General features: G+C 46.0%; 2 protein-coding genes and 1 long non-coding RNA gene across 4 annotated transcripts in view; 1 reads left to right on the top strand and 2 right to left on the bottom strand.

Annotated features, from left to right (window-relative positions):
- LKAAEAR1 (LKAAEAR motif containing 1) overlaps window positions 1–11,922 on the bottom strand; it is a 14,914-nt gene extending 2,992 nt beyond the window's left edge. The window contains exons 1-3 of one of the 2 annotated variants that reach the window (XM_050918746.1): window positions 11,766–11,922; window positions 6,310–6,631; window positions 128–250 (exon numbers count right to left, since the gene is read on the bottom strand). In XM_050918746.1, coding sequence (XP_050774703.1) covers window positions 128–250; window positions 6,310–6,631; window positions 11,766–11,845 — 525 coding nt within the window. In that variant the 5' untranslated portion in view covers window positions 11,846–11,922. Of the gene's footprint in view, window positions 1–127; window positions 251–6,309; window positions 6,632–10,062; window positions 10,183–11,765 lie in introns of those variants that run through there. The other variant, XM_050918747.1, reaches the window with a different exon arrangement.
- A 28,997-nt stretch (window positions 11,923–40,919) lies between these two features.
- On the bottom strand, window positions 40,920–42,971 carry LOC127031649 (zinc finger and SCAN domain-containing protein 20-like). The gene is made up of 2 exons (XM_050918743.1): window positions 42,239–42,971; window positions 40,920–41,162 (listed from the first exon to the last, which is right to left on the bottom strand). The coding sequence occupies exons 1-2, from the start codon at window positions 42,843–42,845 to the stop codon at window positions 41,095–41,097; spliced, it is 675 nt and encodes a 224-aa protein (XP_050774700.1). The 5' UTR covers window positions 42,846–42,971; the 3' UTR covers window positions 40,920–41,094.
- Window positions 42,972–74,526: 31,555 nt separating this feature from the next.
- Window positions 74,527–120,797, top strand: LOC127031657 (uncharacterized). The gene is made up of 3 exons (XR_007768590.1): window positions 74,527–74,601; window positions 116,438–116,531; window positions 120,359–120,797. It is a non-coding gene; the product is annotated as an uncharacterized LOC127031657 (long non-coding RNA).
- Window positions 120,798–144,179: the final 23,382 nt, after the last annotated feature.

Here is a 144,179-nt window from a genome sequence, read left to right as displayed (position 1 = left end):
CCATGGGTTACTGAGTACATTCCAAGAGTAACTTGCCTGCTAAGCACTCCTCTCCTTTAAAACTAGAAATGGACAGATAAGATAGTGAAAGAAATCAGTTTAACTGCTGGTAAGTGCTCAGACATACCTGAACTCTGTCCAAGTTATCTGCTAGTTTCTGAATGTTCTTTCTGGGTGGGAGAAACACCTCCAGTCTCACAGCGCCTCTGGCAGTTTTCTGGCAGGATATCAGATGGTTTATTTCCTGAGCCTGTGGTGAAAAACAAACAAACCCCAAAAGACCAAAGGATAAAGAAAGCAATCACGTTAGACCAAAATGAGCCAAATAAATCTGCAGGGTAATTGCTGTGAAGTCAATGGGATTAATCTGGCCCTGTGGGTTAAGGAAACTGATCTTCAGACTGTGAAACAAACCTAAATTAAACAAACAAATAAACCTCATATCCCCCCTCAAAAAATCTTTTTATGGTTCTGTTTTTTTAGAAAACCTGATCTAACTCCCACTGAAGTCTCAGAGGGTACATCTACACTACGGGATTATTCCAATTTTACATAAACCGGTTTTGTAAAACAGATTGTATAAAGTCGAGTGCACGCGGCCACACTAAGCACATTAATTCGGCGGTGTGCATCCACGGTCCGAGGCTAGCATCGATTTCCGGAGCGTTGCACTGTGGGTAGCTATTCCGTAGCTATCCCATAGTTCCTGCAGTCTCCCCCGCCCCTTGGAATTCTGGGTTGAGATCCCAGTGCCTGATGGGGCAAAAATCATTGTCATGGGTGGTTCTGGGTAAATGTCGTCAGTCATTCCTTCCTCTGGGAAAGCAACGGCAGACAATCATTTCACGCCCTTTTTCCCTGGATTGCCCTGGCAGATGCCATAGCACGGCAACCATGCAGCCTGTTTTGCCTTTTGTCACTGTCACCGTATGTGTACTCGATGCCGCTGACAGAGGCAATACTGCAGCGCTACACAGCGGCATTCATTTGCTTTTGCATGATAGCAGAGATGGTTATTAGTTGTTCTGTACCGTCTGCTGCCATTGTAAATTGGCGATGAGATGACGGTTATCTGTCGTTCTGTACCGTCTGCTGCTATTATGAGTGCCCCTGGCTGAGATCAGCCGGGGGCACAAAGGCAAAAATAGGAATGACTCCCTGAATCAATCCCTCCTTTATGGTATCTAAAAATAGTCAGTCCTGCCTAGAATATGGGGCAAGTGTACTAGAGAACCAGAGAGCACAGCCGCTTCGTGTCAGATCCTGCAGAAGTGATGAGCTGCATGCCATTTATGGGGGGTGCCCCTGCAACAACCCCACCCATTGCTTCTCTCCTCCCTCAACTTTCCTGGGCTACCGTGGCAGTGTCCCCCCCATTTGTGTCATGAAGTTATAAAGAATGCAGAAATAAGAAACACTGACTTGTTACTGAGATAAAATGAGGGGGAGGCAGCCTCCAGCTGCTATGATAATCCAGGCAGGACATGAAGCAGTGTTGGGGAGAGGAACCCAGCATCCCGCTGCTATGATAGTCCAGGCAGTACAGAATCTTTTCTTTACACATGAAAGGGAGGGGGCTGATGGAGCTCAGCTCCCAGTTGCTATGAAAAGACGGTTACCAGCCGTTCTGTACCATCTGCTGGGAATGACCGGGAATCATTCCTATTTTTACCCAGGCACCCCCAGCCAGCCTCACCTGAGACCAGCCAGGAGTACTCAGCAGCTATCAAGCATATTGTGCCGTCTGCCACCAGGGAGGGAAGAGGAGCGGATACTGCTCTTTAATGCCGCAGCATCACGTCTACCAGCAGCATTCAGTACACATAGGGTGACATTAAAAAAAGTCAAGAAATGATTTTTTTTCCCTTTTCTTTCATGTGTGGGGGGGAAGGAGTAAATTGACGAGCTATACCTTGAACCATGCCGGACAATGTGTTTGAACCTACAGGCATTGGGAGCTCAGCCAAGAATGCAAATACTTTTCAGAGACTGCTGTGGACTGTGGGATAGCTGGAGTACTCAGTACCCTCTCCCTCCCTCCATGAGCGTCCATTTGATTCTTTGGCTTTCGGTTACGCTTGTCACGCAGCACTGTGTAGCTTGGAGATTTTTTTCAAATGCTTTGGCATTTCAACTTCTGTAACGGACCTCTGATAGAACAGATTTGTCTCCCCATACTGCGATCAGATCCAGTATCTCCTGTACAGTCCATGCTGGAGCTCTTTTTGGATTTGGGACTGCATCGCCACCCGTGCTGATCAGAGCTCCACGCTGGGCAAACAGGAAATGAAATTCAAAAGTTCACGGGGCTTTTTCTGTCTACCTGGCCACTGCATCAGAGTTCAGATTTGTCATAAACAGATAGCTAAGGGTTAATGTCTCTTTCACCTGAAGCACCTGACCAGAGGACCAATCAGGAAACCGGATTTTTTCAACTTTGGGTGGAGGGATTTGAGTGTCTTTGTCTTTGTTTTCTGGCTGCCTGCTTGCTCTGAGCTTTGGAGAAGTAGTTCTACTTTCTAGTCTTCTGTTTCTAAGTGTAAGGACAAAGAGATCAGATAGTAAGTTATATGGTTTCTTTTCTTTGGTATTTGCATGAATATAAGTGCTGGAGTGCTTTGATTTGTATTCTTTTTGAATAAGGCTGTTTATTCAATATTCTTTTAAGCAATTGACCCTGTGTTGTATCATCTAAATACAGAGAGAACATTTGTACTTATTTTTCTTTCTTTTTATATAAAGCTTTCTTTTAAGACCTGTTGGAGTTTTTCTTTACTGCAGGGAAATTGAGTCTGTACTCACCAGGGAATTGGTGGGAGGAAGAAATCAGGGGAGATCTGTGTGTGTTGAAGTGGCTAGCCTGATTTTGCATTCCCTCTGGGTGAAGAGGAAAGTACTTTTTGTTTCCAGGATTGGGAACAGAGAGGGAGATTCACTCTGTTTGGATTCACAGAGCTTGTGTCTGTGTATCTCTCCAGGAGCACCTGGAGGGGGGAAGGGAAAAAGGATTATTTCCCTTTGTTGTGAGACTCAAGGGATTTGGGTCTTGGGGTCCCCAGGGAAGGTTTTTCAGGGGGACCAGAGTGCCCCAAAACACTCTAATTTTTTGGGTGGTGGCAGCAGGTACCAGGTCCAAGCTGGTAACTAAGCTTGGAGGTTTTCATGCTAACCCCCATATTTTGGACGCTAAGGTCCAAATCTGGGACTAAGGTTATTACAAGATTGCTGTCCAGAATGGTCACAGTGGTGCACTGTGGGATACTGCCCGGAGGCCAATACCATCGATTTGCGGCCACACTAACCCTAATCTGATATGGTAATACCGATTTTTGCGCTACTCCTCTTGTTGGGGAGGAGTACAGAAACCGGTTTAAAGAGCCCTTTATATCGATATAAAGGGCCTCGTTGTGTGGATAGGTGCGGTGTTAAATCAGTTTAACGCTGCTAAAATCGGTTTAAACGCGTAGTGTAGACCAGGCCTCAGAGTCTTTCTATTGACTTCAAGTGGAAGTAGGTCTGGGCCCAAAGCCAGCATGGTTAAAAAGCCCCAATATATGGGTAGGGATTTACTCTGGCTAGCAGAATCCTACTGCTCTATAGACGGGCTTTTAGAAATGACAATGAAAGGCATTAAAAGGTTTATCATGCTATGGAACTGCAAAGAAATGAGTGCTACCCCCGAATGAAACTGTGTACATGGAGTGGGTATTGAAAAATGATCAGCTACGTCCAATCAGAACATGATCTAAAACCTGTCCTTGAGAACAGAGTGTCTTGCCTACTTTGTTACAGGTAACCCCTAAGACTGCTCTAACTGCCCCATAAGGAGAGGACAGAGGAACTGGGCATCCCTTGTGCCCCACACACTGTGCCCCAGCAAAGAGTTCCAGCATGGCTTCTTTGTGCTGCCCAATTTCTCTGCCCTTTCCTTCTCTCTCTCTCTTTTGTTTTTCCCTCTGATGTTGTTTTGCTTCTCTCTTTTTCCTTGACTTTCCCTTCTGTTGTTGTTGCTGTTGCCCTTTCTCTGGTTTGATATTCCTCCTCATGTGGTGACTCCCCAACCTCATTCTCTCCCCCAGGAGAAGGCTGCACACCCTATGAGCTACTACTGCTGAGCTGAGAGCCATAGGAGCAAAGTGAAGTGGCTCGGGCCAATGGGCTATGCCTGAATATGCAGATCTGAGCATGAGCTGTTCTCCTGGCTGTCTGCTCTAAGGGTCACTGTGGAAGCAGGGAGCTGCCTGACCTCCATCAGTAGCATATGTCCAGAATGGGATTTAGGATCGTGCAGCTTTCTCTGCTCCTCTCCACTTTGCTGTGTTCTATTTGGACTTGCCTGGTGCCTCTGCAGAGGAATCAATTTGGGAGATATTGGTCCAGTTCTCAGATGACCTCACTTCCAATGGATCCCTTGTAGGCAGCTTTAGCAGAGTGTCCCAGACACAAGATTGAAATCTATTTTCCGCCCTGCAGGAGATACCTCCAGGTCAGGGTAGAGGAGCAGTGTGTAGGAAAGCTTGCCCAGCTGCTGCCAGTCCTTGTTCTGTGCCCCAAGGTCATATATGGACACTAAAATTCACTTTAAAAAAAATCTAAACTAAAGCAAACAAATCCCCTAGCAAAATGAAGATCAATAAAAACATGGCCAAGCACTGTCTTATGTTTAGAAGATGCATCTTTGCACATATTCAGTTGTGTGTTGCCAAGTTTTGGAAATCAGCAAAAATTTACTTCAGTTACTGTAAACTAAAGACCCTCTGGAGACAGTCTGTCTTGCTTTCCAGAGTAGCCTGGGTTGGGGGAGAGAGGCAGTTGGACAGTAGTATAGGAGAAACCCTGTTCCACTGTTACTAACTATAGCATATATTAATTTCAGAGTCATAAATAACTTCAGTACCATGGTTACAGTGCTAGCCAAGTATGATATCATTTAGTTTGGGATTAGGGGAAAATATCTTCCTTGAGGCTCTAGGGTCTAAAATAAGCAACTTTTCCAGAATTGGTTTTCTCACAGGGAATAAACAGAGAAACTCCAGTCTGCAGTTGTAAACTGGAAGTTACTTTAGTGCACTTGATGAGATGAGATGTATTGTATGAGATCTATGCTGAGCTTTTAGGACAGGATTTTCAAAAGCACCCAAGTGAGTTAGGAGCACAAAGCCCTATTGACTTTATTGGTGCATGTGCTCCTAAATCACTTGGGTACTTAGAAAATGCCATCCTTAATGAATGACAGTGTGCTGATGTGATCTTTTCCAACACCAGTTTGATATATGAAGCAACACATAAACCTCCTCCTTCTAGGAGTTAGAATTGTCTAATGACAATTAGAAAGACAATTGTGCAGACAATTTTCATGGTTGCATGCACAAGTGGAAACTACACAAGCAAATAATCAGCTAGAGGAATAGTTGGTTATTTGCATTCACAGTTGTCATGGCTTCACACACAACTGTGGTAGGTTTATTTTAAAACTGGACATGCAACCACGTGCATGCACAATTCTGCAGGTCCTGGCCAAAATTCAGCAAAAGGATTGTTTTCATTTTACAAATGGATCCTAAATAATGTTCTCCTGCACTTGAATGTAATGGAGCATCACAAGGACCACAGACGAGAAAATGGGCTCATTTTAGTGACCAAAGCTGTCTATGGGTTATGTCTACAGTGGAGCTGGAGGTGTAATTTCTAATCGAGCTAACATGCTAAAATCAGCAGTGGAGCCACAACGCCACAAGCAGTGGGATAGGCCAGCTAATTGTGTATTTAGCATCTCAGGTAGCACTGTATTCAGCATGGCTAGCCCATACCACTGCTTCTGCTGATCAATCTAGCAGGAGTATGTCTACCTGAGCTGGAAATTAAATCTCCAGCCCCAGTGTAGACAAACCCTCTAAGAGAAGGCACTATGGAGAAACAGCCATATCTCCATTGTTAAGATTGCAACTGAGGTTCCATTATAATCTTCATTTTCACCCCTTCTCTATATTAGGATGAAGAAAAGTTTGTCAGCTGAAAAAATGGATGATGACTGTTAGAATTTTCCCCACACATTTCAGGATGTTTAATGAAACAGGTTTGAAGGTGCAACTGGATACAAATTTCCTCTCTTTTGAACATGAAGGAGAAAAACTAATATTTTGTTTTTTCCCTTGCTCACTTCAAAATATAATAATTTGTATGCATTAGAAAAGTGACATTTCAGGGTATGATAAAGAAATTATCTTTGCTGCCTACGATTCCTCAGTCCCATCTCACACAACACTATCAGCCTGGCCTGTTCATGAAAGGTCTTTGAGGTTAACTTACTCTCAAGTTCTGAAATCGGAGTCTCACGTTTCGAAGGCGGTTCCGGGCTTCTGCAGCCTTGAGCAGCCCAATGACCCTGGCTTGCTTCTTTTGCTCTGCATCTCTTTCACACATGGAGTGCTTGTGTGAAATTTTATCCATCATAAGAATCTCTGAAGCCAGCATGGATTTCACTGGTTCCTCAGTGGGCTCAGCAAATGCCAGATACCTCTCTTTTTGCTGTGGAGACACTGCATTTACATCAAATGAAAGTAAACTCTTCCGGGACTTAGGAATAATTGTCCCTTTGTGCATAGTTGTTTCTCTTGCAGTCATCTTTATTCTAGGTTAAGATTGAGAAAGATGAAAACAATCCAGAGTGGTAACAATGTGAGGTGAGGAGTACTTGGTGCTTTGGGAAATCCTACACTCTTCAAGTGAAAGCCCCATCTGGCTTAGGAAGTGTCAGGCTGAGGGCAGGATTCACACTCAGGTTTCTTAGTGCTATATAATGGTACCAGTAGGTTACTTAGTGTGGTCCAGTAAATAGTGCACTGAACTATGACTCAGGAGATCTAGGTGCTATTCCTGGTTCTGTGGCTGACCTGCTCTTTGACCCTGGGTAAGTTAACTTTGCTTCTCTTTCACCTTATGTCTGTCTTCTCTACTAGGTTTGCAAGGTCCTTGGGAGCAGGGACTGTTTCTTATTGTGTGTCTGTATAGTACCCAGCACCATCAGGCACCGATCTCAATTGGGACATGTAGGCACTATTGCAAAATACATCTTCATCATAATGGTCTAGCCTTACTTTTTAAACATTTTTCTTTAATCTGTATTATTTCAATTCTTCAAACCCTTTGCTCCTCAATGAGAAGATTCAGACACTGTGTTGGCTACTACAACATATTCATGGCTACTCATACATTAAACGTCCAACTGCCTGATCTGTCTTTTTGGTGGATACTTTTCTCTCTCCTATAAAAGAAAACCATCTGTCTAAGCTACACGTGCATCTCCAATTTCCTTGGCAGCTCTTAAATATTGTACTTGAGTGTTTAGAAATGCTCAGTGAGTTGCTCATCACTGCTGTTGTACTAAAAGAGCCAATTGTGGGGTCAGGTCAGTCCCTTTTGTTTTCAAGTATTTACTATTCTAAGTTCAGTTTTAATGCAATCTTAGAAACATTTTAGACCAGCCCAAAGGCCCAATGGCTGTGCTCTTCTGCACTCCTATGTAGGAGACACATTGAGCTTGGCAGCACTACAGAGACATGTATTGGACCTCTGCAATTCATGTCACTCACTGATCCCCTTGGTTGACTAAGGACTGAAGTTTTCAAGCTATGAAGTGAGTCCTTCTTAGTCTGGAAGAATGGGGTCTTAGCTGAATTTGGGTGTGTAAACTGGGCAGTAAAATGGGATGTTGGTCAAGGATCTAAGGATCCCTGGGACAAAATGTTTTAAATATGTGTTTTAATAGTTCATGTCATAGCTTGCATCAGCTTGTCAGGTACATCCTGATGGATTTCCCCCCTGCTTCATCAGCACTCTGCAATCTGTACAAGCTTGTATTGATGGATGGATACAGGGCATCAGATCCTCAGCTGCTGTGAATCATTGTAGCTTCACTGAAGTAATGCAGCTACCCCAATTTACATCAGCAGAGGAACTGGCCCAGGAAGGATTTCTGGAACTTCAGTTCAGTTTTAGGCCAAGCACTGAGGTAAACAACAGCCATCTAGAATGCAGTGTGAATCAAACACATGAGTCAAAGCCTCAAAAGGCTGTAATTACATGTAAAACATACAAATCAGGATTTAGATAATCCTGTAGATTAAAAGCAGTGAATAAAGTACAAGACATTAGACATCAAATACAGTTGTGAAAAGAAATTTACAATATATCTACCTGTGATAATAATTAATAATATCACTTACCAAACACCATACATTTTCAAACTATTCCACAAACATGAACTGATTGATGATCTTTCAAACAACCCTGTGAGGTTGGCAAGCATCATTATCCCTATTTTATAGAGGGCTCAGAGGTTAATTGACTTGCTCAAGATTATACAAATCAGAAGTGGAGTTGGGATTACAACTCAGAAGTCTTTACTCTAATTACTAGCTAACACTGATATGTATCTATGGTATTAATAGGAGCAGGTAGAGATGCTGTGCTAGAATACTTGACTTAGAGACCCCTCACTTTTCAAAGAACACACCATGAATGAGAAGCTCTCATGTTTAATGCGTTGAAAAAGAAGTTCAGAAAAACTGGGATATTTCAACAACTTCTGAATACAATTTGAATCAAACAGAAGCTCTGATATGTTCAAGTTAATCCATAACTACCAAACCCAATTCACACATTTATGCAAATGTTTCATAATGAAACTCTTCCAGTTTCAATTTTTATATAAAATCTAGTTGAATTTGGAGCTAATCTGGGCCAGTTTATGATTCCAGGTGAGAATCATACCAAATACAGTGATTTTCTATGGTTTTGACCTGAAACCAGACAGAATGGGGCAGTTTCGGGTGAAACATACAGTGAAACTGAGGTAGGCATAAAAAAAGGGGAGGTGTGCCCATGAACCCACATGTCAACCAGAAGTGCAAAATGTTTTACACCAACCCATGTGAACCAAAACTAGCACACAGCTCTATAATGAACAAACAAAGGGCAGTGTTGATTAGTGCTCATTTATTTCTCAGAATGTGGAATTTTCCCAGCAATTTGTGCCAGTCTGCAGTAACCCGAAGCTATTCTTGTCACAGGAAATAATGTTGGTAAGGAGGAAGTCTGCTTCTGGTGCAGACAGCCGTGTGACTAGAATGTAACAAGCCTTAGACCCACTTACTGTATGCAGATCCGGAAGTTTATTCAGAAGAGCCGTTTTCATTAAACTTTGTTTTGACTCACAAACAAGCAAACTAGACAATCCCCATTATATTGAGAACAAGAGGCATATCCAGAAGTATAAGGAGGTATATAATAGATTCTGTTGCACTCCTTTAAATTTACCTATATGCAGATACTAATGTGCAAGTGAGTGTAAGGAAGGTAAAATGTTTTAATTTCCATGCTAACATGGTGGAAGAATATTTAAAGAGGTGTAAGTTACTGTGGAGTGGGGGCTACTTTTCTTACTTATTTTACACCTATTGTTTGTAGTAGTAACAGGAGCAGTTGAAGGTACTGTGCTAGGATCCTTGGCTTAGAGCTCCCACTCTTTTCAAATGAAGAAGGCTCAATATACTCTAAGTGGGCTAAATTCAGATATGATTTGGGGATATACCACAGATGGGAATTTAAGTCATTAAGTAAGTCCAAGAGAATCTAATTACGGTAGTCCAAGTGTGAGTAACATGTATGTTTAGGGAAACAAAAGAAGGGGGAAAGTTACAATTTAGATGAGTAAACTCACCTCAGAATTTGGCCCTAGGTCTTGAAGGAGCAGCCTACTGTGTCTGTATACAGGAGTTGTGTCCTAGCAGTAGCAGAAGTGTTACATGGTAGTTTCAAATTACTTTATAGTAATTGGCAAAACTGGGTGTGGGGGAAATTTTGTAGTAGCAAAAGGTGAAAGAGAATTCCTTGGCAAGATAAAGGCCAATACTTTTGCAGTCAGTAAAACCACTGAATTATTTAACTCTGAAAATTAATTCCTATTCATGTAGTAACAACATAGCTATGCTGTATCGCATATATACATATGTATATATACACTATATATTCTGTAACAGGAACAATGTATTTTTGCTATACCTCTTGTATCCTGTGTATGCTGAACCTGGTCATATAACAGAAAGTTAGAGGGAAATATTCTGACTGTAGAAAGAAACCAGTCTGATTCCATAGAAGACTGCTCAGAAAGTCTTTTTTTTTCTTTTTTTTTTAAAAATAAAATAAGAAGTTAGAGGAAAGAGAGAAAACAAAATGGACTTCTCGAAAGGAAGATTCCTTTCATTTGTACTGCTCATACAAAACAATGGCAGGAAATCACACAGGATGCTACTGACAAGAAGAGGAACTTGTTTTGAGGATGGTAGTGGATACTGCAAATGGGATTTTAAACACATACAAGTCTTTTTCTTGTTAATATATCATTACTTCCAATGCTTTCTCGATCTTCTGATGCCAGAAGAGCTATGCATATTATGATGAACTGTTTGTTGTTTGAAGACTTTATGCTTATGACCAAAACTAGATAAGCTGTCTTGTAATATATTACTTCAGAGTTTTGCTCTTACAAAACCCTGTTCAGGAACTGAAACTTTTGAAGTCTAGCTGAGAAATGTGGTGAAGAATCCACCCACTTTGAATTCTCTTTGGCTCACTATACTCCATGTGTGAAACATAGAAAATAAAGAGAAGGCAGGAACTCTTGTGAAAAAAGGGCAAAGTTCACAAGTCCTTCAGAATCCAAACATTTCCCTTGCCATTACACCTTTACCCCAATATAACACGACCTGATATAACACGAATTCAGATATAACACGGTAAAGCATCGCTCTCCGGGGGGGCAGGGCTGCGCCCTCCAGCAGATCAAAGCAAGTTTGATATAACGCGGTAAGATTTTTTGGCTCCCGAGGACAGCGTTATATTGGGGTAGAGGTGTATTAAGCAATAATGTAACAAAATTATCCATTTTTACAGAGGTAGTTGGCTTGTTTCTTTCCCATGCATTATTAGTATGATGGTTCAATGGTTACTGTACTTCGTGTATTTACCTTAGTGGAAGTTGCACGGCTAAACCTCTGTTTTGAAAGCACAGAATTGTTAGAATATTATGAGAGAGATTATAAGAAAACATTGCACATAAGTGCTGAGAGCGGCTTGGGGCTCTTGCTATGCCCAGTGGGGAGGAGGCAGGGGTGCCCTGAGGGGGAGCTGGGAGACTAAGAGGCAGCCCTGAGGGCAGGATGCCCTGGGTCTGTGCCGGGGGGGCAGAAGCTGGGGGGGGCTGGGACTGCACTGGGGGCAGGGATCGTATGGAGGGGGGGCTGGCCCTGCGCTGGGGACAAGAATCTGTGGGAGGGGGCTGGGGCTGCGCTGGGGGCAGGGACCCTGTGGAGGGGGGCTGGCGCTGCGCTGGAGGCAAGGACCCTTGGGGGTGTGGAGATGCACTAGGAATGGGAGGGGGCAGGGACCCTGGGGGGGGCGAAGCACTAGGAATGGGAGGGGGCAGGGACCCTGGGGGCGGGGCTGGGGCTGCGCTGGGGGCAGGGACCCGGGGGGGGAGATCCACTAGGAATGGGAGGGGGCAGGGACCCTGGGGGGGGCGAAGCACTAGGAATGGGAGGGGGCAGGGACCCTGGGGGCGGGGCTGGGGCTGCGCTGGGGGCAGGGACCCTGGGGGGGGGGAAGCACTAGGAATGGGAGGGGCGGGAGCCCCGGGGAGTCTGGGGCTGCGCTGGGGATCGGGGGGGTCGGATACAATCTCCCCCCCCCGCGGAGCCCGCTCTTACCCCTCCCGTCGCGTCTCCTCTTCCCGCCAGGGCCAGGCCCGGCCTCGCTTCCCCCTCGCGGCCTTTACAATCGTTGCCATGGACACGGCGCTGCCGGGCAACCCGGCCAAGCGGCTCCGCCCCTCCGCCTCGCTCCCAGCTCGGGGACCACGTGACAGGCAGACGGCCTCCGCGCGCCGCAGGGGCCGGGACGAGTGGGGGATAGCAGCTCGGCTGTGCGCGTGGTGCGGGCGGGGCGCTTCGCCTGCAGGGAGCGCGCGCTCAGGGGTTGGGGGAGAGCTGGGTTCGAAAGCAGCGGCAGAGCAGTGCGGCGGTTGCAATGGGGGGGTGGCTGCAAACGAAGACTGGGATAGAGCGGAGCAATATGGGGGGTTGGATTGCAAAAGGAGAGGGACTTCCGGGCAAGAGTCGGGGTGGGGGCCGAGCGACACAGGGCCTGGCATTGCAATAGCAGGGTTATGCCGCAGCGTGGAAGAGGGGATGGAGGCGGAGGTGCCTGGCACACGAAACTGAAATGGTCGCGTGTCTTTGCAAACTGGGGCTGGGGCCTTGTGCAGAGAAGTATGGGATATGGGACTGCAATATGAGAGGGTGCAGGCAAGGCCAGGGACGTGTTGCCATTGCTCGCTGGAGGCCTAGGGCTGAACTAAGGGGTATTGCTGGTCCAGTCTGTGGGGCTTTTGCAGGGCTATATGGGGAGTTTGCACTGCTTCTGCTTATACTATGCATGTCTCCACCCAGTGCTAGAAGTTCCTTAATTTGTGCGTCTTGTAAGTTCTTTGGGGGCAGTGACACTCTTTTTGTTGTGTGTTTGTACTGTCCCTAGCACCATGAAGCCCTGGTTCCTGATTGCAGCTGTGAGGTACTACTACATTACAATTGATACATAAAGGCTAATTGTATACATATCTAACCTATGCAGCTTGGCAATCTTAGCTCTGCTACCCTCACCATCCTCCTCCCAGCCCTACTGCTTTATGTTCTACTGTTTTCACCTTTTGTTTTAAATTAGACTGTTAACTCCTAGAAGAAGGGATGGTCTCCAACTATGTGCCTGTAGAGTGCCAGCCCTAGCACAAGGGGAATCCATGCCTGATTTAAGCCTCTGGATGTTGCTGCAACAACAGTGATGTTCACAAAGATGCAGTGTTTTCTTGGTCATCTGTTGGATAGTCATTCTACTTTTTCCCACTGATGGAGATATAATCCATTATCTTCTTGATTAGCTTGCTGTGTATTAGAGTCTTCTAGGATTCCTGAGCACGGGGGTAGGCAACCTGGCACGCACACTGCCCACGTCCTGGCCACCAGTCCGGGGGGCTCTGCATTTTAATTTAATTTTAAATGAAGCTTCTTAAACATGTTAAAAACCTTATTTACTTTACATACAACAATAGTTTAGTTATATATTATAGGCTTAGAGAAAGAGACCTTCTAAAAATGTTAAAATGTATAACTGGCACACGAAACCTTAAATTAGAGTGAATAAATGAAGACTCGGCACACTTCTGAAAGGTTGCCAACCCCTGCCTTAGCAGCCCCCACTTACAGAAGTTGGCTCTGTACAGCATTTCAGGTCATCTGATAGTAACATGGGACCAAATGAATCTATGGAGTATCTCACTCCACTGACATCAGTGAAGTTATATTAGGGATGAACTTGGCTCATGGTTTATGATAGTCACTGTTTGTGTCCCCTTCGAACGAATCCCAGCCCTTGTATTTTTCCTGTACATGTTAGAATTGCAGACAAATGAGGTGCATAGCAGGGGAATGACATTTCTTATATCAGCTAAGTGCTATTTTATAACAGGACAAGTGATACAGTGACACTTCAGAAAACAAGTGATGAAGAACATTGCTTCACGAGCCCCTCCTTTTTGCTCTAAAGAAAACTTTTTCTTGCCCTGTCTTTCCATTCCAGCAGTTTCTTCTGCCAAATTGTAGTGTATATAATATACCACAAATGTAGAACAACTAATTTTACCTGAACAGGTGTAAAATTGCACTCATTAAAGGAGCACATTTATTTGAAAAATGCAGTTCTTAGGACTTTGTAATTGCTTGTTAGTGAAGCGATTGCTTTGACCTTCAGAGACTGATGTGGTATAATATGCTGATTAATAGTTTTTAGCAAGAAAGAGTCTGTAGAGGAGAACATCTTGCCTTTATTCAAATAATTTCAAGAGCATTCTTACCATTTTCACATATCTTACTGAATAGATTTAATGAAAAATTCCCCTAATTCTAGGTTAATGAATTGGCCACTTGCATCATGTTAACACCAGTCAAAAATTTTCTTGTGATGTCCTGATGATAAAGGTAGAGCTCCAACTATCATGCATTCCTGGGTTCATGTCTCATTCATTCAGTTTCTGGGAAAGCAGGAGTACATAATATCTGTCAGCAGCAACCCCCCTCATTTATTAAGAAGCATCATCTGAATTATTGGTCCCTAATGGATTTTTTTGGCGTAGCATTAGTAAAAATGTCACAGAAAACATAAGCCAAGAGTACATAATGGGAAGGCTGCCTGTGGCACTGTAATTTTTAGGGCAGCAGAATGTTGTGGATCTAAGGGTTTCACAGACTCTGGCTTGCAAAGGAGTTTAGTCCCTCAACACTAGCTTCCAAACTCTGAAATGTTCAGGTGAGCAGGTCAGTGTGTATGACTTCTGTACTGGAACACTTGCAGTATGGGCTCGTATGCCAGTGAAGTGAGGGGCATGCTACATATGTGACTTATGGCTCTGGGAAGCGACCTAGGCTGTGTCATCACATATGTTATTTTGATCACGTGCACAGAATAGTGCAATAAAAATCTGACCATAACTGTTCAAACAAACCCTTAAAATCCAGTTTTGCCATGTGTTTCCTGGTGCTGTGCTTGAGAAGGTTCATGCCTGTATCTGTATTTCTGCTCCTTCTTACGGTATTAGAGATGATTGGCAGCCCTTTATGAATGTCTCGTCCTAAAAGTGCTTAGGAGATTGCTCTTCCGCAAAATTACAAGAGTACTCTGAATCATACCTGCAAAGAGTTACAAATGGATCTCATAAACCTGAGTGACCGGGCAACAAAATGGCAGATGAAATGTAATGTTGATAAATACAAAATAATGCTCATTGAAAAAAATAATCCAAACTGCACACAAAATGATGGGGTCTAAATTAGCTGTTACCGCTCGTGAAAGAGATCTTGGCGTCATTGTGGATAGTTCTCTCAAAGCATGTCCTTAATGTACAGAAGCAGTCAAAAAAGGAAACAGAATGTTAGGAACCATTAGGAAAGGGATAGATAAGACAGAAAATATCATAATGCCACTATATAAATTAATATTGAAATTCTGTGTGCAGTTCTGGGTGCCCCATCTCAGAAAAGATATGTTAGAATTGGGAAAAGTACAGAGGAGGGCAGGAGAAGTGATTAAGGATATAGAACAGTTTCTGTAGGAGGGGAGATTAAAAAGATTTGGACAGTTCAGTTTAGAAAAGAGACGACTAAGCAGAGATAGTGTAAAGGGCTATAAAATCATGACTAGTGTGGAGAAAGTGAATAAGGAAGTGTTTTTTGCCCCTTCGCATAACACAAGAACTAGGAATCATCCAATGAAATTAATAGGCAGCAGGTTTAAAACAAACATAAGGAAGTATTTCTTCCCATAGCAAGCAGTCAACCTGTGGAACTCATTGCCGGGGATGTTGTGAAGGCCAAAAGTATAACTGGGTTCGAAAAAGAATGAGATAAATTCATGGAGGACAGGTCCAACAAGGACTATTAGCCATGATGGTCAGGGATGTAACCCCCATGCTCTATCTGTCCATAAACTTCCAGCTGCCAGAAACTGGGAGATGACAACACCAGTAGATCACTTGATAATTGCCTTGTTCTGTTCATGCCGTTGGAATGCCTTTTGGAAGACAGTTCACTGGGCGAGATGGACAATTGGTCTGACCCAGCATGGCTATTCTTATGTTCTTATATGCCTGTTTTTGAAAGCTACCCTTTTTGTACACTCTTATTAGGGTGACCAGATGTCCCAATTTTATAGAGACTGTCCAAATTTTGGGGTCTTTTTCTTATATAGGCTCCTATTACCTCAACCCCCCATCCCGATTTTTCACATTTGCTGTCTGGTCACCCTAACTCCGATAAACAGCTAATATTTGTGTTTGCACCAGTTAAAAACAAACAAATCATGTCTATTGGTTCAATGGCTGTCTTAGCCATTGTAATAAAGTGTATTTGAGATAGGGAGAATGAGGAATAAGAGGGATATTGACATTTATTAGTCAATGAGAGATGCCTGGCGGTAAAAAGTCCTGCTGTTTGACACAACTACACTGTTAATGTTGCACAATTAACTGCGAACAAAGTTTTAAAAAGCTGGTAGGGGCCACGTGCAAATTTCCATACCTTAATCAATGGAGAGCTACATTTGGATACAGCCTCTCAGAATTAATGCCACGGCCAAGGATTTCTTGAGTCGACAGAATGCATGTCAGAGAGGTGGGGTGTTGGACGTCCTTGCTCCAGTCAGGTCCAGGGATAGATTTAGTTAGATGCTGTTGAAAAGCCACAGGGAGGTTTGTGGGGAGATATCCAGATTTCATTTAACTGAAATCTACCTGGGAGTTTACTGCTGCTGCTTCCATACTGCTAGAGAGGGGGAAAGGACAAATGCAGAAAAAGAAAAAACATCTGTTAAGGTTGGACTTAACTATATTACAGTTTTATTATAGAACACAAAAAGAGGGTCTGAAAATAATATTATCGATCATTGAGGGGCAGCAGAGAGATGCACTGTTTCTGGGGGAGAACTTGGAGACATTCACTCTCAGGGAGGCAGAATTCCTCTCCCAGCTCCTTTGGGCACCATGCTGCTATACTCCTTTGTAGGGGTACTCTCCAGCCTCTGCACCCGATTCCCCACTTTGGGAGCCAGAGCAGGGGTGGAGGGCGTGGCCCAACCTCCTCCCCAGTCTTCTCCCTGTTTTGGGGCAGTCTGCACCCCCTGGGTACAATCCCTGAGTTCTGCAGAGTGCAGGGCCTGGAGTTATGTCTGTCACTTCTCGTGTCCTCCTGCATAACTGTGAATCTGTACAAAGGCCAGGTACAATTGGGTCATAGAATCTCAGTGAACTGGAGCACTTGATAACCTGAACGTTCCTAGCTCAGGGTCAAACACTGCTGTCAGCTACCCCTTGGGTAAATCTAGAGTTACTCCAGTGGTTTCTGACCCTCATTGGATCCATTTCTGCCCTCACCTGTTAGCTTCTCTCCCTCCTACAACCTGGAACCAGAACTATTCAAGAGTCACTTTCTAATAGACATAGCAGGATTCTCAGGGTACCACATCCAGTTGTGCCAGATAGTAAGCAGTGAGGGCCAGATTTTCTGTGGGAACCTGCACAGTTTTGAGCACAGGTGATTGCATGAGCAAAAACATGCATTTGTCTGCAAAACAAAGGTGCTCCCAAAGCTGGTGCTTGCATTTTTCAAGGCCATTGAGAATCAGCTCAGAATATGTACTGCCACCTAAACACAGGATGAGAGACAGCAGTTAGTAATGAAGCAGAAGGTGGCAGCGAACAGTTTATTCGTGAAAGAAAGCACTGAGGTTTCCAGATTAACATTTTGACCTAATCACAAAGGGAAAATTTTGTGATCAGAGTTGTCACTTGACTCTGTTTGACAGATGAAAGGGGATGTTATTTGTTGTTTTATTTCATGAAGGTACCACTTAAACATTACTTCTCCTTCCACTGCTGTGAGTTACTTTGATGCCCAACCAAATTAATGCGCCTGGGAATGACTCCCTTTCTGGGCTACAGAGTACCTGTCACTTGCAAAAGTGACTTGCACAATATGCAAGGTGGGAAAACATCCACATGGAAAACATCCATGTCTGACTGAACATCCATTCCCTATCTGACTGAAATTCAAGCCATACAGAATCTGCACAATGTTGGTAGGAATTTGCTTGTCCCACCATAAATGGTTTGACCATTCCTGCCTGCCTAGTTTCCACACCCCGCTCCCTCCTAGAATATGAAGAATATTTTGTACTTCTGAAGGACTCCACTTCCACCCCTGTCCAGCTTGGGGGTCCCAGGTCACAGTCACCAGTTCTTTGCCTTTATATAGTGCCTTTCATCCAGAAGCACTAGGCCCCTCAGGAGCTGTATAGAATATGGATGAAATCCAGGCCACCCTGAAATCAATGTGAGTTTTGCCATTGACACAAGTGGGTGCAGTATTTCATCCTGTCTGTACTAAATATTCATACATAGGGATCACTTCATCCAACGAGTGAGCTTCTCGGTGTCTGCAGATATACATACTTAAGGGCTAATCCTAAAGGGTAGTGTGTACCTTCAACTCCCACTGAAGCAGGGGAAATCTCATTGTCCCTACTAGGTGTTGCAAAACCAAAGCCCTGTGACAGAGTTCTTCTTCTTAGCGTATGCACAACGTGTCTCAGGGGGCTTCTGACAAGGATTCATCATCACATTTGGTCCGCTGGTTGGATCATTAGCTTCCCCGGCTTGGGCTGGGTACTGACAGGCAGTGCGACGTGAATGCTGATCCCTGCCTCCTGTGGCAGAGTTAAAAATATATCACTCTAACGGGGCAAAATATTATTAAACAGGAAGTCAATCTTTTGCATAGTTCTCTATTGGAAAGTAAGCGTTACTTCCAATGATAGTTTTGGAAATTGCAAATGCTGTCTCCCAAGGTCTGGAACAACACAGTGGATGATTTAAAATGCAGATATATGTGCCTCTCTGTATAATCTCTTCACTGCTATTTATTCAGAAGGTTAGCTGAGTGAAAAGGTGTTCTAAATAGGCTAGCCCTCTCATCCACAACCAATGAGTCAGGCGTGCCGGTGTGTGACACACATTGGTCTGGGTTCCAGAAACAGCTCTCCAGGGTGGTGGTTGATTTTCAGAGAAGCACAAATGATCTCCTTGTCCTCCAGAGGCTTCCTTTTGAGGTGATAGGTTAGCATTCAGGGTACCAGAAATTTATTCACCATGCCAGACACTCAAAGAGCCATTTATAAATGAGTCTTGACTGCCACCTGGTGGTCAAATACTCCAAAATAAACCAGTGCTGGGCCAATGAGGAGCCTTCCCCACTCTTCCCATCTCACCCCATCCTCATGGCTGGTGAAAATTAAAGGAGAAACGGAGATGCTGTTTGTGAAGGGTACACTGAAAAGCAATGCAAGAGCGACACCTGCTGGGGGAGCTAGTCAACATCCACTCTCCTGGCCCTGCCTCCTCCTCAGTGCTGCTCTGAGATCTAACTAGCTTTCATTCTTATCTGGACTCCATCACTGTAAGTAACTGAGCACCTCATAGTCTTCAGTGTATTTCTCTTCACAGGTAGGGCCGTGCTATTATCCCTATTTTACAGATGGGGAACTGAGGCACAGAGAGGCAAAGGCACAGATTTTAAAGGTGTTTAAACATCTTTCTGCAGCTGTAGGTGTTGAAATACCTTCAAAAACCTGGCCTAAGTAAGTTGCCTAGGACACGCAAAGGAGTCTGTGGTGAAACAAAGGATTGAACCCTGATCAAGCACTGAATCTTCTTTCCTCGTTGATCATGGCACACTAGCAAGGAAAGCAAACACATGTCAGTCATGTGGCTGTTTTCAAGTGTCTAAGGCCTTGTCTGCACTGAGGGTTTGCCCTGGTTTCAGCCAACAGTGGCCCATTGGTATAGCTGCACTCATGATGACCTCTAGTATAGATAGCATGAGCGTCTGAAAGCCATCATTTGTATCAGTGCATCTCCCCTTGCCTGCCTACAGCTATTTGCTCCTTCCCCTCTGTCACAGATATAGCAGTTTCTTGGGTGTTCTCCTCCCCTCATCCCTCCACTTGCCCCAGTGATGCCATCTTTCGATCTCCCTTTTGCCCACTTGTACTCTTCTCCATAACTTCTCACTCTCCTCTGGCTCCTTCCCGTCACAATACAAACACATGCTAGTCTCTCCCATCTTTAAAAAACCCAGCCTTTACTCCACTTGCCTCTCCAGCTACTGCCCCATCTCCCTCCTCCCTTTCACCTCTAAATTCATTGTAGGTCTCTTTATAATTGCTGGCTGGAGTTCCTTTCCTCCAATTCCATCCTAGACTCTCTCCAATCTGGCTCCTGCTCCTTGCACTCCACTGAAACCACTCTCACCAAAGTCTCTAATGACCTCTTCCAAGCTAAAGCTCTGAACCAATTCTCCATCCTCATCCTCCTTGACCTGTCAGATGCCTTCAACACAGTCGATCATTCTCTTTTTGAAATCTTGTTCTCCACTGGCTTCCATGATTCTATCCTCTCCTGGTTCTCCTTCTACCTCTCTAATTGCTCCTTCAGAGGATCCTCCTCATCCATCTCCAGCTTTATGTAGGGGTTTCTTCCACAGGGCTCATTTTATAGACCTCAATCATATCCCCCCTTAGTTGTCTCTTTTCCAAGCTGAAAAGTCCCAGTCTTATTAATCTCTCCTCATAGGGAAGCCGTTCCATACCCCTAATCATTTTTGTTGCCCATCAGCTTCCCTCACTCTCTGTTAAATTTTCAAACAAACACCATTGCACTCCTCATGCTTGGGAGGAGCTTCCCATAAACATCTACAAAGCTATCTCATTATCCTCCTTCAAATCCTGTCTTAAAACTCTCCTTTGCTGTCCTGCCTACAAAAGACTTGACGTCAGGTGTGCTGGGACCACTGCCTGTCATGCTGGCCCATACTGTCTCATTGGTTCCTTGCGCTCCCAACTGTAATCTCTTGTTTTACACTTAGATTATAAGATCTCTGGTGCAGGGACTATCTTTTTGCTCTCTTTGGCACTCTGGTAGTAATAATAATAATAATAATTAATAATTAATAATACCCTGGTTTCAAGCAGGGGTAAAATGTTCCAGCACAAATAACAATTTCTAGCCTATGCTAGAAGTTTGCATTGGTGCAGCTACCTCAGAAGCTGAATTCCTAAATTCAAACCAGACCTAAGAGCAATTTACACGCAGAAGTTTTAACAAAGGAAAAATAAGATCAAAGCCACTAAATGGGATGCTAACAACCAGGGACAGTGCGTCAGTGAACTGAATGAGCATTTTATAACTTTGTCGGGATAATCATCATTGCTCAACGTGCTTTAATGGGATGATTTTTGACTTAATTACCAAGAGGTGTTAATAAAACAATCAAAGGTCTCAGATGGCTCAGGCTTTGTCTGTCTCACACAATGAGCAATCAGGAAATTGTCCCCTCAGTTACAATTACAGGTGATAACGGGAATCAATCCCAATGATGTGTGCTGCAGAGAAGTGGTGACGTAACCAATTTAAAATGGGACAGCAAAGAAAAGGGACAAACCCACCCGGATGGCTGTGTTAAGCAGTTTCTGCTTAATTTTCAAGCTCTAGGAAAATAGTCAACTGTGTTCCTGCTGCAATTTTTTCTCTACCATGTAAATTTATTTATTTTTTGGTCATTATGAAGGGCTCAGATCTGGGGATGGGGACGAGGATGGGGACGAGGGAGGGGAGTGGGGAGAGAACCTACAATAAATTTGATCAAAGTCAAAAGAAGTTTCTATCCTTTAATTTATTGTGAATGTTAAGTGCCCTGTGGGATACATACAGTCATCATTCCCTTCATCCAGAATGATAAAAGCAGCACATTTCTCTCTTTTGACATGAATAAGGCAGGAGAAAGTCAACGAGAGCTTTATTTAGAGAAATGTAAAGGATCTTGCTCTGAACAAATACACAGATTTACCCACGCCTCTGAAGGTGAGCGGCATATTAAATATACCATTGTTTTAAAATGTGCTCAGGAACCTCCTGGCTCCTCTGCTTAGTTTGTGTACATAAGGTTGTACGTCTTAGGGATGCACTCACAAGGGCTGGGAGTCCACCTCCAGCCTGGGAAATGGAAGAGATGGTTTTAGTGTGGATGAAAAATAATCACATCCAAGCTTCCTGGGCCTGTCCCTGCCTCCAAAGGGCTCCAGTTTAGGAAAGGACTTATGTGTCATGGGTTTCCATGAGATTTAAATATGTGCTGAAAGTTGAGCATGTGCCTAAGGCTGCTTCCATGCAGCATCTGGGAGACTTTCCAGCTTGGGTAGAGGCAGGTGCACTAGCTCTGATGCAGCTGGTATGCTAAAAATAGCAGTGTGACCATAGGTGTATATTTAGAGTGGCTAGTCTGTCCTGCCACCTGTGCCACCCCAGTTACACTGCTACTTTTAGCATGCTGGCACAGTCAAAGCTAGCCTGCAGACGTTTATCTGAGCTGGAAATGACACCTGCAGCTCCAATGTAGACATATTCTTAAGTGCTTTCTTGAATCATCAAAAGACAAGGCTGCGATTCACTTAGTGACCAGTCAAGTATATGCCTGCTGGAGAAATTTCATTAGTAGATGATATAAATAGGTGCATGAATAGCTCTGTAATGGCAAAGTAAACAAAAGCAGAAAACCATTGACCCCAGCAGAGTGTTTTTTACATTGAGAGGTTGCCTGGCATAGACTGTTCATCTCCCAAGCTCCTGATAATTGAGGAAAAGAATGAATGGCACCAATGCACAAATAGAGACTCTGGCAGGAAACTAGAGGTGAGTGGCCATGACTCCATCCTGTTACATTCATATTTTTCAATAGAGTACAGTTTTGCAGGGCATTAGTAACTGGTAACAATATAAGTGATGGTACAAGAAGTCTGCCTAGGCGAAAAACTTACAGAGAGTTAACATCAGCCATTCCTCTGTCACCTCAGGGTGGGGTTATTGCAATGCACTTTACTTCGGGATACTCTGGAAGACCACTTGGAAGCTTAATCCAGTGCAGAACATGGTGTTCAAGAACCTTCAATGGCCTCTGTGGAGATGTCATGACATCAGGCGCTTGCGGCGAAGCTGGGGGTCTATGGAACCATGGTTCTGCCAATTCGACTGTATGGCAGTGAAACACGGGCGCTGATGAACGCTGAAGAGCAGTGGTCTGATGTGTTCTCATTGTCTTCATCAGCTGCTCTATATAAGTGACAGGACAGAATCTGCAATGGGGATATTCATAGCCGAACCCAGCACTGTCTTCATCAGAGAAAGGTACAACACAATCCAATGACTTGAAGGCAAAGCTAGACCAATTCAGACAGGAAACAAGGTGTCCATTTTTAATGGCAAGAGTAATTAACCACTGGAACAATTTACCAAGGGTCCTGGTGGATCCTCCACCACAGACCATTTTTAAATCAAGACTGGCTGTTTTCTAAAATACCTGCTTCAGGAATTTTTTGGGGCAGTTCTCTGGCCTGTGTTACACAGGAGGTCAGACCAGATAATCACAATGGTCCCTTCTGGCCTTGAAACCCATGAATCTGTGGAAAAGCATGGATTCAGCTTCAGTGGCTTTCCCCCGGTACTATTGGAATGAAAGACCAATACATTCCAAAGTATACCAAGGAATGCTACTACACAGTCGGCGATCACATGGGCGCCAAATGCTTCAATGGCATAATAAGACTCCCAGTGATGAACTTGGACTGAATATCCAGCCAGATCATCCTAAGGACCGAGCTAGAGATTGATCTGGGTGGGGCTTGATCTGCAAGGAGGCTATGTCCCTTTGGGATTTGCCATGTGATGATGATGAGAATGTAGTGTTCTCTCTGCTTAGTGGATTGGGCTGATGTAAGCATATTGGAAATTCATTCTGTGCATGGCACTGGCTTCCCATTCCAGGTACAGCTCAAGGTGTTGATTTTAGCCTACAAAGCCTTTGTAGTCTCAGGCCTGGCCCCCTTCTCACCTTCTGCACCACAGTCACAGGTGGTATGCTTTTGTTGGCCAATACTGCAGGACTGGAGACAGTCTGTGGTCCTCTTTGATTGTGTAACTCCCTCCCTCCAGCAGTGCAGTACAGCCCAAGTTTGTTAGCTTTCAATCATATTACAAGGCTCATGTCCTTGGCCAAGCTGAATTGGTTCAGTATATTTACAATGGCCGAGGAGCTGGTTTGATATTTTATTCTCACAGGTGCATGTAGGGAGGATCTTTCCCATTCGTTCATTCATGTGGAACACTCCTGTGTGGTTGGGATGTCCTCACAGCATTCTTTTTGAAAGTCTAGTCCAAGTGGGAAAAAATCAGTTTAATTTAAAGGCTATGGAGCCATCTTGGTCTAGATGATACAGCCAAGCCTCAAGTTATACTTCCTTAGAAATGGGACTGCAAGTGATGGGACAGCTCTGTGATGGCCCATTATGATGTCCTCTGGCCTTGGTTTTTGTGTCTTCTCGCATACAAAGAACAACTGTGCCTTTCTGCCAAAATGCTGAATTGCCTGCATGGTTCACAGCTCAGGCAAGAGGTGAAATGTTCTCAAATAAACCTCTCCAGAGCTGTTTAAATGATAAATCTCCAGTGCACACACCTCATGTGTCTATACCAATCCCATAGGCAAGCAGGACATGGAGGATGAAAAGCACACCTTGCAATATTTTCATTTTAAAGTTTCCTCTTTGGATTTGCTCAGATTCAGCCCCACACAGTGGTAGCCATGGGGTAGGATTCCATCCAGTCTGCAGATAATAATGACACTCACAGAGCAACTTTCATCCAACTGTCTCAATGCCATTTACAAAAGGTGGCATTATTTCATGCCCAGGACTGACTCAGTAGGATCCAGGTTCTATTCCTAACACTGCCACTGACTCCCTGTGTGATCTTTCGGAAGTCCCATGGAGGAGAATTTCCAAAGGGGGCCATTTGGACATGCAGTGATTTTGGATGCTCTAGAATGTTTTCAAATCAGAGGACAGCTGTTGTAGGAGTTGTGAAATTGTGGTCATCCAAGCCGCCTGAGGAGCCTGACTCCATCTGAGCTCTCAGCTACTGGGATTTACAAAGGCAGCTGTCACAGTAGTGCATGATCCCCAGTAACTGCTGCACCAATCTGTTATTAAAAGCAAAAGTGCCCCTCTATTGCTCTGGGCTCCAGTCACTGAGAAGGGAGGTAGACAAGGTCTATACAATGATCACTGGGCAACAGAGAGAACCAATAAAGACCAAGGAAATATACATGACATCAGAAATAGCAAAGGTACTTGAATGAGCCATGGCAAATCCTCCCAGCACCAGTATTATGCCTGCTTTAGCTGGGTGCAAAAGACACTTTGCGGAAAAAGGAGGTAGATTAGAGAAGGGTCAGCTGCAGCATACTGCGTCCTTGCAATGATACAAGTCAGTCTGGGGGTCACTAGTCTCTGAGCCCCTGTGGGAAATGTCCACTATTATCTGATGCCCTATCAAAGACAGCATGGAGTGGAGACTCAGCCCTAGAGTGCCAATCAAACAGCTTGGCACTTATACTGCTCTTCCCAATGGCTCTGCCATTCTATGTCCCTGCAATCGTCCTCCTGCTAGGGATAAAGTAATTGTGCTTCTGAAAGCAAAGCCTTGGGTACTCAAACACACACTGAGTCACAGACCACTTGTATCCTTGCCAGCTTTTGGAAACACGGACCCCAACCTCTTTGCATTTCAGGTGAACAAAGGGGATAACAACGTATTGCTGTCGTCCCCCTAGCTGGTGAAACCCACTAGTGGGCACCAGGACGGTTACCAGTTTGCTTACTCGGTGTGCGTGTGATATTACATTGCTGTACATTGTTGTAAAGAGCAAGAAAAGCTGGGCACGCTAGCACCTGGTATCTCTGACACTCTTTGTCTTCAGTGTGCCAAATGCCAGATGTTCTGCTGGAAACAATAAGCAATCCATGTCACAGCCTTTCATTGCCATTCAGATTCTGGGGCCTCCTGGCAGTAGGGCTTCGTGTCCCGTCACCTCCAGAGTAGCCCCGGTTCCTACTTATTTCAGTGATTTTAAGTTACAGGCTAGCAAAGGAAGAGACAAGAGTTTGTCTCCACTCAGCCCTTCTGGTAATTCATTCTACACACATGCCTGGCATCAGGATAATAATAATGGTCAATAATAACTGCGCTGGACAGTAAACTTTGTTGCGTGTAATATGCTGTATTTGGAATCTTAGAGAAATTGACTATGGGTCACATGGCTGCTCCCCAGCAGTCGATGTAAACATCTGGCTTGACATTGACCTCCAGGAAATCCCTGCTGGCTTCTGTAACCATAGCTGTTGAAAACTCAGTGTGTGTGTGTGTGTGTGTGTGTGTGTGTGTGTGTGTGTGTGTGTGTGTGTGTGTGTGTGTGTGTGTGTGTGTGTGTGTGTGTGTGTGTGTGTGTGTGTGTGTGTGTGTGTGTGTGTGTGAGAGAGAGAGAGAGACACAGAATGAGTAGCACAGGGACCTCTCTCAATATTCCCCATCACACTTCCTTTGGATCAGCTTCCACTTGGAGACCTGTGTGACGTTCATGACTCTTGCTGTTGATTTTTCATTCTCTAGGGCAACTGGCTCCCTTGAAAGCTCCATGACCCCCAATCCAGTTCTCTATATCTATGCCATGCGTGAATCTCCACTACTTTGGAGACTAACCTACCACTACAGGGAGGTTCCCAGAGCCTGCTAGGGTGGGAAGCATGCTCAGTGGATTAACCGTGTTAATGTGAATGTTGTAACCGCCGTTGCCTTGTTGCAGAGGTGGACAAGGTTGTGGCTGCATAGCCTAGGCTGAAGGACAATGCACATTGGTTTTAGCACCAGCCAGTAAATCAACCTTTGCCTTTTCAAAGCTGCCAGCATTTCCAAGGACAATCTGCTCTGCATTCTGGAAATTACAGTCTGGTTTTGATAGGACTCTCTTCATGATCTGACACCTATGTTGGAGACCGCTTTCTGGCAGTTCCCCTGAGGGTCTAAGCATCTTGAAGTATGAATGATTATCTGAATCAGCTAGACCCCCTGATCTTCCCCCCAAATCTACTCCTTCTGTTCTTTCTAGCAGGCCTGACTCCTCCACCTGCTGGATTCTTGGGCATGGGGAGATACAGCCTAATGGCCTGCTACCTCTCTTCCCCTGTATGGAATAATTTCAGTTGATGGGCTATATTCCTGACTCCTCCTCGTTCTCAGAACCTCTAGTCTCCCAATAAAGCAGTGAGGAAGGTTCTGTCATCCTCTCTAACTTACCAAACACTCCAGGGTATTATTTTTCAGCTTTAGCACTTCATTGACATGGTGTAAGACATATTCTATCATAATAAGAGCCAGGTATTATTATTACTCTGTTATTATTGAAAGAACACATTACAGTTCTGGCAGACAGTTAAATTTATAAAAGCAAAATGCTAGGTACTTCATTACACATTGCATGATCTTCCAGCTAAGTATACTGCAATCTGTAAGCAGAATTTTTCTCTGTAATTTTCATGAATATAAACCTGTATTAAAGGAGAGGGATAACTTTGCCATTAATTTAATCACTTAGTTATTTAGTAGGATAGCTTCCTTTCTCATCATATCAGATAGGGACTGTTGGGTATTTAAGAATAAATAGGTAGTTGAAAGGGTTGAGTTGGATAGTACAACCTCCTCTTTCTTCCCAATAAGTTATGCTCCTATCTAAATATAAAAGAGCTCGTGAAACCAAAAGCAACACCAAGCAAGTCATTGACAAGTGGAAATGCACCATGGTCAGATCTTTCTATATGGAAAGTACAGCAAAGTCCAGTACTGCAATAAAGAAATTAATGGACTGGATTTTCAAATAAGTGCCTATCTAAATTTGCTTACCCAATTTACCAGGATTACATGCACAAAATAGTCAGTTCATAGGTGCGCTTAATTGATCTGCACATAAAGCCAAAGCAATTATACATGCAAAGTAGGCACACAATTACCATGCACTTTGTGCACAAGCTACTTGTTTGAAAAGGTGAATTAAATGCAAAAATAGTGTGAAGCTGGTGCTAAAGATGGGAAATTAAGCATGTTACATCATCAGAGCCAACACTAGTTCATCATAAACTGAAGGTACAACACTGTATCTAGCAGATTCTGAAAGATATTAAGTAAGTAAATCCAATTATTCTCATCTAAATTTCAGTCACATCATAGCAAAACTTTTAGAAGCCTTTACAATCCATCTCCAACTTCAAGGACACAGCAGCTGATCTTCTAGTGATCTGCTGCACACCATCATCCATCTCCTCTCTGCTTATCCCCTACTATGATGACTCTCGACTATTCCTTCCGTGATAACTTTCTCAAGGTTATTTCCATTTCTTGCCTAATGTAAGCAAAGCACATAACTTTGCATTTGTTGATTTCCAACATCAGGGTCTGCTTCTCTCCAATAATATTTCTAACATAGGCATTGATCTGTTTTTCTGTAGAAAGTATGCAAGAGTCTTCATCAGCACCACATTTCAAAAGCTTGTTTTTTTCTTGTCATTGGCATTAACTTCCCACAATTCACACTCCAAATTACTATGGAAAAAATTAGGCTTTTCACTAGTTGCACCAAACCCCTTTAGTGCACGCCACATAGACCACATCTGTGTCTCTACACTGATGAGATGCTTTCTCCTGGAATCTACTAGTTTAGATTACGTTGGTGTAATAAACATGACAGCGTGTGTCATGTCTCACTCTAATGGCTGGTCATTAGAGGATAATAACTTGCTGTTGGTAGCAGCTGATGGAGTTATTCCTTTAGCTTAAGCAGTAGAATATCTGTGCTGTAGTACTGTAATTTTCACGTTCAAACCCTGCTGAAGTTACACTGGCGGAAAGTATAGGCCTCGCAGTCTCCACCTTATGGGAGCTTTTGTGGGAATCCTTTCTCTGATGTGATAGTTTGTAGGATTTCGTCTCACCCGCTGCTTGAAAGATAAACAGAAATGAAATTCAATAGGCAGCAAAAATATCTAGGCGCTCCAGGAGTTAGAGTTTACCATCTGTCCCTGGGGAATGCAACACACTTTGTAATGCAATATGCTGAATCAGCTGTCATATTTCGGAGATGACGAGAAAGGAAAAAAGGGAAAGACTAAACAGTGCTGCCTTTTATTTTGGCTCGGAATACCCTAGAAATAACAAACATTTGATCGCCAAGGCTTAGCTGACAACAGCTCTAAATAGAAAGGAATGCGCAGGATGAGAAACAAGCAACGAATGGCACAAGAGAGAACAAGTTACTGAAGCATGTGAGCGAGCGGTGAGTAGGCAAACCAGCCTCTCCTTAAAGGTGCTAGGTAGTGCTCCGGGGCGGGGCATCAGATCAGGTCCATATGGAGGGTCTTGGTAGGTCAGAGAAATGTCCTTCCATGTGCTCATATGGACAAGTGCCAAAGGCTGAACCATGGGTGCAAGTTGCAAGGATTCCCCCAGGGGGGTGGAATTTGCTGTAAGATAGAGGGGGAATGTGAGGGTAGAGAGGCCTGTAAATCCAGGGTCACTCTGAGGAGTGGGTGACAGGACAGCCAGGCAGGGGTCCAGAACCGAGGGAGGAGGAAGGCTGCATGGCAAAACCTGCTGAGCGTGCAGTAGTTACTGTCTCTTTCATTCAGTCCATCGGGTAGCATCTTCCCTTTGCTTCCAGGGCACATCGTTAGCTTCTGGCTTGAAGCAGAGTGAGGGCAGCTGCAAGTCGAGGAATCCAGAGTGCAGATCTGTGCACGTGTCCACAAGCAGGGCGGTCTGAAAGGCACAGCTTGGCGATGGGGGTTGGTGGGATGGAATCAAGATTCGTCTGGCCTGGTGGCTGCTCCAGTTGCGTCCAGTTACAATGCACCGAGCGTGACTGTGTCTCAGAAGGAGACGTGCTAGTTAGCCAAGCTCTTCCAGCTGCAAATGTGGCAAAGCTGCCAGCTCATGGTTATGGCCCAGTGGCGGTGCCTGGTGTTTGTGGAGAACTGCAGGTGAGGATGTGTGACACAGGTGACTGTTCAGATTTCATTGCTTGGTTCCCCTTTCCCTGCCCTGGTCTCTCCTCTGCTCTTCTCCCCCGCCTTCCTCCTGATCCACTGAGAACAGTGAGCAGCGGCTGCACTTGAGTGGCCCCTGGAGACTCTATTCCTTTGACTTTTAGGAGAAGACAGTAGGCTGCAATGTCCCGGCGCTGACCTTTGGTTTGCTTGTTTTGCTTTGCTTTTGTAGTGCAAGATCTTTCTGTCATTCACCTCTCCTTTACAGCCCTGTAATGGGATGCTGCACCCATAGGCATGGGAACTAGAGGTGCGGGGGGTGGGCTGCAGCACTCCAGGTTTTATGTGGGACTCTGCTCCCAGCCCCACATGCTGGGTCCCGGCCCCACACCTGGGACTCTACTTCTGGGCCCCAAGGCAGGGTCTTAGCTGCTGGACCTGAGCCCAGGGCTCTGCTCCCAGCCCCACATGCAGGGTCCCAGCCACTGGCCCTGTGCCCACCCCAAGTCTTGGCCTGCTTACCCCTGTCTGGGTCCCCCCATCCTGGAGACACGACCCTGCTCCCAGCCCCAGCTCGGGGAGGAGGGGTGATGGACAGGAGGAGGGAGGCTGGTTTTCAGGACCTCCACTAGTAAAAGTGTTCCAGCACCACCATCTGCACCCCTGCTGTTTAAGTCCTGAGCCCTCACCCGACGTTGCCAATGGACTGCAATCCTGACCTGCAGCAGAATCTATGTCCCCAAGAGGTTTCACATGTCATCTCAATAACTGCAGAGTTAGGGTGACCAGACAGCAAATGTGAAAAATTGGGACGGGGGTGGGGGGTAACAGGAGCCTATATAAGAAAAAGACCCCAAAATTGGGACTGTCCCTATAAAATCGGAACATCTGGTCACCCTGCATCCCTGCTGTTCCAGTCATGGTCACTCACTCAGTTCTACAAAACACTTTTGGACAGGGGTAAGCAAAAGTGCTGCAGGTCAGAGATCAAATGCATTGATAGAATTGTTAACTGCTCTGTCCTGTACTGCTGCATCTCATGTGGGCTCCAGTCCTCGCCACCCAGCCCGCCCTGCCCACCAAAGAGTGACCTTCCCTCTGACCTAAGACTGCAGGGAGCTCAATAGTGGTGTGCTGTGGGGAAAACTAGCTATCTATTCTGTAACTATAGAAAAATCGGTTTTCTTAACCTCTGAGGATAAGACAAGAAGCAATGGGCTTAAATTGCAGCAAGAGAGGTTTAGGCTAGACAGTCAGAAAAACTTTCTGTCAGGGTGGTTAAGCGCTGGAATAAATTGCCTAGGGAGATTGTGGAATCTCCATCACTGGAGATTTTTAAGAGCAGGTTAGGCAAACACCTGTCAGGGATAGTCTAGATAGGGCCGGCGCTTCCATTTAGGCGGCCTAGGCAATCACCTAGGGCGCCAGGATTATTGGGGGGCGGCATTTTGCCGGGGGGGGGCGGCAGGTGGCTCCGGTGGACCTCCCTCAGGCACGGCTGCGGCAGCTCCACCAAAGCCGCGGACCAGCGCGTGTGGGGCGGCAAAATGGCTGTGCGCCTCGGGCGCTGAAAACACTAGCGCTGGTCCTGGGTCTAGATAATACTTAGTCCTGCCATGAGTGCAGAGGACTGGACTAGATGACCTCTCGAGGTCCCTTCCAGTCCTATGATTCTATAAATAGAAAACTCCAGCCTCCCAGGCTGTCAGCCCTTGCAGTTTTATTTATCTGTCTATCTAACTATCTATCTATCTATCGATCTATTGATCTATCTATCCCTATACACTCAGGGCCGATGCAACCATTTAGGCAGACTAGGCGGTTGCCTAGGGCGCCGAGATTTGAGGGTGCCAAAAAGCGCCCCCCAATTTTTTTTAAATGGTTGAGCAGCCGCTGCTGCTGGGACAGAGAGGGAGTCTGAGCTGCTGGAGGCAGCCGGCAGTCCAGGGTGTCCCCTGGGTCAGGGCGCCACCGCGGCAGCCAGCAGTCCAGGGTGTCCCCTGGGTCAGGGCGCCTCCGTGGCAGCCGGCAGTCCAGGGTGTCCCCTGGGTCAGGGCACCACCGCGGCAGCTGGCAGTCCAGGGTGTCCCCTGGGTCAGGGCGCCGCCACGGCAGCCGGCAGCCCAGGGTGTCCCCTGGGTCAGGGCGCCGCCGCGGCAGCCGGCAGCCCAGGGTGTCCCCTGGGTCAGGGAGCCTCCGCGGCAGCTGGCAGTCCAGGGTGTCCCCTGGGTCAGCGCGCCACCATAGCAGCCAGCAGTCCAGGGGGTCCCTTGGGTCAGTGCGCCGTGCCGGCAGCCCAGGGGCAAGGGTCCCCTGGCCCAGGGAAACCCCGGGCTGCCGGCTGCCGTGGAGGCGCACTGACCCTGGGTTGGGGCGCCGCTGCGGCAGCTGGCAGTCCAGGGTGTCTGGAGGGGGCAGCAGGCAGCTCCCGTGGAGCTGCTGTCGTCGTGCCTGTGGACGGTCAGCTGCTCGCGCGGCTCCAGTGGACCTCCTGCAGACACCACTGCGGCAGCTCCACCGGAGCCGCGGGACCAGCACGCAGGGCGGCGAAATTGCCGTCCGCCTAGGGCGCTCAAAACCCTAGCGCCAGTCCTGCATACACTCTATCTATCTATCTATCTATCTATCTATCTATCTATCTATCTATCTATCTCTGTTTGTCAGATTTGGTTTTCTGTAAAGAAAGCAGCCCCAGGTGTTTTGCCTTAAGGGCTTTAGCTAAAATGCCATTGGAACTGACAGCTGGATGAATAAACCCGACTCTCTGAGCATTCACTTGATGGCATCTGGTTCCAGGTTGTTACCATCCCTCATTCATTAGCTGCTCTCTGCCACGCTGGTGGCAGTGTTCTGTGACTACCTGGCACTGGGGAGCATTCCTGCCTGCCGGGATCACCCAGTCTGGGCAGGATGTTGGGGTTAAGCCAGGCTTCAGGAGGCTTCCTGGCAGGCCTCTGGCAGTTTTGGGGCTCCAGCGAGGAGAAGGATTGTCAGATTTGCAGAGAGACGCTCTTGACCGTGTCTGAGCTTCCATGGAATGTCAGCCCAGCTTCCTTGCACTGCCTCTGGGAGTCTGCAGGAGGCAACACGTTCCCATTTCATAAGCCGGCTCTCTACTGCGGCAAATCAGTGATGGCTCCTCTGGGTGAGGAGAGAAGCTGCAAAGTCAGGAATGCTGCTGCTGCTGCTTCTACAGGGCAAAGGGCTTTAACAGTGAAGGCGGGAGGGGTGGCAGGTTCCTGGAGCAAAGGGCCAGATCTTGATGTCCTTGAGACACTGGTGTAAATCCAGAATCACTCCAGGCAAGTGAATATAGCTGCTCCAGATTTACGCTAGGATAAGTGGGATCATAGTCTAGCCCACGCAGTATACGCAATCTGTTTTGGCTCTCCCACGTTTGCACTTTAATCAGCTGTGATATCTATCACAGGCTAGCTAGGGGCAGGCTGCCTGCTTCACTTAGTCTGTGCCCCAGCCCCTCAAGTGCCATTTAAAAAGAGCAGCCAGAACTGCAGGGCAAGTGTCAGCATCTCAGACTTCTACAGAGCAGTGATTTCTCTCTCCCAAGGGGCTTCTCCCAGAATCAAATTGCCCCCACTTTAAAGTCCCTCCCTCCTTTGGGCCTTGCTCTGCTTCCAGTTCAGGCAGACAGGATGGGCCACCCTGCAGAAGCCATCAGCCCAGCTAAGGATTATCAACAAGATGGGTTTGCTTCCTGGTCCAGTGGCAGCGTGCCCTGGCTCCACTGCTCAACTAGCCTCCCTCCTTACGTCCCAGTAATTCTCCCACTGAAAAGAATATCTTAGCTTTCTAAGTGAGTTTGGTTTTCAGCTCAGTTTTCTGAGCCACTTCTGAATGAGCCAAGGGATTAAATTGAGACCACCGTAGTTCAGAGCACATATGGTCTCATTCAGATTTCATGTTAGGTGTCTAGAGATAACAGAGCGAAAGGATGGGCTAGTGGTTAGGGAACAAGCTTGGGACTTGGTCATCCTGGGTTTAGTTCCTTGCTCTGCTCCAGGCTTCTGATGTGCCCGTGGACAAGTCACTTAGCCTCTCTGTGCCTCAGTTTCCCATCTGTGTAATAGGGATAGTAGCACTGCCCTGCCTTACAAGGGTGCCGGGAGGATACATGCAGTAAAGATTGTGAGGTGCTCAGCTGCTCTCACAATGGGAGTCACATGGGTGCTGGGACACCCCAGCACAAGCAGCTCGTTACTCTCTAAGCCCAGGGACTGTGATTGCCCCTCCCCCGTCCAGGGGGCATACGAGGGCCTTGCACGTTCCTTTGCATAGCCCTAACATCTGCCCAGTCCGACGCCCATGGAGCAGGACATTCCCTCTTTACGTACTGTACAAGTGGTGCCTGCTTTGCCCATGCTGGAGCCGAGAGGGGAGCTAGGTCTCCGTGGTCACTCTAGCCTCTGTGGAGACCTGGGGGAATAGCGTCCTGGTGACTGGACCGAGCCTAATGCCCCCTTTCCTACGGGGGACCAAAAAGACATCAGCTGGCAGCAGCATCCTTCAGTCACTGATGAGCTAGGCCAGATTTGAACTGGTTTCCTTGTGGCAAAATTCGCTTTAGCACCGTCCCAGGCCCCTGTGGCACCCTGACGTGTCTGTTGCTCATTGCTCTGAAGCATTTGCTCCACTGAAACCTGTTCCCTGACCAACCTTTCTATCTGCTTCTGCTCTCGTGGGTTCATCATCTTCCCTCGAGAAGCGCCCTGTGCCCCTGAGGAAAGCACCCACGCCACCCCCTTCTCCAGCTTTGATCTGAATGCAACAGACAGAAAGGCACCGAGGAGAGCCTGCAGCCTGACACTTGAGAGATCAGAAAAGGGAATGTCAAATGTGCTCTGTGCTTGAGAGAGCTGAAATTCCATTGCCTGGGGCGGGGGGAGAGTTTTAAGGGAGCTTTCTTATCTCTACACTTGAATTTCTGTAGGAAAAAAGACTCCCCTCACAGGTAAGAGGTCAGAGCAAGGTGTTAGGTTTTTGCCATTGCCTGGTTGCTGTGAGCTGTGACTTTATATCTGACTAGATCTGAGCAGTTTTGTGGCATCAGTCCATTTGCAGAGGGTTGTTGTTATTATCCATTATTATTATTTTTTATTTACTTATATTACGGTAGCTTCTAGAGACCCCACTCACAGACCAGGCCTGCACTGTGCTGGGTGCTGCACAAATGCAGAACAAAAAGACGATTCCTGTCCCAAAGAGCTTACAACCAAATTACAAGGTAAGAGACAACAGATGCATACAGACAAGAACATAAGAGTGGCCAGACTGGGTCAGACCAAAGGTCCACCTAGCCCAGTATCCTGTCTTCCAACAGTGGCCAATGCCAGGTGCCCCAGAGGGAATGAACAGAACAGGGAATCATCAAGTGATCCATCTCCTGTTGTTCATTCCCAGCTTCTGGCAAACAGGGGCTAGGGACACCATCCCTGCCCAGCCTGGCTAATAGCCATTGATGGATCTATCCTCCGTGAACTTATCTAGTTCCTTTTTGAAGCCTGTTATAGTCTTGGCCTTCACAACATCCTCTGGCAAAGAGTTCCACTGTGCGCTGTGTGAAGAAATACTTCCTTTTGTTGGTTTAAAACCTACTGCCTGTTAATTTCATTTGGTGACCCCTAGTTTTTATGTTCTGAGAAGGAGTAAGTAACACTTCCTTATTTACTTTCTCCACACCAGTCATGAAGTTGTAGACCTCTGTCATATCCCCCCTTGGTCGTCTCTTCTCCAAGCTGAAAAGTCAGAGAATCAGCTGTGAGGGGCAGCATGGGAGAAAGCATGAAGGGGCTTGTTTGAAAATGAAACAAGCAGGCAATGGAGGCTGGAAAGCAGTAGAGACAAATGGAACTTCCAGGTAATGTAGGCCATGGGTTTTATTTTCCTGGAGGGTTATGGACAATGAATAGGCCTGGTGATTATTTTAAAGTACCAGCGAAGGGTGTCTATTGTAAGCTAAGAGGACAGGTATAACCTTCAGGACGGGCAGTACTTTGATATAATTGAAGGAATTTATAATAACATATATAATAGTTTGCATACAACACTGTTCTTCCACTGATCTCAGAGCACTTTGCAAAAGGAGGTCAGACTCATTCTCTCTATTTTACAGAGAGAGGAAGTGACTTCCCCAAGGTCAGGCAGCAAGCCAGTGGCAGAGTCATGACTAGAATCTAGAACTCCTGGCTGTTAGGCTAGGGCATGTGGTTAGATGTTTGGCTGTGTGTGTGTGTATTCCCTCTCTGTGCCGTCCCAGCTTTGCACAGACAGCTGGCACAGCAGACCTCAAGCAAACATCCCAATGACCACAAGATCCGTTAAGGTACGAAGGTGCCCAGCCAGGTTTATTGTCGATGAAGCACAGTAATAGTACCTGGCAGACTCTATGAGGATACCAAGAGTACGTCTATACTACCTGCCGGATCGGGGGGAGCTCTGAGAAGCCTTTGTAGGAGAAGGAGCTCCTGCTGGGTCCGAATGGCCCTGGTTTCTCCCCCTGCAGAAGCATAGCTGAAGGTCACAAAAGAGCGCGAAACTCAGAGATTATGGAGCTGCAACTGGCGCCTGTGTTAGTAAAGGACAAGCTGAGTTTTGCCCTTAGTAATGCTATCTTCTGCTCCACTCCCCTTGCACTGTTCTGATGGTACAAAAAGGATGTTAGACAGTCCTAAATGGGGATGCCTCCCATATGGGGGAAATCTGCCCCACACCTCCACCTCGCAGACGGTGATGGACGGGCAGCCAGGGGTGTACCCAGTAACAGGGGATATGGCTAGAGTAGCGATATGCCAACCATGGATCCTCGAAGCACAGCAGCCTTGCAGGATCATTGCCATCTAGTGTGAATTTAGAGCAGTTTCTGGGCTGCTCTAATCTACACCCAAGTTCAAAGTCATCTGCTGCAGCCTCCGGGATTGAAGGAGCACTAAAGTACCTCTGACCTGACTTTGCCCACTCTGATGCCTGTCTCCAAGCTGCTCAAGGAGAAGAAAAGCCCACAAAGCGCCAAATCCTTTGACTCTCGTTCCCTTGCTCTCTGGAGCTTTTCACACCATTGTTACAGAACAAGAGCATGGGAAGGAGGAGATCAGAAGGGAACAGCGGAGCTGGATGGGACAGTAATTGTTCTGAACTTTACTCAAAGTCATTGGACATGGTTAGGAGCTAAATTAGTGATGGGAGGCACTGTCCTACCTCTGACAAGACGGAGAGGGAGAAATGCTGGCAGAGGAAGATACTCTTGGATGATAGCGACTTAGAGCAATCTTCTCTTCCTTCCCCACTGAAAATGTTCCAGCCGCACAGGAGGATCTGAGGCACTGCGGCTTTGCATTGATATTCTGCTGCCGTGAGCATTTGCTTTCCCTCTCCTTTGCTGAATACTAAGTTCAACCCTCTCGTCCCTTCTGCAGGGGCTGAGCGCAGAGCTCTGTGGCCCATTTCATGTATCGCCTTAGACGTGACCTGGGACGTATTGATCCCAACATGGCAGGTGGCTGATTAACATCCAGAGCTTCCAGAAGGTTGGCCTTAAAGGGGAGCAGCTGGTCTTTTAGTGTTTTTCATTTGGAGTGCAAAATAAATACGTTTTCATCTTTGCAACCTCCTGTTACAAGCTAGAACCAAAAATGTCACATACATGCCCTGCCCAAGGCTGTCTCCAGGCTCCACCGGGGTCCTGTGGGAGCTAGGTTGGGACAGGACAGTGCATGGCTGGCTGTCACAGAAGCTGCCATTTGGGGGAAGCTGGGAATAAAACAAACTAGAAATGTTCCAGCGTAAAATCCCGTATGTGCACCATCCCCTAGTGCCTTTGCATTGCTGTCTGGGGCATTCCATATAGCAGCCGGGTCTCCATTGACAACCCTTTGCGTTGTTGTTCTATGCTGTGGTCCTGGAGATCCTACCTGAGCAAGACCCCATTGTGCCCTAGGTGCGTTACAGTCACCTCATAAGAAACGATTCCTGCCCCAAACCGTTTACAATGTAGCTAGAAGAGAGAGACAAAGGATGAGGGGAAATGGAGGGGGACCTTTCCTAGGTCAGTAACAGTCCTGGGCCAGCACACTTCCTTGCCGTCTCATTTGTCTACAAGCACTGGTACAGTGTGTGTATGTGGGGTAGTGCATTGAAAGGAGCCAGTGTCCAGCAGTCTTAGCTAATGGGCTCTGCCCCCTCTGAGTGCTGAGGAGGATCCATCCCATGCCCCTGGAAATTCTGGGAAACAAATCACACAGGAAAACCCCACCCCAAAATATTAGGGATATGGAGATGAGCAGCAGTGGAATGCCCTGGAAGCTGGGGGACTAGAGCAAAGGGATTAGGAGGAGATCAGGGCCAAAGAGACAGCTCTGCCTTGCACGCACCCCCCCACTTCCCCTCTCCTGTCAAAGCATGCAGGCAGCATGGTTATGCTTGCAAAGGAAATGTCACACACAGCTCCTCTCCTGTCACCTGCATCCCCTGGGAAATCAGACATTGTTAAAGACTCTTTTATCAGTCTGGCTGATATGAAACAAAATGATTTCTTCCTGTGAGGCACTGGAGGGAATTTGCTGCCTGCACCAGACAAAGGAGCTGCTGGGAGGCCTTTAACCAAGCCAAAATCTCTTCATCCGAGTGGTGTCTCTCTTTCCCTGAGTACAAAGTGCAGTGTTTCTGAGGGGCTTTGTCCGCACAACAGCCAGGCTGCCTGTGTGTGTCTAGATCAAGGTGCTGGAGCATCTGAGATTCATGGGCCCAGGGGACTCCTTCATAGTGTGCATCAGCCATGGCACAGTGAGCCTTTCACTCTGGGGACCCATGTTCCCATCCGCAGGGCCAGATCCCGTGAGATGCTGCCCACCTGCAATTTCCACTGAAATCAACAACAGTCCCTTCATCATTGTTGTCAGTCTCTGAATTCCGCACCATGCGTCCGTATCTGTCTGGTACAGAGGTACCTAGAACTGGATGCAACATTACAGGTGTCCCACTGGGAAGCAGGATCTCCCCCCGATCCAGGCCAGGCAGCCTGAAAGGCATTGACCTTTTTGGTCTGTGTGACATCGTTAGCTCGTATCTAATTTGCAGTCCATGGTCGCCACTAAGGGCAGATTCTAGCCCCCACTCTGGCTGCTTGGGGCAACTCTAGCTCTCTGGCCAGCCCTAGGACCCAGAGCCTGTCCCTACCCCTTAGAACTGCCCTGAGTTCAGCTTGGCTGGCTGGCAGAACCCCAGGTCTTTTTCAGTGTCTCTCTCGCTCACTGAGGCCATGGCTACACTTACAGTTTTGCAGCGCTGGTAGTTACAGCTGTGTTCGTACAGCTGTGTAGGGCCAGCGCTGCAGTGTGGCCACACTGACAGCTACCAGCGCTGCAGTGTGGCCACATTTGCAGCACTTGCAGCGCTGTTGGAAGTGGTGCATTGTGGGCAGCTATCCCACAGAGCACCTCGTCCCATTTTGGCGCTGTGGCTTGTGGGAAGGGGAAGGAAGTGTGCGGGTCTTTCCGCTTCCTGTTCCAATGCCCCGTGGTGCTTTGCTACACATTCCGAGCAGTTTGGCGGCATTGTGAGTCTGCAGTGCGATTTCTGAGATTTCTGTTACAAATGGAGCCTGAGCTGCTGAGGACCTTGCTGATGAACGTTGCCAGCACATCACGCATGGCAGTGGAGCTATTCCTTCAGCTGCAAAGTGACAGTGAGGAGTCAGACGATGATATTGAAACGCCTGACGCTCAAGACATTCAATTGCTTGTGGCAGTAACAGACGTGCTCAGCACCGTGGAACGGCGCCTTTGGGCTCGGGAAACCAGCACTCAGTGGTGGGATCACATCGTCCTGTAAGCCTGGGATGACGAGCAGTGGCTGCAGAACTTTCGGATGAGAAAAGCCACTTTCATGGCACTGTGTGCTGAGCTCGCCCCTACCCTGCAGCGCAGGGACACGAGATTGAGAGCTGCCTTGCCAGTGGAGAAGCGGGTGGCTATTGCAATCTGAAGCTGGCAACTCCAGACAGCTACCGATCGGACGCGAACCAGTTTGGATTGGGAAAGTCCACCGTTGGAATGGTGCTGATGCAAGTTTGCACAGCCATTAATCGCACCCTGCTAAGAAGAACTGTGACTCTGGGGAACGTGCAGGACATTGTGGATGGCTTTGCACAAATGGGTTTCCCTAACTGTGGAGGGGCAATAGATGGGACGCATATTCCTATTCTGTCACCACCCCACCTGGCATCAGAGTACGTTAATCGCAAGGGGTATTTCTCCACGGTTCTGCAAGCGCTTGTGGATCACCGTGGGCGTTTCACTGACATTTACTCAGGATGGCCTGGAAAGGTGCACGATGCACGCATCTTTCAGAACAGTGCCCTGTTCAGGAGGCTGAGGGCCGGGACTTTTTTCCCAGACTGCAAGATCACAGTAGGGGACGTCGAAATGCCCACTGTGATCCTTGGAGACCCCGCTTACCCCTTAATGCCATGGCTCATGAAACCGTATACAGGGAAGCTTGACAGGAGCAAGGACCGGTTCAACTACAGGCTGAACCAGTGCAGAATGACTGTGGAGTGTGCTTTTGGCCGTTTGAAAGCCCGCTGGAGGTGTCTTTATGGGAAGCTAGATTTGGGGGAAAGCAGCATCTCCGCTATTATATCCGCGTGCTGTACCCTCCATAATATTTGTGAAGGGAAGGGTGAAAGATTCAGTGAGGAATGGACCTCCGAGGTTCGACGCCTAGAGGATGAATTTGCACAGCCAGAGAGCAGGGCTACTAGAGAGGCCCAGGAAAGGGCTTCAAGGATTAGGGATGCCCTAAGGGAGCAATTTGATGCTGAGAGCCAACAGTAATGTTTGGTGCCTTTGCTGTGCTCCTTTCTACCTTGGGGTACAATATTTACCACTTCCTGCAATAATAAAACGTATTGTAAAAGCCATAAAATCCTTTATTCAAAGTACAGTACATAAAAGGCCAGGGGGGTTAGGGTGGTGGACTGTACATTCAGAGGTTTGAATATGTCCTGTTTGGATTACTGTTCAATGTCTGCTGCACTTCAGGATTACTATGCTGCAGGGTAATGGGGGTGGAGTGCACAGGGTAAGAATTGTAGTTATCAGGGCTGGTAGGTGATCGTACAGGTGTTGGGGGCAGCTGGGGGTAATAAGAAACTGGCTGCTGGAGAAAGGTGTTTTGTGCAAATACTGGGGAACAAGAAAGAGAGCTTTGGGAGGGGTGTGGGTTACCACGGTACAGATCTGCCTGCATGGCTACGAGATACTTGAAAGACGCAGTTTGGCGAGCCAGGAGGCTTATCATCTGCTTTGAGGTTTTTTTGGTAGCCAATTCCTTTCTCCTGCTTTCTGTTTGCCTCCACTCATACATTTTCTCTCTCCATTCCTGCGTCTTCCTACTTTCTCTGTTGTAGTGAATCATAACTGCTTTGATCAATTCTTCTTTTGATTTTCACGGATTTTTTCTCAAGTTCTGCAACCGACGTGAGGCCGGTGATCCGGCTGCATTAGTCAAGGTCACTAAAAAAAACATAGATAGAAACATGTAATACACAGAGGCTACATTGTTTATTATCAAACAGTGAAGGAGTTTTTAGACTTTTTGTAGCATCCTTCCCACATACCTAACATAACACAGAGAGGCCAGGGAAGCGAAGGCATGGCGAGCAATGGGGTGAGTGTTTCTGCCCCGACTGCACCTGGGAGGGGGAATTGACCGATGGGTCACTGGGGTTTATCTGCACTGGATACAGGAGGTAGCTGGTGTCCTGCACAGGGGACAGTAGTGAACAGGAAGGTGGCGAGCTGCTGGCGGGGGGGGGGTGGTCCGCGTAACTGCCGGCCTGCTGGTGGGGGGGGGGGGAACGCACAGCTGTGCTGGCTGCCTGCTGGGAAGGGGGGGGGAGAGACCGGAGCGCACCGTGGGGCTGGCTGCCTGCTGGGAAGGGGGGGAGAGACCGGAGCTCACTGTGGGGCTGGCTACGTGCTGGGAGCGAAGGGGGGGGGAGACCGGAGGGCACCGCGGGGCTGGCTGCCTGCTGGGAAGGGGGGGGAGAGACCGGAGCGCACCGCGGGGCTGGCTACGTGCTGGGAAGGGGAGGGGAGAGACCGGAGCGCACCGCGGGGCTGGCTACGTGCTGGAAGGGGGTGGGGAGACCGGAACGCACCGCGGTGCTGGGGGGAGACCGCAAACCTGGCGCCCTGCACTCAAGTATCCCTAAATTCTCAACAGGGTTTCCTACTGCCAGACATATCACTGCTGCGTGTTACCTGGGAAGAGAGGGAGGGTCTTCTACAGCAATGTGGATTCCGCCCTGGCCCCTATGCAGCTTGCCTGTGTGCAGCCATGGTCCCCCCACCCCTCGCTGCACAGTGGATTGGACGAGTTAGCCTGACCGGGACAAGGACCACGGTGGCTCTCCCGATAAACTTGCGAAAGCACATTGCCCACGCTCTGGCTGCAACTTTTCAAGAGATTACCGAGGCCGATTACAGAGACGTGATAGAGCAAATCAATGGGCTATTCCACGTTTAGGCATGCATGCAGGCAGCCATAACCCCAACTGTCCTCTCCCAAAACATAAAAATCTGCTTACCCCGAGCACACTCCTCAGCTTCTTCCTCACCAGCAACTTCCAGCTGCTGCGACTGGCTAGCCTCCTCCTGGCTTGAGAAGAGCTCCTGGCTGCATGCCTCCTGGGACTCCGGGGTGTCTCCCTCCATGCCAGTAGCCTCACTGTCGGCTTCCTCTACACCCTCCCCCACTTCTCCCTGCTCTGAACTCTCCATCGTGGTCCTCGGATTGGCAGTGGGGTCACACCCAAGTATGGCATCCAGCTCCTTGTAAAAACGGCAGGTTGTGGGGGCAGCTCCGGAGCGGCGATTTCCCTCATGGGCTTTGCAGTAAGCACTCCTCAGCTCTTTTATTTTGACCCTGCACTGCAACGCATCCCGTTCATAGCCCCTTCTCAGCAAGGACTGCGATATCTGCCCATAGGTATCATAATTTCTCCTTCTGGAGCGCAGCTGTGCTTGCACAGCTTCCTCACCCCAAACACTGATGAGGTCCTGCAGCTCGGAATTGTTCCATGCTGGGGCTCGTTTGGGGCGTGGAGGCATGGTCGCTGATTGATTGAATGATTGATTGCACTCCACACCTGGCTGAGCAAACAGGAAGGGGATTTTTAAAATTCCCCGGGGCATTTAAAGGTGGGGTCAGCTGAGCCCAGGGCAGTGGAGTGTGCATGATTACCAGAGAGGCTTCTAAGGTATGCTGGGATACCTCCTTATACCCCGGAGGTCAATAAAAGCACTGGTGGGCGTCCACACTTGCTGACCAGCGCTGGATCACCAGTGCTGGAATCCCTACACCCGAGGCTCGACTGGGTGTACAGCCAGCGCTGCAACCAGTGAGTTGCAGCGCTGGCTGTGCTTTGCAAGTGTGGCCACATCCTAAGTTGCAGCGCTGTAACCCCCTCACCAGCGCTGCAACTCTCTAGTGTAGCCATGGCCTGAAGAGCTATGTCTCGGATGATTTCCCCTAGACACATTAGTTTGAATGTTTCCAGCTTGAACTGGGTTTCTAACCCTCCTGCAGTCTGTGTGTGCTGCGTCTTTTTTACTTCCTGCTGTTTGTGGTGTTTAATTTTTTAAATCTGTGATGGGTATAATTGAGGGACTCTTTGACAGCTCTCGCAGATCACATGCTAAGGAAAACTGGGCATCACAAGGATCCACTGGAACAACTCCATGGATTGCTGCTTATACCAGAGGTTCAGCTGATGTACAGCAGCATAGAGCCAGGGCACTTCTGTGGGGGCTTTACCCAACTGAGGATCTGGTATGTATAAGGCCCCATAGCTAGTTACCTCCTGTAATAACCTTAGTCCCAGATTTGGACCTTAGCGTCCAAAATATGGGGGTTAGCATGAAAACCTCCAAGCTTAGTTACCAGCTTGGACCTGGTACCTGCTGCCACCACCCAAAAAATTAGAGTGTTTTGGGGCACTCTGGTCCCTCTGAAAAACCTTCCCTGGGGACCCCAAGACCCAAATCCCTTGAGTCTCACAACAAAGGGAAATAATCCTTTTTCCCTTCCCCCCTCCAGGTGCTCCTGGAGAGATACACAGACACAAGCTCTGTGAATCCAAACAGAGTGACTCCCCCTTTCCGTTCCCGGTCCTGGAACAAAAAGGACTTTCCTATTCCCCCAGAGGGAATGCAAAATCAGGCTAGCCAATTCAACACACACCGATCTCCCCTGATTTCTTCCTCCCACCAATTCCCTGGTGAGTACAGACTCAATTTCCCTGAAGTAAAGAAAAACTCCAACAGGTCTTAAAAGAAAGCTTTATATAAAAAAGAAAGAAAAAATACAAATGGTCTCTCTGTATTAAGATGACACAATACAGGGCAATTTCTTAAAAGAATATTGAATAAACAGCCTTATTCAAAAAGAATACAAATCAAAGCACTCCAGCACTTATATTCATGCAAATACCAAAGAAAAGAAACCATAGAACTTACTATCTGATCTCTTGGTCCTTACACTTAGAAACAGAAGATTAGAAAACAGAACTACTTCTCCAAAGCTCAGAGAAAGCAGCCAGACAACAAAGACCCCAGACACACAATTCCCTCCACCCAAAGTTGAAAAAATCTGGTTTCCTGATTGGTCCTCTGGTCAGGTGTTTTAGGTGAAAGAGACATTAACCCTTAGCTATCTGTTTATGACACGCCCCCCAAATTGCAGACAGTGGGGAAGCTCACTGGCGGCGATTTCCTTCTAGAACTTGAAAATAAACAGATTAATACAACACATGCACCGTTACATATACCCCTAAGTATATAACTAACAGACTTCTACATTTTAAGAACACTTTTTAACTACTGGATTCTGGGAAACTTTCACGGGAGAGTGCATCAGCAACTTTGTTAGAAGCTCCTGTGATGTGTTGAATTTCAAAATCAAAATCTTGGAGAGCTAAACTCCAACGAAGAAGTTTCTTGTTGTTCCCCTTGGCAGTATGAAGCCACTTTAGTGCAGCATGGTCAGTTTGTAGTTGGAACCGCCGTCCCCAAACATATGGGCGTAGCTTTTCCAGGGCGTACACAATGGCATAGCATTCCTTTTCACTGACTGACCAGTGACTTTCCCTCTCAGACAGTTTCTTGCTGAGAAACACGACAGGATGGAAGTTGTGATCTGTTGCTTCCTGCATGAGCACTGCTCCTATACCACGCTCAGATGCATCTGTGGTTACTAGGAATGGCTTGTCAAAATCCGGGGCCCTGAGCACAGGGTCAGACATGAGCGTTGCCTTAAGTTGGGTAAAGGCCTTTTGACACTCATCAGTCCACTTAACTGCATTTGGCTGGGTCTTTTTGGTCAGGTCGGTCAGTGGGGCAGCGATTTGGCTGTAGTGTGGTACAAATCGCCTGTAGTATCCGGCCAAGCCTAAGAAGGATTGGACCTGTTTCTTTGACCTTGGGACAGGCCACTTTTGGATAGCATCCACCTTGGCCTGTAGGGGGTTTATGGTTCCTCGACCCACCTGGTGCCCCAGGTAAGTCACTCTGTTTTGGCCTATTTGACACTTTTTGGCCTTAACAGTTAGTCCTGCCTGCCTGATGCGCTGAAAGACCTTTTCCAGGTGTAGTAGGTGTTCGGGCCAGGAGTCTGAAAAAATGGCCACATCATCGAGGTAGGCAACTGCAAATTCTCCCAGTCCAGCTAGTAGACCATCTACCAGCCTCTGGAAGGTGGCGGGTGCATTTCGAAGGCCGAAAGGAAGGACATTGAATTCATACACCCCCGCATGGGTGACGAATGCTGACCTCTCCTTGGCAGGTTCATCTAGCGGTACTTGCCAGTACCCCTTGGTTAAGTCTATTGTAGAGATGAACTGGGCACGTCCCAACTTCTCCAATAGCTCATCGGTACGTGGCATTGGATAGTTGTCCGGACGAGTTACAGCATTTAGCTTACGGTAGTCCACGCAAAAGCGTATTTCCCCATCTGGTTTGGGTACCAGAACCACTGGAGATGCCCATGCACTGGTAGATGAGCGGATTATACCCATCTGTAGCATGTTCTGGATCTCCCGTTGTATAGCGGCTTGGGCATGAGGAGACACTCGGTAGGGTGGGGTTCTGATTGGGTGAGCATTACCTGTATCAATGGAGTGGTATGCCCGTTCAGTCCGTCCTGGGGTGGCTGAGAACAATGGGGCGAAGCTAGTGCACAGCTCCTTGATTTGTTGCCGCTGCAGACGTTCCAGGGTGGTTGAGAGGTTGACCTCTTCCACGCCACCGTCTTTTTTCCCGTCGTAGTAGACACCGTCAGGCCACTCAGCATCATCTCCCTGGACTGTAAACTGACAAACCTGTAAATCTCTGGAATAGAAAGGCTTGAGAGAATTAACATGGTACACTTTAGGCTTTAGTGAGGAATTGGGAAATGCTATGAGGTAGTTTACAGCTCCCAGGCGCTTTTGGACCGTGAAGGGCCCTTCCCATGATGCTTCCATCTTATGGGCCTGTTGCGCCTTCAAGACCATAACCTGGTCTCCTACCTTGAAGGACCGATCTCTGGCATGTCTGTCATACCAGGCCTTTTGCTCTTCTTGAGCATCCTTTAGGTTCTCTCTAGCAAGGGCTACAGAGTGTCGGAGGGTGCTTTGTAGGTTGCTTACAAAGTCCAGAATGTTTGTTCCTGGAGAAGGCGTAAACCCCTCCCATTGCTGCTTCACCAACTGTAATGGCCCCTTAACCTCGTGACCATACACAAGTTCAAATGGTGAAAACCCTAAACTGGGATGTGGTACAGCCCTGTAGGCAAACAGCAACTGCTGCAACACTAGGTCCCAATTATTGGAGAATTCGTTGATGAATTTACGTATCATGGCCCCCAAAGTTCCATTGAACCTTTCCACCAGGCCATTGGTTTGATGGTGGTACGGGGTGGCAACCAAGTGATTCACCCCATGAGTTTCCCACAGTTTTTCCATGGTCCCTGCCAGGAAATTAGACCCTGAATCTGTAAGGATGTCAGAGGGCCAACCTACCCTGGCAAAGATGTCTGTTAGGGCCAGGCACATAGTGTTAGCCCTGGTGTTGCCTAGAGCGACTGCTTCTGGCCATCGGGTAGCAAAGTCCACTAAAGTCAGTACGTACTGCTTTCCTCTGGGCGTCTTTTTTGGGAAAGGGCCCAGAATATCCACAGCTACTCGCTGAAATGGGACCTCAATTATGGGGAGTGGCTGGAGAGGGGCCTTGACCTGGTCTTGAGGCTTTCCCACTCTTTGGCATACCTCACAAGACCGGACATACTTGGCAACGTCCTTGCCCATCCCCTCCCAGTGGAAGGACTTCCCCAACCGGTCCTTGGTTCTGTTCACCCCAGCATGGCCACTGGGATGATCATGGGCTAAGCTTAAGAGCTTCCCCCGGTACTTAGTTGGAACCACCAACTGTTTGTGCGGCTGCCATTCTTCCCGGTGTCCACCAGAAAGAATTTCCTTGTATAAAAGTCCTTGGTCTATAACAAACCGGGATCGATTAGAAGAGCTGAGAGGCGGTGGGGTGCTCCGTGCCGCCGCCCAAGCTTTCTGAAGGCTGTCATCCGCTTCCTGCTCAGTCTGGAACTGTTCCCTTGAGGCTGGGGTCACCAGTTCTTCCTCAGACTGTGGACTTGGGCTTGGTCCCTCTGGAAGCGATGTAGGTGATGGAGTTGTTTCCGTTGCTGGTGAACCGCTCTCCGCTGGTGCACCTGAGGGTATTTCAGGCTCTGGCTGAGCCTTTTGGGTATGGCTGTCTTTGGCTTCTGCCAGTTCTGGCTCGCTGGCGCCCTCTGGCGTTGAGTTTGAAGATGTGGTTGCACTTGCTGGTGCTGGTTGCTGTTCCAGTTCCGGGCCTGGGACTGGAGATGCTGTGGCTGTTTCAGTGGTTGGCATGGAATCCGGGTCCACTACCTCTGTCTGGGTCTCTGGTAACACAGACGGGGCCTCTGTGGACGGCTCAGGAACAGGAATGGGTCTGGAAGCTTGCCTGGTTTGGCTACGTGTAACCATTCCCACTCTCTTGGCCCGCCTCACCTGGTTGGCCAAGTCTTCCCCCAGTAGCATGGGGATAGGATAATTGTCATAGACTGCAAAAGTCCACATTCCTGACCAGCCTTTGTACTGGACAGGCAGTTGAGCTGTAGGCAAGTCTACAGCTTGTGACATGAAGGGGTAAATTGTAACTTTGGCCTTTGGGTTGATGAATTTGGGGTCAACGAAGGATTGGTGGATAGCTGACACTTGTGCCCCCGTGTCTCTCCACGCAGTAACCTTCTTTCCGCCCACTCTCAAATTTTCCCTTCGCTCCAAGGGTATTTGAGAGGCATCCGGGCCTGGGGATCTTTGGTGTGATGGTGGTGTAATGAATTGCACTCGCATGGTGTTCTTGGGACACTTGGCCTTGATATGTCCCAGTTCATTACACTTAAAGCATCTTCCATCTGATGGGTCACTGGGCCGAGGTGAGTTACTGGAGACTGGTGAGGTTGAAGGGTAGGGTATCTGTGGCTTTACTTGGGTGGTATGTGGGGTCTTTGGCTGTCCTCGGTTGTAGGGTTTATGGTCTGTGTGCCCCCTGGGGTAATCGTTCCCCTTGACAGTAGCTTTCTTGCTTTCTGCCAGTTCCATCCATTTGGCTCCAATCTCCCCCGCCTCAGCGATATCTTTGGGATTTCCATCTTGTATGTACCGTGTGATGTCTTCAGGAACACCATCCAAGAACTGTTCCATTTGTATGAGGAGGTTTAGTTCTTCCAAGGTTTGAATGTTGTTTCCTGTTAGCCAGGCCTCATAGTTTTTTGCAATGTAGTAGGCGTGTTTGGGAAATGACACCTCTGGTTTCCACTTTTGGGTTCTGAAACGCCGACGGGCATGATCTGGGGTTATCCCCATCCTGTATCTGGCCTTGGTTAGAAAAAGTTTATAGTTATTTATTTGGTGCTTAGGCATTTCAGCTGCCACCTCTGCTAAAGGTCCACTGAGCTGTGACCTCAATTTTACCATGTACTGGTCTTCGGGAATCTTGTACCCAAGACAAGCTCTTTCAAAATTTTCCAAGAAGGCCTCGGTGTCATCACCTGCCTTGTAGGTGGGAAATTTTCTGTGCTGTGGAGCAATAATGGGCGCCGGGTTGTTAGGGTTGGCTGGAGTCTGTTGCTTAGCCTTTTCTAATTCCATGGCCTGTTGGTGGGCTTCCCTTTGGAGTTCTATCTGTCTCCTGTGGGCTGCCTCTTCTTCTGCTTGCTTCCTTCTATGGGCCACCTCTTCTTCTTCTTGCTTCCTTCTGTGGGCCAACTCTTCTTCTGCTTGCTTCCTTCGGTGGGCCACCTCTTCTTGTTCTATTTTTCTTTTGTGTGCTGCCTCTTTGATTTGTTCTTCTCTTTCTTTTATCTCCATTTGTCGCCTGTGTTCAGCTTCTTTGAATTGCTGTTCGGCCTTAATTTTTGCCTTAGAAGTCATGGTTCCTGTTTTCTTGTGTTGGGGTGCCCTCCGGTGTTTATCTTCTGAACTGCAGGCTCTGTTGCCTCCTGAAGTCTGCCTAGCAACAGTGCTTTTTTCCTTTTTTCTCTCTAGCTAATCTTCAATGTCAACACACAATACAGGGCAATTTCTTAAAAGAATATTGAATAAACAGCCTTATTCAAAAAGAATACAAATCAAAGCACTCCAGCACTTATATTCATGCAAATACCAAAGAAAAGAAACCATAGAACTTACTATCTGATCTCTTGGTCCTTACACTTAGAAACAGAAGATTAGAAAACAGAACTACTTCTCCAAAGCTCAGAGAAAGCAGCCAGACAACAAAGACCCCAGACACACAATTCCCTCCACCCAAAGTTGAAAAAATCTGGTTTCCTGATTGGTCCTCTGGTCAGGTGTTTTAGGTGAAAGAGACATTAACCCTTAGCTATCTGTTTATGACACCTCCAGGGTACAGTATATAGGAATTTTTCTAATAACATTTTGTGAGCAACAGTATCAAATGCCCTGATCCTTCCTTGCCTTGTAGTTTACAGAGTCATTTGCACCAGTGCATAGTGGGTATAAGTTGCACTTGTTATTGTAGGTGAGTGGGAGTCACACTGAGTCACCTTGTAGACACTCATCTTTGCAATTTGCACAGGTGAGTCCACAAGTTGCAAGGCAGCAGAGAATCTGGTCCCAGGGAGAGCAAAACACTCCCCCTGCCTTTCAGTGCCTCTGCACATTTGGTACTCTGGTATTTCCGTGGGTTGTAACTGCCATCAGATACAAACCTCCAAGATTTAGAAACAGCCTTGATAATCCAGAATAAGTTTTTCTCTTTGCAAATTTGGTATGAGATTAATTGTTCCTTTCTGACGGCTATTGTATGACACAGTGTAATGATAAAGCTGTGGTAGTTAGCCCATACTTTTGCCCTGGGCTGGTAGCAGACATGAGGATGGGGATTTAATGACGGGGTAATAAGACCTGTAAGATTCCAGATGTAAGATTCAAGATTCACCTGCCACTCTGGCTGAATTAGTCTTGCATTGCTGCTGACTCTCCTGTGGGGTCTGAGTAAGGAAGCTGGCAAAATATTCTAGCTCTCTGTTACTGTGCAGGCTTTGCAGAGGTCTCAGCTGCATTTTGTGTGCCTGAAAGAACATATGTGTGTAATCGCATCCCAGCAGCTGCATGCTCTGTGCGTGTGACAGAGCCCATGTCTATGTGACTGGCGTGTTCTTGAAATAATTCTAGATTAACTTCTTGAGCAGTTCACTTGTCCTCCGTTTGGATGGTGTCAGATGCCCGGGCTGTTCCTGGAGAACATTCGCCATCACTGGGACAGAGACACTCACGATTGTGCCCCAGGACACCAGGCATTGTTTCAAATGACCATGGCACGTGCTGTTCTGCCTCATTTGGTTCTGACACCTTTCCCAGTGCTTAGCCCTTGTGGGTGATGGCCCTGTCTGGCCCCCCTCCAGACATTCTAGGTTACAGGAGCTGACACAATGAAAATTGCTTTGGATCCAAAAAATCTCCCGTGCCTGAGACAAACTTGCATCTTGCTTTTCTCATTAGCATTGCTGAGGGATAGGAATGTCTGCACAGCAGGGGGCTAGTGTCTTGGGAGTGGAGGAGGCCAGGCAGGGTGGGAAGGGTGAAGGCCAGGAAGGTTGCAAGGGAGTGGTGCAGTGGGGAGGAAGTCGGTTCCCTTGGAGAGCAACTGCGTGTCTAAGCATGTGTTTTAGCAGTTCCTATGTAACTCTTCCTACTGCAGGGCTGACCCTGGCTGCTGCAATGGTCCCGGGGAGCCATGGGCAATAGGGTAAAAACAGAGGGGACTGCAGGCTGCTCTGACTTACCTGGGCACAAGCCAGTGGCTCCAGGGTGCGGGAGTGCAGAGGCTGATTAAAGCCACTTTTACACCCTCCCTTCTGCTCTTGCACCAAGCACAGCTCGGCCAGACTAGAGGAGCTGGCACTAAGCCTGCTGAGACTTGTTAATGGCCAATGAATCATGGCTCTTCTGCTGTCTGACCGCCAGGGAGGAGAGAGCTCTGAGTCTATGGGGGTGACATCACAGAGCACAGCGCCAGGCTGTTTGACGGCTCAGTGTACTCTTGGCTTCCATCAGTGGCTGAAGGCACAGTGCTCCTTCAAGGGGCAGGCAAAACCGATCGATTCTGACATCAAAGGGGTCAGGATGTTTCAGACGAGGCTCTCCCTTCTCTCCTGTAACCCTGAGGCCGCCTCCGAGGGCTGGGCCATTGGCCTGCTGTGGTTTGATAGCTGGAAGCAGAATGCGTTAGCCAAGATTGATCGTTGCCTTTTGCTGTTTCTCTGCCAGCACGGCCATCAGTTCTGGTGTGAAACGGAGGCGTGATCCCAGGCTTGGCCGGCCTCCCAGGCCACTTGCTCAGCCTTCTTGACAGACTCCTCACAAATCATCTGCACCATTGAGGATGGGTAGGAGAGTCCAGGCTCTGGCACTGGACTCTGCCAGCTACTCCGGAGCTCGCCTCATTAACGACCCGGCAAATTATGTGGCCGATCAGAACCCTGGGGCGGCCCTTGTCTGGTGCCAGTGACGCAGGGCGCTGCTCATAGGCACTGGGAGGACTTGTGCTTATGGAGATTCCTAAGAGGCATTGACCAGTGACCCCGCCAGGCCTCGATCTCTGATCCCACTGCACCCTCATTGCCTCCTACCAGGGATTGTGATGCCCCCTGACCAGCTGTCCCTACATCCACTGTCCATTGTGACGTTACTGTGCTGGTTAAAGGTTTGCTTTGTTTTGTTTGCACAATGGGTCCAACACTCACACAAGACTCGCATGCCCCTTTCCTCCGCTGGAGAGCAATTCGTCTCCGTGTGGAGGGCCAGCACCACGCCTGACCGCCACCGACGTCGCACTCAGGCCCTCAAAGCAGGACTGAAGCTGGCGGTGGTCTGGGTCCCTGCCCTTCTGCACAAAAGTGACTTTGACCGTTGTGCCAGCCGGGTTTATCTGCGGCCGCAAACCACAGGTCCGCAGCTGGCGTAACCCAGTGTCGCGTCACTGAAGTGTGGGCGCCTGTGCAAACGTAGGCGCCTCCTTTGCTGATCTGGCCCCGCTAAGCTGAGTTCTGCTTTTGGAGGACTTTCCAGATCAGCTGCACAGGATGTGATTAACCCATCAGATTGTTTTGCTCACACTGAATTTAATGGTCCTGAAAATTAGGGCTAGTTCTGCTGGAATAGGAAGTAGGCTGAATCTCAGCCCGGTCTCTGATCTGAACTGAGCTGAGCAAGATTTGTCTGGGGATTGGTCCTGCTTTGAGCAGGGGGTTGGAACCAGATGACCTCCCGAGGTCCCTTCCAACCCTGATATTCTATGATCTGGGCTGGTTAGCGTAAGTAAAATGCCCCTTGGGAAGCTCCCTGACTGCATATGCTTAACTTTCCTCCACAACTTGATTTCAATGGGGCAACTCATGGTGCCTAACGTTAAGCACATGCATAACCCTTTGCAGGACAAGAGCCTTAGTTTGTATCTCTGAAGGGGCCAGTAGCCTCTTTGTGCAGCCTTAACATGCATAATTAATTAAGATTAGGCTTAACCCAAACCCTAATAGCCCATCTGAGGGTGGAAGCCCCAATGGTTCAGCACAGCACTTTGGAATTCAGAGGCACCAGTGTCCAGAAGAGAGGATACCATCCTTGCTGGGCCCAGCAGTGTTATCTTGGGCAGAGAGACATGTGGGATGGAAAGTCTGGTGAAAGTTGATCAGCCTAAACTGCTTTGGCAACATATCCATTTTACTCCAAGTACTGGGTACTCTTAGGTCTAAAATCAAAGAGGAAGTGAGCCAGCAAGGATGGAAAAGGAGGTGTCAGATCCAGAACTGTGGTTTGTAAAATGTCTGGGAGCATTCCTTTATTGTGTCACTGCACAGGTAGCAAAGAGAGTCACTTTGATGGGAAAAACAACAGACTTGTTTCTAGATTGTCTGTTTGTTCAGACAGGTCGCATCCAGCTGCAAGGGAGTTAACCAGGGATCCTTCTAGAGACTGTTTAATAAACTCACTCTCAGCTGAATCTGCAGAAGAGCTGAGAGTGAAGAAATAACCGATGTGGAACGTTGATTACTCTCAACGATAATACATCCACATGTGGAGTGCGTGCGGTTCATTTTCAAATGTTCCGATGTGCTTTTTCTCAGTGATTTAATGGAGAGATCAATGACAAACTCCTTTGTGCTGCTTTGATGTGCTTTCGGAGTAATTATTTCAGAAAGCTCTTTCGTAAATAAAGCTTAGATCCTAATTTGCAGTCTTGCTCTGGATTAGCACTTTGGTTGATGCTGTTTTTTTTAACTCATTTATTTTATTTTCCTCATTGAACATTGCCTTATAGATTCATAGACTCTAGGACTGGAAGGGACCTCGAGAGGTCATCGAGTCCAGTCCCCTGCTCTCATGGCAGGACCAAATATTGTCTAGACCATCCCTAATAGACATTTATCTAACCTACTATCATAACCTTAGTCCCAGATTTGGACCTTAGCGTCCAAAATATGGGGGTTAGCATGAAAACCTCCAAGCTTAGTTACCAGCTTGGACCTGGTACTTGCTGCCACCACCCAAAAAATTAGAGTGTTTTGGGGCACTCTGGTCCCCCTGAAAAACCTTCCCTGGGGACCCCAAGACCCAAATCCCTTGAGTCTCACAACAAAGGGAAATAATCCTTTTTCCCTTCCCCCCTCCAGGTGCTCCTGGAGAGATACACAGACACAAGCTCTGTGAATCCAAACAGAGTGACTCCCCCTCTCCGTTCCCAGTCCTGGAAACAGAAGCACTTTCCTCTTCACCCAGAGGAAATGCAAAATCAGGCTAGCAAATTCAACACACACAGATCTCCCCCTGATTTCTTCCTCCCACCCATTCCCTGGTGAGTACAGACTCAATTTCCCTGAAATTTCCCAGAAAAGAAAACTCCAACAGGTCTTAAAAGAAAGCTTTATATAAAAAAGAAAGAAAAATACATACAAATGGTCTCTCTGTATTAAGGTGACAAAATACAGGGTCAGTTGCTTAAAAGAATATTGAATAAACAGCCTTATTCAAAAAGAATACAAATCAAAGCACTCCAGCACTTATATTCATGCAAATACCAAAGAAAAGAAACCATATAACTTACTATCTGATCTCTTTGTCCTTACACTTAGAAACAGAAGACTAGAAAGCAGAAACTACTTCTCCAAAGCTCAGAGAAAACAGGCAGACAGAAAACAAAGACCTTAGACACAAAATTCCCTCCACCCAAAGTTGAAAAAATCCGGTTTCCTGATTGGTCCTCTGGTCAGGTGCTTCAGGTGAAAGAGACATTAACCCTTAGCTATCTGTTTATGACACCTACTCTTAAATATCTCCAGAGATGGAGATTCCACAACTTCCCTAGGCAATCTATTCCAGTGTTTAACTACCCTGACAGTTAGGAACTTTTTCCTAATGTCCAACCTAAATCTCCCTTGCTGCAGTTTAAGCCCATTGCTTCTTGTTCTATCATTGGAGGCTAAGGTGAACAAGTTTTCTCCCTCCTCCTGATGACACCCTTTTAGATACCTGAAAACTGCTATCATGTCCCCTCTCAGTCTTCTCTTTTCCAAACTAAACAAACCTAATTCCTTCAGCCTTCCTTCATAGGTCATGTTCTCAAGACCTTTAATCATTCTTGTTGCTCTTCTCTGGACCCTCTCCAATTTCTCCACATCTTTCTTGAAATGCGGTGCCCAGAACTGGACACAATACTCCAGCTGAGGCCTGACCAGCGCAGAGTAAAGCAGAAGAATGACTTCTCGTGTCTTGTTTACAACACACCTGTTAATGCATCCCAGAATCACGTTTGCTTTTTTTGCAACAGTATCACACGGTTGACTCATATTAAGCTTGTGGTCTACTATGACCCCTAGATCTCTTTCTGCAATACTCCTTCCTAGACAGTCTCTTCCCATTCTGTTTGTGTGAAACTGATTGTTCCTTCCTAAGTGGAGCACTTTGCATTTATCTTTATTGAACTTCATCCTGTTTACCTCAGACCATTTCTCCAATTTGTCCGGATCATTTTGAATTTTGACCCTGTCCTCCAAAGCAGTTGCAATCCCTCCCAGTTTGGTATCGTCCGCAAACTTAATAAGCGTACTTTCTATGCCAACATCTAAATCGTTGATGAAGATATTGAACAGAACCGGTCCCAAAACAGACCCCTGCGGAACCCCACTTGTTATACCTTTCCAGCAGGGTTGGGAGCCATTAACAACTACTCTGAGTACGGTTATCCAGCCAGTTATGCACCCACCTTATAGTAGCCCCATCTAAATTGTACTTTCCTAGTTTATCTATAAGAATATCATGCGAGACTGTATCAAATGCCTTACTAAAGTCTAGGTATATCACATCCACTGCTTCTCCCTTATCCACAAGGCTCGTTATCCTATCAAAGAACGCTATCAGATTAGTTTGACACGATTTGTTCTTTACAAATCCATGCTGGCTATTCCCTATCACCTTACCACCTTCCAAGTGTTTGCAGATGATTTCTTTAATTACCTGCTCCATTATCTTCCCTGGCACAGAAGTTAAACTAACTGGTCTGTAGTTTCCTGGGTTGTTTTTATTTCCCTTTTTATAGATGGGCACTATATTTGCCCCCTTCCAGTCTTCTGGAATATCCCCCGTCTCCCATGATTTCCCAAAGATAATAGCTAGAGGCTCAGATACCTCTTCTATTAACTCCTTGAGTATTCTAGGATGCATTTCATCAGGCCCTGGTGACTTGCAGGCATCTAACTTTTCTAAGTGATTTTTTACTTGCTCTTTTTTTATTTTATCTTCTAAACCTACCCTCGTCCCATAAGCATTCACTATATTAGACATTCCTTCAGACTTCTCAGTGAAGACTGAAACAAAGAAGTCATTAAGCCTCTCTGCCATTTCCAAGTCTCCCATTACTGTTTCCCCCTCCTCACTGAGCAGTGGGCCTACCCTGTCCTTGGTCTTCCTCTTGCTTCTAATGTATTGATAAAAAGTCTTCTTGTTTCCCTTTATTCCCATAGCTAGTTTGAGTTCATTTTGTGCCTTTGCCTTTCTAATCTTGCCTCTGCATTCCTGTGTTATTTGCCTATATTCATCCTTTGTAATCTGACCTAGTTTCCATTTTTTATATGATGCCTTTTTATTTTGTAGGTCACGCAAGATCTCGTGGTTAAGCCAAGGTGGTATTTTGCCACATTTTCTATCTTTCCTAACCATCAGAATAGCTTGCTTTTGGGCCCTTAATAGTGTCCCTTTGAAAAACTGCCAACTCTCCTCAGTTGTTTTTCCCCTCAGTCTTGATTCCCATGGGACCTTACCTATCAGCTCTCTGAGCTTACCAAAATCTGCCTTCCTGAAATCCATTGTCTCTATTCTGCTGTACTCCCTTCTACCCTTCCTTAGAATTGCAAACTCTATGATTTCATGATCACTTTCACCCAAGCTTCCTTCTACTTTCAAATTCTCAACAAGTTTCTCCCTATTTGTTAAAATCAAGTCTAGAACAGCTTCCCCCCTAGTAGCTTTTTCAACTTTCTGAAATAAAAAGTTGTCCGCAATGCAGTCCAGGAACTTATTGGAGAGTCTGTGCCCCGCAGTGTTATTTTCCCAACATATATCTGGATAGTTGAAGTCCCCCATCACCACCAAATCTTGGGCTTTGGATGATTTTGTTAGTTGTTTGAAAAAAGCCTCATCCACCTCTTCCACCTGATTAGGTGGCCTGTAGTAGACTCCCAGCACGACATCACCCATGTTTTTTACCCCTTTTAGCCTAACCCAGAGACTCTCAACACTTCCGTCTCCTATGTCCATCTCCACCTGAGTCCAAGTGTGTACATTTTTAATATATAAGGCAACACCTCCTCCCTTTTTCCCCGTCTATCCTTCCTGAGCAAACTATACCCATCCACACCAACATTCCAGTCATGTGTATTATCCCACCAAGTTTCAGTAATGCCAACAATGTCATAGTTGTATTTATTTATTAGCACTTCCAGTTCTTCCTGCTTATTACCCATACTTCTTGCATTTGTATATAGGCATCTAAGATACTGGTTTGATCTTGCCTCCCGGGTTTGCCCTGACCCTCCTTCCTCACTGCCATTATAGCCCGTGCTCCCTCCTCTTTCCAACCCATCTCCCAGGTCTTGTTCCCCACTTACTGTGGGGTTTGCTCACCTGTCCCCGTCGAACCTAGTTTAAAGCCCTCCTTACTAGGTTAGCCAGTCTGTGCGCAAATAAGGCCTTTCCCCTCTTCGAAAGGTGAACGCCATCTGTGCCTAGCAGTCCTTCCTCGAATAGCATCCCGTGGTCAAGGAAGCCAAAGCCCTCCTGGTGACACCATCTTCGCAGCCAGGCATTCACCTCCACAATGCATCTGTCTCTGCCCGGGCCCCTACCTTCAACAGGAAGAATCGAAGAGAATACCACCTGCACTCCAAACTCCTTAACCCGTACTCCCAGAGCCCTGTAGTCACTCTTGATCTGCTCAGTGTCACACCTCGCAGTATCATTTGTGCCCACATGGATGAGTAGCATGGGGTAGTAGTCAGAAGGCCGGATAATCCTCGACAATGCCTCTGTAACATCTCAGATATGGGCCCCTGGCAGGTAGCATACCTCCCGGGATGAACGGTCAGGGCGACAGATGGGTGTCTCTGTCCCCCTCAGCAGAGAGTCTCCAACCACCACTACCCTACGTTTCTTATCAGTGGTGGCAGCAGACCTCCCAGCCTTAGGGGTATGAGGCTTCCCCTCCTTAACTGTTGGGGGTGATTCCTTCTCTCCTGTATCAAGAAGAGCATAACAGTTATCTTTTACCACAGCAGGAGGGTTTTCAGCAGGGGTGGAGCACTGCCCGCTGCTAGAAGTAACCAGCTGGCTGTGTCCACCCTGAGCCTCCTCCTCCACTGGTGTGTCAGATACACCCTGAGGCATCTCCTCCTCCACTGGTGTGTCAGTAGTCCTGTCAACTGGGACAGCTACGTCAGCTGTCTCCATATGGATGCTGTCCAAGAATTGCTCATGGATATGGATGTTCCTCAGCCTAGCCACCTCCTCCTGTAGCTCTCCCACCTGCTGCCTGAGAGATTCCACCAGTAGGCACCTTTCACATTGGATGCCACCCCCAGCCTGGATATCAGGAAGTGGAAATTGCAAATTACAGTCTTTGCAAGCCCACACCAGAATCTGGGTAAAAGCATCCATGCTTTGGTGCTCTGTCTGGCTACAGGCGCAGGTGGAGGAGACAGAAGCAGTGCTGGCACAGGTGTTGCGGGTCCTCCTCACCATTGTAAGCCTGTCAAACTCTCTCAAATTCCCGTCTGCAGCTCCCTGTCCGCTCTGCTGGAAACAGAAAGGTTTTGGATGTGGCTCAGTTTCTAGGTTCAGGGGACCAATGGGTCACAGATGAGACCGACAAGGGACCCCCACTCCCTTCTTACTCCCCTTCCAAACTCCCTTGCAAAACTCCCTGTTAGCAGCTCCTGTTCGCCTTCTGGCAAAATGCTTGAAGATAGGAACTTTGACATAGCAAAGGTTTCCCAGGGCCCTGCCAATGTGCCTCTTTTTATATCAAATGGCATCTTGAAAACCAGTGTTGACGTTTTGTAAATTGCCTGTGCAGCTGTGGCCATTTCCAAGTGCAGTGATCTTTTTGCACATGCATTCATAGATAGGTGATTGCACACATGCGTTAGTGCGAACCGTTGTAGCCTGCCGTTTAAAAGCATTTTGCTCAGGACTTAGGAGTTGAAAGTTATTGGCTTGAGGAAAGATGAAATTCTATGATCTGTATTATCCAAATGGTCCCATCTGGCCTTGGAAACTATGAAGCCACTTTTTTAAAAAAGGGAAGCATAGGTCATTGTAACGAGGTGAGACTCACCACCTGGCGCCTCCTGCTGGTGACTCCGGGAATTAGCTCTGTCCAGTGAGTACGCCCTCCTGGTGGTGTCCCGTCCATCGTTTTGCCCTCAGTTGCTGTCTCTGGACCCGTGTTGCTCCCTGCTTGGCGGTGTCCTCTTCAAGGCCACTGCCCTCCGACAGTGCCCCTTAGTCCATACGCACCCCCTTCCAGGGGTCGGTGATCAGCAGTCGTACACCCCAGCCACTATGTCCAACCACACCCTTTGAGTCCAATCCCTCTTGTCAGGGATCTGGCGTAGTATAATGGTCCCTCCCTACGGCCAATGGCTGGGTGTACTGCAAAGGGGTGAAGGGGGGGACCCAGGCCCACCCTCTACTCTGGGTCCCGGCCCAGGGACCCTCTGGCATCAGCCTCGCCGTCCTCCTTCTCTCCCCTCCTCTGTCTGTTTCCCTGGGCCGCTTCCCCTACGGCCCTTTGCACCCGCTAGGCCCTTCACTTCAGGGCCTGCAGCCTAGCAGGCTATGGGCTAGCGCTCCCTAGCCTGGCCAGCACTGCACTGTCCGCGGTGCTAGACTCCACCCTTGGAGACTGACCTGCCCCTCTCGAAGGCCTGAGACAGACTGACTGTTCCTGCTCTGAGCAGCCTTCTTATAGGGCTGAGCCTGGCCCTGATTGGCTGTCCCCAAACTGGGCCCTGATTGGCTCCCAATAAGCCCCTCTTTAATTGGCTCCCTGTCTGTGCAAGCACCGTGGCCTGTAGCAGCCTACACTCTCAGGGACTACAGTCATAATCCCAGTGCCATAGTCAATGGTTCCTCTGGAAAGATCAGGTTCTTAGGTTAAACTTGAACTTATATTGAGTGCATAGTGCCTACACAAGGTATGGACTCACTACAATGCTAGTATTTAACTCATTGCTTTATAAAGAGCTTTGAAATACCTTTCTCCAGCTAATTCTGCCCTCCAGTATGGATGTGCAATTTGACTTCACATCACTGGAAGCATCATATGCATATCAGAGCATAGAAATGGTGTTTGCATTATGGCATATGCCCAGCTTTGTCTATGCCAGGCTAGATTGATATACCATACTGATAACCCATAGCAGAAAGATGAGCTCATTGCTGTATACCCGGCCCGGATAGTCCTCCTGTCTCCTCTTCAAAGATGGCTTGCTGTGGCTATGCTGGATGAAGGGATTCGGAAGTCAAATAGGAGCAGATCTGCCTGTCAGCGTTCCCCAGAGAGTGCACCTGGGTCACATCACTCATTGCCAACAGCAGCTCCAGCATCAGGGAACCCAACTGACAGATTTAAACCTGCCTCCCTAGTCACTTACCTCCATTTATTTCTCTGCCCCATTATGCCAGGTGAAGCCAAACTGCTATGATGTTGGAGAATCAGGCCCATGAAATTTTCTTCGCTTTGCTTTGCAAGTCAAAGTTCACTTTCTTCACCTTTAGCTTCCTTTTTGGGGTAGGGGGGAGGGGAGGAAGGTGGGGCTCTGATTTTTCATGCCTGTAGAGGAATGGAGAAGCAATGGAATCCAGCTATATCCATCCTCATTAAAACCCTTCATTATTTCCCCGTGTGAAGAAACCCTGCTGAAATATGAACAGAAATGCAATAAATCGAGTACCCCACAGTCATAAATCAAATAGCAGTCTGCAGCAGGGAGCTTTCTTTTTCAATTTAAGTTACTCGGACAAAGCAATCCATTTGGTTTTTGGTAAGCTATGGCCCCCATCTATCATTGGCTGTCACTGCATACAATACTACACTTTATCCTCAGAAATCAATACAGTATAATGTGTAAATATCAGGTCTGGAAGTTCAGCTGTACTGTGAAGCAGAGCTGTCCGATAAGCTGCAATTGGTTCATTTACTGACTTTATTTTGGTGTCATTTCCCTAACATCATCCATCTATCTGCCATTTGATACACGTAATTAAACCTGCAGCAAGTGTTGATTAAAGAAGCTGATGTCCCAGGTGTTCATTATATAACATTTCTGGGAAAAATATTCTTGAACCACCTCTCAGGTGTGGTTTGGTTTTTTTTTTAATTTCTCAGATCTTCCATCCTTTTTTTGATACGTCCATGTCAATGAAATAACTCTCTGAATCTTTAGCAGCTCTTTCTCTACTTCTGCATTCCTATATCCTTGGCATCCCAGGAGCTGGAGCAGATGAAAAGTGCTGCTGAATGTCTTGGAGTGCAATGCTTTTACTTATACATGTGTTGAGTTTTGCTGACCCAGCTTCTTGGGATGGCAACTGAGCCCCAATATGTGCTGGTAAGGGCATCTCCATAACCCAAGAGCTACATAAAGGAAGTGGGAAAGTGGCCTCTAGCAATGCTATGAGGAACACCCAGCCCTGGGAAGGATGGTCAGGCTGGGGTAGCTTCTTGGCTTAGCGAAGCTGTTTGGTGTGTTTGACATTATTAATAAAGCCAAATCCCTGGAAGCGGGTGAAATTTGGAATGCTTTGGAGCAGGATGGGAATGCCCCATCTCACCCTAAGCAAGCTCAGTCTATAGTTGTTTTTTAATTGCTGTTCAGGATGGATATAGCATTTTTCATTGCTTTCCCCCAGTTCATTATTAACTCCACAAGTCAAGGAGACTAAGTTGTTCCTTAGTTCAAAGGCTCTTTAAGGAGGCTGCCTCCTTGGAAAGTTATAATATGGAATATTAATGATCGAGGCCCAAATCTTGTCCTCAGCATGTGGCGTGGCTAATAGGGCAATGTGCTGGGGAGGTCCACAGGGGCCAGGGAAGAGAAAGAATCGGCTTCTCTGGCTGCACAGCCTCCTTGGAGCTGGCACCCCTGCCAAGGGGAATAGCAGACCTGTTAGCCTGCTCTGCACGGGGCTCAGTGAGCTTGCATGGGGGTGAACTTGTTAGCATGCACTGGGTCTGTGTGCCTGGCATGTGCTCTGACAGTCTTCTCCCCTGGGATGTATAACTGGTTCTGCTGCGCCCACTGGGCTAGGCTCCTGACATGAAATTCTGCAGGAATGTGGAATATAATGAAAGTTTCACTGCCTTTAGCCTTAGCAAAAGAATTGGTAATGGGTGAATTTCTGCTCCAAGCATTTTCCTCTCCCAAGGGACTGAACTGGAAACAGGACCAAATCATTTTATCGGGGAGGAATTACCCAGATCCACAGCCCTGCCATAATGTCAATTAGGCCTTGATTCAGCAAGACACTTATGCATGCACCACACTTTAAATCCTTGACAATTTCCACTGAAGTTAAATGCTGAAGCCAGGGCTTTACTCTGTGACAGCACATATGGCACCTGTCTGTTCCTGTAGCATAATGGGAGGGATGTATTAACCTGGGACCCATGCCTGGGATGTCCATTTAAGAAGAGAAAGGCCTATGTTAAAAACGACTTTTGAATCCCCAGGTGTGTGAGTTTAGCCACTTAGTTCAAAAGTGTCGCACCTAAAACAAAACCTGTGAAAGAGCAACTAGAGAAGCCGTGCAATCTGGTGCCAGGGCACTGGGCTGAGAGTCAGGATCTGCAATCTAGTTTCAATTCCGTCGCTCACCTGCTGGGTGCCCTTGGGCACAAAGTCACATCTCCTCTCTGAGCCTGTTTCCTAATCTGTCCAATGGTGTTTAGGCATTTACCCTGCTTTGTAAAGCACTTGGAGTTCTTCTCATGCAAAGTGCTGCAGACCAGATAAATGTATTATTATTAGTCTTGCAAGGGAAATAATAGATTTCAATCCTAGCTCTGAGTAACTCCCATTCCTTCATTGCAGTTTTGATATTTAGAAGTAATTTGCAGAGTTATTGAAAATGGAAGCATGGAAGTAAATTTCTGCAATAAAACTCTGTGTGGGGTGACTCTTATTCCTAATGTTATTTCCCACGTGTGTCGTTGAAACATGCAATTTGTTTTTAAAAGAAAAAAAATCACTATCATTAGTATTAATAAAAATTAAATGGTCTGGAAAATTAGCTCAGGTTTTACATGAGATCAGTTCCTTTAGGATTACAAAGATATCTCTAAGAGCTGTGTGTTTTACAAGTCAACAGATAGATAAAAACTAATTCTTTTTCTTTCTTTCTTTCTTATAAACGTAAAAGAAGAAAGGAAGTGGGCTGCCCTGTAGTGTCTGTAATGATTGGTTCTTGCTATCCATTTCTTTACGTGTAATTGATCGGTTCATTTAGTACTTCCGCTCAGGTAATTGCTTACGCTCATGAGCTGCTCAGATAAACAGCGATTCTGGTATATTATCAGGATGTTTCTCTCATTTCAGCCGGGACAGGTGTTTTCCATTCTCCTGGACTGCCTATTGTCTGAAGCTATGCTGAGATGGAAACTTTTGTTAGCATATTTTTTCACTTGCTCCTCATTCATTTGCTTTGTGTTTCTATAAATCTTTTCATTTCCTTTCAGTTCTTCTAGAACAAGCGGTGAATAATATACTGGTGGCTTGTTTCAGAGAGGCTATAATGTGAGCGGCACCAAACTGAGAATGATTGCTCTACTCCCTGCAAAGAAAACACTATATTAATATCAGTGCATCATTTCCCCCCACCCCGCCAGTTCCTGTGTGAGTCATGGCTTCTGTAGGGTGCATTCAGCCAGTGGTGTTCCATGACATTTTTAGTCAGGCGTGTAATTGTAAACTTGCATGCAAAATGGTTTCCCCTATTCAGCATGACCTCACATGTATGGTGAGCATGAGATCATGCTGTGTGGAGGTGCCATTTTGTTCTGGGATCTTGAGGGCACAGGTCTTTGGGCCAGCAATGCATGTCTTATGTACACTGTCAGCATGCCACTGCATTCAGCTACTGTATATGCAGGTGACTGGTCTATTTTCCATGAGCCGGATTTTTATCTGTGTTACACCCATGCAAATATGGGATTCACTAACTTTACTCCAGTTTTACACTTAGCTAACAGAGATCAGAATAAAGCAACAGTGTCCTGTGGCACCTTATAGACTAACAGATGTATTGGAGCATGAGCTTTCAGACTGGAGCTCAGCTCACGTCTTGACACAGTATGGGAGCTAGCCTCTATTAACAGGTGATTTCAGATCTTAATTCATGAGTGGGGCCAGCATGAGGGGCAGTGGGTGGAAGGGTGTGTGACAGGTTAGATCACAAAACTCCCTTCGGGAGATGCCACCCAATGTGCCAAGACTACTTCTACCTCTGCCTTCCCTGCCAGCTCAGGACTCCAGCACCCTGTTGTGCTGAGCCAGACACTCCCGTCTGCTCCAACACAGACCTAGGGCCTGAATTACTTGCCCCAAAGCTGCAGGTTTACCTGAAAGCAGCTAACAGAAGTGTTCCTGTGTTTAATACTCAGATGCCCAACTCCCAATGGGGTTTAAACCCAAATAAATCCATTTTACCCTGTATAAAGCATATGCAGGGTAAACTCATAAATTGTTTGCCCTCTATAACACTGATAGAGAGATATGCACGGCTGTTTGCTTCCCCAGGTATTAATACATGCTCTGAGTTAAAAGGTAAAAAGTGATTTTTATTAAATACAGAAAGTAGGATTTAAGTGGTTTCAAGTAGTAACAGACGGAAGAAAGTAAGTCATCAAGCAAAATAAAACAAAACACGCAAATCTATGTCTAATCAAACTGAATACAGATAATCTCACCCTCAGAGATGCTTCAGTAAGTTTTTTCTCAGACTGGACACCTTCCAGGCCTGGGCACAATTCTTTCCCCTGGTACAGCTCTTGTTCTAGCTCAGGTGGTAGCTAGGGGATTCTTCATGATGGCTCCTCCTGCTTTGTTCTGTTCCACCCATTTATATAATCTTTTGCATAAGGTGGGAATCCTTTGTCCCTCTCTGGGTTCCCACCCGCCTTCTCAATGGAAAGACACCAGGTTAAAGATGGATTCCAGTTCAGGTAACATGATCACATGTCACTGCAAGACTTCACTGTGCACTTGCCAGCACACATGTCTACAGGAAGACTTACAGGTAAAACAGAGCCATCTGCAGTCAATTGTCCTGGTTAATAGGAGTCATCATGATTCCAAACCACCATTAATGACCCACACTTTGCGTAATTACAATAGGCCCTCAGAGTTATATTTCATATTTCTAGTTTCAGAGACAAGAGTGGTACGTTTATACAAATAGGATGATCACGCTCAGTAGATTATAAGCTTTGTTATGATACCTTACAAGAGACCTTTTGCATGAAGCATATTCCAGTTACATTATATTCACTCATTAGCATAGTTTTATAAAATCATGTAGACTGCAACGTCACAGGGTGGTGGTCGAAAAACCAGGTGGGCTGGCAGTAGAGGTGGGTTGGTTCCTGGAAAGGTAGACAGGGTGGCTAGTAAACTCTGTTGCACAAACTTTGCATGATTGAGGGCCACACATAGGTTGCCAGGATCCCAAAGGCAACACTTAATTTGTTTAATGAATAGACCAAATTGCAACCAGCTTTATTTTTTATCCCCTGAAGAGGTTCTGGGGCTGATTCACCTCTACTGATAGGGCACATCAGGAGTTGCTCTGCTCAAATCAATGGAGTTCCATCGGCATGAGTGAGAGGAAGATCTGGCCACCTACGTCCAGTGCCCCTCTCTTGATCTGAGTACTCGGAGCACGCTGAGATCTGCATGCCACGCCTCTTTGTGAAAAATGAGGATGCTGCAGACTGCATTGCTGAACTCCAAGATCTACCTTTGGCAATTGGTCTGTGCTCTGGCCAGCCCTAGATATTAACCAAATCATCTCCATGTTGAGGAAAAGAAGGATACATAGACAAGATCCCAGCCCCAGAAGAGTTGCCAGTTTTCCCCAAACATGACCGAGTGTGATTTCCCAGAACTATGCTGAGTAAATAGTAAGAGGGAACTCTGGTCTGTTTATGGTGGGGCATAGTTCAAGGAAATGGCTGCTGGCATCCTACTGGAGCAGAGTTAAAGTCGGCGTGTGTTGCATGGTGGTTGCTCTGGTGGTGAGTTGTGTATCTCTGGGAGGAGGAATAGAAGGTAGGTGCCATTAAATACCATAGCTGTTCATTTCCTTGGTTTTGTGGTAAGAATAGTATGTGAAGAGCAACCTTAACTCACATGGGATGTCGTGTTTTTGTGTATTAACACAGAAGGCCTTGCACGAGACCCCTGAGATTATATGGTTAGATCATCAGCTTTGTAATAGCTGCTTCTAGTGAAGGTCTAGCTCATTATAACCTGGTGAAACTCAGCGGGGAAGGTCAAGGGACACAAAGGAAAAAAGAATCCGATTGTTTAGTCCAGAAAGGGCAATGTTTGTTCACCTGCCAACGTCTCCACATGCGAGTCCAGCAATCTGGATACAGGCAGGGTGGCAAGACAGATGCACACACATCAACACATCTCCTACTTGTAAAGTAGAACTGAGAGCTCACTAGAATTCTGTCTGAATTCATGTGGTAAACTCAAGGATTAAGACAGCTGTCCCGATGCTGAAGGAAAGAGAGAAATATGGGTGTGAAAGGGACCAGCGACTTTTCTGGTCGTCCATTCTGCACCGCTGTTGTATTGTGGTCAGCAATGCTGCTGTCACCTTCTTTCTTCCAGTCATTAAAGATGGGTCTAAGCAGCCAAACTCACGTCTAAGTCCAGATTTTGAATCACCTTTAGGGTTGGCTGTGTTCTGCTCAATACAGAGTCAGCTATGTCATTCAGATTTGGATCCAGGTTGAAACTGCAAAATCTCCACCTCCAACTCCACCCTCAAATTCAGAGAGATTTTGGATCGGAGGTTTCCACTTGCTCTGAAATAAGGGACAAGGTGGAGATGATCAGATGGTAGGGGAAGAAGACTCCTTAGGGGTGGGTAGGCTATATAGCTGGAGGCAGGAAGGGCCAAGAGCTCTTCTATCTGATTTCCCAGTGCTAAACAGCCGATGAATCCACTGTAGTTTCTCTAAAAGGTAAAGGTGACCCGGCTAGCCTGCTAATCCTGGAACACCTTTGCTGAGAGTCCTGCTTCACAAGCACAGGAATCCTGGCAGTGGTATCACAGATTCACAGGCTAATGGGTTTTAACGCCTATAGGGACTACTGTGATCTTCTGGTCTGATCTTCTATATAACACAGACCAGAGAATTTCACCCAGTAACACTTGTGGTGGAGGAACTTTACAGCTGTGTCCATTCTGCTAAGAATGATTAGAGGCTAGGACAAGTCCTGGCCCACATGTGAGCTTCTGAACACCCAAGAGTGCTAAGAAACCTGAATATGAACTCTCCCTACCTCCCTCCTTCTCTTCATCTCATTTTCAAAGCCCCTCTCCCATGTCTACGATTCTGCATTTGGCCTTAAATTCTGATCATGTGTTGCAAGGGCCCAAATCCAAGGTTTCCTTCTTTTTATTACCACCTCCAGCCTCCTGTACGACTGAGCTGCCAACACTGACCTCAAGACTCAGGATTCAGAGTGATTAAAAAGGTTCTTCCAACAAGTTCCATATTCAGCCATCTGGGCTAATTAGCGGCTGCCCTCTGGAACCCAGTGAGACCCAAGCCAGGGCCGGCTCCAGGCACCAGCTTAGCAAGTAGGTGTTTGAGGCGGCCACTGCGAAGAGGGGTGGCACATCCAGGTATTCGACAGCAATTCGGTGGAGGGTCCCTCGTTCCCATTTGGAGTGAAGGACCTCCCGCTGAATTGCCGCAGATCGCGATTGCAGCTTTTTTTTTTTTTTTTTTTTTTGGCTGCTTGGGGCAGCAAAACTGCTGGAGCCGGCCCTGACCCAAGCGATTTGTGTTCTTTTCTGCCAGAAAAGCTTTTACATTAGTTTGGCTGTTTACACTCCTCTAGTGAAATATTCTGGTCTCAGCTACTTTTTATGGCACTCCAGTGAAAGCATTCAGACCCCAGGCTAACTCATCCTGGAGGCTATAATTTCCAAGATGGGCTCTTGAATTGCACCATCAAATTGTCACTTGCACCCAGTGTAGCTTCAGCTCTCACGTTTCTGGACACAAATAAATGTTCCTGCTGCAGATCAGCTCATTCTGCATGCTGATAGCTGCTCACGTGCACAGTTACTTCATTTATTTTAGGAATTGAGCCCGAAATTATTTGGTCCAGTGACATTTGGTGGATGCCGCTTAGGTGCCTCCATTTGAAAACGAACTCACCTGATGCCAGCATCTTGCCAGCTAACAGTGGGCTGTTCGTTAGCATTTGGAAATGAAAGCGTAATTGACAGAAAAGCAGCACAAATCTTACCTCTATTAGATGTCCATGACTGCAATAAAAGCACATAAAATCCTTTGACATAGCACTGGGAGACCATTGAAGAGGATTCAGAGGTAACAGATCAGGTCAGAAATCACTTAATATTTGCTATCCACTGTGCTGCTGCTAGGAACACAGCCAAACCCTTATCCCTGATCAGATGTGACAGGAAGCTACACAACGTCCCCCTAACAGTTAAGCATTGCACATCACCATAAGCACAGTGCAAGATGAGATGAAGCGGCAGCTGATTGTGTGAGGACTCAGAAGGAAAGCAACATACTGTCTTTCTGCACTGGCCTTTCCTTTGCAGGTCACTAGAGAAATCAGTTGTTATGGGTGATGATTAACCTTGAAGCTTCCTCATCGATCCTCCCTCCCCAAATTGAGGGCTAACTTTTGATCCATTTTCTGCCTTCATAGCATTGCTGACGGACAGAAAACAAGCTGCACTTCATAGCTGCATTGTGGGCTGATCTGGGGAAATTCATCCACACAAATATGTCAGCGATTATATGCTGCCTTCCCCAGTCCTTTCAGCTGGCCGACTTGGTCACCCAGCTGTGCACATCAGCCCCTCTTCATGGCAAACAATTCCATGCCCCTTGTGGCTCCCCCAGTTTTGCTGAAAATGGGACTCACTTGTTTTGCTGCCTCTCTGAGAGGCCAGTACTAGGGGGCAGGTTATGTGCAGGAGAGACTCACCATTTGACCCTGGGAGTGTAGTGATCATACTTTGCACTACTGAAGAATCTTTCCTCTGAGGACCCGAGATGCCTGATGTATTGTCTCTTTGTATGCAACTCACACACCTGTACTACGCAGGAGGCAGAGAAGATTTTTGGCAATAGCGTTAGATTTAGACTGCCAGGTTCCTAAATCTGCACCTGATTTGAATAATGCTTCAGTTCTTACTGACTTGAAATGGAGGTTGAGATTGAGAAGACCCACCCTCCACAGCTTGTGCTCCTCTCCTGCCTTGGAAATGGCAGTGAGAGAGAGAAAATGCCATCTTGAAAGGTCAGATTTAATGAGCTGAGTGTCCATAAGCTTTTTCAGAGACATATTAATATAATTTCCCGCTCTCTCCATGACTCACTGCAATTTCAAACGGTGCCTAAGTGAATTCTGCAAAGCACTGATGGAGAAGGCCAAGCATAGCCTCCTGGTTTTTGGAGAAATTTAACATAGAGAGGGAATGAAAGACAGAAAGGTTATTTTCAAAATGTACCAGGAAAAACCAAAAGGTGTTTTGTGTCTCGTTTTTCTCTCCCGTTGAAAGCACTTTGGGTTTGTGTTTGATTTGCAGCCAGCAGCCTAGTGCATCACTGAGCTTGTCTCTTTTTATTCTGTGGTGCTGTTATCCAAGAAGTCGATGGCCTGACATACTTTCCTCAGCTAGAAAATACACTTTTGTCAGCGTGGGTGTGAGAGCTGAGAACTTGCCAAACCCTAAGGAGGGCTAATGGAAGGCTCAGGCACTGACTGTTCTGGCACCCAAGAGTGACACAGGACGAAGTTTGCTGTATTTCTTGCATCTTCGTGCTGTGCCAGGGGTGAGGCACAAGATGCCAATTCTCTGTGTGGATAAAGAAAAGTGCAATTTTGCCTAGTAAAAGCTTCCCTTAGGAATCTGTTCTCTGGTTAAAAACCTCCCTCCTTGTTCCAGGTCACGACTGTATATATATATTTGCAACCCATGCACAATTTCCCAACCTGCTTTGTATCCGGTGTGAGCATTTTAAAACCACCAGAATAGTCCTGCTCCATCACCCATGTGCTGCATCAGTTTTCATGCTAGACTGCAAAAGTTTGGTAGAATCACAGCCTGCTAGGCTATCCTTTACAGGAAGATGTTCTACCTGGCTTCCATTTGGGGATTCACTGAAATTCAGTTGAGCTGTGCGCCTAATTCCCTAGACTCCTTTAGACAATCTGAGCCATGCGAAGTAAATCTAAAGGTCAATGTCACCCTGGATTCCATAGCAAGATCCCCGAGCTGGGCTACATTGGTTAGCAATTGGAGAACAGCCACTTAACACCCCCCACCCCCAACACACACACACACACACACATAACCTAGCAGAAAAGGCAAAGCTTGACTCCAAGTTAGCCTTTTCCCTGTTGCATTCTGATAGGCTGGAGTGAGTTCCAGGAATGTGCAGATGGGAGCTTTGAAAGAAATAATCACTGCTTCCCCAAGGCTGCCTGTGAGCTCATTGTGCTGGGACGTTAAACAGAAAACACAGATCAATGTTCTGGAGCATTGCACCATGGTGGAAATCTGCTAGCAGCTTCAGTGATACTTAGGGTGACCAGATAGCAAGTGTGAAAAATCTGGATGGGGGTGGGGGGTAATAGGTCTCTATATAAGAAAAAACCCTGAATATTGGGACTGTCTCTATAAAATTGGGACATTTGGTCACCCTAGTGATACTCCAGAGTCAACCCTGGAGAGAGGACATTCCACAGCAAGGTATGAAGGGGGCTGGGTAAAAGTCTGAGCCAACACTCATTGAAGGCAGTGGCAGGCTTTCCATTGCTTCACTTGTTATTGGATTGGGTCCTCATCCCGCACATAGTCTACAGGAGGTTTTCCACCGATGAGAGTAGGTGCAAGGTCGAACCCAAGTCGCAGAGGGCCCTGGATTGGGAACCACTGCCTTCTAAAATGGCCAGGTGTGCTGGGAAAACTGTAATGTATGTGAGGTTTCTAGTCCTTTGGGATCCTTGTAGATGTGAGACGTATGGAGAATCTTTCCAACTGCATCCAGGGTGAATATTTGGAACCCCCACCATAGTCTACGAACAATGGAGGTTGTCCTATGATCCTCCAGGTGAGTCTTCCATCTGGATACACTTTAGTGGGCATTTCTGGGGTCTGGATACTTTGGAAATGGACCTTGTGTCCACCTGTCCATCTGTTAAAAGATAGGAAACAAAGGGTAGGAATAAATGATCAGTTTTCAGAATGGAGAGAGGTAAATAGTGGTGTCCACAGGAGTCTGTACTGAGCTCAGTCCTATTCAACATATTGATAAATGATCTGGAAAAAGAGGTAAACAGTGAGGTGGCAAAATTTGCAGAGCTCCTTAAGATAGTTAAGTCCCAGGCAGACTGCGAAGAGCTACAAAAGGATCTCTCAAAACCGGGTGAATGAGCAACAAAATGGCAGATGAAATTCAATGTTGATAAATGCACAGTAATGCACATTGGAAAACAGAATCTTAACTATACATATAAAATGATGGGCTCTGTATTAGCTGTTACCACTCAAAAAAGAGATCTTGGAGTCATTGTGGATAGTTCTCTGAAAACATCCATTCAATGTACAGCAGCAGTCAAAAAAGTGAATCATTTTGAATAATTGGGAATCATTAAGAAAGGGATAGATAATAAGACAGAAAATATTATATTGCCTCCATATAAATCCATGGTACGCCCACATCTTGAATACTGCATGCAGATATGGTTGCCCCATCTCAAAAAATATATGTTGGAATTGGAAAAGGTTCAGAAAAGGGCAACAAAAATGATTAGGGGTAAGGAACAGCTGCCATATGAGGAGAGATTAATAAGACTGGGACTTTTCAGCTTGGAAAAGAGACGACTAAGGGGGGATATGATTGAGGTCTATAAAATCATGACTGGTGTGGAGAACGTAAATAAGGAAGTGTTATATACTCCTTCTTATAACATAAGAACTAAAGGGTCAGCAAATGAAACGAATAGGGCAGTTTTAAAACAAACAAAAGGAAATATTTCTTCACACAATGCATAGTCAATCTGCGGAACTCCTTGCCAGAGGATGTTGTGAAGGCTAAGACTATAACAGGGTTCTAAAAAGAACTAGATACATTCCTGGAAGAGAGGTCCATCAATGGCTATTAGCTAGAATGGACAGGGATGGTGTCCGTAGCCTCTGTTTGCCAGAAGCTGGGAATGAGCGACAAGGGATGGATCACTTGATGATTCCCTGTTCTGTTCATTCCCTCTGGGGCACCTGGTATTGGCCACTCTTGGAAGACAGGATACTTGGCTAGATGGACCTTTGGTTTGACCCAGTATGGCTGCGCTTATGTTCTTATGTTAATTCCACATCGATCAGCTGTATGTGAATGTCTCAGGAGACGTTAGGGCTCTCAGTCAGTGTTCTACTGAATTCCAGTTTCCTCATCGACCCATTTTTCTCTTACTGATAAAATCCCCAAATATTGTCTAGTCTAGTCTGTTTTTAGGTTTTCATTCAATGCCTGATTCTGCCAGTCAGTCCTTCTGTATTGGAACATTTGAGAATCTGCTTGAAGAGATTATTCATGCAGATTCAGAGGGAGGAAGCATTTGGGGATATGATCCAAATTCTTCAACGCGTGGGCAGGAGTCAGTTGTGATTGGAGTCGGTTTGAATTCGCCCATCTTTATGTTGTAGGGAAGAGAAAGAATTAATGAGCCCCATGATTTGGTGACACACACCAGATGCTCTCGCCCACTGAAAGTAACAGGACCTACTGTACATTGTGGTCTCTGTCAAACTGCGTTCCAGATGTCCCAGTTAATGGTGCATGCTGTGTTTACTAATCAGCCCCTTTCTGCTCTGTGTTTTGCTTCGTTACAAATACTCCCTCGGCCAGATTCTCAAGTCCATCCAAGCTACTTTTGGTGGCGGATGCAAGGGGGTGAGGGCAAAGTTTGCAATACGTCGCTGATGCACTCCATCACGGAGGCAGCCCAGGCGCTAGTTTGGTTTCTGGTGTAAGTTGCAGCATGCTCAGGGCTGCTCTAAATTACGCCAGTTGCAGCTGTCCTTGAGGGTCCATTCTAGAATCAGCGGAGTGTTAGATACTCTGGTCATGCGCCCTCTTGTGCTTGGCATGCCTCCTATGCTAGGGATGGAGAGGGGCAGGAGTGGGTGGCTTAGATGGAGACTCTCAGTATGTTTATGCTGGTTGTTTAAATCACTTCCTTAATTCCCTTTACCTGCACAGTTCAACAGCTAACCTCTATTTTGATAAGACAGTCACGGATGTTCGGTGTAGGATAATGAAGCCCATTACAATATGGCAGCAGCAAGGCCAGAATTTCCTTCTGCCTCTTCTAACAAGGTCCATGTGATAGAGGAGAACAGTAGGTTAATCAGACCTTTAAGAACAGGACAAGCTTTATAAGGGAGAGGAAAGCTCACTGGTGCAATCTGAAGGGGATTCACTGGATATTTTAATTGTTTGACCCTCTTGGAAGCAATCTGAGTGCTTTAGTCTCCTTTCCCTGCACTCCTACCCCATGGCCCAGCATGGAAAGATAAATGTCTTTGGACTTCAGATTCATGTATCAGTTTACTCTGCCACCGGGCCCACTTTGGCCCTAAATCTATGTCACTGAAAGTCAATGCATCCCGCAACCAGGATTAGAATCAGCATTGTTCTGGAGAAGGCTAATTAAATCAGAAGACAGCAGATTTGCAGACACGGTGGTGAAACCTCATGGACAAGTCAGTTTCACCATATTCCTGTTCATTTTCCCATGCGTGTGCGAAGAGCTGATTCCTGCCCCTTTGGATCGCTATTACTTATGCAAATATTTGTGTTCACCACAAAGAAGGGAACTGTGCTGGAACCTAACAATCCCTGCAGGGAGAATTCTATTGAATAACACTGAATTCCTGGGAAAATAGACACTTCTTCCTGGGCTGGTGGGATTTTTATGAGCCAGGGCTATATTTGTGCCTGAACAACTGTCTCCATTATTTGAAGTTCATTATTTGTCTTTTGTTATTCTTTTTCATAAAGAGTTTCAGCTGTCCAATAGGAGAACAGAAACAATATCATGTGACTTAGTTGACATAACATATAACCATTGTGCTTAGTTCACAGAGGATCTGTTGGCCGGTGTGTCATTTGTAAAGGTTTGATGTGCAATTGTGAATAATAAGCTAATTTGGCAAAATTTTGATTGGTTCCTGGGGAAGCAAAAGGCCTCAGACTCAGCTCACCCAGCTTTGGTTCTGACTTTTTATATCTAGGAGGATTAATTTCCCTTTTTCATTTCTCTGTGATAAAATGGAAACAGACTTGGTTTATAGTGATGTCTCTTGAATCCGTTAGTCACTTGGAACAGAGATGCTCTTATTGCTTTATCTTTCAGACTTCATGCCGTACCTCTGCAAGGAGTTGTCTTTATGACTCAGAGACTGAATTCCACATGGCTTTTTCTTCGAGCCCTACACATGCGACCAGGGTAATTCCTTTATTTCTATAAATGTAACAATGGAAAGGAAAAAACACTGACTGTGCCAGATCCTCAGCTTGTCTTAGGGTGACCAGATGTCCTGATTTGATAGGGACAGTCCCGATATTTGGGGCTTTGTCTTATATAGGTGCCTATTACGCCCTCACTTGCCCCATCCCAATTTTTCACACTTGCTATCTGGTCACTCTTGCTGATATAAATCAGAGTGCGTCCATGGAAGCCAATGGCACTATGCCTATTTACACTAACTGGGGACTTCAGTATGGTCAGCAAAGTGTTGATGGCTGTTGGCCATCTCAGAATCCTTAGATCTTCATTGGTCCAGGTTTGAACTTCAGCATTCTGGGTGCTGTTCACCCTACTCCCCTGTGTTCAGCCTGGGAGTTTGAGAGGCAAAGTTGCATGCTCAAGGAGATTATTTGGATTCCAACATGCAGTGCATTATTTAGCCGTTCCTTAGGTGCTGGTACTATTGAACTTTCCTCAGTTCGACTTTCCACATGAATTCAGAAGTAAGACTTAAAAATATTTCCTCATTTGTTAGACGCAGGGGCCTCAACCCACCGTCTGAAGCTGGACTTGACATTTTTTTCCCACCCAGTTTTGCATCTACAAAATATTTGTGCCATCACCTTGGATTTGCATGTGCAAGTGGCACTTGTGTCTTTACAAAGTGGATGGATAGTGTGCACTCATATCAGGTGGCTGCTGCTTGTGCAAAGATCTCAAACCATCACATTTGCAAACACAACTGCAACACAGTACATGTGTGCAAAACCTGAGTTTCTGAATGTGCAGGAATTTGGGCATAAAAAGTGTTGTCTGTGAGGTGCAAAACATTTTCTGCACAGTATTTTGGAAGCAGCTTTTGAAACCGTGACCAGAGATGTTTGGTGAAGGGGACTTCAAATGGTTTCAGTGGAAATTTTTGTGTTTTGCCTGTTGTTTTTGTGGCAGGAGAGTAACTTGTGCTTGCAGCACACAGAGCACACATCACGAACGAGTCTGCAGCCTCTGCTGTTGAGCCTCCAATTAATCAGGAATCTAGCAGCAACCTCTGGTGGATTTATTCCCAGCAAAGAGCTGGAGTGAGTCATCCTTGACAGCTAATGAATCTACTTGATAAGTGGTGTAATTGTTTTCAGCACCCAGCAAAGGTCTAAATGGAGGTGCAGGGAAAGGGAAGTGCAAAGTGAGTTTGTCATTTCTGCAAAAGGTCCCATTAGTTCCCTGCTCATGATGGACGCCAGCAGCCCATTAGAGGTGTTGCATGGGCAAGTGGATGCTAATGCCGGGCACTTATGGGTCAAATCCAGGGAGATGTTTTGAGCACTGCCACCAACACTGAATTTAATGGGAGCTGAAGAGGCTCTGTTCCTATCAGGCCTTTCCACCAGGTGTTTACATTAATCACAAGCTATGCAATGATTTTGCCTTTGGTCCATTCTATTCAGATGGCCACTGTGTGATTACAGAGGTGAAAGCAGATGTCTCCTCTCCAGATTCATGCCAACATGATTAAGGAATAATGGGCAACACAAAGAAAGATGTTTAAAAAACAATTCTCCCCTCTCCCAGCCTGCAAAAAGCACAATTACAATATGAATAATTAGGTGGAAAGCTTACGAAAAAGCATTGCCGTTCATAAACCAGTTGCAACCACCAACCAACCTGCTAAGCCCTTTGGGGGCACAGACCATCTTTTTGTTCAGTGCCTTGCACAATAAGATCTTGGTCCATGGGCTCTATCCATCTATCTATCCCCATGCACACCACTGTCTCTCTCGTCTCTCCGAATACACACAGCATCACTCCATCCATGTATCCATATATCCCCATGTACACACTTTCTCTTTCTCTTGCCCCATACATACACCATCATCTAGCCTAGCTAACTATTGCTGGGGAAAGGGGAGTGGCTAGGATGGCTCTGCTCAAATCAGATTCAAACTGGGGAGACGCTAGGGCAGGAGTTACCAGAACTTGTGCATTTAATAAGACTGGGACTGGGACTTTTCAGCTAAGGGGGTTATGATAGAGGTCTATAAAATCAGGACTGATGTGGAGAAAGTAAAAAAGAAAGTGTTATTTACTCCTTCTTGTAACGTGAGAACTAGGGGTCATGAAATGAAATTAACAGGCAGCAGGTTTAAAACCAACAAAAGGAAGTATTTTTTCACACAACGCACAGTCAACCTGTGGAACTCTTTGCCAGAGGGTGTTGTGAAGGCCAAGACTAGAACAGGGTTCAAAAAAGAGCTAGATAAGTTCATGGAGGGAAGGTCCAGCAATGGCTATTAGCCAGGCTGGGCAGGGATGGTGTCCCTAGCCTCTGTTTGCCAGAATCTGGGAATGGGGGACAGGGGATGGATCACTTGATGATTCCCTGTTCCGTTCATTCCCTCTAGGACACCTGGCATTGGCCACTGTTGGAAGAAAAGATACTTGGCTAGATGGACCTTTGGTCTGACCCAATATAGCCACTTTTATGTTCTTAACCAATTTCAACTTTCTGGAAGTTCCCAGTTCAGTGCAGTCCGTGGCTTGGGCCATGTCAGGACCAATTGGTTGTTTCATAACCAAAAATTACGAACCTAAACCTCACTAGTTGACAGACACAGGGGAATGCAGGGCAGCTCCACAGGAAGCGACTGAGTCTGGTTTGGCATCTCATTATGCAGATTTGCGCCTCACTCTTCTTATTTAAGGGGGAAAAACCCCAAACCATCCTAATGATAAAAACCAAGCGACTAGATGGAGACTCGATTTAAATGGATGGTGTAACTACTTCAGTCAGCTCTGAGTGGTCATCCCAAGGGACGTAGGTGGGGTTGAATGGGGCTGCCCAAGAGTGAAATCCGGCCCACGGTCACTCCCAAAGAGGAAGCTGACTGAAACCAATGGTGTTGCCGAGTCACTTTGAAACAGTCTCCATCGAGTTGCTTGTTGTTTCTCTTATACATGGTCTCTCTCATTTCCTCTGCCCTCTTAACCTTTCCCCTGCCTCTGTGCCTTTTGGATTCTGGGTTTCTCATTCTCTTTCCCTTTGTCCATATCAGACTCTTCCCTTTGTGCCAGTTGGTGCACAATCAAAATCTTGATATGCCAACCATGTGGGGAGGAGCATGCTGTGGGGTGGATGGAAGTGGTGGGATGCTGACAAGCCTCAGGAGTGTTTGGCAGTGAAGCCAAGAGGGGGCGGTAAAGTTTGTAATGGTTAAGCCCATCAAAGCCAAGAAATTCACACTTCAGAACTGACCATTCTACTTCCCGGACACAAGGACATGGCAGGGGAGCCCTGGGCACCAACTTCCAGGGGGCACCGAACAGCTGTGCTGCTCAGCTTGTTTTCCCCCATTCCACTCTTGGTTGGCCAGATTTTTTTTTTGTTCAAGCACTCAGGATAGGGGTAGGGGACGCCGAAAATGCTTTCCACCCTGGCCAGCAAAATGACTTGGGCTGGTCCTGCACAAGGCAATGCCAGCTTGCGTGACACTTTGCTACTTAGTGGCTGGGCAGTGGAGGTGTCTTCTTCCTCTGTGAATGTCTGTGCATGTGTGATGCTTTGTTATGATTATATTTCATAGCAAATTGGACTAATTACACCCAGACAGAGAATGAGTTTAATATAATCTATGATACTGGAAATTCAATGGCTCAACTCTTGCAACTTTGATCTTCACTTGTTCTTGGGGTCATTAGTCTGCCTTATGGACTAAGCAGCTGAAAACATTTGGAGCAAAAGAAAGAAAAGACCTGATCCTCAGCTGGTGTAAATCAGTGTTGTGCTTTTGGTGTCAGTGTCAATTTATGGCTGCTGAAGAGCTTGGCCAGAAAATGTTGAGTTCTCAAAACAAACTTCATTCAGGAAATTAAATAGGTGTCTGCTCCTTTACCATCTTATAATTCAAACACGAAGGAACAGATTGGTGTGACACACTGCATTTTTACAGAGGAGTCCTGAATTCATGAAAAGAGGGGTTGATACCAGAAGGGCTGACAGACCCTTAATTTTCACAACTGGTGCAATAGACAGCAGGGTGGCAAATGGGGGATCTGAAGATAAAGCACAGTGAAAACAAAACCCACCATTACTCAATAATATTTAAAAAAAAACACACTCCTGTATCATCTTAGCAGAGAAGAACAATTGACTGTCTGTGAAATCTTAGGCTGCATACAGGGTTTGTACAGCATTTTGGAACACAGCGAACATGTAAATCAGAATTCAAAGGGTTGGAAAAAAGAAAGGAGAAAAATTTCAGAACTTAGTCACGCAAACTCAGATCTATCCATTGTCAGGTACGTATGTGTGAGAGAGATTTATCGATGTAGGCTGAGACTTTCAAAGGCCCCAAAGGTTTTAGACACTCCATTTTTCTGTCAAATTAAGCATCCAAATCTCCACATCAGCTTTGAAAATTTAACTTTAGTTTCTCAGTTTCGCAGCTGCACTCATCAAAGAGTCTGTGAAGGCACTTACCAAACTTAAAACAGCACAGAGAATTCGTTCACAGATCAGCTAAACAATTCCTATTCCCAGGCCAGAATTTCAGTAGTGAACCCAGTGAGTCTCCTCTGTCAAAAAGGTACCGTTAATAGGCCTGTAGCCATGTCCTCATGCCCAAAGATTGGGCTCGGTCTTGGAGCACTTGGAGGGCACTCTACCAACTATGACCTGTCAGCAGCACCCAGCCCTTGACCTGTAAGGACTGATAATCAAGGAATCCAATCCCAGCTCACTTCATCTCTTGTGACAACAGACAGGGAGGGGATCTCTGAGGCAGTCAAGGATGCCAACCAAATCAAAGCCACCCCCTTGAATTGCATTGGTGAGTGCGTAGGCAAACAGATGTATTTTTAGAATTGGCTCCCGATTTGGGCTGACATTTATTATGATTGTTTTAGCCCCTCCTGCCGCAAAAAGCCGAATAGTTGCTGGTGTATTTTATAGCACTTAGGCATCCAGCTCTGTAATTGCACCTGCCAGATCCCCATTCTGAGTGCAGAGTCCAGGGGTACAATGAGTCTCTTCTGAAAACCAGAGCCGAAAGGTCCCACGTCACTTTGTGTAAGTGCAGAGCTTTCCCTCCGTAAGCTTCGCTGAATGTCCCCCCTGCCTCTATGGCTGTGCAGTGTGCTGGGAGCTGATTGTGGGCATGTTGCTCTCTGCCCCAGAGGAGGCTGCACTTTGTAAGTGCCAGATGTATAGAGAGGAGTTTTTGAAGTGCTTTGAAAGTGTCTGAAAGATGAAAAAAGTTATTTTGCCTGTTGTTATCCTCCCCTGCTTTTAATAGTCTATCCACAGTTTTCTTTTTGCTCTTCCCAGCACAAGTCCTTCCTCTCCTCCCTGCAACTAGAGGAGGGGAATACAATTAAATCATTGCGCATTTTAAAAAAAGGATGAAAAAATTGCTGTCTTGGAAGCATCTGTGGCAGGGATGTGAGAGATTCAGCGATTCTGGCTCATTCCAACATGTTCTTCTCAATACCATCCACCCCATTATCCACTGCATGGGCCTCGGCCCCAAACTGATCAACCTCCAATTACCATCAAACAGCAGCATGTGCTTCTGAGTGAAATAACCCTGATGAACTGCAGCTTGCCTCAGATTGTGTGGGAGTAGCGAATTATTTCAGCGATGGCAAAATGCACCACATTTTTCTCCAGCATGGGGATCATAGAATCATAGGAGATTAGCATTGGAAGAGACCTCAGGAGGTCACCTAGTCCAACCCCCTGCTCAGAACAGGACCAACACCAGCTAAATCATCCCAGCCAGGGCTTTGTCAAACCAACCCTTAGAAACCTCTAAGGAAGGAGATTCCACCACCTCCTCAGATAACCCATCCCAGTGCTTCACCACCCTCCTAGTGAACAAGTTTTTCCTAATATCCAACCTAGACCTTCCCCACTGCAACTTGAGACCATTGCTCCTTGTTCTGTCGTCTGCCACCACTGAAAATAGTCGAGCTCCATCCTCGTTGGACCCCCCCTTCAGGTAGTTGAAGGCTGCTATCAAATCCCCCCTCACTCTTCTCTTTTGTAGACTAAATAAGCCCAGTTCCATCAGTCTCTCCTAAGTCATGTGCCCCAGCCCCCTGATCATTTCCATTGCTCTCCACTGGACTTTCTCCAATTTGTCCACATCCTTTCTGTAATGGAGGGCCCAAAACTGGGTGCAATACTCAAGATGTGGCCTCACCAGTGCCGAATAGAGGGAAATAATCACTTTCCTCGATCCGCTGGCAATGCTCCTATTAATGCAGCCCAATATGCTGTTGGCCTTCTTGACAACGAGGGCACACTGCTGACTCATATCCAGTTTCTCGTCCACTGTAACCCCCAGGTCCTTTTCTGCAGAACTGCTGCTTAGTCAGTCGGTCCCCAGCCGGGAGCAGTGGATGGGATTCTTCCTTCCTAAGTGCAGGACTCTGCACTTGTCCTTGTTGAACCTCATCAGATTTCTTTTAGCTCAATCTTCCAATTTGTCTAGGTCACTCTGGACCCTATCTCTACCCTCCAGTGTATCTACCTCTCCCCAAGCGTAGTGTCATCTATGAACTTGCTGAGGGTGTATCCATCCCATCATCCAGATCATTAATGAAGATGTTGAACAAAACCGGCCCCAGGACCAACCCCTGGGGCCTTCCGCTTGATACTGGCTGCCAACTAGACATCGAGCCATTGATCACTACCAGTTGAGCCCGATGATCTAGCCAGCTTTCTATCCACTTTATAGTCCATTCATCCAATCCATACTTCTTTAACTTGCTGGCAAGAATACTGTGGGAGACCATATCAAAAGCTTTACTAAAGTCAAGGTATATCATGTCCACCACTTTCCCCATATCCACAGAGCCAGTTATCTCATCATAGAAGGCAATCAGGATAGTCAGGCATGACTTGCCCTTGATGAGTCCATGTTGACTTTTCCTGATCACCTTCCTCTCCTCCAAGTGCTTCAAAATGGATTCCTTGAAGATCTGCCTCATGATTTTTCCAGGGATTGAGGTGAGGCCGACTGGTCTGTAGTTCCCCAGATGATTCTCCTTCTTTCCTTTTTAAAAGATGACCACTATATTTGCCTTTTTCCAATCATCAGGAACCTCCCCTGATTGCCACGAGTTTTCAAAGATAGTGGCTAATGTCTCTGCAATCACATCAGCCAACTCCCTCAGCACCCTTGGATGCATTAGGTCTGGCCCCATGGACTTGTGCATGTCCAGCTTTTCAGAATAGTCCTTAACCTGTTCTTCCATCACTGAGGGCTGCTCACCTCTTTCCCACACAGTGCTGCCCAGTGCAACAGTCTGGGAGCTGACCTTGTTTGTGAAAACCGAGGCAAAAAAGCATTGAGTACTTCAGCTTTTTCCACATCATCTGCCACTAGGTTGCCTCCCCCATTCAGTAAGGGTCCCACACTTTCCCTGACCTTCTTATTGTTGCTAACATACCTGTAGAAACCCCTCTTGTTACCCTTCACATTGAATTGTGCTTTGGCCTTCCTGGTTACACCCCTGCATGCTCGAGCAATATTTTTATACTCTTCCCTAATCATCTGTACAAGTTTCCACTTCTTGTAAGCTTCCTTTTTGTGTTTAAGCTCACCGAAGATTTCTCTGTTAAGCCAAGCTGGTCACCTGCCATATTTGCTATTCTTTCTGCACGTCGGGATGATTTGTTCCTGCGCCCTCAATAAGGCTTCTTTAAAATACAGCCAGCTTTCCTGGACTCCTTTCCCTCCCAGGGGATCCTGTCCATCAGTTCCCTGAGGGAGTCAACGTCTGCTTTTCTGAAGTCTAAGGTTTGTATTCCGCTGCTCTCCTTTCTTCCTTTTGTCAAGATGCTGAACTCGACCATATCATGGTCACTGTTGCCCAGGCTGCCACCCACTTCTACTTCCCCTGCCAATTCTTCCCTGTTTGTGAGCAGCAGGTCAAGAGGAACACGACCACTGGTTGGTTCCTCCAGCACTTGCACCCGGAAGTTGTCCTCAACACTCTCTAAAAACTCCTGGATTGTCTGTGCACTGCTATATTGCTGTCCCAGCAGATGTCAGAGTGATTGAAGTCCCCCATGGAAACCAGGGCCTGTGATCTGGAAACTTCTGTTAGTTGTCCGAAGATGATGATGATCTTTTTTTTTTATGACAATGAGTGGATACCAAGTTTGACTTATTGTGGGACCAATCGATAGAGAGAGACGAAGAGGTAGTGGAGAGGGAAAGAGACAGGAAAACAGAAGAGACAGAAAGTCAGAGAAACGGATGATAGATAAACAGAGGAGCGACTGCAGGTACATTTACTTCAGCAAAGCTGAAAGCCTGCTGGGAAATTCCACAACCCCTGGGACTTGTTTTGGACACAGTGGGCCAGGTTAATCTGTATGGTAACTCCACTGGAGGTACAACTGGGACAGATTGGCCAAGTGTTGCCAGGAAGCAGAGCATTTCTAAGATAAACACTCATAATTTTCCTTTTCAGTTTGGCGGGTGGAAATATTCATGCAGCCAAATTACAAGCGCTGTAATGCACCTCACTAATTTCATCTGAACCCATTTCATTATCTGTGCCTTTTTAGTCCCAATGCAATGAATACATATCTATGTGTGCAGCATTCAGGGTTGCAGGAGCTGTAATCAATGGGGCCACTGGAAACCCAAACAGGTAATGCCTATGCTTCCTTAGGCTGGTGTTACAGAAACTGCTGGTTGCAACCACTATAGATAATTATTTTGAAATAGCTCCTAAGAGCCCTCATCATGGACCAGACCCCCATTGTGCTGTACAAACACAAAGCAAAAAACGGCCTCTCCCCCAAGAGTTTACAGTCTCAGGGTTTGTTAACATGGGAGTGTGCAGGAAAAGGAATTTGAATTAACTAAAGGTGTGAATTAAAAGTGGACTAGTGAACTGCATTAAACCCCTGCATGGACGAACTCATTCAGAGTGAAAGTGGCCTTATTTTGGTTTAGATTAATTCACTCTGGAAGTGCATTAAGCTAAACCAAATACAGGCCACTTTCATTCTGAATAAGGGTGTTCACACAGGAGTTTCATGCAGTTGAACGAATCCGCTTCAAATTCACATTTAATTTGCATTATCTTTCCGAATGTCCCCATGCATACAGTTGCTAAGCACCCCTGTTCCACTTGCTCAGGTCATTGCAAAGCTTTTGATCCTTTGAGGGCTAAAATTTCCTCTTTCAAAGGTAAACTTTTTGGAGAAATGCGAGATAACGCTAATTTAGAGGCAGTTAAACCCCAGCCCATCCTTTTCACCACCACTATGCCCTAGACTTGAGGCCTGTCATTGAAAAAACAGCTCAGAATCTGGTGTTCATGATTCAGCGGGTGACACTCTTCCCTCCAAGTTAGTGCTGGAATGATTTCCCAGCGTGGCGTGCAGGAGAAAGCCGTGCTGCAGGAGATGCCATTTTTCAGATTAGATGTAAAATGCAGACAACAGGAGCTCCTTACAAATCTCATAGTCATTATTTTTTCTTTGAAGGGGGGGAGGAGTTAACTAGATGGAGGCTGATGCTCTAATCCTGCTGTTGCAATGTGTGAGCAGATTGCCAAGCCCACATGGAGCCTTGTTGGGCAAAATGGAGTTACTCCACCTGAAATCCCACTGATAATTTCTATCAAATTCTATGTTCTTCTTCACTTCCTGGGGCACCTTGCTGTCAAGCATCGTTGGGTGCTGCTAAGTGGTTTCCCATGTACTGAAGCAGAGCCATTTCTGCGACTGAATGTTCGCCTCCAGCTACGTCTTCACTGCACACTGCCAGCAGCATGGAGTGGGCCTCTTGCTATTTGCTGCAGGGAAAAGCCGGGGCTGGCCCCAGGCCTCCGCGGGTGGTGGCTGTGTGGGGCCACGCCCCAGGCCTCTGTGGGGGACGGGAGGCTGGCCACTTCCTGAGGGAAGTGGAGTGACCCAGCCCCAGCCCTCTCTGCTCCCCTGGCTCCCAGGCTTGAGGGATAGGGGGGATCTGCCCCCCAGCACTCACCGGTGGTGTGGCTGGGAGCCAGGGGAGTGGAGCAGGCTCGGGCGAGGTCGCTTTACTTACCAGTGAGTGCAGGGAGCCCGACCACTTCTGGAGTCCTGAGGGGTTTGGGGGTGAGGCAGGGAAGGGGCAGGGGTGGAGGCCCTGGGGAAGAGCTGGAGCAGGGGCTGAAGCAGCACGCAGCTACGCAGGGCACCAGGAAATTTGGTGCCCCAAATTTCCTGGTGCCCTACGCAGCTGCATACTTTGCATATGGGTAAGGACAGCCCTGGATGGGGAAGCACAGATTGGGTGAGTAGAGAGCCGTGAAGGGTAAATACTCACTTATATATGCACAGCCTTCAAGTGTGCCTTTACTATACTTGCCTAAGCCATGGCACATGGTCTACACTGCTCTTCATACCCATGCTAGGGGGGTTACAGGGATACGTACACTACGTGTCGGAGAAAGACGCACGCCCTCAGAGATGGCTGCACTTCACGGGTGGAGTTGTTTTCTTTTTTACGATTAGCTAGCAAAGCACTTTGGAGTCCATTTGGATGCAAGGGGTTGGCTAAAAGTGAGTGGATGATGAAGATTGTTCTGGGCCTCTCTAAAAGACCATCTTGCTTTACCAGGCCTGTAAAGGCTTATTTTTGAGCATGAGATTGCTATTTACCACTGCGGTGTACCAAATGCATTCACTGACTGGGGTTTGAAAAGGCTTTTGTTCTTGTCTTTCTAAGGGCAGAGAATACAAAAAGGCACTCCAGAGGCACAAATAGTCATGCCATTGACTCACTTTTCACTACCTCTGCACTTACATTGGAGACCTCTCCTTGTTCTTTGCACTGCTTACTTCCTAAATCAATAATAGTTCTCTGCTCACTTTGCCTTAGGATATTGTGGCTGTTTTTTTACTAGACAATTGAAATCTGCGACTTAGCTGTCCATGCTTGGGAGAGGTTCAGGGCTTGGAATAGAGAGAATATTACCAAGCAGCATGGGAAGCTGTGGGGTCCTGAATTATCAGACCGGCTGTAGATCAGGATGGCGGTGCACTGGAAGAGCAGTAAGATATCAGAAGTGCTGCAGGTTTGTACTGTCCTGCATTGATGGAGCTGGGGGAATAGAAGTGACGAATTATGCGAATTATAAATCTGCCCTGTGGTGCCAGGGCAGAGCTTGGGGAAGGGAGGACATGCAGAACTGAAGTACCAGGAGGGGTTCAGTTTGGATCATGGTGCGGTGGCAAAACCGCATGGAGAAAACTTCTACAGTAAGTGATCAATGCAATCACAATTTGGACTCAACTGTTTTAAAGCAGTCACTGCTCCAGCTCCAGTCCTTGTTGGATGATGGTGAATAACACTGATCCAGGCCGAGAAAAGGCCAAATGTGAGATTTCACCAGAGGCTCCTGGGTGTCTGTCTGTCTCTTAAAAGATCAAGCCCAAATCTAAGTCCTTCGGCAAGGCTGAATACCCAGGTGTCAGCTTTGGTGCCTTTCAGCTGTGAATGAGCTGAGCCGTTGAAATGTTCCATTAGGAAACCCCACAGGACAGTGCAAATAGAGAATTAAAAAGAGTATTGGTCTCACAGCTGCCAGACAAGGAGGTAATGTTGAAGAACAGTTAACAGCAAAGGCATAGCAGAGCTTCATTTCTGTTCAGCGCCTTGATTCAATATGGCCTCAAGGCCTCTGTCTCATGGCCCAGTGGATTGGCTGGTAGGAAGTGCTCTGGGTGGCAATGTGGAGGTTACTGAGGTCCCAGCTTCCTGAATGGGCATTTGCCTATCGGTTGCAACTAGGCATATTGCAGAGGGAGAGAAGGTGCATCAGGGGCCTGTGAAAAGGTGGGGCTAGACAAGTCCATGCCTGGTTTGTGTTATGGTGCCACCAGCTGAAATCAGCACTGTGCTAGGGGCTCTGCATACAAAGAGTACGAGACAGCCCCTGCCCCAAAGAGCTTGCAGTCTAACAAGGAAAGAAGAAGAAACAAAGGGGGGAGAGAGGAACTATTGTGGCCCTGACCATTTTGCAGAAGGGAACCTGAGGCACAAAGAGAGTTTGCAGCAAAGCCAAGAATTGAATCTAGACCTCCTGAGTCCCAGCCCCAGCCCCTCCCCTGTTGGAGAATTCTGCTGTGTATCACTGGCCAAGTAGACCGTCGGGTTATGGAGCCAATGGCCAAATGCAATGCAGTTCCACCTATTCACACTTGTCAGGAATTTGGCCCCATCTACTTATAATAATGGCTGGGAAGATACAAACATTCTTTAGGAGGCCCCAGCCATATAATGGGGAGTGTGCGCACAGGGAAGCACAGAGAGGGACGCTTCCCAACTGATAACCATTGTAACCTGCTGATGGCCATAGAAAGCCGACAGCAAGAAGGTGAGGATCTAGCTACGCTTTATTTCTTCATTAAACACATGAGTGTTCATTTGTACTGAAAAGTGAAGAAGATGGCCTGAATGGCAGGGGCCGTGCCTGAGTGTGGTATTTTCAGTACACAAAGAGCATCTTCAGCCCCCACGCCCTAAACAAACATTGGCCGTAGGCTCAGTCAAACCTTTTATCTTTGCTCCATCATGCTCTCATTTCAGCAGGACATTTTCTCCTCTTGGGATCTGCTCCACCTAAGTGCTGAGCACCTGTCAAAAACTGGTGGGTGACTGAACATGGCTGGGTGATGCCGATTGACTTCAGTGGGAATTCCAGCTCCATGGCACTTTGCAGAACTGTCCTCATTTAAAATGGAAACACCTTGCTGCAGCAGAACTCCCCAACCTAATCAATGAGCAGTGCCGACTCGGACACAGTGGGCTGGTCCAGCTTCCTTAGGCTCAGAGACAGAGAGTCTGCAACGGAGAGGGCTTTGGGAAGGAGGAAAATTAAATATTTAGGAATATTCTGAGAGGATCTGGGAGTTCAGTATAAACAATGTATTATTCAGTATAGAAACTGTGGGGCCAAATTCTCTGCTGCTGTAAATTGTCAGGGCTCCACTGACATCCACAGAGCTCCTCCAGTTGCTAAGAGCAGGGAGCTTGGCTCTGCAAGTGTGATGTAGCTAGGAGGAGGAAAGTTGAATGAGTCACTGTCTGAAGAGTGGTTCAGATTTTCATAGCCAGCTGGGACCCTGGGCTGAACTTAAGAAGTGAACAAGCATCTCAGCTGGCTTTCGCTCAGCTACCTGTGCTGGGAACGGTGGCGAGCCACGGGGCTGGGTGGGAAAGGACCCAGCGGAATTAGGGAGCTAACCGAGCACCAGAGCTATGGTCTGGCTGGCACGTCCTGCAGCTGTCCTGCATCTCCTGAACACAGCAGGCCAGCTGCAGCAAATGTGATCAAGCCTTGCTGGGTGCTTATAACAGGTATGAATGGCATAAACGTTCCTACCAACATGGCTGATTCTTGGCTTTTAGAGTCAGAGCAAATCCTTGGTCCAGCCAGCTCTGCAATTCAGTTTTCTGGCTTGTTCCAAGTGTAGCTGGATTTACTAAAGTAATCTGTTAGGGAGACAGCTACAACAGCATCCCCCCTACCCCCCAATATCACTTCTTGGGACTCTGCACAGGGACAGGGGTTGGACAGGCCTGGAGATACTCTAAGTAAACTGTGTCTGCAATCAATGCTCCCAAATGAAATAATAATGTTACATTGTGCGTGCCAGTTAGACAGCACAGCCTGCGGGATGTCTGCTCTCTTCTATATACAAAAGAAACACCAAATAACCTATATCCCAAATCAAAGCCTATTTAAAAATTAAAGGAGCACTGATAACAAACCATCAGGGATGTGCCCTTGGAGAGAGCTGCTTATGGTGCACCCAATATTATCACAGCAGAGCTCTCTACCAGATAACTCAGGGAGGGATTAGAAGGCACAGTGAGAGCTTTATTCCATAATGAGAGCCCTTCAAGGAGAAGGATGAGTAACATTGCGCTGAGGGGCAGGGGATTTTCCAGCTGGAGCATTAAACTGCAAGGCTGGGTCAAATTAACTCTGCCTAGAGCCCGCGGGACCCTTTGAGAGGTGGGAGACATCCACCTTTATATTCCCCAAGCCAGCCACGCTTGACTCTGGTGGCGAATACGTTTGTATTTTTAATACATTCATTGGGAATACCGTCAGCACACAACCGCTGCTACGGCTCTGCGTCATCTTGGTAACATTCCCTCTTTGCAGGGATCAGGATTCTTTTCTTACCCCAGCTCAGCCACAGGATGAGATGTAAAACTGAGGTTCAAACCATCTGCAATCAAAGATCCCAGGTAAGATTGTTAATTTCAATGTCCTGGCCAACTTCCAATTTAGTGAACCTGCCCTGGAGTTTCAATTGGATACAGTGTGACTGTGAACTAGAGTAGCATAGGGCTAGGAGTTAATGGACCTGGGATCTCTCTATCTATCTGGGCTGCCCAGAGGAAATACATTCCATTTCACTATGGATTCTGAGATTTCAACACGTGTTTTCATTTTGATTTGGAACAAAATCTGAAAATGTTGGTAATCTCCAAGAAAGAAAATTAAGGAAACAAATAGATTTGAGTCAACAGAAACATTTCCTTTCATGATTGGCTTTTAAAAAAATGTATATGTATACAAAATAACTAACCCTTTGAAATATAAAGTTATTTCAAAATGAAAAACGGAACTCTTTTGTTCTGAAAATGTTGAGACAACCTGTTTCAACACTGCTGAAATTTTTTTCCCATTTTTTTCCTCTGAAACAAAATTTCAGCAAAATCAACATGATTTCACCAATCATTTTGCTTTTGGCAAAACCACCTTTTTCTGACATAAAATGGTACTATCTACCTGTCCTGTTTTCATAAGATCACCTCTCTCTGTGGTATCTGAGTATATGCCACTGACTTACTGAGTCAACTTAGACAAATAACTTAGGTCACATTTGCAAAAGTGGCTTCTATTTTTGGATGCCTATGTTTTTGGGGGACCAGTTTTACAGAAGTGGGACAGGAATTTCCAAGGCATTGAGCAGCAGCCCAACTCCAGTTAAAGTCATTCAGAGCTAAGGGTGCTCGAAATCGGGTCCTCTGTTAGGTGCAAAAAGTTTGGCACCCAAAGCTGGAGATGGACATCCACCCAGAACTAGAAGCAACTTTAGAAAATTTGGGCCTCAACTTGTGTTGGCCTTAGTTCTCCCATGTAAAAGGTGGGGATAATAGGAACAGCTTGCTTTGTAATGGGCATTGGGATCTATGGAGGAAAAGTTGCTCACATGATTTGGAGCTGGATGGTAGGCTCCATGGCAGGCTTGCAACAGGCCCTCTGTCCTCCCGGGTTCCTCTTGGCTTTTTGTGCACATGCTGAAAACTGATGATTAGCCAGTCCTGATGGAGGTGTGAGATTTTTCACTTGGTATTCTTGCAAACTGTTGGGATTGAGCAGGTCTCTGAAGGAGGCAGAGCTCAGCCCAGAGCACATTCCAGTAATTACTAGGGAGCAGAGGCTTCAAACATTAAGAACAATTGCGGTGAGCGTAGGTTGAATGGTGTTGGCCTAACACTGTACTTTTCCACCCTGGTAATTGACTAGAAATGAGCCTTTTTCCATGAAAGCTCTTAACCTTTCAGTACAAAAAAGACCAAATTTTTTCCATTGTCAAGGCAGGAAAATGTTCCTTAAAGGCTATTTTAAAAAAAATTCTAAATGGCTGCATTCTGGAAGATTGTTTTATCTTAATAAAATGGAGGTTTGATTTCAAAAGCAGCAAAACCAAACCCTCAGGGGGGACATGAGTGGTTGCAAGAACACAGACACCTTCTAGAGGATGGGCCTTCCTAGCTGGGGGAAGATGCTGCATGCTTGGCTCTCCAATGACAGGTGAAATGATTTGGGAGCCAAACCTTTCCTAGCTGACCTAGTTCTAATAGATTTCTTAATTCGCTAAGCAGTTTAGCTGATACTAAACTTGGCGATTGTCTGTCTTTTAAACTAGCTCTATAAAAGAGAAGCAGTTTTACGAGAGGATCACTGGACTTCGCAAATTGGGTGGTGGACAAGAAGTAAAAAGCGGTGAACTCGGAAGAAAATGCTATTTTTACTTATTGCTTCTCAGAGGTGCCAGGAAGAGGCAGTAAAGAGTTTTGTTGTCACAATCTGTTTGTTGCATTTAGCTCTTTGGACAGAGTTTTTCCAATACACCAAAGGGATTTGAATGCCCAGTTCTCATTAATTTGTATGGGAACTGGGTGTCTAAATTTGCTACATAGCTTTGAATGTCTCTACCTTTGTCCACAGTGGCAGCAAATGTGCATGACGTGTCAGAGATCGGGATGTGGGTGGTTGTGGCTAGTGGCCTACTGGTTGGAGCAGGAGCTGGTAGCCAGGAACAGGCACTCAGGGTCAGGGCCCAGGTGAGAGGTCAGCAATTGGAGCTGAGAGTCTGTGCTGGGTTACTCAGAGTGAGGGAAGGTGGGGCTGGAACGAGGCAGGTGTAGGAGCTATTGCAGGCAGGACACTTTGAGCAGCCACTGAACTGCTGCTGCTGCTGGGCTTCCTGCCAATCATGTCAGCTGGGCTCGTTAGAGGTTGCCTCTGCTACAGGGCCTGATTCCTGGCATGATGACAGAGTCTTCACAAGGTGGAGCAGGCCCAAATGGGCATCAGAAAACATGCTTGCCAGCTCAGGGGAGTGTCAGAAATCTTTGTAGTTGTGGCTAAGTCTCTGGAGTGACCCAGGTGCATTTCCTGACTTTGCAACCTGAGCTTTCCTCTAATTTATTGTAATTTAACATTTACATAGCAGTAGCATGCAGTGCTCAGCTAGCTTTGGAGAGGGAAGTTGCTCAGAGAATGGAGCAGGGTGTCCTTAAGAGGTGGCCCCTCAAGGCTTGATCCAAAACCACTGAAATCAGTCAATGGGAGATTTCCTGTTGATTTCAATGGTCTCTGGGGCAGGCCCTCAGTTAGGGTTTTTCCCACGGGCTGAGCAGAACCTGCACGACTCCTCTTGTATGTCTCAGAAGAGAGGAACATTAAATGAGTAAGATCAAGAGAAAAGTAGAATTTTCTTTCTAGCCCTCTTTGAATTAGGGCTGATACTATACTGATAGATCAGTTTTCGGCCTTTCTACTGCAAATAATTGTTCTTCCAGATGTGTGATTCTTTTCATTGTACAAAATCATTCCTGGAGTCCTCTGTTTCAATCAGAAGCTCACTGCTGGCTAGAAGAGCTAATGCAAAGTGATCAGTTAGAAAAGTACAAAGTCACGTCATTGGAGAAACCATGGAGCGAGACTATCAGACTGTTTAATCAGATTCTGCATTAGCACCACCAGGCTGCAAGAGATGCAGGAGGGAATAATGATGAGCAGGCTCTTCCAGGAACTCACCTCACTTGTTGTCTGTCCTGACATACCCTGTATACTAGGCTTTATATCTGAGGAGGAAGAAGAAGAATATTCCCAAAGCAGAGGGTTTGTGTAGACTGAAGAGAAACTTGCTCCCAGTGTTTGAGGCCATCTGAAGTGTGTGGTGTTATTTTTATTATTAGTATTTGTATTATCATAGCACTTAGGAGCCCCAGTCAGACACCAGGACCCCCATGTGCTAGGTGCTGTACAACCACAGAACCAAAAATGGTCCCTGCCCCAAGCAGTTTACAATCTACAAGAGACAAAACTGGTAGATGCAGACAGATGGTGGAGCACAAGGCAACAAAGAGACAAAGGACCTGCAAAGGCAAATGAAATCATTTCACTGGAACCTGAAGTTTCATTTTTCTTCATTTTTCTAAGTCTTTTCCCTGGAAAGAATTGGATCCAAAGACCCTGACAGAAGGCACCTGAAGTACGTGTTACCTTATATCCTTCACCTCATTACTGGTCAATTAGTCCAGCAATGTATATTCCATTGAACTCAACGGCTTTGCACAGGATAATTTGATCCCAAGAGTTTGCGTGTGGGGGGGATATTCAGATACTTGAAGGACTCTGAATCATGGGGCTCACCATCATAACTTCATTGGTTGGGATTCATTAGCCACTTTATACTCCAGGACTATTTTAAATAGAGGCCTGGTCAAAGAGGAATCCTTGTGCTTTTTAGATACACCTGCACTTATCTGGAAAAACTATCGGAAACTGACAGCAGCAGTTTCCTTACCCCGCAGGGATTCCTCAGCTCTTGCCCCACTGTAGACTTTGCAAGCAGATGAGCATCATCTGACATCTCTGTAATGCTCAGAGGAGTGAAGGGATGCAATGGTAGCTTTGTGAATTCTGTTGCCTCTGAAGGCATAGTTCAGACCCTTGGGGTGGCTGAATGCCTTTTCAAAGATTCCTTTCCTTGCCTTGGTTCGCACTAGTGCGGGAGGATGGACCATGGCTCCTGAAGCTAATTTAAAACAAGCACGGTCACCAACTGCCCAGCATCAAATATATTCTGCAACTGTTGCTCTACTGAGAAAAATGAAAGACATGTGCCTGCAGCCAGTGCACTGGGCAGAAATCTCCTTCCTTCTGTTTTTGTCTTTAATTTTCTCTTCAGTGCACTAGTGAGGGGTCCTGTAAATTCACAGGATGGATCCGTTTGTGTTCCACTTTCCATGCCCTCCTACGCAATTAACATCCTCTGATCCCATTTGGGGGCCAGAGCTTGAGCTGGAATCAATTGGTATAGCTCCCTTGAGGTTGATTTACACCTCAAGGTTTACACCAGCCGAGGATCTGGCCCTCAGAATTGTATTTTGATGTTGTAATATATAACAATGATCCAGATGCCTTTCATAAGCAGAAAAAAAACAGTTTGGTGAATGCCATTGCCGGATAGAATCATGGTGTTTACACAGTCCCACCTCCCGAAATAAAGCCCTCCAGAATAAATCTCACTCATTCATCACCCCCCAACTCACACGGTTCTGCACAGTTTGATAGGTGAAGATGGAAATTGGCAGGCAGGTTGCAATCTACAACACGCATAGTACTCCAGCTGCTTGTCAATTGCTGTCTGCTCTGAGCGCTCCTAGCTGGAATGTTAAACTGCACTCAGGTGCTGTCCCCGGTTTCCTTCAGTGGGCTGTAGCCCTTCTCAAACTCCTGGATCCTGCGTTCAGTATGGATTCCAACTGATTCGTGAGCAGTCTTGATGCTCCTCTGGAGCTTGATTACTCCATCAATACCCAAGTCGATTAGGGTACTTTATTCCCTGAGTGGTCCAGCTGATGAATGTGGATTAAAGTACTGCTGAGTGTGTATAAAAGTGATTCAATACAGCTATTGATTAATTAAGCCATATCTTTAAAGCATCGTTATAGTGCCCCAGATTCTGCTTCTCCATGGGAATGTCATAAAGCCACCTTTAGGGCAGCCTACATTGTTGGATTCTTTAGAAATGATTAAAAACCCTGAGACATGCAGATACAGCATATAAAGGACAGATCACCTTGAATCGTTGTCAGTTCCACACTGTTGCCAATGAGGAAACTGAAGGCTCATCAGCCCCGCTGTTGCCTGGACTGGTGAGAACTCAAGAGATTCAAGGACATTGCTTGCTACGGGCCAGATCCAGCCTCGAGCATGGGGTGGTGCATAGCTGTGTCCTCCAGAAAATCACAGTTCTTCCTCTGTGTGCCTCCTTGTTCATTCCGCCCCTTCCTTATCTCCTCTTGTGGCCCAGTCCGCTGGTTAGGCTGTCAGATAAGGGAGTGGAGTCAGGGGATTTCACCCATAATAATAACTGTGAGAACCTGATGCTGTGTGAGGCAGATGTGGATTCTGGGTGGACTGTGCTGGATTAACCATAAAAAGGAGGTGAAAAATCCCCCCAGTCCTGGCTAGGATGGCCTGAAAACCCAACATGGTCAGTGAATTTTCCCCTTCCTCTGACATGCATGCAGATCAAAGGCTTGGGTAAGGCACGTTCTGGATTGTTTTGTGCAGAAATATACACAAGACAAATAAGATCATCGCATCGCTTTTATAGAAGGGGCTGTTGGGTAGAGAATCTGAACTGCTGCTAACAACTCCCTGACTCTGAACTGCGGCAAACAGGGCTGTATAAAACTCCTTTGATGAGTCACAATCCTGTCACCCTCAAAAGCATTTCCTTTTCACACAAAGACGTGATTATCACTATTAAACAGATGGATCCAAAAACAAACCAGCCAACCCCCCTTCCCCACCACTGAGCTGCTAATAAAAATAATAATTGTTATGAATCAGTGCTGCCCCCTTGCTGCCATTTCGCAATGAGCAAAACAGTTTCTGCTATTCATAATACTTTGCAATGCTATAAAGCCCTGCATCCAAGAACTTCCAAGCATTTTTTAAACATTATTATCTTGCAGCAGGCGTGTTACCAATGGGGTCTGGTTGGGACTGGCTCTTGGCCCTACACTATTTAACATTTTAATCAATGATCTGGAAGAAGGGGAACATGGTTTTTACTTTATTGTGCTAATAAGATGTTAACATCCAGAGAAGGAAGGGAGGGAGGGAGAAGCAGCTGATGGCAGTATCTTGAGTCACTAATTCACCAAACATTATTCCACCGACTAACCATAATCCCATTGGTTCTGGGACCTACGGGGTCTGTTCTCAGCATTGAGGCCCGTGGACAGGGGACTTTGCCACTCGCTTACAGATTCCCAGTCACTCTTCTGGATTTTCCACACCGGCAGAGCATGTCTAAGGGCTCGTGTACATGAGCAGATCTGGTGGAATAAGCCATGCACAAAACACAGAGGAAATTTAAGATTTGGTGATAATTTAACCATACAGAGAGGCTGGGACTTTACAACCTGCCCCAAGTAAGGGGGAGCTCATTGTTCTACTGCCCCAGGAGCATAACTGGGAAGGTTCGTGAATTTCAGAGTCATGGTTCCTTCTCTAGTTCTATTCTTGCTTCCAAGGTCAAGTAACCTGTTACTGGTCTATTGCTCTATAGCCATAGTGAGGGAGAACTCTGCTTTGGGAAGCATAAATTATGCTAGAGTAAAGTGATTTTTATTCTGGAAAAGCTACCGTGGAATCACCTATCTCACAACAGCTGTTCCAGTCAGTGTCCCTCTGTAGACAGGTCCTGAGTGTTTTCTTAAGGAACAGCATTTTGTGGGGAAAAGCTTACACTTGTCTAATTACCAGACCCTCATGATCTAGAAGGGAATGGCCATCAGCAAAGATTTCTGGATCTAATGAGTACTAATTAGTATTTTTCAATCAGTCTATTTTTCTTACAGTTCTGTAGAACTGCAGCTTGGGCTTCCAGTTGAGGTACCGGGCTTGGACTCAGGAAATCTGGGGTCAGATTTCTGGTATGAATCTTGGCCACTCACTTAGTCTTTCTGTGCCTCAGTTTCCTATCTGTGGAATGAGGAGGATGATGATACTTTGTTTTCCCCATCTTGCGTCTGTGCTGTCTGTTTAGCCTGGAAGCTCTTCCGGGCTGTGCTTGTCTCTCACGACGCGTTCCTACAGCACTGCCACTATGGGGCCCTGATCTTGTCACACGTCTTTATGTGGTACCATAATACAAACAGCTTCACTTGGTAGTGAATGGTAAAATCCAGTTAAAGGGGAGACAGAAAAGAACTTAAGCAGAACCTGTATTTTCACACCATCCTTCTTAACCCATTTAACTGTCACAGTAAATATGATTGAGCCGGTTGTGGTGAATTAAGTCTTTTGGAGGAAACGACTGCCTTGGTACGCGTGATGGCAAAGGCATCTCTCTTCACTGCTTTGGGGCTATCAGCTCATGGGCTTAATACTGTAGAGAATATATTAGTCTAATTTCCTGTCATTTCTCTAAATCGAGAACTCCTCTCCAGTCACAGTACTAGGGTTGCCGAGCAGTGAAAACTGCGTAACGGCTCCCCGATGGTTTTAATTGGGAAAGATGACTGGAAATGCTGAAAACATACAGGGAAATGAAGAACTTGGTGATAATTTAACCCCACAGATATAGGCTGTAACTTTGCAAACTGCCCCGTGTGGTTTATGGGTGTGCTGCATAACAAGTTTTATGGTTGGTGTTACGCAGGAGATCTGACTAGACAATCGCACTGGCCATAAGAGGGAGGACTGTGATTGTCAGGCATCGTCCCTCTCCTGGTTCTGCTCTTGCTCCACAGGGGGAAGTAACCTGGTATTGGTCTCTGTCATCAAACCCGCTTGATGACTTGCACATTTGGGACATAGGTTTGAGGTAGGCACCCATGGGACCCAAGGTGTTTCCATGACAAACGTTTCCTTCCAAACACCGACTCATGGACCTGAGAGAGGGAACATGTATCTGTGAATCGCTTTTTCTGGGAATGAGAGAGTGAGTGAAAATGGACAAAAGAGAGAAAAAAAGAGAATACCTGGCACTGCAGTGGTGCTGCAGGTCTGATTTCCCTCCTGAGTGTCCCTTTCCCCCTATTTGAGGATATACAGTAAATCCTCAGTTAGTGTTGTTATGTTCCTGAAAAATGCGACTTTAAGCAAAACGATGTTAAGCAAATCCAATTTCCCCATAAGAATTAATGTAAATGGGGGGTGGGTTAGGTTCTAGGGCAGCTTCCTCTACTCTGCAAGCACCAGGGGTGGGGGGCTCAACCCTCAACCCACCCACTCTACCCCTTCCCCCAAGCTCCCATCCTTGACCCACCTCTTCTCCCCGTTTCCTCCTCCTTTACTTTGCACACTGCGTCCTGGCTTCTCCCACCTTCCTCCCCTCCCTTTGTGCAAGCCAGTTGACTGCTGCGTTCAGGAGGCAGGGGAGGGAGTGGGGAGGCATGCTGAGTCCTCGCTCCTCCCTCCTGCCCAGGGCAATCAGCTGGCTTGCAGCGTTTGGGAAGCAGGGAAAGGAGGGGGAGCCTGCGCGCTGAGTCCTTGCTCCTCCCCGCTCCCTCCTGCCTCCAAAACACCTCAAGCCAGCTGATTGCTGCGGGCAGGAGGCGGGGAAGGGAGGGAAGGCGCTGATTCACAAGGTCTGCTGCAGGGTGAGAGGTGCTGGGGTGAGGGTGTAGGGAGGCTGCCAGCTGTGGAGAAAGCAGGCAGCCAAACAACATAAGAGTGGAGCAATGCACAACTTTAAATGAGTATGTTCCCTAATTGATCAGCAAAGTAACAACGAAACAATGTTAAGCGGGACAACTATAAGTGAGGAGTTACTGTAATTCATAGCTAGATCCCCTGTCCCCTCACTCTGATGCTGAGGAGAGTGCTGTCCAGCATTCCAGGTCTACAAATAACAGTACAGTCAGGTTCTGAATTTTTAACTCTGCCCTGGATCTGAAAGGTGCAGAATCAAAGAAGGTAGTGAAATGGGAATGCTGGGGAGTGAGAAGCCAATGAATTATTGAATTTCCTACTGCATGTCTGGGTGTAGCCACTAGTGGTTTTAAGTATAGGAGCTGGTGTTCTGACAGTGAAAACACTTGCATCTCCTCATTATAGGCTTCTGGATTGATGCTTATTTAATGATTTTCACTCCGGGTGATTTTTTGCATTGCAAGAAGCTAAGTCCCACATTTCATTTCTTCCACAATTGAGAAGATTTGATGCCACTTGCTAAGTTTTCCAACTGCCAGTAAATAAAATACCCAGCAACACTGGTGAAACGTTGTGCTTCAGCCCCTGGGCTCTGCTCTTCTGAGATAAGTATAGTAAAGGTCAGTACTAAGCAACCACTAGCTAGTGTATGAGTCTACACACAAAGTTGCACTAGTTTGATTAAAGGTGTGCTTTAAATTGATTTTTTTTTTTTAGCAAATATCTGTGTGGATACTCTTAATTTGATGGTTAAACTGATTTATATTGATTTAGTTTAACTCCATTGCTAGCTGACTTAAGTTAAAATGATGTAAACCCGAGTGTTATAAACATATGGCTAAGGGTAGCACAAAATTCCTCCTTACCTGTAAAGGGTTAAGAAGCTCAGATAACCTGGTTGGCACCTGACCAAAAGGACCAATAAGGGGAAAAGATACTTTTAAATCTGTGGGGAATGTTTTTGTTTTCCTGTTCCTTTGTTCTCTCCGGGTCAGCAAGGAGCCAGAGCAGGGAAAATACATCTCCCTAAGACATATCTGAACTAAGCATCTAATATTACAGAAATAGTAAGTAATAGCAAGGAAATATGTTAGATTATCTTTTGTTTTAGCTTGTGAATTTTCCCTATGCTAAGAGGAAGGTTTATCTCTGTTTTTGTAACTTTAAAGTTTTACCTAGAAGGGAAATTCTCTTGGTTTGGAATCTTCTTGTACTTCTTTTAAAAACCTAATTGTTTTTCAGTGTCCTAAAGACCCAGGGGGTTTGATCTGTGCTTACTTTGTAACCAATTGGTTAGGATATTATTCTCAAGCCTCCCTAGAAAAGAGGGTGAAGGGGCTTGGGGGGAAATTTTGGGGGAGGTAGGGCTCCAAGTGGCCCTCCCTGAATGTTTGTTTAAATCACTTGGTGGTGGCAATGATACGAATGGCAAGGAAGGAATTTGTGCCTTGGGGAAGTTTTTAATCTAAGCTCATAAAAATAAGCATAGGGGGTCTTTCATGTGGGTTCCCATATCTGTACCCTAGAGTTTAGAGTGGGGAGGGAACCCTGACACAGGGTTAGATTGTTTTCATAGATTTTAAGGCCAGAATGGACCCCTTGTGATCATCTAGTTCATGGGTGGGCAAACTATGGCCTGCGGGCCATGGCCAATGGGAGCTTCAGAGGAGGTACCCACAGGCAAGGGCAGTGCACAGAGTCCTCTGCCCCCATCCCCCTAGGAGCCGCAGGGGCATGGTGCAGGCCACTTCCGGGAGTGGCACGGGGCCAGGGTAGGCAAGGAGCCTGCCCTGGCCCCAGAGTACACTGCTGCCACCTGGAGCCACTCCAGGTAAGTGGCACTGGGCTGAAGCCCGCACCCTGAACCCCAAACCCTGAACTCCTCCTGCACCCCACACCCCAACCCCTGCCCTGAGCCCCCTGCCACACCCTGCCTGCACCCCAACCCCGTGCTTCACCCTGCATCTGTCCTGCACCCAACTCCCTTCCTTGAGCCCCCCACACTCCTCCCTGCACCCCTCCCCTGAACCCCCTGCGGCACCCTGCTTGCACCCCCTCCTGCAGCCCAACCCCCTTCCTTGAGCCCCCTCATAAAGCCCGCACCTCTCCTCTGCCCCAACTCATTGCCCTGAGCCCCTTCCCTCACGCTGTACCCCTTCCCACACCTCACATTCCCTCCTGCACCCCCAACCCCCTGCCCCGGCCCTATATTCATGGCCCTGCATGCAATTTCCCCACCCAGATGTGGCCCTTGGACCAAAAAGTTTGCCCACTCTGACCTAGTTTGACCTCCTGTATAGCACAGGCCAAGAGTAATTCCTGCATCAGGCACAGAACTTCTGTCTGAGCTATAGCAGATCTTTCAGAAAAAACATCCAATCTTGATTTAAAGACTTCATGTGATGGAGAATCCACCATGTCCCTGGGTAAGTTGTTCCAGTAGCTAAAGTGCACATTTGTAACAGTGAGTTGTAGACCAGGCCTAAGTATTAGTGTAATGGGGTACCTGCCCCACACTGGGCTCTAAGGGTTTAATAGAGCCCTACGGAGGCTGTTCAGGAGGCAGCCAGTCAGAAAAGGGCTGAAGGAAGCAGCCAATCAAGGCCAAGTAGGCCCATATAAAAAGAGACCTGCAGGGCAGAGGAGGGCAGTTCACTGCTGGGAGCCCAGGGAGGAAGGGCTGTGTCTCTGGAGGACTGAGAGAACTACTAGCACCCTAGATAGAGCAGTTCTCCTTGCAGGGACCAAGGGAGTGAGAGGTAGCACCTGGCTGGCTGCTGGGGTTTGCAGGTTGAGGCAAGGGCAAGGAGGATGCTGGGGCCACAAGGAAGTGGCTGAACAGCAGACCGCAGGTCTCCCAGAGGTGGGGAGCACAGTGTGTGGCAGGGCTGGAAGGCTGTGTCACTGAAAAGGATGTGGGTCCTAGAGCAAGAGTGATGGCGGTGAGGCACCACCCAAAGAGGGTGCACTACTGTGAAAAGCTAATTCCCAAGACAACCAGCAGGAGGCATCAGAGTAGTGAGTGAACCTTGTTACAATTAGGGAACCTTGTTACAATTAGAGACCTGCCTGCTACTGTAGGGTCCTTGCATCTTCCTCTGAGGCATCAGGCACTGGCCAGCATTACAGAGGGGATATCGGATCAGGTGGGCCTTGGCTCTGATCCCATGTGGCAATTCCTATGTTCCTATGGAACAGAAAACAGTCAGAGAAGCAGAAGAGGGAAGAAAGTGGGCAGCTGCTGAGCCTGCTTTCTAATTCTGACTCTTGTAATCCTAGCGTTGGCAGCATTTAGCAGGTAATATCTCATACAACGTAACCGCTTAGCATCAGCTGTGAGTAAGAAACCAAGGGGTCAATTTGACAGCCATAGGTCAAGGAGCCAAGTGATTAGAAATAATTATGTTCCCTCCTCCCTTGCCGCTGCAGCAGCAGCAGGGAATTCTGATGGGGATACATTAGTTTATTGGCTGCTGATTTGGAAACGCATGCCTCTTGTTTCACTGAGACTTTTGAAATCACTAATGGGTCTGTCTCTCTCTCTCTCTTTCTCACACACACACACACGGTTATTAACTTACCTGGTGGAGAAATGATCAGGATTGTCTAGCTGGATAATAAATGGCATCTATCCCTCTGTGATGGGGAGGAGCCAACTTGTCTGGCCTAGTTATAAACAGGTTTAAAGGCTGCGGGTTGGGAAATTTGCGCTTATGCCTGATTGTTATTGGGTTTGCTCCTGGCATGGGGGAGGCTGGAAAGAAAGCAATGAAGAAGGAGAGAGAAAATATTATTTAAAAATAGCCCGTGAACGAAAGCAGACCGAGAAAAGCAAATCCAGAGAGACTGGAAAGAAAAGAGTGGAGAAGAGGAAAGACAATTTTATAGAACGATATATTTGAAATCTATAAGTCAGTGGCTTGCCCCAGCTTAGCTGTGCATAGGATGAGTGAGTTCTTCTCACCCTACTACGTAGCACAGCCTTTAACAAAGAAAAAATGTATCGTCACTCTAAAAGAAAAGGAAATGTGGGTCCAAATGACAGGAAGCCGTGGTTTGTGAGTTTGAACTGTGATGCAAACCCCAAAAGCCAGTGTGAGAGGTTTGCAAACAGACGCCATGAGGATCACCCTTAAGAACATAGGGTGCTGGGGGCCTGTGTTTGCAAGCTTCCTTGGGTGACAATGCAAACTGATTTCAAAGCTCACTAACCTGTACACTGAAGCCAAGTCTCCTTTTGTCATTGGTTATCCCTGGCCCTGGCCCTCAACTGTTGTTCTGGCATCCAGGACGTGTGTATGTAAGGGTTCTGGAGAACAACGATATGAGTGCCTCCCCCACTGCTCTGTGCAGGGCTGGCTAGGATTAGCAGGATCCCAAAGCTGCCAGACAGGGAGATCAGATGGTGAGGATTAACCATGTCTGTGCGCGCCTCCTAAGAACCCAAGCAATCCCTTAAATGCTTAAGGATGCCCTGCTTGTCACTCTGTTATTTGTCCGCCTTGCTGAAGGGCAGTGGTGTTTCCTTGGCTGGATAACTAATGTCTTGTTTTTCCTCTCGGCTTTGGGGATCAATAGGACAGATCATGTAGCTACACGGCTCTGAGGCAATTAATAATAATGGCCTGGTGAGAGCAAACTGTCATTTGACAGGGGCCATTTGTTACTACCCCATCTGGTCTGCCCAGGCCCTGTTACGGGCTATAGATTTCCAGGCATCCACAACTGGTTTCTTTTAGAATGAGTTACAGTGAGGTGAGAGGTTTTACTTAAGTTCTCCAGTGGACGTTAGTTGCAATAATCCTGCTGTAACCAACAGTCTAGTGTTCTCCTCCCTAAGAAGACTCTCTGCACATTAAAGCATGGAGGGCTTAAAATGTCCTGCAATGGGAAAAATCCCACCAACCCGGCCTGAAAGTGCACTATTATTATTTGTATTACTATAGCACCGAGGTGCCCCCTGTCATGGCCATGCACCCCATTACGCTAGGCACTGTACAAACACAGAACAAAAACAACTAGGGTTTTTTCCCACCTTCCTCTGCAGTATCAAGTGCTGGTGGCCTCCCCCACTTTTAGAGAATTTCCACCGCTACCGCTTCAGGGCAGAGTCTATCTCTTGTTATGTCTATGTACAGTACCTAGCACAATCACGGATGGGGCCACCAGATGCCTGTATAATAAAAATAATAGTTTTTCCCCTCTCCCTGCTTAGGCAAACTCCTGAAGTTGTCATGGTATAACCCCCCACTCTGAACATTAGTGTCCAAAAGATGGGGTGCCAGCATGAATCTCCCTAAGCTTAATTACCAGCTTAGATCTTGTAGTGCTGCCACCAACCAGGACTTGCAGTGCCTGGTACACTCTGGTCCCCCCAAAACCTTCCCAGAGGACCCCAAGACCCAGACCCCCTGGATCTTACACAAGGAAAGTAAACCCTTTCCCCCACCGTTGCCTCTCCCAGGCTTTCCCTCCCTGGGTTACCCTGGAAGATCACTGTGATTCAAACTCCTTGAATCTTAAAACAGAGAGGAATGCACCTTCCCCCCTCCTCTTTTCCCCTCCCCAAGAGGTAATACAGATTCAAGCTCCGTGAATCTAAAACAGAGGAATTCCACCTTCCCTGCTCCCTTCTCTCTCGCTTTCTCCCACCAATTCCCTGGTGAGTACAGACTCAATTCCCTTGAGCCTCAACAAGGGGAAAAAATCAATCAGGTCTTAAAAAAGAAAAGCTTTTAATAAAAGAAAGGAAAAAGGAAAAGTTGTCTCTGTAATCAAGATGGTAAATGTTACAGGGTCTTTCAGCTTATAGACACTAGAAAGAAGCCTTCCCCCCAGCACAAATACAAATTAAAATCCTTCCAGCAAAATACACATTTGCAAATAAAGAAAATAATCAAAAAGACTAAACCGCCTTTCTACTTGTACTTACTACTTGAACAGAAAATTAGAGAGCCTGTAGGTACATCTGGTCACTCTCAGAACCCAGAGAGAACAATAGACAAACAAACAACACAAAACAAAGACTTCCCTCCACCGAGATTTGAAAGTATCTTGTCTTTTGATTGGTCCTCTGGTCAGGTGGTCCAGGTTCATTGCTTGTAACCCTTTACAGGTAAAAGAGACATTAACCCTTAACTATCTGTTTATGACAGAAGTCAATGAAAGTTTGGGCTGAGTAAGGAGAATATAAAAATGAAGGAGCTCAGGGTTTGGTCTATAGAGCGGTTGGCATGTTCCAAATGGAATCAACCATCTCTTTATGGATCCTGAACCCTTCACCCAGCCCTGCCCCTACTCCCCTCTCCATTGTGAGTTGCTGTGTCATCAGCTTCCTAAATCTGATTAACAGGACCGGATCTTTCTCTCCTCTCTGATCTGCTGGGTTCAGAATGGACACCCACTAATTACATGCCATGAAATTAAACTGGGTTATTTTCTCCCTAACTTAATGGTAACTCTTATTGTGCTTAAAAATGGTGAGATAATAGGAAAAGTCAAGAAAATCGCTGTATTAAGTCCATTGAATTTGCTTGCTAACAGCAGGCAAAAGGAGAAACCAGAGGGAGCTTAACACACTCATGTGCAATACAGAAAATTAACCCTTATCTGTAAGACAGCCGTCACTCCTGGTGAGCAGTACCTGGGGTTCAGGTGTAGACACTACTGAAGCTGAAGTGTTTATGTAACCTGGGGTGGAGGTTTGGGATTGGAGCCAAGAGTACTAGGCTAGGAAGAGTAATCTAGTGGCTAAGGCCCTGCACTGGGATTCAAGGTTCAATTCTGGGTTCAGTCACATCTTTGTGTGACTTTGGGCAACTTGTTTAATCTTCCTTGTGCCTCAGTTTCCCATTTATAAAACAGGGATAATAATAACTCCATTGTTGGGAGGATAAATCCACAAATGACTGTAAGGTACTTAAATACAACTGTGGTGAGGGCCATATGTAGAGATAGATTTAACGGGATGTCATGGATATTATTTTTTTGCGGAATAGGAGTTCCTCGTATCCTGTCTGGGTCATTGCTCCTTCTCTCTTCCACCCCCCAGCTGTGGCTCTTACATCCCTCCTCCTGTGCATTTTCTATACCCTAACTAGCCTGGTTATTTTCAGACATTTCGTCTCTTTGGATAGATTTCATAATGTGTCTTTTCACGGTCATTTACACCTGTGCAAAGTGAGCGTGAAACATAATCACAGGTATGACTGAGTGGAGGAATCTGACATGGTAGCTTGTTACACCTTCTTTGCATGCTGTTTGCACAGGCATAAATGGGGACACAACGTGTAAGGCAGGGGGAGAATTGGGATCTATGGGTGTCAGTTGTTGCTGCACAGTGCAAAGCAGAAGAGAATTCAGGCCCATTTTGAAATAAGGCACAAGCAAAGTCAGGCCTGGCCTTCAGTTAAAATTTAGATTGACATCACCAGCTCTCAGGTTCATGTTCATCATACATTGTCATGCAAGGCTCTCCTTACGTGGAGTTTGCCTCTCTCTCTCTCTCTCTCTCTCTCTCGTTTATTTTGTGCATCAATACTCAAGCCATTTCCTGATCATGGAATCCATCTAGGGTGACCAGATATCCCGATTTTATAGGGACAGTCCCTATTTTGGGGTCTTTTTCTTATATAGGCTCCTATTACCCCCCCACTCCCTGTCCCGATTTTTCACACTTGCTGTCTGGTCACCCTAAATCCATCAAAGGGTTAACATTCCTTGCCAAAACATCCTCAAACAATAGCTGAGGAAAGTGAGTGTGCACATAAATGTGACCAAATCACACCCTATGCACCATTGTAACAGTGGTGCTGGAACAGTTTTTATAATGGGGGTGCCGAAAGCCATTCAACAAAACTGTAAAAGCTATAAATGATGGAGACCACTTCAAGCCAGGACTTAGGAGACCCTATTCCTGGCTCTGCCAATAACCTGCCTGGGCCTCTGTTTCCTTCCTCACCCTATTGAGATTATAAGCGCTGTGCAACAGCGATCATCTCTTGGTGTATCTGTGTATGGTTCCGGTCCCCATCTTGGTGGGGTATCATAAACCTAGTCCCAGATTTGGACCTTAGCGTCCAAAATATCGGGGTTAGCATGAAAACCTCCAAGCTTAGTTACCAGCTTGGACCTGGTAAAGCTGCCACCACCCAAAAAATTAGAGTGTTTTGGGGCATTCTGGTCCCCCCAAACCTTCCCTGGGGACCCCAAGACCCAAATCTCTTGAGTCTCACAACAAAGGGAAATAAACCTTTTCCCTTCCCCCCTCCAGGTGTTCCTGGAGAGACACACAGAAGCAAGCTCCGTGAATCTAAACAGAGGGATTTTACCCTCCTCGTTTCCAGCCTTGGAAAACAGAAGTACTAATCTCTCTTTCCCTCTCACCCAGGGGGAATGCAAAGTCAGGCTAGTAAATTTAACACACACAGATTTCCCCCTGACTTCTTCCTCCCACCAATTCCCTGGTGAGCACAGACTCAATTTCCTGGAGTTCTCCACTAAAGAAAAACTCCAACAGGTCTTAAAAAGAAAGAAAAATACATAAAAATGGTCTTTATGTATCAAGCTGACAAATACAGGGTCATTTGCTTAAAAGAAATATGAATAAACAGCCTTATTCAAAAAGAATACAATTCAAAGCACTCCAGCAACTATAGACATGTAAATACAAAAAAAACATATAAATCACTATCTGATCTTTGGTACTTACAACTGGGAAACAGAAGATTAGAAAGCAGGAAACAGAAATCACTTCTCATAGCCGAGAGAGTACAGGCAGAAGATCCAAGAACAAAAGACTCACACACAAACTTCCCTCCACTCAGATTTGAAAAAGTCTGGTTTTCTGATTGGTCCTCTGGTCAGGTGTTTCAGATTACTTCTTTCCAGGTGAAAGAGACATTAACCCTTAGCTATCTGTTTATGACATGGGGTCCCAGGGACTAAGGTAGTAATAAAGGTAAAGTGGTGCATGCGGGTTCTGCAGAAACCCACCTAAAGATAAAAATATCAATATTTGGGTTAAACCAAAGCCAAATATTTGTGTTACATTCCCCCCTTGCCGGGAGATAGGCTGGACTCTTCAGAACTGCCACATGTCCATGTGTCTGCAGAAGGTATTGACAGTAAAATCTGGGCATTCTGGAAGAGATATCTCTACAGCTGGTTGAAATTTTTTAGGCAGAAGAGTTTTCCCATTGGAAAATGCTTCTTTGATGGAATCAAAACATTCTGCAGGAATGTGTTGATTCTAGGGTGACCAGATGTCCCGATTTTATAGGAACAGTCCTGATTTTTGGGTCTTTTTCTTCTATAGGCTCCTATTATCCCCCACCCACTGTCCCGATTTTTCCCACTTGCTGTCTGGTCACCTTAGTTGATTCTATTGAAACGTTGGTAGAAACCAGGTTTCCTGCCAGCCTGTCCAGCTTCTCATATTCCCAGTCTATCCAGGCGGATGTCACTCATTGAGTGATCCTCTCGAGGAGTACCCTGGCTTACAGCATCTCTGGAGAGACACAAAATATTCAAACCAGCCAACCTTCCCATGAGCCTCCCAAACAATATGTGCCATTCCCTGTTACTCACATTTGCTCTTGCATCCCTTTCTAGTGATTACTTTTGTGACTCATTGTACCTATTCAGAGAGTTGCTTAAGCCGTAGTTTCATGGCTCTTGTTTTTTAGTTTAGCTGTTTTTTGTTTATCAGCGTGTTGCTGTTTCCCTAAGAGATTTTATGGTGTTGTCATGATCTCTTCATTCCATAGAACTGAAACAGCCCATTATGGCTAAGTGTAGTACTTTTTATATAATGAAGGCAGGTCAATGTGAAGTGACACCACCTAAAATAAAAGCTGCAAAAGTGGAATGGCTTAAAGAAATAAGAGCAAGAGTGTCTTCCATTGTGAATTAAGCATTCTTTTGATGGGCCATTCCACTTGAATAGTTCCTTCACAATGTGCTGGCTAAACACCTCGTTGCTGTTTCCACGGGAGCAAACATTTGAAATACAGGTACAGAGGCAATACTCATAACTTCAAATACAAAAATGATATAGGCATACAAATAGCATAATCATGTCCAGCAAATCATACCCTTTCCATAGACACCTTACCTGACATACTTTGTTCAAGATTTGTTGCAATTATATAACAGTGGTGGCAACAATAATCTACATGGTCATATTTTAATCAGATAACGTCACAATGAGTTATAATTTCTTTGGCTTGTTTTGCCTTTTACTTATGATAACATAACAAAACAACAAACTCTGGAGCTGCAGGAGACGTCTATTCCCCATATACTACTACTACGTAACATTCCATCATAACTGAAACAATGATTCATCATAATAAAATAAAAAGCAGACTTGTAGCTCACAGAGTGGGAACCAGAAAACAGTGTGGATCAGAAACAAACCCCGTGGGTTGGAAACAAATTGTCTCTTCTTGGTGCCAGTTTAGGGTCTCCAGTACATTAGTTTTCCTAGTTTGATCTGTAAAGGAGATGACAAAAATGACATTAAAGGTGAAAAATAGTTTAATTTTCTTTCCTGCTACACGAATTGAATGAACTACTGCCCACGCTGTGGTGGTGTGTCAGTGAAGCTTTTGGCTCACTCTATATACTTGGCCAGTGTTTCTCAATGGCTTGTCCATGGACCGGCACCAGACTCTCAGATCTCCCTGACACAGTTTAGGAAGGCAGCAAGCTGGTCTGGTATCAGAAAGGTTCAGAAACACTGTACTAGACCAAAGCATCCCGCTTAATGCTGATCTGTAAAGCAGGTTGGCATTACCTAAATGAATCTTAACCTCATCTGTTTCCAGGTCACTATCTCTAACATGTACGCTATGGTTTGGAAGGAGATGCATGTAGACTGTATGTGGTTTTCTCCAGGGCTGTGGGCAGCCATCCTATGTCACATGAAGTTCCTATTTGAGAAGCTGAGAGGATCTGCTGCAGTTTAACAATCCAGCCACCTTGTGCCAGCCCCAGGCGAGGCCTGATGAGGCGAGTCAGATCAAGCCTGGTAAAATCTCTGAGGAATGCGGGGAAGGCTTTTCAGAGCAGCTCTAATGAGAAGTGATTTTCCTGCCTGCGTCAGTTCAAAGAGGCCTGTTACATTTGCTAATGGTGAGAGAAGGCAGGTAATTCACGTGCAAGTTCCATTTGATTTTTTGGGGGCTTAGTGTTCCAATTTTGCACTGGCAGCAAATAGGAAAAAAGAAAATGTCTAGGCTTCTCCACAGTGTATAGCAGGGGCTTAGGTAGTGTGCACTCTGGAGAAGTGTCACGCAGGGGGTGATTGTAGAGCTTAAATCAACGTGCCAAATGAATGGGTGAGCCAGTGGGTTATGACAACATCTTAGGGTATGTCTACGCTACCCCCCTGGATCAGCGGGTAGCGATCGAGCTATCAAGAATCGATTTATTGTATCTAGTGTAGACGCCATAAATCGATCCCCAATTGCTCTGCCGTCGACTCCTGTACTCCACCGCGGCGAGAAGTGGAAGCGGAGTTGACGAGGGAGCAGCAGCAGCTGACCCCACACCGTGAGGATGCGAGGTAAGTTGACCTAAGATACGTCGACTTCAGCTATGCGATTCTCATAGCTGAAGTTGTGTATCTTAGATCAATCCCCCCGCTCCAGTGCAGACCAGGCCTTATTGATTGATCCAAATCGAAGCCACAATCCTCCCTTTTTGGCAACATTTCCTCAGCGACCTGTAGCAATGCTGCAAACAAGATTATCTATCTATGGTACTTATCAGGCCCCCCCATCACCACAGTATCTGAGAGAGCCTCACAATCTTTTCATGTGTTTATCTTCACAGCATGCTGGTGAGGTAGGGAAGTATTAGCATTTCGCAGATGGGAATTGAGGCATGAAGAAACTAAGTGACTTGCCCATGGTCACACTGGAAGCTCGTAGCAGAGCAGGGATTTAAACATCCGTCTCTTGAGTTCCAGGCTAGCACCTTAACCACTGGACCATCCATCCTCTCTATAGGTTCAAGTGAACCCTTGTACCTACATCTTCGGCAGGGCCGGCTCCAGGCACCAGTGGGGCGGCATATGCTAAGGGGCGGCACAGTCCAGGTGGCGTTTTTTTTTTTTTTTTTTGCTTGGGGTGGCAAAAATGGTAGAGCTGGTCCTGATCTTCAGCTGGCCTCCATTCGGGTGTGTACAAAATTTTTGCGTGGACAAAGCTAGAGCGGAGTGGAGACTTACCAAAGAAAAATAAAATCTGCTTGAATGAAAACCAGAATGTGCTTAGCCCATGCCCATGCCCCCGTGCCTTCCCATGTTTGCTTTCTGCAGATAGTTGAGAAAATGAATTTGCTGGCAGGGCTGCAAAGAAGGCAAAGTAGAGGTGTCTATTTGCTTCTTCTTTTGGGAATGGAACAAAGGAATCCTCGATGAAATAAAGAGGCCACAAGGCTTTAAAATGACAAAACCAAGGGTTAAGATTTTAAAGTAGCAATGGAAGCTGATGAGGAACCAGTCCAGAAACTGGGGCAAAGGCCTGATATCCTCACAGCAGCTTAAAGCACAGAGAAGGTAGGCAGCTGCATTCCGTGCCAACTGGAGCCTTTTTTGAGCCGAGGCGAATCCAGGGCCCAGCATCCTGGCAGGTTGCAAGCACAAGAGTTTGCACTCAGGGTTCAATTGCAGGTGAAAATCTGAGCACTTGCCACCCTAGCTACTCTCTTTGTGCCTGCAGCTCAACTGCCAGTGCCAAAATGCGGGTGGAGATTGTGTGCGCAAAAGGAAGTCTGTCCTGGAAAGTCTTCCTGCCAATATACGCAGTGATAAATAATGTGAGAAGACAGGTAAAGGACACACGCAGGCTATAGAAACAGTGTTTCTTTTAAAGGGACCGATTTCCAGTTTTTTCATCAGGCATCAACAGCTCTTTAATTTGAGGTTTTACTGATTAACAGTGATGTCCCATGATTAAAATCCTAGTGCGCCAATTATCCACAATTGTTCGTAAATGTCCTCTTTTCTTCAGAGCTTTAATGACTGTTGATTGGAATATTTATTGAATGCCACTTCTGCTGTGACAAGGCTAGCTTCATTTTCCTCTTAAGACATCTGCTAAACCAGTGCTTAGAGTGATTCCAACCCAGCCAGCTTGTTTATTCGTTGTTCAGAGCTTGATCGGCCTTCTTGTCCATTTCCTCGATTAATATTAAATATTTAAAGTAATTGAGTTTTCCCTGTTCTCTGGCCCTCCCTTTTTGTTTAAACACACAGTTTAAGCACACTACAGATCCTGTAACAATGAAGCATTAGCTCAGAGAATTGAAAGCGGTGAGATATCAAGGTGCATTTGTCTGGACAATCACTGGGGTTTCAACAGGCAGATTGCTCCCGTAATGGGCGTATTCAAAGCCCTTTATTTCAAGTTACTCCGGCATGACAACAAGCACACATCTCCAAAGCTCCACATCTCCAGTGCGGAATCTGACATCCCAACACATCAGGTAAATGTGGAAGTTGCAGCCAAAGTAAGCCTGTGGATTCTGCCCTCAGTTGAACTGATGAAAATCAGGAGAGACCCAATTGCAGTCAATGGCCTTACCCAGTGTGAAACAGGTATTGGTGGGGCAGGCCCAAGGTACTATGGGAGAGACCCATCAGCATGTCAGACACATGGGTGCACAGCAGTTTGACCAACCCATGAGTAGGAAGGAGGCTGCAAGCCGCAAAGGGATGTTTCTGGAAATCGTCAACTGCTGCCTTGGTTACCGCTGGGTAAAGCCATTGCTGGTGATGCTGGGGGTGGTTGACTAAACCAGTCATGCAGCTGATCACAAGAGTTCTGTATTCTCTTCAAAGGAAACAACACTAATCCCCGCAATCTATTGCCAGTGACACATGGAATCCTGGTGCTCTCTTCTCGCTCCAGATTGTTCCCCTTGCTGGATGTAACTCTGCTTGATCTCCTTCCTGGATTGGGTTGATTATTAGATGACTGGTTTAGTTCATTGGTGGATGGCTTAGAGTGGGATGAATGCTGGAAAAATAAACCTGCAAACATTCACTCTCATTTATCTTGAAATTCTGCAGCCACAATCCCCTCCCTCTCATGTTTGCTTGCTACAGTTTGCTAAAGCAATGGGGATATAGTCACTGCAAAGCCAAAGTCAAACTTGCGTTGCTCACACTCTAACTTACTCACTGTCAATGATTCCCTCTGCACCAGTTATTACTAACTGGGGTGTGGGGGATAAACTCGTATTGCCTACTGTTGAAAACCCCTCCTCCCCAAACCTGTCCTTTCCAAAACATGGGACAAGCTCAACTGTTAGTGGGGTTGTGTTCTGCTTCGGGGAGAGCATAAAGGGAGGAGAAGGCGGGGAGTGGAAGAGAACAGACCTGGGTACAGAAATGCCAGATACTGTGAGCAAAGCCCCATGAGACAGCCCCTAAACATGCAGAAGAGGGGGGAGAAGGGGACACTGCCTCCTGCCCCCTACAAATGTGTGAGGGGAAGCAGGCCTGTGAGGGCCTCTTTAGACTGAACTAATGGCTGAGTGACACCCCACACCCTCTCTGCAAGCCAACCCCCAAAGACACTGGAGGGACAAGTGTTTTTCCAGGCTGCCTTAAGGACCAGAGTGGGGAGCTGCTGCGTTGGCAGAGTACGATGATGTACCATAATCTGTGGTCACAGCAGTGTTTGTCATGAGTTGGGAGGCTGTTCTCCTCCCTCCATCGTTACCAGGAATGGCTAGTAGGCAAATGCCAGCAGAGCAAAGGCAAGATTCCACCCCAGCCACTTAACCAGGCCACTAATGAGCAGCCCTTTAATCTTCACCTTGCCAGGACCACTGACCTGCCATCACAACCTGACTGGAGACTTCCTCATGGACGTTTGGTAAATGGCCCAGCACCTCTGCTCCTGCTTTTCCTGCCAGCTGAGGATTCCATCACCCTGTCTTGCTGAGCCAAACACACCCGTCTGCTCCAACACAGATCCACGGTCTGAATTACTTGCCCCAAAGCTGCAGGCTTCACTAAAAGCAGCTCACAGAAGTGTTCTTATCTTTAACACTCAGATGCCCAGCTCCCAGTGGGGTCTAAACCCAAATAAATCCATTTTACTCTGTATAAAGCTTATACAGTGTAAACTCATAAATTTTTCACCCTCTATAACACTGATAGAGAGATATGCACAGGTGCCCCCCCCCCAGGTATTAATACACACTCCGGATTAAGTAATAAGTAATTAGTGATTTTATTAAATACAGAAAGTGGGATTTAAGTGGTTTCAAGTAGTAACAGACAGAACAAAGTGAATTACCAAGTGAAATAAAATAAATCATGAAAATTTAAGTCTAATATAGTAATACAATTGAGTACAGATAAAATCTCACCCTGAAAGATGTTTCAATAAGTCTCTTTCACAGACTGGACCTCTTCCTAGTCTGGGCACAATCCTTTCCCCTGGTACAGCCCTTGTTCCAGTTTAGGTGGTAGCTAGGGGATTCCTCATGATGGCTGCCTCACTTTGTTTTCTTCCACCCATTTATATAATCTTTTGCATCAGGCGGGAATCCTTTGTCCCTCTCTGGGTTCCCACCCCCTCCTTCTCAATGGAAAGACACCAGGTTAAAGACGGATTCCAGTTCAGGTGACATGATCACATGTCACTGCAAGACTTCATTGCCAACTTGCCAGCACACATGTATACAGGAAGACTTATAGGTAAAACAGAGCCATCTGCAGACAATTCAATTGTCCTAGTTAATGGGAGTCATCAAGATTCCAAACCCCCATTAATGGCCCACACTTTGCATAATTACAATAGGCCTTCAGGGTTATATTTCATATTTCTAGTTTCAGACACAAGAGTGGTACATTTCTACAAATAGGATAATCACACTCAGTAGATTATAAGCTTTGTTATGATACCTTACAAGAGACCTTTTGCATGAAGCATATTCCAGTTACATTAGCATATTTTTATAAAATCATATCGACTGCAACGTCACAGTACTGTGCACCAAGGCATCAGTTCCCCAGTCCTGGCTGGATTTGCAGCTGCTGGCTGAATTCATGCATTTCTAATAATCAACAAACTTTGTCCCAATGGGGAATAATGATGAGCTGGAAAACTTCCAAACCTTCAAATTGGGAGTATTCACTGTAGGGATTTTAAGGCCAGAGGGACCACTAGGATCATCTCGTCTGAGCTTGTGCATTACCCGGGCCTTAGAATTTTGCTGTTTACCCACACCAGAGGGGATTACTCTCCAGGACTATATAAATACATTCAAGAAACTCCCTGCTGGGAAATCAAAGCCCTGTCTCCCATAGCAGAGGCAGGGATAGTACCTATTTGAACTGACGAGGAGAACTGAAAAATGACAGTTTGATTTAACTCTCCCAGGATTTGAACCTGGGTTTCTAGGGAGTTTCAGCATTTCTAGCCATCACCTCATATCAGGTTTAGTTGAACCTGCTGGAGAAAGAGCAGGTCTGATTTGGACAAGAAGGTTCTTAGAGGGCTGCAGTGGAAGAGGGTGATTGGTCTTTAGAGTGGGCCCCAAGCATGTGTAGAATGAGCTGGAGAGAGGGAAGAAGTGGTAAGAGAGTGTTAGCCTTAGAGGGACACTCCTCTCCCTCCAGCTGTCAGTCACTCCCTGATCTCTGTATCTGTCCATCCACCCATCTCCATCCCTACACATCTCTCTCCTCCTTTGAATACCAAGCCCATAACTATGATATCTGAAAATTCTCTAGGATCCCTCTCACTCTGCTAAATATCAGCTGACCTTGCTCTCATCCCAGTGGCCCAGATCTTCTAGTATTCTCCGTGTCAGGTATCCCAAACTCAACCCACTGCCAAATCCTCCTTTCATCTCCCCAGAAGTCTGCCTGGGAAGCTGCATGTCTGATATTGCAAAGGACTCATCACCCCAAACCTTTGTTGCTACCATATTCTCTGCTGCTGTTCTATTTAGGTTTGTATATCCTGCCCACCACCATGGTATCTGAGCACCATTATTTTTAAAAATCCTAACTGGGAGAGCCGTGGTACATACGCGAGGGTGCAGAACCCCTCACACTGGAGGAAGGGGTTAATAAGTTTGTCCTGGAGACAGGGATTTAAATTGGCTCAGCCCCATGCCAAGCCTGAAGGCTCTGCAGCTGTGGTTCTAATCAGGATGCAGGATATAAAGGATTAGGAGTGAACAGCCCTGGCAGATCTGTGTGCGGAAGCACTTGCACAAAGAGTCCTTGTATTATGCATGCCGGCGACACGGTTTTACTTCTGAAGTCAGCTTAGAAAACAAAAATGGGAACAGACGGTGTCACTCTCCTGGTGATTATCCTTGGTGCCAAAATCAGAATCAGGACAAGGCATGAATTTAAGTGGCACTAAAATATTCACTGCTCAGTACAGGGCAAAAAGGAACTATTCTCTCTAAACAGGAGCGACTGCAATAAAGATGGAATTTGTAAGTCTACATAACTCTGGGAATGACACCGCCTGAAACATCCGCATGACAAATCTGTCAGCTTTGAGGCAGAAATGTAAATATTTAGAATAAACTGTTGTACAGTAATCTCATCCTCAGAGCGTTACATTGGTTATTCTAGGCTGCCTGTTTTGGATCTATATTGTCTAAGCCAGCTTGTAACACTAGTGAGCTGCCTTGATTTGGCAGAAAAAAGTTTGCCCTCCCCCGATTTGCAAACATTTATTCAAAGGAAAAACCCCGACTCATTTGATGATCCCTTTAATTTGCGGCTGTCAACATTCCGACAATCCCAGTTTTGTTTGCCACAGTGCTCAGGGAGGGTGAAATTGAGGGGCTGGCACAACCCAAAGTAGTATTTCAGTCCTGCTTATGCCCTCAAAATAAGACTCAAGTGGTGCCCAGGCTGTGTGCTGTCCCTCTGTGCTAGGGTGAGAGAGTGTCCCAAATTCACATGTGGATATCTAGCCGAGGTAATAGAGCATCCATGTTTTCATGCGGCCATCTGGAAAGCTCTGTGTGAGAGACTTGAGAGACAGCCAGTCAGGGAGCTGAACAAATACCTTGCGATGTAGATGACAATCACACAGCCTCAGACCTAAATTACACATGGCAAACACCATAAGCAACAATGGTGGGAAGTAAATACTGAGAAATATACAGGCTGAAATGAATTTGCATTAGCCTCAGGAAGGTCAGTGTGAATTCCTAGGTTCATAAATACTAAGGCCAGTAGGGTCTGTTGTGAACATCTAGTGTGACCTCCTGTAACATACAGGCCAGAGGACTGCCCCCAAACAATTCCTGGAGCAGAGCTTTTAGAAACCCAGCCAATCTTGATTAAACAGTTGCCAGTGACGGAGAATCCACCATGACCCTTGGTAAATTGTTCTAGTAGTTAATTACCCTCATCATTAAAAATGTGTGCCCTATTTCCTTCAAGTTCCAGCTATTGGACTGTGTTAGACCTTTCCCTGCTAGTTTGAAGAGCCCATTATTAAATATTTGTTCCCCTTGTAGATACTGATAGGCTGTGATGAAGTCACCCCTGAACCTTCTCTTTGTTAGGTTCAAGAAGCTCAGTCTATAACTTATCACCATAAGCCATGTTTTCTAGTCCTTCAGTCATTCTTATGTCTCCTCTCTGAATCCTTTCCAATTTATTAACATCCTTCTTGAATTGTGGGCATGAGACCTGGCCACAGGATTCCAGCAGTGGTCACACCAGTGCCACAATACAGAGGTAAAATAACCTCTCTACTCCTACTCAAGATTCCCTTGTTTGTGCATCCCAGGATCACAGTAGCTCTTTTGGTTACAGCATCACACTGGGAGCTCATATTCAGCTGATCATCCACCACCATCTGCAAACCTTTTTCAGAGTCCGTGCTTCCCAGGGTAGAGTCCCCCATCCTGTAAGTATGGCCTGTATTCTTTGTTGCTAGATGTATACATTTATATTTAGCCACATGAAAACACATATTGTTTGCTTGCACCCAGTTTACCAAAAAATCCAGATTGCTCTGTATCAGTGACCTGTCCCCTTCATTATTTACCACTCCTACAAATATTGTATCATCCACATACTTATTCAATGATGATTTGGTGTTTTCTTCAAGGTCATTGATAAAAATGTTAAATAGGGGAGGGCCAAGAATGTCCCTTGTGGGACCCCACTAGAAACATACCTGCTGCATGTTGCTTTCCCATTTACAGTTACATTTTGAGAACTATCAGTTAGCCAGTTTTGAATCCATGTAAAATGTGTCATGTTAAGTTCCAGGTCAGGCTTGGTTCACATGACGCCGCTGTGCTGCTTGGGTGAGTTAAAATGGTATAACATTCTGTCACAGGAGTGAGCAAATCAGGTGTGCAAAGGGACTCTCAGTTTTGCCTTGCAAGTATGAAAATCTGTGCATGGTTCTGATCCAAAGCCCAGTGGAAGTCTTTGCATTGGTAAGAGACTGAGTGCTGAATTAGGCTGAGCAAGGATTCATACTTGGGTTCTGTTCATATCCCAACCAAGTACCCTAACCACTGGACTAGATCTTACTGTATCTAGTTCTGATTTTGACCAGAAATTTGATCATGGACCTGAGAAAATATTTTCCAATGGAAAAACATGTCATTGAAAAAATCCTGCGCAGCTCTACTGTTGAGTCCTTTATTGATGGCGATATATATTTTGCTAAATACTCACTGGGGCAGAGAATTTCAAAGAAAAAAAACACTTCAAAATAATTCAAACAAATATTCAAATACAATGCAAATGAGTCTTTCGTTTGGCTCAACCCACTTTTAACTGGATTCTTATGCACTAGGAACTCCCCTATGAGAAACAGCAGTAGACTCCTGTTTTCTTTCACTAGCCAGTGCCACAGCTGAATGCTAAGGGCAATACATGGGAGACCAGCATCCATTCTGGCACTGGAGGATAGGGAGAGGGAAAAGACAGAGGGAAGGCAGGAAGGGAGAGTGAGGTGAAAGTCAGTCAGTGCTGGGAGATTGAAATGGTGAAGAATTTGTGTGGACTGCAATCATTGGTTGCTATTCATAGTGAATGGATGCTGTTTTGAGGATTGGTAACTGACTGTGATATCTGCAGTCTGCTCCACTGCCTTGGGTACTGAGGGTAATTTCCAGCTCCATTTCTCCTTAGTTTGCCATGCCACAGGGCGGTGATGAGGAAAATGACTCATGTACCTTTCGCTGATTGTAACATGGATCATTTTGGTGCTGCTGAATGAGAGGCCTCCCTGTAGGACAGAGAAGTGGGCAGCGGGACAGTACAGAGGGAGGCAGCAGCTTGGTGGTTTCCTTTTTGTACATTTGTGAGAAAAATCCATTGAGGAGAAGGGGTTGTGCTTTGGCTTATAAATAAAAATAAATATATACCTATCTCATAGAACTGGAAGGGACCTTGAAAGGTCATTGACTCTAGTCCCCTACCTTTACTAGCAGGACCAAGTACTGCCCCTGACAGGTCCCCCAGTGATCTCTAAATGGCCCCCTCAAGGATTGAGCTTACAACCCTGGGTTTAGCAGGCCAATGCTCAAAGCATTGAGCTATCCCTCCCCCTTTGGCTTTATGGCACCTGGGAAGTAACTGGTGCAGGGGTGCTCCCACCATATCACCAAGGGCCTGGCAAATGGGAGTTGACTGCAGGTTGCTTTTGTATCTCTGCCACATTTGAACCTGGGCATTTTAATTCAATTAAGACATCTCTGGAGACGGAGTGCCTGGGATTTTCCATTTGGCCTCACAGCTTGGGTTTGGTTCCGGCTGTCTGAACCCTGGGTTTTGTGCATGCTGGGTTGAAGGGGCCACGTGCTATTCAGACATGTGGAGGGTCAGTGGAGATTCTTTTATTTTTCATCTGGGTGTTCCTGGCCTGTCAAAATACACCCTTGTTGCTAGTGAGCACGTGCAAATGTCTCGGCACATGATTGGTGAGCGTGTGCAAGGTCAGTGCTTATAGGCACTGGGGGCATGTTATTCACAGCCCCCATGCCCTTTGCCCTCAGGCCCAATGACTAGTTCTTTTCCCCAAATACACTGAATAAGGCCCATTTTAATGAGTATGGGCTGCTCATTAAAAGGTCCCCATCTCCCCCTCAGCTTTCACCCTTGGCGAGGAGCAAGCACATTTTGAAGGGCATTCAATATCTGTCCAAATATGCAGCCACCCATTGCATTGCCAGATATCACGGGCTGGACAGGCATGTTTGGATGCAGGGCACATTGGGATGTGACAATGTGTGGAGGCCCCACCTGAGTTTGGGGCCCCGGTATGCTCAGCTCCTTACAAAGACAGGGTAAGTGTCAGATGAGCTTACAGTAAAATAGAGAAGGCAGCCAATGGAGGGAGACAGGAAGCAGTGCAACCTCCACCCTTTTTTACAAATGGGGAACTGTGCACAGAGAAGTTAAGTGACATGCCCAGGGTCACACAGGAAGTCACAGCGAGAACCTGAAATACAAGCCGGATCTCCTGAGTTCCAATCCAGTGCCTCATCCAACTGTCACTGTGCTCAGAGGAGGCTGACGCAGCGTATTCTGGCTCAGGTACATTTCTCAGCCCCTTTCTCTCTTTCACCCCCTTGATTTTATAGAAAGCAGAACCGTGTCTTTTCCGGGTGGCTTACGCTGTTGCTGTTTGATCCTGTGCTGTATTTATGTGGCTGTTACAGCACATGTAATTGTATACAGTGAAACAGCTGCTCACTGGATCAGTTCACACCGCCCCATTTGGAACTAGTTTTCCTGGATGATTTTTGCTGTCAGCCCCCTTCTGTTCTTCACAACTGCAGCAATAATGAAAGTAGATCAGTGTGTTTACTGAACAGCTAATGATGCCCAGATACTGGGACCGTGCTGCCATCTGGTCTATATGGAATGATGAATAGACTCAGAAAAGCCAGCTTCCTCCTGTGAGGTGGGATATGGTGGTTTGCCTGGGTTCTTGCTGGCTGCTGATTGCTTTTGCTTCATCAGGACTGTTATAGAGGTGACCAGCTCTTGCTTTCTCTCCACTGATCGTACCTCCCATGCCTGACTTCTTGAGAAACTTCTTTTCTCTGGGGAAAGGGGGAAAAGACTGGAACATGTTTTATGGAATACGATCAAATGATTAACACAACCTTGGGGCAGAAGTATGCAGGGCTGGGACTATGGTGGAATTTGAGTGCTAATTGAGCCATAATCTCAACATTAGTCATGAATATAGTCAGCCTTTCTTAAACCATCAAGTTACTACATGAGTGTCACTGACAGAGGAACAGCATGCCTGAGGCAGGTACGCTTAATATGGAGCGCCAGGACTCATGATTCTCCAGAGCCGGTCATTTTCAGAGAATGTGCAAGAATTACTAGAGACACCATTACCTTTCCCCACTGGGATATTCCTCGGCTACCATTCAGGATGCTCGAGAACAGATTTTGAATGGCAAAAGGGGACCCACGCTGGAAAATGGAAGTCTTGGTCTCTGTCAGAGCTGCTAAAGTCTTTGGAGGCAGAGCATATAACAAATTAAAATGCTGAGCTGTCCAGAGCAGGGAACAGTTTGCAGAGAGTTTATTCTCTCTCTATTCTGTGTGTCAGATTTCCTGGAATTTTGTTTCTTAGTTGCATGTGTGCATGTGACAGATACACCCAGAGAGGGGTATTTAAAAATATAATTTCAGGTCCTGATTCTCAGTTATGCTAAGGCTGTTCTGCCTTTTCTTCTTCATTCACTGCAGGGTGGCTGACTTCAGAGGCAGCGGCTTATATTCTGCAATGAAGGAATAGAGTCCCGACCCCTTGGAGCTTCAGGAACAACTATTCCTCCCTACCCGGTGTGTCAGTTTTTCTAGCCACATGTCATTCATCCTGAATGGCAGCAGAGTAGATAATTAGTTCCCGAGCTTGCAGAGCTGAGGAAGTGGGATCACAGTCTCTGGCTCCCTGCTTCTGCATCGACACCGTTTCCTGTCTCTATTCGCTTTAATGACAGGTGATTGAGACTGGAGGTAGGAAACAGGAGCAATTTCCTGGGTGGGGCTGAGAATAGGAACATACAGGGCATCATGATGTAATCAATGCTTATGCACAACTCCTGTTGAGGTCCATGGGATTTGGTCACGTGCAGCTGCGGTTCATCCAGCCCCCTGGATTCTATCCTCAGCTTTGCACTTTAACTATGGGTCAAATTTTCAAAAGCTCCAAAAGTCACTGAGGAAACTAAGTCCCCTTTCCAAAAGTGATGCTAGAGCCTACGCCTCACTGAAAGTCAAAGGGATTTATTCTCCTTAGTCAATTAGGTGCTTCTGAAAATTTTACTCTGTGGCACTTATGATCACTTTTCTAAGTGTCCACAAATTTGGCCTTAATTTTGGGGTTCTCAACTTGAGACCTATCGGGGCCTGATTTTCATGAATACAAAGAACTTACATCTCCCAGTGGGCTCAAGTGGGGCCCTAAAATTAAAGAACCTTTTTGAAAATCAAGGCCCTTAATTTTTCTCTGTCTCTGTTTTTTCCATCTGTAAAATGAGGCTGATCCCCAGATGAGACTTTTAATATACTAGCTGGGTTTTAAACTTGTAATCTTTTTTAATGACAGCTCTTGTCTGGAGGCTACGGGAAATAACAATAACCAAGAACCTCTTGCATTTCTATGGCACTTTACAAACATTGCATATGCAATACTGGAATCACTTTATCTATGAGTGAAATGTGACATCTCCAGGGTAGAATTTAGCAGCTGTCTCACAGTGCACAACAACATTACAGAAAAGCTTGGGGGAAAAACAGCAGCAAAATACCTTATCCAAAACTGATTGTATATTACCGCCACTCAGATTTTCAAAAGTGGCTTTTGATTAGATTGCTACATCTGAAATCTCTTAAGTAAGAAGGCCACTGACAGGGATATCTAGAATTCAATGTGAGAAGTAATCAGCGGACATATTCCATTCTGAGGCCTCGTCTCAGTCATGTCTAAGGGCTGGTCTACACTACGGGGGAAAATCAATCTCAGATATGCAACTTCAGCTATGTGAATAATGTAGCTGAAGTCGAAGTATCTAAGATCGAATTACTCACCGTCCTCATGGCGCAGGATCGAGGTCCGCTGCTCGCCATGTCGACTCAGCAACTCCGTTGGGGTTGGTGGAGTTCCAGAATCGATATAAGTGCATTCGGAGATCGATATATCACATCTAGATGAGACGCGATATATCGATCCCCGAGCAATCGATTGCTACCCGCCGATACGGCGGGTAGTGAAGACGTAGCCTTAGAAGTGATTCTCTGCTGAGCAGAAACAGCTGGTTTTCTAACAACAGCCACTGAAGGGGCCCTGTATCATCAGACTGCTGCTAGAAATGGTAGACATTTGCTTATTGATGTATTTGAATGAGTTTTCTTATGTTCTGCCATAGTTATTTCTGTGCCATTACTGGAATTCAGTAGGAGTTCTTGGACTCTGGCTTTATAGCTTGGACAAAACATGATTGAGGGAGGTAAATATAAATATAATATAGACATATTCCCATTCACTCTCACACAGATGCAATTATCAGCAAAGATACAGTATGTAAAAGAAATTAGGTAGATCCAAGCAGTGTCAGAGAAATGCAGATCAGCTGTGTCCCGAGCTATTATCCTTGCTTCAAAACCTGTTCACCTAATCACCAGTAATAAAGACATTGCCCCTTGTGTTTGTCAGAGGACTTGTTTGTTTCTGCAACATGTCCGTAAAATATATCCTGGGCATGATTTTCAGAAGAGTTCACCATTGGCCTCAATCTGCTCCCACTGTGATCAATGGTACCGGTAATATATAACCCAATATGTTGTCAACTTCCTGCCCTTAACAACAGAAAAACTACCACTGTGAGTTACCATAGCATGCAGGAATACAGCCAGACCATCACACAAAACCAGGTTTTGCCTCTAGCAGTTAAGCTGTGGAAGAATGATAGTCACAGAGGCATGGATGGATGCTCCAGCCAGTCTGCAGTACACGAAACTTTTAAACATAAATCTTTAGGAAGAAACTCTGAGCCACCCTCCACTTTGAATGGCTGCATCCTCAGAAGATGAAATGCAGCCATTTTCTTTGCACACACAGTTTGCATGGGCAAGTTGGGCAAATGGCTGCACAGTTAGCTGGCTTGGTGGGAAAATGTGGGTTTTACTGAGCAAAGAGGGTTGCTGAGAATATGATTGAGGAGTTCACTTTGCATATGAAGGTTTATTTTGAGCATGTGTAGCTGGTGGGCAAGATCAGCTCTATGGCAGGATATCTAGAATGGTAAAAAGGCAGCTAAGGACCCTCCATCAGTGTGCAGTCAACATTCAAAGCTGTGCACCTCTGGCTCCCTACCCTTTATATAGGGGGTGCCCTGGGGCTATGGCTGAAATGCAGTGAAGGAGGGGTACCACACATGTTATGTCCCTGCATAAGTTCTATCCTGCTGTGCTTATTGTGCAGCTTTGCTCAGAGAAGGCAGTGCTGAGTCTCAGGGAATGTATGGCACAATTACTGCCCAATCCATCTGGTCCCCCCCCTCAGAAAGAGGCTGCTCCTGTCTGGCTTGTGAAGCTCTGTCTGTAGCATACATACAGTATGTCCCTGAAGATTCCATGCCCCTCACCTCCTTTGCTGCTAGCTAGCAGGCTGCAGAACTTCCGCAAGGATCTCAGCGAGCCATTACAACAGACTTGCTCGGCTGATTATCAATGCAGGTTGCTACAATCGTTTTTTTTAATCAATGGTCCTTGGTTGTGCCCAGGGTGGAGCTCAACAAGAACGTTGTTGTACGGCACTGGCAACTTGTACCACTGGAAACATTTTTCAGCCATTGCGTCAGGCGAAGATGTTAGGGTTGTATCCGTTCCAAACATCAGCTTGTCCTTCATTGTACAAGAAAAATGATCTTTCCTCTCGGATGCAAGGTTCAGCCCAGTATTATTTATTTATTTTCACAGCCTGGTTCTTGGCTGGCAAGGCAAAGCTGTTTGGAAAAAAAATGCTTTCAAGGCATTGACAGAAGCGCCAGCGTCAGTTGCACTGATCATCTGCGGATTGCCCATAAACTACGCATCACATTTTTTTGGTGATTTTTTTCAAGGAACCTCTCTCTACCTACTCTCTCTAGTAACCACAAACTCAAAGACCCACCCGCTCCCTAATACATTGCATAATTGATGGCCAGTCCCTTGCTCCTGGTGATTACCAGGACGGATGTGATGTGGAGCTGGTCTGTTTCAGAGGCAGGCGAGCAGGGCAGTTGCCCTGGGCTCCAACTTCAACTTCCAGGGGCACTGTACTGTTGTGTCACACATTACTCCGTTTTTTTTTTTGGCTTTGCTCTCCGATTGGTTGACTGGTTTTGCTCCGTTGATGATTGGTTGGCCTTTTTTTCTTTTTGGCTCAGCAACTGGTGAGTGGAGGGATCAAAAAATGTTTTCTGCCCTGGCTGGCAAATGTGGAGCAATGGTCCCTTTCATTGCTTAGTCAAAAAGACTTGCTGGAAAAGCTCAGTACTGCATTGATTTCCAAAGCCAATGTGTTTTATTTAACAGCTGCTGTCTAGGTGGTGCGTAGAAATGTTAGACTCCTTTCCAGGGTGGAGAGGTGGCTTCAAATTTGGCTTAGTTCACAAGGGTTTGGCGGTCTCTCAATTCAGTCCTCAGAGTCATTTTTACAACTCATAAATCTCCCAGAGTCTGACCTGAGGTGACTGAAGAGTTCAGAACTAGCCTGAGGAATGTTGCAGGTAACTAAGGATTGAGGTTCATTGGCAGAACTGTGCATGGAAATTGAACTCAGGGTCTTCTATTCCCAGGGTCACAGAATTGAGCCCAGATAATTCTCCTGGATACTCTTTATTCTAATTGATTTAACCAAAAGAGGGACTCCTTTACGTGCCTGAAACTAGCAAAGACTCCATTCAGCTTTCTGGAGCCTTAGGGTGTATCTTCACTGCAGAGTTAACCTGGGTGATCCACCTCAAGGTCCGAGCAGCCCAGTTAGCCTAGCCTGGGTGTGAGATCAAGGGAAGTTAAGCTCATAAATATCTTTGAGGATCTGGGCCCAGTTGCCTGCATGTTCTTCTGATGGCATGTCAGTTCTGGGGTGGTGGATATAATGTGAGTAGGGAGAAGTTAAAAAATACAAATGCAAACAGCATGTTATTGGGCCAGTTCCTTGAATGGCACGAGTAATTGCGTCTGACTATACTGTGGTGCTGTATTCCACTTCTCCTTTTCCTATTGCCTAGCTGTCTTTATTCTTTCTGAAACCACTGGCCAGCTTCTCTTCCTCCCAGGCTGCCATTCAATCTTTCCAGTCTTCTTGCAGCTCCATTGCTTCTTTCACCAAGATGCATGTTTTCACAGCTGAAACAACACAGGGCTATTGTGAAAGTGCAAAGTGCTAATTCAATGAGGCTTTTCATTCTGGAAACAGCAGAAGGCACTATAAGTAATAGTGATGTCTCACAGAGTTGGAGTGACTGACAATTGCATCTCCCTGTGGGAGATACGTGTAGGGCGCTGCAGACAACGGGAGGCTTTCCCATCCCTTCAGAAGCCGCTACCTGTGTTTTGCATGTTAAATTTTATGTTGCTGTGATTGAAAATGACATAGATATATGTTCTTATTTAGTGACACACTGATTTAAATTACACACTTGATACAATCCAGCTGACTGACGCCTTGAACACAGCATTTCATGTTTGAAATGTCACATTTAGAACAATTACTCACATATTAGAAATTAGTGTTTAGGGATGGCAAAAGAGCTGCATGGCAACAGCTTGATAATTTGCAGCTCCCTTATAAATAAGTGCTTTGTATAAAAGAGTTAGGGAGAGAAGATTGAGACACATTGAAAATGTATCACCTTTTGCAACATTTGTAGGGCGTAAACACCCAGGACCAGATTCAGCTCTCAGTTGCATAGGTGTAAGTTTGGGGTAACTCCACTTAAAACAATAAATGATATTACTCCAGATTTACACCAATATAATCTGATCCTAAGGAGGAAGAAGAAGTATTTAGGCTGGTTCAATGGGGCATTATTTGGAACAAACTGGATAAGCCCAAGCAAAGAAAGAGCCTGAATCACAGAAAACAGTTCCTAATTAACTACAATCCTTTTTCCTCAGTAGAGCTCAAAACACTTTACAAAGAAGGTCAGACTAATTATCCCCATTTTACATATGAGGAAACTGAGGCACAAAAGGTGAAGTGACTTGCTGAAGGTCACCCAGCAGGCCAGTGGCAGAGCTGGGACTAGAATCTAGGCCTCCTGGGCCCCAGCCTTGTGCTTTATGTACTAGTGCGACCGCCACCTTTCTAAATAGCAATCGTGATTTATTAATATTATTCTGCGTTCATTTATAAAGGCTCATGAGGTTCATATTTTCAAAGTGGCAGCTACATACTTTCGTGTAGAAATTTCTGGATGTGAACCTCTATTGCAGGGCTGCATCTTGAGAAGCTTTGATCTTTGCCTTGGAAACTTCAGTCCTAAATAGAGATATTTGATGTTTAACACACAAATGAAACACAGAGTCTGTGCCCACAAGCTAAGGGCCTGGTGTGGGCCTCACTTAAACCTATGCAAGACAGGAATAAGTCCCTTGAAGACAATTGAGTTGCATCAGTAGAAAAAGTGGTGTAGGTAAGAGATGAGTCTGTCACTCTGTATCAAGGCACGTCTCTTCTAAAGAGAAGGAAAGACATTATTATGAAGTTCTAGACCGTGACATTCATTTCAAATGGGAGTAGGTGTAACATTAGAGAATACCAGGGAATTACTTTGCATTGGCAGAGGGATGGACTAGATCAGTGGTTCTCAAAACTGGTCCACCGCTTATTCAGGGAAAGCCTCTGGCGGGCCGGGCCGGTTTGTTTACCTGCTGTGTCTGCAGGTTCGGCCGACTGCAGCTCCCACTGGCTGCGGTTCACCGTTCCAGGCCAATGGGGGCTGCGGGAAGGGCGGCCAGCACATCCCTCGGCTAGCGTCACTTCCCGCAGCCCCCATTGGCCTGAATCTTTTTATAGAGTTATGCCATTTAAAAATAGCCCTGGAAACAGAAGAAAAGTAAAAGGCAGGCCGAGTCCACCCTAGAAACAAGTCAACCTTAATTTTTTCACAGAAGAATTACCCATAATCACATTCACCACTCTCCTGTGCTTAAGATTTACCACTCCAATTGCTGCTTCTTTCTTCTAACACTTTCTCTACCAGGTGCGATCCTTCCGGCTTCTTTCTTCCATTGCCTTTTTTTCCTTCCATTCTGCATGTCCATCGCTGAGTTTATAGACTTCGATTTCTACTGTGCATGGATCCTTCTTCTGGCATAAATTGGCATTATAGAGAGCACTCTGAAGCTATAATGGTTTACACCGGCTGAGGATCTGGTTCCAAGAGTTCATATATATTCTTTTTATCCTCACCCACATTTGTATTCCTTTATTTGTCATGTTCTTCTGCATAACTTGCACCTCTCAGTTGTTCCATATCCATCAGTCCAAGAAGCGTGCTGCCATCTCATTACAAGGAGCAATGTGCACCATTGCCTGTGCACTGAGATGTGAATACGCTGTGACAAGCAGTAATACATTGTTCTTGCTTGACAGTCTTTTACATGGCACTATGTAATAACTCATATGACAAGGTGAGCAGCAATCATGTCAAGACACAGTAAATACTATGGCCTAAATTGTCCCTGGAGACCTGCTTCAGTGTTTGTGTTTCAAATACTGCAGAGGAATATTTAAATGCAAGCAAGAAAAAAGAAGTCTTAATTGAAATTTCAAATATATAAATGAAGGAAACATCTTGTTTGTATTCGTATAACATAGACTTTTGTATTTTCTCCCTTTTCATGTATTTTTAATGTAGAACTTAATGAAAGATATAGAACATTCTGTGGTCCCACCAGAGGATTTGCCATACAAACATAGCTTTGAATGAGAGCATGCAAAGCATATCTTCCAAATCTATCTATCCTGCTGCCAATCACCACCATAACTGGGTGCCTTCCGCATAAAATCAATAGCAGTAGTGAAGTCTATAGTGGATTTCATGGTGTCTCTGGTATCGCTCTCTTTTCTGAGTGGAAACCCTGCTTGGGGTAGGGTTTGTATTTTTGATTTTTTGTTCTTGTTTAGGTTTTAGTAATTTCCACTTTTTCCCCTGGTCGGTAGGTTTTTGAGTTATAAGGGGAAGAAAGGGGTTCGTGGACTATGATTCATGGACTATGCTTGTGTGCCTGAGCCAGTTTTAGCATTTAAACTTGTATATAAAAAAGAGAAAATGTCTGTAACTTACAAACTACTGCAATTACAGCAGTTGCAACTAACCAAATAAATAAAAATCCCACACAAGTAATTTGGTAAATGGAATAATAGAATCATGGAAGTACAGGAGTAGAAAGGACCTCAAGAGGTCATCTAGTCCCATCCCCTGCACTCATGGCAGGGCTACATAATAACTGGACCATTCCTGACAGGTTTTTGTCTAACCAGTTCTTAAAAACTCTTGTTTTAGAAACTCACTATATATAAAGAGCACTTAATTGAAAAAACTCAGCAGTGATCAAGTCCTCAACTTGGGTTGCCCTTGACCAAGTGATTTAGATCCAAGTTAATTATTTCCACAACCCTCTCATGAAATTTGGGTCTATACTATTTTCTTGAAAATACACCTTTAAAAAGTTCGAATAAAACACATCAGAAGAGACAAACAGACTCCCGCTGAACAGCTAAACACAAACCAATTAATGCTGGTTGACTCATGTCTAATGATTCTGCCTACCATGTCCCATAATCGTCCCAAAATGCCTCTGTGTGTGGGATCATTTCCTTTAAATACATTATTATAGAAAATGACATCCAAAGCTGTAGGGGTATACTGAAAACTCTACAGCAGCAGACAGATTGCAGGGAATAGTGGAAGCTACTATGGAAGGAAAAGAAAGAAACCAGTTTGTTTAAGGAACAAAAGCAATGTAAGCCGTAAACTGAGCCAAGCACAGCCTGATGCTTGGCAGAAATGGATATCATAAAAGCACCCAGGCCAGCTTCCATTGTGTCCATGGTAAAATTCCCCCGTTGTCTTCACTAGAAGCCGGATCAGAACCTAAAAGGGATACTGAAAACCTCTCATTGAAATTGTTGGGACTGTTCACACGTGTAAAGATAAACACATGTGTAAGCTGTATTGCTAAACCCACACACTCAAAACTCTGGGCCCCAAAATCAAGAGATTGGCTTAGCAGTGTGAGATTTTTTAAAAATAATAAATTTTCGGTTCATATCTTTGCCTTCTGTTTCCTGATCCTTTTGGTTCATTCACTTCACATTTTCAAGCTTTCCTCTGCAGCCACGAGGACTAGAAACCTGCAGAAATGAAAGCTGAGATTCTCATGCAATCTCCCAATTGCAGCAGCTGAGGCTTTAAAAAAACAAGTCTCATCTGAAGAGTTAGCAACATCGCGTAGTGATTGCTGGGCTGGGGGCTTGGCTAACTAGTCACTTAACATAGGGTTAAAATACAATGTAGACATGCAAGCCCAGGGTTCCCCAACACGGGTCAGCTAACTTGAGTCTCACTAACCCCAGGCTTACGTTGCAGTGTAGACATAATGTTACATATGCCCTTCAGGGTCTGACCCTCTTTGTAAAGGGTCTGTCTTTCAGTAAAAAAACTCTGACTAACATGCCAAATGGAGTTTGGGCCCCGACTGAGTGCTTTTGAGAATCCCTTCTTACAATCACTGGTGCTTTCTATATAGGACTGGATGTGAGGGGGATCTAGGATTTGGCCTTGAGTTTACCAAACAGTGGAGATCCAACTTGATGATGCAGGAGGTCTCTTCTACTCCTATGTTCTTATGACATAAAACAATGTACAAAATCATTTTAATAGTTTGTATGGAGAAATGTTTAGCTAAAACATAGCCATTTTCCTCTTTCTGCTTTGCTTTTCTACACAGAGATGAACTCCAGGCAATGAAATGTGTTTGAACTTGACAGCTCTTCTATCCAGTACAGGGCTGTTTTTATCACACGTGCTTGGTATTGCATATTTCTACTGCATTCCTGGAAAAATACGGATGACCTTTGATGCCCAAGTGAAGAGCCTCAAATTCCCAAGGACGTTATGCAAACACTGCGTGCTCTGGTGCATGGAAGGTGTGTCTGCTTTGTATTTCAAAGGTAGCACATTCAAACCCCATTGGAATTGAATTTGTATTGAAAATTCTTCATATCAGAGAGCCGTTAGCCAAAAGGCTAAGCTGTCTTCACTTCAATATATCTAATTGCTCTAATTTGCATGTTCATCAGATCAAATGCATGAGAGCCTCACAACGCTCTTTGAAATTGAAAATGCAGTTTTTGGAGAGGATCTCTTGAAAAAGGTGCCCTGGATGAACTCTAAAAGGCACTCACTAAAATTTACCGCCCCTGCAAAATGCTGGGCACCCTCTGCAAGGTGCCTAGCACCATCCAGGCTTGGTACCTTAAAAGATCAGGCCCTAAAAGTTATCAATGTTCAAGGGAAAGGTTATAGAGAGAGGAGGTCTTGAAGCAGGACTGGCATTTCTGCATATGGAAATTGACACAGAAATGTTCAGTTCTGCAGTCTCAGGGAAACCCAGGTGCAGATGTTCTACAGGGTCTGCTCAGTGCAGTTTTAAACAACCCAATCTATCCTTTATTGCTAGAGATGTGATAATGGCAAGAATACATTCATGCAGGCCTGGCTTTCATGCCCTGTAATAGAAAATGTCTAGTCCTCAGTGGCTGTTTATATTCAGTTATGGATGAAACTGTTACAAGGACTCCTGGTAGGTTTCTGCTACGTGACCAAGTAATTCATATTCTGAATAGTCAGGTGAACTGATTAACCCCATTCAGAAGGCAGCGAGACAGGTGGTTACCACATGCTGGGGAAGAAATAGGGGATCAGCTCTTCAAAAGGTGTTTAGGGGCTTGACTTCTATTGATGTCAACAGGAGTTAGGTGCCTAAATACCACTGAGGATTTGGGCCAGTGTTCTTCTAGCCCAGGCATGGTTTTGGGAATTGGGGAGGTCAGACTGATGTCCAGAACCAAACTGATCACATATATCACAGTGAGTGAGACACAGTCTGTTTCTTTGTTTTTCTTATTTTAAGGAAGCCGTAAAAAGCACTGGTGAGAAAACAGCCAACGTCTCCTGTCAAAAAATGTCATCAATGTTTTGAACATTTGAAAAATTTTGACCCACTCGAACTAAAAATGCAGTTATCCTTTGGTTGTGTTTGATTGTACAGAACAGCTGATGTCTGAAAAGTGGTGTAAAGTCGTGGAGATCTATTGACTTTACTGGAACTGTGTTAATTCATACCAGCCAAAAGCTGGGCCCCTGGTGTTCGCCAGAGATGGCTGTGATGCTGGCAGACCTGGAGCCACTCCAGACAGGAGGATTTTCAATAATAGGGAAACATAAAAAATTCTCTATATATTTCTTGTCTCAGCAGCAAATGGATCAAGCAGCTTGGACCCAAATATCGCTGGGTCACAGTAGTTTTGATCCCTGAAGTGTCGAGGTGCTAGTGCAGTGTCTTCTGGATCTGGCATCTTCCCTACACTGTAGTGTCACAGCATGACGATGACATGAATGACCTTTTACTGGTTCTATTCAAAATGTGGGTGTATGTGGGGGGGAAAGTAGTTTGAAGTTGCATTATCTAGATGTTGCTATCATGTGTTTGCCTTGCTGTGACACTTGCATATGGTGTGCTTGTGTGGAATCGAACCTGGGATCTAGGGATCTAAATGCATGAGCCAAAAGCCAGATGGCTCTTAGCTAAGGCTGTAGCAGACACATTAATCTCTAAGTGGTCTCGGTGCCATTAGAGGGGACAGACACCACACCCAGGAGGTGTGTGGGTTACACTTGCAGGGCTATATACTTGCTTCTAGATCTTGCAGTAATTTTTCTGTTTGTGCTAAAATACGTATCCAAGGCTTTGACACCGTAAAACAATTGTTCTTTACTCTAAATCTGTGAGCAATCCTGGTGACTTCAGTCTGGCTGCTCATGTACTGATTGTGAAGCATATGCATAGGTGTGCTGAATGCAGGATCAAATCCTAATTTTCCAAATTGAACCTTTCTTTGATTATGTTCCAATCAGGGCAGGTGATTACACAGACCCTGCGTGCTATTTGGGAGCCTATTTGCACCCTCAGGCTTTTTCTAGGCTGGGGAGAAAGCTAGAGCATTAATTTGCAGAGGTCCAGGCGATTTGAGTTTTTAGGCACTGAGCATTGACTACTTCAGTCAGACTCAATGGGAGCCAAGGGTGCAAATCAGGCTAGTTATTCCTGTCTGTTCTTTGTGGTTTGTTTTCATAATAACGATACATGCACCCAAGGCACTGGATGGCTGCATTATTTTTGTAAATAACAATTAACCCCCCCCCCCCCCCCGCGGTGTCTATCAAGGATGGGGTTAATAAAACTCCCTTCCCCAGCTGGCCAAAAGTCCTTGCACTCTGTGAAGGAGGATGATTGGCTAAGCAGATGCTTCTTGGAGGGGTGTTAATGAGCTGCTTTGGCAGAAGAGGCTGGATTCTATGAAGGGTGGGAGCAGGGGAGGGCTATAATACACCAGAGGTGGCAGGGGGTGGGGGCTCTTTAGGCTTCTGCAATGGTTGAAGTAAGCTCTGATTGCTTTGGGATGACATGGAGAATTCTGTGGCCTCTATATTTGGGCCTTATACAGGCAGGAAGTAGCATGATGGGTTAGGGGCGTGAGCTTCTTTAGTCTATCACTGGCCTGGCACATAGGAATGCTCGTGTCTGCTCAGCCTTGGGTGCATTTGAGCTTTACAATCCCTCCTGGCTTTATACAAAGGGACGTTTCCAGGGTTAAAATTACTTCATGTTTGTCAGAGCTCAAGCTGTTCCTTGGACCTGACTGCGGCTCTAAGATGCATCCAGCTTGAACTGAATTGTATTGATTTGAACTTGGCTGTGGTTAGAAAGCTGAGCTCATCTTCAGTAATTAAAAACCAGAAAGTGAATATGAAATGTGCTAGAGTTATGAGCGATCTGCTCAGTGCATGTGAGAGATGCTTCTCGCTGCTGCAGGTATCTCGAGGTGCTCCAAGCCAGTGCTGGGGGAGAGTTAGTTCATATTAATCTTTACTGCTAAAACTAGGGCCACTTTGTAAGAGAAGAGCAGTTTTTCAGCAGCCACAGATGGTACACTGAGCTGAACTAAAACGCTGTTTTCCTATGTGGGTTTTTTTTACCCCTCTGACTTTTATAAGCCTGTTGAGAATCCATTAGACACAGACATAAGAAGATAAAAACAGCAAAGTATGTGAAATCTTTCTTCACTGCTTATAAATGCAGCAAGTAGCACATCTCCGTTCAGCTAACTTCCCTTAAAGCAGAGTTGCCTACTCATGCTTGAGCTAAGTGAAAAGTAAGCACTTTTCGCTGCCCCCTTTTATGGCTTCCACGCGTGGTGGTGCTTTGACCTCTTATTCCTTTTGTGCTAATGGAACAAAAGAGACCATGGAAGCAGCTCTGATGTTTTCCTATGTGGATTTGCATCCGGAGGGGTCACCAGCTACAGAAACAGCTAGTAGTCAGCAGAAACAATGAGCAGTCCTTGTGGCACCTTTGAGACTAACACATTGATTTGGGCATAAGCTTTTGTGGGCTAAAACCCACTTCATCAGCTGCAAAGTGAAAAATACAATAGGCAGGTGTGTGTGTGTGTGTGTGTATATATGTGTATGTATATATATATTACAGCACATGAAAAGATGGGAGTTGCCTTACCAAGTGTGTGTGTTTGTGTGGCGGGGGGGTCGTCACTGCTAATGAGGCCAATTCAATCAAGGTGGATGTGGCCTGTTCCCAGCAGTTGACAATAAGGGGTGAATATCAGCAGAGGGAAAATTGCTGGGAATAGGCCACATCCACCTTGATTGAATTGGCCTCGTTAGCACTGACCCTCCCTGCCCCACACTTGATAAGGCAAGTCTCATCTTTTCATGTGCTGTAATATATATACCTGCTACTGTATTTTCTGCTTCATGCATCTGATGAAGTGGGTTATATCGCACAAAAGCTTATGCCCAAATAAATGTGTTAGTCTCTAAGGTGCCACAGGGATGCCTCAGTTTTGCTGATACAGACTAACACGGCTATGCCTTTGAAGCTCGTAGTCAGGCATTTTCAGCCACAAAATATTGCTGACAGGAACTAAAGCAGGTAAAATTTCACCCAACACTGACTGTTTCACACAATATTTTTCTGAATCTGCTAGGGTTTGAGTAACTAACTGTGAGCAGGAAACAAAGCCACTCATCAAAGCACTATAATGGCATTAATACCTAGGATGTGCATAGCTGAAGTTACTATGACAATTTTGCTCCACAAATAAGGCAAAATGAATACTACAATTAAAACAAAAAAAAATGGCCACAAACCTCTCTCCCCTCCCATTTTACCACTATTTTCTTTTGCCCTGAGACAGAAACTAGTGATATAGAAATGCTGAGTTCTGCTTTTAATGAAGTTAGATTGCCATCATATTTCTAAGCAGGCATAGGAGATTCTCCAGAGAACAGCTCTGGCAAGTGAGCCAAAAACTCCAAGCCAGGGCTACTGTAAAGTCAGTGCAATGCCAGTGTCACAGATTAGACTGAAGGAGGAATGGAAAGGATAGAAGTGAAAGAGGGTTGCATTATTATCTGTATTGCATTTGCAGCAGAACCCACCAGTGACTAATCCAGGATCTGGGCCTCATTGCCAGCTGCTGTACACCCACCATGAAAAGCCTGCCTCTGCCCCCAGAAGATTGCAATCTATTATATGATAAGAGGGGAGCAGAGGGTAACAGGGAGACAGTTATGTTCAGTGTAATTAGCAGCACTCTGGGTAGATTGTTTTAGTGGCAGGAGTAGGCTGACCACTGCCATTTTAGACTAAAATAAAAGGAACTGGGAAAGATGGCTAATGTACCTTCCTGTAGGAAAATAGGTGGAATTCAAGGGCTTTAATTCCCCCACTTAGTCCCTCCTTGATGGTTTCATATCTCTGACAACGTAAGAGGCTGCCATGCATCCTTATGGCACTGCTACAGCAAGTGGTGGGGAATGTATCATGCTTTGCTGGTCAAGGAAACATGAACCAATCAAGAGACCATAGCCAGCGACATTAAGCCCTTCTCTCCCGTGATAGTGCTTTCAAGTGCTTAGAATGGAGGAAGGTGAGCCAGAACTTCTGGAGTCTCTTCTTCCAGCCTACATCACGCGCCTTTAGCCTCTTCGCACAGGGTCTGTTCAATAGCCCCCCATGCAGGCGAGCTATGAGGCTAACTTTATTGTTGACTGCAGAAAACTTCAGAGGCAAAGGTACCAGAGAGATGTGAAGTGTGAGGCTGCTGCATGCTGATCTGGATGAGGGGGCAGGCTGTGTGTCCATTAAAGCATGCTCAGTTAGTGGGGGGAGCGGGAAGAGATGTCTTAGCCTCTCAAACACCCTGGCCCGGAAGGTTATCGGGCATAGGTCCATTGACTACAGTGATTCCCAACTGCTGAGAACTGGGCCCCTGCTGTGAAGCAATGATGTGATCAAGGTGGCAGATGGAGTGGCAAAGAATTTTTTTACTGTGAGTGAACTGGGAACATCACCAATCGCTGCCCTCTGCCAGCAGCTGCAGCAGCAGTTTGTAAAGGAGAGCACTTAAAAATGACGGGATTTGTTAAATGCCATTAATATTTTATCGCCTGAGTTATTGCTGCGTATAAACACTTGCCAACGTGGGCAGTGTGTCCTGCCCCAGGACAGGGAGCTCTTTGCTGAGGAAGATGAGGCCAGCTGCTCTTGGAACAACCATTGAACAAGACAACAGGGCCCCTTGTCAGCTTGCCTGGGTATGGAATTATTGCTGATTTCTTTATGAAGCCCCATCCTGAACTTGGGTCCCTGCCTTGCTGATCTGGCTTCTTCTTCCAAGGTGAAATTCATCCCTTTGTGAAGGTCTATGAACCACTTACGTCCCACCGAAGACAGTTGGAAAAAAGCTTAAGCGGGCTTAAACAATGCACAGGTCTTTTGCTGGGCCTGTGCAAAGGGGTCCGTTGCACCCACAAACAACAGAACTTTCTATTTAAGGACCTGATGCTGCAAACATCCAACCTAATATCTATAGCAGAATCGGGTCCTTGTTTTAATGTTAATCTGTGAACAAAACTATGGTGATAGATCTAGAAACCTCCCCCAAAACAACACGTTGCCTTCTCCAATCTGCATGTCTTTGCTCTTTTGAAAACTGTCTCTCAAGTCCTGCCTGGCAGGGATCATCACTGTGTGTGACCTGTAGCTCTTGCTGTCATAAACAGATAGTTAAGGGTTAATGTCTCTTTTACCTGTAAAGGGTTACAAGCAATGAACCTGGACCACCTGACCAGAGGACCAATCAGAAGACAAGATACTTTCAAATCTCGGTGGAGGGAAGTCTTTGTTTTGTGTTGTTTGTTGGTCTGCTGTTCTCTCTGGATTCTGAGAGTGACCAGATGTACCTACAGGCTCTCTAATTTTCTGTTCAAGTAGTAAGTACAAGTAGAAAGGTGGTTTAGTCTTTTTGATTGTTTTCTTTATTTGCAAATGTGTATTTTGCTGGAAGGATTTTAATGTGTATTTGTGCTGGGGGGAAGGCTTCTCTCTAGTGTCTATAAGCTGAAAGACCCTGTAACATTTACCATCTAAATTACAGTGACAACTTTTACTTTTTTTCTTTCTTTTATTAAAAGTTTTTCTTTTTAAGACCTGATTGATTTTTTCCCCTTGTTGAGGCTCAAGGGAATTGAGTCTGTCCTCACCAGGGAATTGGTGGGAGGCAAGGAGGGAGGGAAGGTGGAATCCCTCTGTTTTAGATTCACGGAGCTTGAATCTGTATTACCTCTTGGGGAGGGGAAAAGAGGAGGGGGAAAGGTGCATTCCTCTCTGTTTTAAGAGTCAAGGAGTTTGAATCACAGTGATCTTCCAGGGTAACCCAGGGAGGGAAAGCCTGGGAGAGGCAACGGTGGGGGAAATGGTTTACTTTCCTTGTGTAAGATCCAGGGGGTCTGGATCTTGGGGTCCTCTGGGAAGGTTTTGGGGGGACCAGAGTGTACCAGGCTCTGCAAGTCCTGGTTGGCGGCAGCACTACAAGATCTAAGCTGGTAATTAAGCTTAGGGGGATTCATGCTGGTACCCCGTCTTTTGGACACTAAGGTTCAGAGTGGGGGTTATACCATGACACTTGAGGTTGTTGCTTTGAAAATAGTGTCTCAGCATCTGACAGGGGTGAATGAAACACAGCAGGACTGTGCTTCTGGGCACCTAAAAACTATAAACTATCTCTGATGCATCCCCTGCCAAGATGCATTCTTTCACACCTTTGGGTATCTCTATAAATTGTCCATATGCCCAGAGCCACTACAACAATCTGCTCTGCATTCTAGGGGGATGGAAATTCACAGAATAGATAAAGATAGAAAATCAATATTTTGATTCTGTGTTCTGAATTCCTTCATCCTGTCCATTATTAACAATATACTTTATATGTCAAATTATTATCCCTAAAGTATCTCCCCTTGAGATGCTTGGGTACTGCATACCTATAATACTCTATATGAGCCACCATTTACAGCATAATAAACACACATACATGATATACATAAATAAAAGAGGATGTCATTGTGACTGAACTGGCAGTGGGCATAAGGGATCCATAAGGCTATCAGGTTATAGAAATCCCCCGGGTCTGGAATTTACATTCTAGTTCACCAAAGATAGTCATACAAAGTCTCTAATAAAAGCTTGTGTCACACTGGGCATCAACATCATTGCAAAACACATATACAGATGTTGTGTAAGGAGTTGTGTATATGCACTTAACTATGTTCTTGAGGTTTGTGTATAGGGACTGGTCACCAGCAAAGGTGAAAAACAAGTTTTCATAGGGGGAGGGATAGCTCAGTGGTTTGCGCATTGGCCTGCTAAACTCAGGGTTGTGAGCTCAATCCTTGAGGGGGCCACTTAAGGATCTGGGGCGAAATCAGTACTTGGTCCTGCCTATTGAAAGCAGGGGGCTGGGCACAATGACCTTTGGGGGTCCCTTCCAGCTCTATGAGATAGGTATATGCCTATATATTTCAGGAAAGAAATCCTTAACTATCAGTCTATTTACATGTAAATAAAGTATTGTCTGGTTTACAATGGACCCCACTTGCCAATCTGAAATGCATGCTAATGAAAGATGGTGAAATCTTCAGAGAGAGGAAGATGTAAACACTGGAAGTGGGGAGAGATGGGATGGGGCCTCTATCTTGATGTGCACAGCAAAGGTCTGTGTTGGTATATTTAGGGTTTCAAAGAGACACCCTAACATTCTTCTGCTGGAAAGTAAATGGACAGTGAATTTGCTTCATGAAAAAGGGATCTCAACCAGGCTTGGTTGAAAACACAAGAGAGAACTTTGGGTGGACTACATTTCTCTATGCAGAAGGATAATTTGCTAGATAAGGTTAGTCTCTAGAAAGAGTGGTGTGATTTTGTTTGGTATGTAACCCTTTGTTTCCAGTAGTTTAGCTCTGGAATGTCTGTTCTCTGATAGTAAACTGAATCTGATTTTCACTATAAATATATCTCAGAGCTGTGTTCAGCAAAGCGGAATGCCAAGGTGTACTGATGTGCTGTTCCTTTGGGAACCATAGGCCTGGAGATTTGGTGAGTGTTCAGTGGATAGAGGGCTGGACACTATGGAGATTACTCAGAGGGCTGAGAGCATGGGGTGTGCCCACTGCTAACTTGAAGAGAGAAAGCAAGGCCTGCGGTGGCCTGGAGAGGGGGTGCTTGTATTGCTAGAGGCTTGTAAAGTTGGAGAATTCACACACAGACGAGACTTCCTTGTGCTGAGGGCCGGTGGTAGCCAGGTGCCTCACAACCCTGGGTGTCACCAGGAAGCATCATAGTCGTAAAATACTTAATGGAAAAACTAAGATAAAAAGAGGGGTTGGGAGAGGGGCTTCAGGCACAGGGGTCTGGCAGCATTTAGAACGGGAAACACCTTGGGAGAAGAAACCCACTTAACTCTTTTGTTTAAGGATTGAAGCAGATGTCCAAGGGGAAGTGAGTTTCAACCCCTCCTAGTCCCTCCAGGAAAAGCATAATACCCTAGCAGCTAAGACACCAAGGTGGGACTCCAAGCAAGGATTTTAAACCAGGGCATGAGACCTGTTAAGATTGCAATGTTGCATTTGGTACTGAGTCAGCACAAGCTCTAGATGGATCCATGCAGAAGTCCTGAAGATGTTAACCATTGACCACTCCCCACACCTTCTCCTATGAACTAGGTCCTTCCTGGACTGCATTGACCATGTGACCTCCTTATTATACCCATCTCTGGCTGGGAGAGAGAGCTGGATTTGCCTGGACCAGACCTTATCATTCTCATGGGGGTGTTAGGTTTGGACTTCCTTGCTCTTGATCCTCTTCTTCGGGCTTGGCTCAGTGTTCAGTAAAGCTCCTGCTTTTATGACGGGCAAACATGCAGATGATGGAAAATATTGGGCTGGATCCTGAACTGATGTAAATCACTATAGCGCCCTAGATTTAATTGGCCAAGTGTCCCAACATAATTAAGGCTTTCACTTAAAAAAAGGAAAACTAAGCTGGGCTTTCAAGGGGAAACACTGAAGCAGAGACTATATATGTTCTTTGTTTCATTCTTTGTCATGTAGCTGGAGTCTTAACAGTTAAGTGGAAAACTCATTCACTCGTGCTTTCTGTGAGCCATGGGATTCTTCCTGGAATAGTTCTGCAGCTGTTAAACACCCATTTCTACATTCTGGTGTGTGTGTGAATCTGTGCGTGTGTGTGGGCAGTACCAGGGCAAAACAGTTTAGGACAGGAAGAGAAGTAGTCAATCATATCCAATTGAAACCAGTAGGGATTTTAATAATTATTGAGGTCAGAACCCCTTCTTTGGCAAAAAATGAAGCAGGAGCTTATACGGGTGATCAGGAGTTTGGTTTTATATCTCATCTGAAACAATGGCATTTGCAACTATGCTGAACTCTTTCCCTCCATACTAGGTGACTCAGAGGGAATAGATATAAATACCACTTCCTGCAGCACTTAGAAGCCCCATGGTTGTCTCCTGCCCATGTACTGAATTAAATAAATCCCCATGAAAGGATGAAGCCTATAATGTTTATTTAATAGCTATTTATTCCCCACTGCTTGGTTCCACAGCCCTGGGAACAACAAATCCAGCAAATATTGAGTCACCCAAAAGCAGTGAGTAGGTAAAATCACATCCCTCCCATGTCTTGCTAGGATGTGTTGAATTAACAAGATTAACTAATCAGCTGTGCTCTCCACTGTATCCTGAAGATCACCGAGTGCAGGCACTGGACAATGGGAAAAGTCTACAGAGAACATTCTGCCGCTTGTCTTGAAGGTCAATGCAGCAATAATCAAACCAAACCCATGGCAGTGAGCATCAGAGCCTGTCGACTGACTCAGGTTCATGGGGCTCATGCTACAGGGCTCAAAACAGTTGTGTATCTATTCTGGCTTAGGCTGGAGCCCAAGCTCTGAGACCCACCCCACTCGCTGGTTTCAGAGCCTATATTCCAACCTAAGCTGAAATATCTACACGGCTATTTTTGGCCTTGTAATGTAAGTCCTGCGAGCTCAAGTCAGTTGGGCCAGGCTTGGACACTCACTGCCTCAGTGTGTGTCTGTGGTGTGTAGACACAAGCAAAGAGTTCTGGGAGTGATAACGTGTTCACAGAGGTTAACTGCAGGGATGGGGCATGAAGAGCTCTAATTTTCCAAAAGGCAGGTGTGCATGGAAAAGCAGACGGGCAGTTGTGCACACTCATTTGTGTGTGTAGTTACTGTAGCTACGTACACATACCAGAGGTTTGTAAGTACTCACGGCCAATTTGTTGTAGTGTACAGACCAGCTGCAAACACCAGAGTAATTATAAAACCGAATATCATTTATATATATGCTCTAGGCAGACTGTAAGTTATTGAGCTTAATGCAAGAATTTCTGAAATTCTTTGGCCTGTGTTAATGCAGCCGTACAGACTAGATGGTTGTGATAGATGCTTCTGGCCTTTACAATCTATGATACTTGGGCTCCTCAGCCCCAAAGTGTATCTTTTCCATGCAGGAAAAGGGAATGGGATTTAGTGCTCAGACAAAGGGACTGGTAGATATGTGATGGGTTCTGTTCTTGGCTCATTCACTCTGTGACCTTGGCTCAGTCATTTTAGCCTCTTGCTTCTTCAGTTCCTCACCTTTACAAAGACAGATAATGCCTACCTCACAGAGCATGGCTGGGCTGAATGAGTGTTTGTAAAGTGCTTGGAGATCCCTGGGGAAAGGCCCTGAGAGAAGTGCAAGAGATGGTTGCTGTTGCACTGCTTGTATGAGCCAAATCTTGTACAAAAATACAATAAAGACTTCTGCGATGGAGACTCAAATAACAGGGCCCATTTCTCACTACACTTCACCTCCAGCATGTTAAAAGCTAAAAGCAATTGGAAATTGCCTTCTTAAATTCATATTAGCCTAAGCAGGAGCCAAATGCCACCGAAACTAAGCTCTGTCAAAAACAGACAAACAAACAAACAACACCCTGGGGCAATTTGGCAGAAATACATTTTAGGGCAATTATCTTTTTAGCAGGCAGCTTCTATTGTTGCACAGTCTGCCAGGATCCATTTGCAAAGGGAAGGGGGCTGGGCTGAGTAGAATACATACCCATTAGGGAGGGGACAGGGATTTCCTTCATGGGAGCTGCTTTTTTAAAACTACCTGCCGGATTTGGTGCAGCCTGGTTCATTCCAAAGTATCCTCCTCCTGTCCCATCAATGCTTTCCCCAAGTGTGAACTGAGGATGGGGGTTGGGCTAGTGGCAGGGAAATCCCCAGAACAGCCACCCCCTTTGCCTCCAACACTTCATTCTGAGTGCTGGGGATTTTTCAGTTATGATGGAAAACATGACACATGGAGTAAACTTGCTTCTGTCTCAGGGCATGAGCCAATTTCTACCTACTGAGACATAGGAGGAAACTTCCCCTGGGAGAAAGTTATCACATCCCTGCCCATTGGAAGGTGTCTTTCAGCATCCTCTGAAGCAACTGGTATCAGCCCCTGACAGAGACAGGACTCCGCACTAGCTTGGCTTGTGGTCTGGTCAAGTCTAGCATTTTCTGCGTTCTAAGAATAGTGCCCGAGACCTGCATGGTTCTCTGTCTCCCCTCATCGACCGTTCGGGATTCCATCTACTGCTTTTGGCACCGCCCTAGACTAGGGCTCTTTGAAGTCAATGGCCAAACTTCCTCTGAGTTCACTGGAGCAAGACCACGTTCTTAGCTTGTAATGAGAGATGGGCTTGACCCAGCCCCCTCGCCCTTCTGTCTGAACATTAGTGAGCTTCAACTCTGGATCTGATCTTTTGCAGTATAGGCCCATCTGTAATGCCACTGAGGCATTTTGGGAGAAGGCGCATGGCTAATAGTGAGACAGGCCTCATGCCAAATGGATTGATGACTGTACAGGTGGGAGTGGAGGCTGTGGCTATAGCAAGAGACACTTAGAACAGTCCCTGCTGATGGGCTCATTTCCCATAAGCTAAGCTGCGGATGAGGCTGGCTTGAAGTAAGTTTTGTGTCTTGATGTTGTTGTAACAATTTGCTCTCCACCCTGCCACATGCTGCTGGCTGCTGCCAGGATGTCATTTACTCTGGCACAGTTCTGTCTCAGCAGCTCCTAGTGGGTGCAGGGTCTCCAGGGCTGTGTATAAGCCAATTAGGAGTCCTTTATAGAAAGTAGTTCCCCTGTCAAGCTCTTTGGGGAATCATTTCACCAAGTCGGCATTTCTGTGAAGGGCTGGAATGAGGCTATTCTTGAAATGCTGCAAGGCATTTCTGCGGGAGTTGTACATTTGAGCCCACTGGATGATGGAACAACCCTGAAGCCTGGACAGGCTCAGTGTGGGTACAGGTGTAACCTGCAGCCTGTGTCACAGCTGAGACCAGACCCTGGACATGTATGATGTACAAGTGGGGCCTCTGGCGGGCAGGTGAGTGACTAAAACTTCTGGCCATGCCCGAAAAAGTGATGAAAGGTTTAGAAGTCACTTTTGGATCCCAGATGTCTCTTCCATATTGGGTTTTTCAGTATGAAGGCAGAAGATCTGCTCAGTGTAGACCCCTTGGGCTTGATCCAAAGCCTAACTAAGTCAAAGGGATTCTTCCCATGGACTCCAATGGACCCTGGATCAGGAACTATGTCAATACAGTAACTATTATTATTTTTTATTGGTTGAGATCAGGCACTAGGCTTAATATTGTATGAGACACAGGAGATGGCCTTGTCTCTGCACCAAGGAGCTGACAATATGGGTGGAGGAAATCAGGGAAGATCCAGAAAAATGGATAATGTTTGTCTTAATTTGTAGATTGCAATGGGGGCTGAGGTGGGGCACTCATATGGCCAGGACTAATGCAGCCAGCAAATGATCTAGTGAACTGCGGGTGAGATGGGGGAAGGGAAGACATTTGAAATGGGTGTCAGATACAGCTTGTGCAAAGAAGCCCAGCTGGCAGGAAGACAATGCCATCTCTAGAGCCAATGTCTGTCCTCATATCGGGACATGCAATTTCCCTAGAAACTAAGACTTGTGTGTATGTAGTGCAGGATGTGTCCAAGCAGGGTTAGAATAATTGCTGGAGCTGAGTTGAATTTCAGATGACAAATTCAGACTTGGGTGGAATTTGGCAAGGATGGATCTGAATGATGAGCACTCATGAATACAAAAGAAAAAATTCTAACCCATTCTTATTTTCATTTCATTTCCATTGCATTTCCCTTGAAAGCCACCTATTTTTATAGCACTCAGAACACAGTTACATAGATGGTGCGTTGGTCATGCCTAGGGTGATGAGATAGCAACTGTGAAAACACGTGATGGGGGTGGGGGGTAACAGGCGCCTATATAAGAAAAAGTCCCAAAAAATGGGACTGTCCCTATAAAAATGGAACATCTGGTCACCCTAGGCATGCCTCATCTCCAGTTCATGTATGTATCATTGTTTGCTGAGAGACTGGTATGAAAGTGAAAGTAGGAATATTTTTTTATAAACAGTTTTGGTTTTAGTTGAGGAAAAGACTTGTAGCTGAATGGCATATGTGCCAATAAAATACCCTGAGATGGACATTGTAACATGATTTATCTTGGGCTCATGGAATCTTTCTTCAGACTCTCCCCAGCAGGGGAAAGTTAATTGGGTTTAAAACACTGTCACTGAGAAACATTCTACATTTGCAGAGTATCTGTACAAGTCACCTTCTCTTCAGCTGGGAAACTGCCCTATGGAGAAGGAAAAATGTGCTACTAATTCACTTTCAAAGCCTGAAGAGCCATCTACTGTATTGGGTGGCTAAGATTTCCAGAACATGGTTAAAAACAATGAGAAG

This window comes from Gopherus flavomarginatus, chromosome 11 (genome assembly GCF_025201925.1).
Source record: "Gopherus flavomarginatus isolate rGopFla2 chromosome 11, rGopFla2.mat.asm, whole genome shotgun sequence".
NCBI lineage: Eukaryota > Metazoa > Chordata > Testudines > Testudinidae > Gopherus > Gopherus flavomarginatus.
The sequence above is the reverse complement of the archived record's forward strand: the minus strand, read 5'-3'. Positions and strand labels throughout refer to the sequence as shown.

Excerpts from the sequence above, each read along its gene's own strand:
- LOC127031649 (XM_050918743.1), bottom strand. The coding sequence starts at position 42,845 with ATGCCCCGGGGAATTTTAAAAATCCCCTTCCTGTTTGCTCAGCCAGGT. Across the intron at positions 41,163-42,238 it reads AGCTGAGGAGTGTGCTCGGG|TGACCTTGACTAATGCAGCC; the intron begins GTAAGCAGATTT and ends TGTTTTTTTTAG.